The sequence below is a fragment of the Rhinolophus sinicus genome, chromosome 17 (genome assembly GCF_057876585.1).
Source record: "Rhinolophus sinicus isolate RSI-liver-muscle chromosome 17, RSI-T2T, whole genome shotgun sequence".
Taxonomy (NCBI): domain Eukaryota; kingdom Metazoa; phylum Chordata; class Mammalia; order Chiroptera; family Rhinolophidae; genus Rhinolophus; species Rhinolophus sinicus.
In genome coordinates, this window is record NC_142517.1 from 37,550,506 (window position 1) to 37,665,841 (window position 115,336).

Here is a 115,336-nt window from a genome sequence, read left to right on the forward strand (position 1 = left end):
CCTCAGCACATAGCACATATAAGTATACATAATGTATATGCATATTTATATGTACTGGATCATAATGTAAACTTATTTTCTTACTGGGCGTCAAATCAAAACTATTTGAGAAATACTACCTTAGTCTCATAGGTTTCTCAAGATTCCACCTTTCCCCCTCAGCATATTGCACCAATATTTTACACCCACATCTAGTCCATGCATCATTTGCTCAAATTCAAAGCTCTTTCTAATAATCAAAACAGTATGGTACTGGCACAGAAAACGACACATAGATCAATGGAACAGAATAGAGAACCCAGAAATACCCCTCGCTCATATGGTCAATTAATCTATGACAACGGAGGCAAGACTATACAGTGGGGAAAAGCACAGTCTCCTCAATAAGTGATGTTGGGGAAAACTGGACAGATACGTACAAAAAAAATGAAAATGGTCCACTTTCCTACACCATATACAAAAATAATCTTAAAATGGATTGAAGATTTAAATGTAAAACCCGAAACCATAAAATTCTTAGAAGAAAACATAGGCAGTAAATTCTTTGACATAAGTCTTAGCAATATTTTTTTGGATATGCCTCCTTAGGCAAGGAAAACTGGGACTACATCAAACTAAAAAGCTGCTGCACAGTGAAGGAAACCATCAACTAAACAAAGAAACAACCTGGTGAATGGGATAAGATATTTGCAAGATATTCAATAAGGGGTTAATATACAAAACAAATTCAAAGCTCTTTTATGAAAACGCTCCCATATCCATCTCTCTTTGACATATTATTGCAGTTAATGAACCACATTCTCCTAAAATAAAGAATTTCTTCCAAGGGAACACACAGGGCTCTTTCTTAGCTGTATTTATACCTTCAAAGTCTCAGCGTAGCATTTAGTATTTTTCGGCATCAGGACACTACATAGAAGCTTAAAAGAATTAGTAAAACTCTTACCAGATGTTCTTCCTTTGTCATTTTTTGGAAGGCGTAGGCAAAGTAAGCTAGCATTTCAATAAAATATTTAGCCATCGAGATTAGTTCAGCCTAGAAAGCATGTGAATTGATAGTGACTGTCATCATTTCTATTTAAAAATAGCATGAATCATGCTAGAGAGAGTCTTGAAGAAAAGATGATGATTAAGTTAGGAATAAGTATTTTAACGCACTATGACGTTATGTTTAAGATTTCAATAAAGTAATGAGTGTTCCGCTCAGTTTAGTTGAACCAGCATTTATTGAACATCACCTATGTGTCAGGCACAATACTCTCGGTTCAGGGGATGCAATGGTAATTAAGACTGATCCCAGCCCTTGAAGATTTCACAGCGTAGAACAGACATATAACCTGCTCATTTCAAGGAGTGAGGTAAGTGCTATCCACAGGGTTCTAGACATACACAAGTGTTAGGCTCAGCTGGTCTATGTAACACCTGAGTCGAGTCTTGAATAATGTGCAGAAGTTATCTAAAGAAGGAAGGATCTGGGCAGGGGTAGGATGTATTTCTGACTGTCTTCTAAGAAAGGTGGCTCTGGCTAACTAGAGAAATTTTGTTTTGTGGAATAGCATTTGCAAGCTCAGGGCCAGAACTGAATTGTTCCAGACAATAGATGCTCAGCCAAGTACTGTCTCTGGATACTGCATCATCATCGTCTTTTCTTCCATCAAACACTCAATCCCTGCTCCAAATATGAGAAGGCAAGTTATCAAACAAATGTTTAAAGACAATCTGTTTGAAGACCAGATAGTCTGGGTGTCCACCTATCGTGTACATGCTGAAAGTAGCAGTATATAGAATAATCAAATAGACACATTAGCAGGAAGGAATGGTGGCAAAGACAAAGTAGGATTAGAGGGGAACCACTCTTCTATTTTCCCAAAACAGTATGGGAAAAAATGCAAGTATGAGGGGAAAAAATATACCTACCTCAAAGAATTGCCAAGAACCCCAAGGCAGAACTGGACACCCTTGTATACCCAAAGAGAGGAGGGGAATTTTTCTTCTAATAATGATGTTTCGTGAGGATTTAAGAGTCAAGAACTGTTTCTTAAAGCCATACGCACTAGGAAGCAAGGCTTATACTTTTAACCATGAGAGCTAGAACTGCTTAAAACCTCATAAAGACTTTATATATTGAGAACCGAGGACTGCCTGTCTTGAGAAGGCTTGGAATGTTTGAGGTGTGTTAGGGATAAAGAATGTCATATGACCAAAAGTCCTCAACTTTAACTCCTATTAAGTCTTAAAGATTTAGCGCAGGCACTTCTTTTTCCAGAAGGACAGATTTAAGAATGTGTGAAGGGACATGATCTTCTCAAAGGTGAAGAAACAGAATCTTTATGGAAAGATTTTTATACTTCCCTGGTGGGAAAGAACTCAAAATTCCATAGGAACAAAAGCAAAGTCCCAGTTGACCTCAGTGGCAGGACATACAATAGGCAGGGGAGGCCCAATTTACCTCTCGGGAGGCAGGATTCCCTCGTGCACAGCTGAAGGACACAGCATTGGCCCTAGACGTAAACGCAAGTGACAACAATGCCCAGAGGTGAGTTCTGTCTGAATTTATAAGACATCATGGCAACAAAGAAGGTTGTTTCAGCAACAGCAAACGATAGTATAAAGCTGACTGTACTCATTCCAGAAGGCCATCTATTAGGGACTGATAAGAAAATATATACAAACTTAAAGGCAAACAGATAACTGCATGTCCTTTGAACGTCATTTTAGAACATTGTCTAACAGGACCACCGAGGACTATTTAATACTCTTGGGCAGAGGTGGGCAAACTATGGCTCATGAGCCGGACACTTGTTTTTGTAAATAAAGTTTTATTAGAACACAGTCACACCCAAATTTTCTACAGCTGCTTTCCTGAAACAATAGGAGAGTTGAGTAGCTACAGAACAAATTAAACGGCCTGTAAGCCTAAAATATTTACTATCTAGCTCTTTAAGAAAAGTTTGCCAACCCCTGCTCTAGGAGAATGTACTTTTCCTTGATTTAGTATTTGCTATCGATTAGGGGCCAGATTCTGTAAAGCTGTATATTAACATGTGGAAGATTAATATGTTGCAGATGGATTTCTGGCCAGTAGAAAAAATAACACAAAGCGTTACAGTTTGTCTTAACTCCTGTGGGCTGCTGCAACAAAAATACCATAAACTGGGTGGTTTATAAACAACGCACAGCTTATTTCTCACAGTTCTAGATGCTGAGAAGTCTAAGATTCAGTGTGTGGTGAAGGCCTGTTACTACATGGCCATCTTTTCCCTGCAGCCTCACGTGGTGAAAGGAGGGATGAATGTCTCTTGATTCTCGTTTCTAAGGGCAGTGATCCCATCCATGTGGGCTCTGTATGAGCTAATCACCCCTGAAAGGCCCCATCTCCTAGTATCATCACCTTGGGGGTTAGGACTTCAACATATGAATTGGGGGCAGGGGGACACAAACATTCAGACCATAGCACAGTTTGATTTCCCTGTTGGATATTAACCAGTTTTATATACAATCTAGCAATCTTACTCCAGTATTGTTTCTTCAGTACCTAGAAATACTCAATCTCTTTAATTTTTTAAATAAACTTTTTATTTTAGAACAGTTGTAGGTTTACATAGTTATTGCAAAGATAGTACAGAGATTCTTCTACACCCCATACCCAGTTACCTTATTATTAACATCTTCCATTAGGAGGGTAAATTTGTTACAATTAATGCCCCAATATTGATATATTTAAGTCCATACTTCATTCAGGTTTCTTCAGTTTTCCCTTAATGTTCTTTTTATTTGTTGTGTTCCAAGGTCCCACCCAAGATATTACGTTACATTTAATCGTCATGTCTCCATAGGCACCTCTTGGTTGTAACAGTTTTTCCAACATACCTTATTTTTTATCATCTTGACCGTTTTGAAGAATACTGGTCAGGTATTTTGTAGTTATCACTCAACTGTGATTCGTCTGATGTTTTTCTCATGATGAGACGGGGGCTATGGGTTTGGGGGAGGAAAACCGTAGAGATAAAGTATATTTGTACCATAGCATTTCAAGGGTACACAACATCAATATGACCTATCACTGTGGATGCTAACTTGCTCACCTGGTTTGAGGTGGTATTTGTTTCTCCAATGTAAAATTTCTCTTTCCTTCCACTCCTTCTATCTGTACTCTTTGGAAGGTAGTCTCTACGCACAAGCTGTACTTAAGGAGCGAGGAGGTGTGTTTCACCTCATTAAGGGTTGAATATCTACATATATTATATTATTTGGGATTCTTCTGCATAAGTGATTTATCTATTCTTCCCCATTTATTTGTTAAATCACATATTTATATCAGTATGGACTCGTGGATACTTATTATATACTTGTGGTTATAATCCAATACTACTTTATTTTGTTGCTCAGATTTTTCCAGCTTTGGCCACTGGGAACTCTTTCAGTTGACTCTTAGGTCCCTTTGACATATTCCTATCAATGTGGGATTTATTTTGAGCACTTTTTAACTTGATGGCATTACAACATGCTCCAAAAACATCTTGTGAATTTCCTGCTCCAGTCCTAGAAACAGCCATTTCTCCAAGGAGAACTGGTTCCTTTTATTAGGGAATAGTACTGGAAACCAAGATATGGGCACAAGATGTGTTCATTGTTATTGGGGTATCATCGTTTCTAGGTCCTCTTAGCTGATAGAGCAAGGAGATATATATGTGAATATATTTCCTTGTGTATATACTTTATTGTGTACATAACTATGCATATGTCATATGTACACATAAGTATAAATATTTCTAACGTAACCGTGTGTGTCTATATTGGATAAACATAAGTTCATATTGATGTCTTCAACTTAATCCATCACTACAAGGATCCTTCTAGCCTCCTCTCCCTTGCAACCTCCCACTCCAATGGTAAGAAAGTTGGCTCCCACAATCTACCGTCCACTTGCTTAATTATTTATACATGCACAGTGATCTCAGAATTATTAACTTCTACCTCTGTGAGAAACACTATCAATTAAAGTACTGTTTTTATATGCAATTTGTTTTGCCTTTAGTTTTTACACACTCCACTCATTTCCAAAGTTATTTGGATCAGCACTCTTTCCCCAACCCCCTTTGGTGAGGTTGTTTCCTACACTTGGAATAGAGTTAGATTGTTTTGTCATGTCCTACATTTCATCCTCAGATTCTCTGACCTCATAAAGGATTTTTAAAATTTTTATACATTAAGGTTTATTTTTGTGCGTTAAAGGTCTATGGTTTTTGACAAATGCTTAATATCTTGTATTCATCATTACAGTATCATACAGAATAGTTTCACTGCCTTAAAAATATCACCTGCACTTTACCTATTCAAATCCCAATTTCCCTAACCCTCTGCTGAGTCCCTAAGCAACCACTGATTTTTACCATCACTATAATTTTGCCTTTTCAAGAATGTCATATAATTGAAATTATACAATATGCAGCCTTTGTAGACTTGTTTCTTTCACTTAGTAACATGCATTAAAGATTCATTTATGTTTTTGCATAGCCTGATTATTCCTTTTTATCACTAAATAATATTCCTTTGAGTAAATGTGTCATAGTTTGTTTATTCATTTACCTATTGAAAGATATTGTCATTGTTTCCAGATTTTTGTTTTTGTTTTGAGATTGTGAATAAAGTTATTGTAAACATTCATGTGCAAGATTTTTGGGGATATAAGTTTTCAAATTAATTGGGCAAATACTTAGGAGCATTATTATTGGATCCTATGAAAAACTATTTTTTGTTTTGTAGGAAACAGTCAAACTGCCTTCTAATGTTGCTGTATCATTTTGCATTCCAAGAAGCAATGAACGAGAGTACCTATTGCTTTATAACCTCACCAGTAACTGGTAGTTTCAGTTTTGGGGATTTTAACCATTCTGATAGGTGTATAGTGCTTTCTCATTGTTGTTTAAATTGAAATTCCCTAATGACAAATAATGTTAACTATCTTTTTGTATGCTTATTGGCCCTTTGTGTATCTCTCTGGTGGAGTGTCTGTTCAGATCTTTTGCCAATTTCTTAATCTTTTCTTATTGTTGAGTTTAAGAATCCTTTGTATATTTTCGATGCAAGTCTTTTATCATGTATGTGTTTTGCAAGTGTTTTCTCCTAGTCTGTGGCTTGTCTTTTCATTCTCTTAACTGTGTCTTTTACAGAGCAGCAGCAGTTTTTATTTTTAAGGAGTTTAATTCATAATTTTAAAATTCCATTTCTATTGGTGTTATATTTAAAAATTCATCATCAAACCCAAGGCTGTGTAAACTTTCTCCTACTTTTTCAAGATGTTTTACAATTTTGCACTTTACATTTAGGTCTATGATCAATTTTGAGTTAATGCTTGTGAAAGTGTAAGGTCTATGGTTTTTGTTTTGTTTTGTTTGTTTTGTTTTGCATGTGGATGTTCATTTGTCCTAGCACCATTTGTTGGAAAGGCTATCCTTTCTGCACTGAATTGCCTTTGTTCCTTTGTCAAGATCAGTTGACCATTTTTGTGTGGATTTATTTCTGGGCTCTATTCTGCTCTACTGATCTATGTGTCTATTATTTTGATAATACTGTGGAAATATGAAATACTTAGAAATAAATTTACCAAAATATGTCCACAACCTGTACATTGAAAACTACCAAATATTCTGGAGAAAATGTAAATAAATGGATACTATCTTCATGGATCAAAGAACACATTTTTATTATATCATTTTTTCTAAATTGATTTATAGATTTGGTGTACTCCTAATCAAAATCCCAGTAATTTTGTATGTAGAAAAAGACATGCTAATTTAAAAAATTATGTGGAAATATCAAGGACCCAGACTATCCAAAACAATCCTGAAAAAGAACAAAATTTTAGTACTCACACTTCATGGTGTGAGTACTAAATACAAAGATACACACTTAATACAAAGATACAGTGTTGTATGGGTCTAAAAATAGAATTTAGAGTCCAGAAATAAACCCTTGCATTATGATCAACTGATTTTTCAATAGGGATGCAAAACCCATTTGATAAAGAATGCATACTCTTTTTAACAAACGGTGTTGGAACAACTGGATGTCCACGTGCAAAATAAACGTCAGCCTCCTATCTCACAAACACACATACAAAAAAACAAACAACAACAACAACAACAACAAAAACTCAAAATGGATTATAGTCCTAACTGTAAGAGCTGAAAAGACAAAACTCTTACAGGAAAATACAGGAGTAAATTTTCATGACATTAAGTTAGACAATAGTTTCTTATATATGACACCAAAAGCATAAGCAGAAACAACAACAAAATAGATAAATTGGACTTCATCAAAATTAAAATTTTTTGTGCTTTAAAGGACATCAAGAGAGTAAAAGTCAATGCGGGCAAAGATTCAAAACAGTAGCAACACCGAATGCTAGGAAGGATGTGGAACAACGCGAACTCTCACTCAGTGCTGGTGGGAATGCAAAATGGGACGGCCACTTTGGAAGACAGTTTGACAGTTTCTTACAAAACTAAACGTACTCTTACCATACATAGATCCAGCAATATGCTCCTTGGTATTCACCCAAATGAGCTAAAAACTAATGTCCACACAAAAATCTGCACACAGATGTTTATAGCAGCTTTAATGATAATCACCAAACCTTGGAAGCTACCAAGATGTCCTTCAGTAAGTGAGAGGATGAGTAACTGTCGTCCATCCAGACAACAGACTAGATTTCAGCACTAAAATATAGAAGCTACAAAGCCATGAAAACACAGAGGAAACTTAAATACTTATTACTCAGTTAAAGAAGCCAATATGAAAAGCTACCTACTGTATGACATTCTGGGAAAGGCACTATATGACATTCTGGGAAAGGCACTATATGACATTCTGGGAAAGGCACTATATGACATTCTGGGAAAGGCAAACTATAGAGACAGGAAAAAGATCAACAGTTGCCAGGGGGAGAGGAGGAAGAAGGGATGAACAGCTGGAGTGCAGAGGACTTTTAGGGCAACGAAACTATTCTGAATGATACTGTAGTAGTGGACACATGTCATACATGAGTCAAAACCTATAAAATGTACAAAGCCAACAGTGAACCCTAATATAAACAATCGACTTTGAGTAACAAGGATGTGTTAACATAGGTTCATCAGTTGTAACACATGTACCTGTCTGGTAAAAGGGATGTTGATATTCATGAAGGCTGTGCACAAATGGGGGCAGGAAATATATGAGAACTCTCTGTACTTTCTGCTCAATGTTTCTGTGAACTGAACCTCTAAAAAATACTCTATTTTTAATTTCACCTATAGAATGAGAGAAAATGTCTTCAAATCATATATCTGATAAGGGATTTATTCCCAGAATATATAAAGAACTCTTAATAAAAGAGGAAAATAACCCAATTACGAAATGGGCAAAATACTTGAATAGACATTTTTCTAAAGAAGAACTACAAATGCCAATAAGTATGTGAAATGATGCTCATCACCATTGGTCATTACATAAAAGCAAATCAAAACTGCCACGAGACACCACTTCACATCCACTAGGATAGCTCTACTAAAAAAGACAGAGAATAATAAGTGTCTATGAGAATGCAGAGAAATTGGAACCCTCATACGTTGCTCTGAGAATGTAAAATGGTACAGCTGTTTTGGAAAATAGTTTGGCAGCTCTTCAAATGTTAAACACAGAATTACCATATGACCTAGAAATTCCACACCTGGATATGTACCCAATATAATTGAAAACAGGTGTTCAAATGAAAACTTGTCCACTAAAGTTCAGAAGCACTATTCACAATAGCTAAAGGTGGGAACAATCCAAATGTTCATCAGCTGAGGAATGGAAAAACAAAATGTGGTATATACATACAATGGAAAAGTATTCAGCAATAAAAAGAAATGAAATATTAATACATGCTATATGGATGAATCTTTAAAACATTACACTAAGTGAAAGAAGCCAGAATCAATGGGTACATATATATATTGTATCATTCCATTCAGATGAAATGTCCAGAATAGGCAAATCCATAGAAATGAAAGGTTAGGGCTGTAAGGGGCTGGCTGGAGGGGAGGATGGGGAATGACTGCAAATGTGTATGGAGTTTCTTTGTATGGAGATGAAAATTTCTGAAATTAAACAGCGTTAAAGGTTGCACAACTCTGCATATACTAAATACCACTGAATTCTATGCTTTAAAAGAGTGAATCTTATGGTACATGAATTATGTCTTAATAGAGCCGTTATAAAAATAACTCTGATTTGGCAAAAATTCAATAGCTTGAGTGTGGTAATAGTTTATTAAACTATTTCAGAGATTCCAGAGGATTATAAGCATACTTACCATTTCTAAGAATATGTATAATTGAGTTAAATAAATCAGGCACATGCTTGATTTGTATTTAAAATAACTTGAAAGTCTATGGCCCTGTTCCCTAACTACTCCACAAAGATTATTATTTGGTTATGAATTTGGTTCTTTAGACAGGTCCTATAGAAATGAGAGTGTGCAGAAAAATCAAATTCAGGTTTATTATCCTATAGAAAATTTAAATGGCCAGCTTTCAGAATAATTCATTCAAAAACTCTTTCATCTTCTCTGAGAAAAACCATAAAACATAGCCAAATTAAGTGAAAACTTTCTCCCCACTGGATCTTTTATTCAAGAACACAGTTTAATGCCTGATCAGCCATGTCTATGAGCTGGTCACCATATCAACTGCCTTTAAGAAATCTCAGGTAGAAAGTGTATCCACAGTTTGCATCTACTCACCCCATTGTCTCATGTCTTGTTGCTAGGATACCACTTTCTGGTGATGTTAACCTATTGGGATATTAAAATTTTCTTTCTAATCAAGTTTGTATTCTACATGGCCTTAGGAAAAGAAGAAAACAAGGTCCGTGGACACATCCAGAATGACTTTAAATCTCTGTCATAATTCTAAACACATTTTTAATTTAAAAATTGAAAAACCTGACTCTGTTATTAAAATTTCAAGTTTTCGTTTTGTTCATTAATTTATCCATATGTGGAAGGTCATATCATAGAAACCTTTCCTTCCTTCTAATATGGCTGACTCATTTTGTGTCTCAAAGACAAAACCTCCAAGGTACAGACAGTCTTACTTCTGAGAGAATTCATTTTCTCCTTATTTCTTAGGGCCAAGGTTCAAAACTAAAAGCTGAAACAATTTATTTTCGTGACTTCTAAAAGTGACAGATATTAGAAAGTTTAACTATTGGTATTATTTACTTTTATCCTAATTATTTAATTCAGTAATGTGCATTGAACACTTCCAGTGCATGAGTCAATGTACTAACCAACATGGAGAGTATAAAGATGAATGTGCAACAGTCACTGTCTTCAAGACGGTCATAACCTCATGAAGAAATGGAGTTGTGCTTCATGTCCAGTGTCAGTGTCCAGAGGAACTCCACATTCATTCCAGGCACAGCAGGCGAAGACCCAGCACCAGCTTTGGGGTCTGCAGAAACACAGCCTGCATTGGTTGGATGTGAACCCAACGGGTAACTAAGATATGCAGCATTGTCAGGGTACCAGAGTAGCACCAGAGTGACAGCTCAAAGCAGCTTACCACGAAGGGAAGCTGATGTGTGACAGAATTCATAGGTCAGGGCTAAGTTGGACATTGCCAGATGGTGCCTATGGCCTCTTCCTGACACTGAAAGGAGGCTGGTAAAGGAGGAGATGACCCAACCATGACCTGGTGTAGGTTGGTTAACACCATGGGGCGGGACAAATCTATCTGATAGGAGAATGGATGGCGTTCAAGGAGGCTTTGCAAGCAGCATGACTGTTAAGCTGGGCCCTAAAGGGTTGGTAGGACTTCATTAAACAGAAGTAACAAGGAATGGGCATATGAAGTACAAAGAGGAGGAAAACAAAATATGAAGGCTGGAGGACGCTGCTGTGTTAAGGCTGGTAATGGTGGACCAGGAGTGTGGAATGTATTCAGCTGTGGGGTGAACACATTCCCCACACGGTGAATACACTGAGGAGACAGTGGCATGAGAGATAAACCTGGCATTTTGGGCCAGATTCAGAAAGACCTTGAATTGCCATGCTAGGTAATTTGAATTTTATGTTGTATGTGCAGTGAGGATCCATCCAGGGTTGTTGAGTAATGCAATGTTGTAAAATAATACTGTTCAGTTATAAACTGACTTATCAACTTAGCTCAGTACCATTTTTAAATGATTTGCGTTTAAACTTTCCTAGTTATTTTCCGTGTGCCCTCTCTGCTCCATTCTTCACCTTCTCTCCTCTGCTGTGGCCCAGGAAGCTGACTTCACTGGGCTTCCTTGGCTCTGTCTTCCAGTAGGTACGGCCCATGGAAGGTACCAGCAGGATATTGCAGGTCAGGAGGAGAGGGAGGCAGCTATGCGTTTGGTCAGGGGCTGTGTTTCTCCACCAGGACCTCAGTTCTTGTGTCTCTTTTCTACAGCTATAGCTCTTGCCAAATTTCCTTCTCCTGACCCTTCAGGTCTAAAGGTAGTGATGGCCTCCCACTGTTGCTAGTCACTGGATGCCTCACCATCCCTGATGCTTCCCTTTATCCCACTGTCTAGGGTGAGGGGTTCCCTAAGACCACCCTCAGGTTAGGCCATTCACTACAAGAACACATGTGGCTCAACACACAGTCATACTCATAGCTAAGATTTATTCCAGCAAAAGTTTACTAAGCTAAAGCAATAAAGGTAAAAGGCCCATGGGGTGGAGTTTGGAAGAAACCAGGCACAAGCTCTAAGAGTGCTCTCCCAGTGTAGTTACACAGGACATGCTCAATTGTTTCCACGATGAGTTGTGGCAACACCTGTGGAACGTCGTCTTATCAGAGATGCTCATTAGAAACTCAGTGCCCAAGGTTTTTAATTGGGGTCTGGTCATGTAGACACCCTCTAAATGGCACATTCCAAAATCCTAGACTCCTAGAAGGAAAAGGGGTGTTCAGCATAAGCCATATTACTTGCACAAACAGTGTAGACACAGTGAGCCATTCTTGTCAGGCAATAGTGGGAACCCTCTCCAAGTCCAAGTTCTTGGATGCCCGCCAAGGGCCAAAGTTTGCAACTTTCTAAGGAGAGCAGTTTACTCTGTTAACTTTTCTTCTGCATATCTGCCCACATTTCTGTAAATAATTTCTTCATTGGAGACTTTTTTATTCAGACCCGTTCAAGTGGACTGTTTTCTTCTGGGACTCGAATACAAAACAATATCTATATCTATCTATTTATCTGTGTGAGTTCATACACACATATAAATTGATGGGTAGTCACTTCTGCAAACCCACTTCCTTTCTTTACAGGTTTGCTGCAGACTTTCCCAGTTCTGAGACTCACCAGGACCTGGGCGGATCCAAGGCCCCCCCAGGCCACTGAGCCACACACAGACTTCGCTGTGATCCTCTCCCACTTTCTTACTCACATGATTGAGTTTCTCTGTTTTTCCTCTAGGTCTCTTTTGGGGATGGGTTCCGTTCCTGACTTCCAGGCTGTTCATCTAAGAAGTTGAAACACTTCCCATCACTTCTTCTGGAGCTGGGCCTTGCACAAACCAGTAAGAAGTCAAGAAACCCCACTGCCCCATCCCCAAACTGACTATGACTTTGGCCCCTTTTAGAATGTCCTGCCCTACCACCCTTGACACTGCCACGGCCCAAATGGATCTAGAGTTTTAGAAGCCCCAGTAGATGCACAGTTAATTGAACTTTTAAAGGCGTTTTGATCCTATGTCATGATACCTGCCCTCCAATTGGTATAATCCTTTTATAATTCATTCACTAGTCTCTGGCTTTTATACCACCTTTATTCAGGACCAAGCCACTCCAGCTTCCTTTCCTGTTAGTGCGAACATTTTGGCTCTCTATTGTTACATTTAAAAGCTACATTAAATTTAGTGGCTTAAAACATCATGCTTTGGTAGGTCAGGAATTTGGGAAGGGCTTGGCTGGACAAGTCTTCTACTCCATGTGGTATCAACTGGGGCCACTCAGGAGTAGTCAGTCAGCAGCTGGACTGGGTTGGAACATCCAAAACAACTGGAAAGCTGGTGTGGTGGGTCCCCTCTTCACTTCCCTGTAGTCTCAGGGCCTCTGCAAATGGCTTTTCCAGCAGGTTAGTCACATTTCTTACACGATAGCCAAGGGCTCCAAGACACCACAATAGAAGCTGCCAGTTATTTCACAGGTTAGGCCTGGAACTGTCACGGCATCGCTCCTGCCATGTTATATTGCTCAATGCAATTACAGGCCAGCCTGGATTCAAGGAGAAGAGCCCCTACCTCTCACCGGGAGGAGTGTCAAAGAATTTATGGCCAAATTTGTGGAAGTTCCTGCATGTCTCAGCCACATACATTCAGGTTATGACCAACAGATTCCTTAAATAAACCACCCTGAACCACACTTTGTTATTCCCGATTGGAGAATCATCAGTTAGAAATGGACACTGAAAATCACAGCTGCAAAGCCAACATTGGCACAAAGCTCGGGTCTCTATAAGCCTTGCTCTTCCATTTCCCTCCTCTTCCCAATATCACTGTGCTCAGAAATGTCTCAGGCTGAAGAATCATGTCCCCTGCAGGCATGAAGGCTGAGGCCCTCACACCGGGAGGGTTATAAATCAGAAACCTAAGACTGGATTTTCCAACAGAACTGGAGCTAAAAACCCTTCGGCAATGACTTTCTCGTCTTGCCTGGTTGTTTTGTTTTTTCAGAGGAGCATCTGTCAGGAGAGTGAGGTGTCCTTCTGTGCTTATGGTTTGTTTACCTCCTGGTTCAGGCCAGGCCAGCGTGCCCCAGGCATGAAGTCACTCCAGAGGGCTGTGCTTAGACCTTGTGCCCAGGGAAACCACCGTCTAGGACTCCTCCTGGCAAAGCCCCATGGACAGTGTCCAGGAGACCCTCCTACTGGCCCACACTTTCTAGAGAAGATAGTGTGGGTGAGGTTCCAGCACCCACATGATTGGCCACTCCAGAAGTCGCACATGCAGAAGTTACACATGCTGTCTGTGTAATATTGCCCAACTGAAGCATAGGCGAGATAGAATACATTGAGGGAAGGGAGAGAAGATTCTAAAGGACTTTGAACATACTATTAATAATGCGTATTACTTCTACGCACATTTTTAAAGTGGAAAAGTAGTACGACTCATTTGCAGCACAAGCACACACAAAGCCCTGGCACAGGTGTAATCTCCTGGGAATCCCATTTGGTGCTCTGTGAAGTGCAGCCCCGCTATGCAGGTGATGAAGTTCAGACCACTTACATCAATTATCCAAGGTCTTCTGTAATCAAATTATACATAGTGAAAAAATAAATAAATAAAACACCAAAAATATCATTGTAACATCAGACTCGCTATTGTATGCATTAGGATAAATAATCAGGCAGAGACAAATAAAATATGATGTGACAAGTTAAAAAAATTATACATGGTGACTGTAAAGGAGAAAGAAGACAATTTTCTTGTGTTTAAGTAAAAAAAAAAAAAAGAACAATAAATTAAACCTGGCTTTCAGTGTCCTATAAATAAGAATTCCCTATCATCCCACACTTTGTTCGTAAGTATAAGATTTCTTCCGTCTGTATTGTAAAGTACATCCTTGTTCCATATAGTTCACACAGTAGTACTGGACAGTAGCCTTCCAGCCTCAGGTACACACCACACATACCAAAGAGGGCAGTAGCCCTAGACAGGTCCTGATGGCCATTTTGTGTACCATTGCTTGAGCCAAGAACAGCTCAAACTTCATTATGCAAGATCTGTCCCTAACAAATAACAGTGACTATCTGGACCAATCTAAATATTTTTCTTAGGAATTTGAATGTGAGGCATAGAAAGGGGTGCAGAAGCAGAAAGAAAGCAAAGAGAAGGCAGTATCAAAGGCCATGAAGCAGCAGAGGTCATGAGTTGGTTCAAAACGTGGGTAAGTAAAAACCATAAAGGAATCAGAAGATATTAGAAAGCAGAGCCATTAAAGAAAGAAGAGGAGGAAGGAGGAGGAGAACAAGAAGAAAGAACAACAACAAAAAAAACAACCCTTGAGTGAGCAGAAGCTGAAGGACATATATCAGATAGGAAGGTGGTTCGCCGGGATTGGTTGGAGGATAAATGACAGAGTTAAAGAGCTGAGTCCCCATAATTGCAGAGCATCTCAGGGGGAATTGACAACTGCAGCTGCTAAGGGGACATCCGGGTGACTCAACCTTTAGAACTGCACTGGACCTCAGACAGCCTACTAGTTCACAAACCCAGTTCCTTCCTCTCATGAGACCTGATCGAGCAACCCCCTGGGTTTCCATGGGGCTTCGCCATAGGACTGACAATCCAAACTTACTTATTCCTAAGAGTATTCTCACAATAAATCTATTATTTGAAGTGAATTGAATAAGTGCCTATTTCTTGCTACCAAAAAAGACTAACACAATGGTTGTAATGAAAAATCACAAGTATATTCTTTATAGACCAAATATGAGAAAAACATCAGTGCTCTTAAAAGTTTGGTTTGTCATTATAGGTCATTATTGACATTGTGACAATACAGATTTAAGACAATACACATTTAAGAAGTAATAATTTTTCGACCTTCTCCTCAGCTGTCCTAGTGATACCACTGATAATACAATGTCACCAGATCAAACCTCTATTCAACGCAGAGCCCAGAAAGCATTCTATATAGAGAAAGTGTCCAATAAATGTTAACCATTGCAGTTTATAGGAAATATTAAAGATTCTATGCACCAGAAGTTATGACCCAGGATCCATACCATCCCCTCCATGGGGCATTTGAAAACAAGTTAGGACATTTTTACTTGTCAATGACTGAGGTCTTCTGTTGGTATTTAACCAGAAAGGGTCAGGAGTGCTAAAATTCCTCCAATGCTTATGAGAGTCCCATACAATGAAGAATTATTCCGACAAAAATGCAAATGCTGCCATCTTTCAGAACCACTGGACCGTCACACATATGTCTGTAGTGGCCCAACTAAAAACTGTAACTTGTCACCTGATCTGTGGTCAGACAACACAATAGCCCAATCGAGGGTCAGACAACAGAAGAGCATATTTTAAATCAGGATTATCCCAGAAAAGCCACAACACGCTAATTTAGCTATAGACCAGTCCCAGTGCTTGCTGTTCTGGACTGTCTTGAAAGACATGAACTTCCTTTCAGGAACACCCTTACCCCAGGCAATAGACAAGATGTATTTGTCAAGGTCAAAAGAGAGAACGCATCTTGTTTAACAGTTCCTTAGCTTAATTTATTACTTGGAAATACTGAGACTCCTGGCACATGGGCCTCCAATTGTACTGTTGGCCCGGTCCTGCCCGAGTTAGGGATGAGCTTCCTTACACCCCAGGTGGCCAGTCTGGATGTAACTTAAAGAAATGAGGCAGGGCATGCGACTCAGAGAAATAATCACTGCCTTCAATTTGTGTGATTTATCTACAGTTTTAATTCTGTTCCCTTGGGGAAAACTGTGGGTAGGATCTCTTTTCCAGATCACACTCACAAACGCCGATACATTCATAGTGGGGGACCTGTTGTTTTTTGAAGGTGTGCAGGTTTTTTACAGGGGCTCCTTGGGAGTCAGCTATGCCTCTGCCCTTTAAATCTCTGCTTCCCATCCCAATTTGAGAAAACTAGATTCTTTTGTTCACAAGCAAACTACATGTTCCCGTATTTTTGATGAAACAGCTGCATGCCCATCACCCATATGTTAAAGTACACGAATTGAAAGTCTAAGCACTGACTTGTCTTTTTTTCTTTGTATTCTATGACTTGCCTTTTAACGGCATCAAGAAAAATTCTCAAATGAATAATCCAAAGCTTGCTAACATTTATATTAGAGGATGGGAGGGTGTCACGCAGGGACTCTGGTCCCGCTCCCCACATAAGAATGCCGGGTATGGTGAGGCCAAAAAGGAACACCAACGGAGCCATAGATAGGGGGTTCATACCACTATATTCTCGCTGGCGGCTGAGTTGGAGACACAGGAAGCAGGAGCCACACTGTCCGCAACCTGCTGTCCACTTCTCTCCGCCAACCAACCTCACTTGCTAGCTGCAATCTGCTCTTGCTAGCTCAGCCACCATCTTCTTGCTAGGCCCCATTTTGCTGCCAGCGAAGCCACGGCAGTTAATTTGTGGCCAATGGCTCACTGGTTACAGCTGATGGCCAACTAGCCACAGTTGATAGCCATTTACTACCTGAGCCAGCACCTTTCCACATGAGGCCGAGAGCCTGGAAACTGCACTCCTGGCTCTGTCCCCACAGATGGGAAACATTTTTTTTTTCCTTAAGGGCCTGCCTGGTGACCAGAAATGTCAATTTAAATTCAGTTTCAATCTCAGAGAGAATGTTTTTCTTTACCTTTGGTTAAAGCTTTAGTTTCTAGTTGTTTCCTCTGATCACCTTGAAGGTAATAAACAAACAAACAAACAAATAAATAAAACGGTGTGTTTAAATGTGTTTTTTTTTACTTTGAGGCTTAATGCACAGAATATTTTTTCCTACTTTTTAAAAAGCACCTAAAATAACCTCTGTATCAAAAAAAATCTAGCTATAGCTTCCACACAGGTAATCATCTTTTCCTTTCCACCTTCTTTTAAAACCATGTGTTGTTATGACAATTGCCCACTTGATTTCCAACAGGCTTTGCAGTGCAAAAGTGACTATTTGCCTGTCATGCAGGGCGGCCTGCAGGGTCTCTGGTCCCGCTCCCCACATAAGAACGCAGGACATGGTGAAGCCAAAAAAGGAACACCCACGGAGCCATAGGTAGGGGAGTCATACCACTATAGTCTCGCTGGCGGCTGGGTTGGAGACACAAGAGGCAGGAGCCGCGCTCTCTGCAACCCGCCATCCACTTGTCTCTGCCAAACAATCTCACTTGCTAGCAATCTGCTTCTCTGCAATCTGCAATCCACACTCCACCCTTGCTAGCTCAGCCACCATCTTCTTGCTAGCCCCCATTTGCTGCTAGCATAGTCACGACAGTTATATTATTGGCCAATGGCTCACTGGTTACAGCTGACGGCCAACTAGCCACAGCTGATGGCCATGCAAACACAGCTGATGGCCATTTACTACCCGAGTGAGCACCTTTCCACGTGAGGCTGAGAGCCTGCAAACTGCACTCCTGGCTCTGTCCCCACATTGCCAAAGAACAAGAAGGCTAAAAAAGAGGTGTTGTGTCTATGGTCTATAGCTCAAAGTCAGAACACTAGACTGATTAGGAGTCAGTAGACAGCTCAGACACCAGTTAGCTGTGGGATCCTCAAAGCAGTAGGGAGCCAGATGTGTCTAAGGTTGCTTCCAAGCCCTAAAGGTCTATAATTCTACAAGTTGATCTCTTCATCCCAGAGGAAATCTATGGAAAGTTCCAGAAAGGCTCAGGTTAGTGCTTATATCAGGGAAGCAGCTATTTTGCTTCCTTGTTGCTCTCCAAGAGAGAAGTAAAGGCAGAATGAGATGTATAAAGGTCATTTTACCACAAAGTCTCTTAAAAGTAGAGATTTCTTCATACTATCTAATACTCACATAGTGTCCCATATGTGCCAGAAACTGTTCTAAGAGTTTTATATGTATTTTGTATTAACTCATTCACTCCTCACCACAACCCTGTAAGGTGGGGAATAGTGTTATATTACCAGCTTGCAGGTAAGGAAACTGACGCAATAGATGCTAAGTGATTCGTCTAAGGTCATTCAATACTCAATGGTGGCACTGGGATTGGAACCCACGAGGTGTGATTCCAGAATCCAGGTACTGACTGGCCACAGTCACCACCTTCTTCCTATAAATAAGCAGGCTGGTGTAGTGGGAAATATCTGATATTGGCATCTAATTGTATTGAAATCTTCACTCCACCATGTCCTAATTGTGTTACCTCCAATAACTTACTTAACCTGTCAGAGCCTCAGGTTTCTTTGAGTGGAACATACCTTCAAAGGCTGGCCGTGTTGTTTTCACTAGATAATGCATGAAAAAGTATTTTGTAAACCATATAACATGAAGCGAACAGTAACAATGAACCTATCTATGGTAGATAGTAGCTTAAAGCAGCAGTTTCATTAACCAAGCTTAAAGCCATAAGCTAAAAAAATCTCACCCTAAGAATACAGGCTTCAAATTCTATTTTGGGGGGTGGCGTGGCAGGAGAAGAGATGAGGGCCAAGGGCCAAAGGCAGAGAAAAGCTATGGCATTTTAGGGATAGTGAATCTTCCCAGGGACCTAAAATAACACTTTTTTGCCTGAACTAAAATAAGACAAGGACAAAATGGCTTCTGAATCACATCTATTAAGTCATCTCAGTGTCATTAAATACTGGAAGGATTTGGGCAGGACCCACTGACCACAGCAACAGGATGGAACTCATTCAACAGTCTGAAACGGGAACCTAAATAGTCTAAGTAACAAAACACAGAAACATCCAACACTTGGTTTGATCCAGCTTCCTTGCCGGTCATCTCCTCTCTGACTCCCCAACTCTCCCCAGATGGGTCCTAGGAGTTGGCTTGTTAAAGGGTCGGGGGTGGGGGGACTTCGGCAGGTGCCCCTCCACCTGCCCCTCTGTTCCCCATTCTTCTTTCCAAGGGGTCTCAAGGATTCAAACTGCTTTTATTTCCTTTATAGGTTTGCCTATTCTATCTCTTACTCTATACTTTGGGCTTCCTCTTCCATTAAGATATGCTAAGACAGAGGACGTAGTCTTCTCAGCCTCCCTTTCCTTATTGACTCTCCAAATAAACATTTAGGGCTTTTTGATTTTGAGGGTTTTACGCTAACTAGTTAGGAGAAGCAGCCATTGGGTAATCAAAGGATCTTAAGTGCTCATGTTCCATCTTCTCCCACCTTCCCTGCTTCCCAAATGGCCAGAGAACCTTCCAGAGAGCATCACTCCTAGTGGACGGTGCGTGCTTGTCTGGCTCATGCACCCCAAGCCAGCTCTATAAACATTCTGGGCCCTGTGAGCTACTTCCTAACTTTTGGCTCTGAGGACCACTCCTCCCCATATCCAAGTGCCAACCTCTTAGCCACTATCCAGCTCAATCAATCTAGTTTCTCTATATGAGGAAAGCTCTTTCTCCCTTGGCTTCCAAGAAAATATTCTCTGGTTTCAGGTAAGTTTGCCTGACACAGCAGAAATTCTTTTCAGATTTCCCCGAATGCCCTTTGTCTCTGTATCCCACTTCTTAAATGGATGGGTTCTTTCTAAAGTGTTTTGCCTGTAATCAGCCTCTCAGAGAAGACAGTTATTCCTTATTTAGTCTAGAGTGCCTCTTCTTTGTTTCAACTGGAGATGTATCTCTTCTCTCTCTTCTTTTTTTTAACTTTTCTAAACTTATTTTTATATGTCAAATAATGCAGAGAAGCAATCCTTTAAAAGTTCATACACTGCTGGCATCTTGACCAGCTGATTTTTCAAACTCTTGGGCTACATATAAGAAAGAAGAATAAAAATGATCTAGATATATGCCCTTGTAATCACAATTCTAGGAAATTATCCTAAGGAAGTAATTTTTAAAAAGGAAAAGATGTAAGGCTAGGAGAAAGGTCCTAACCTTTACTGAATGTATCGTTCCTCCTGCTAGCACTTTTCTACATCATCTCACTTAATCTTCATAATCATACTGAAATACAGGTACAGTTTTATTTCTTTTTTTATGGAGGAGCAAAATGGTTGTGTCCTCACCATAGGGCTGGACAAAGCCATCAAAATGCTTCCAGTGATTACAGAAAAACTTCGTGGAGGTGGTCAGAAACACCTAGAATGTTGGCCCAGTGTGCTTTCAGGGACAGTCAGGAACTTGTGATGAATGTTCCCTGAAGAAAAGAAAGTGACAAAAGGGTCACAAAGAAAATATGAATCTGTTTGTTTAATCTAGGCTGGTGATTGGCAGCATTGTATAAAACGTTTAGTCTTGGAGTCAGACCTTCTGCATTTAAATCTGGGGTCTGTTGCTTATCATCTGTGTGGCTTCAGGCAAGTCATTTAACTTTCCAAATCTTTATTTTGCAGAAAAGAAATTAGAATTCCAATAACTTACCTCAAGAGTGCTCTTGTGGAACTCCAAGAAAATGTGTGTTTGGGGAAGACTTGTAGTACTTTGAAATATTGGAAAAACATCAACAGTGTTCCTTATTATCACCTATTAAAATAATGACAGTGAAATGTGCATTTCTGAAAGGGAATAGTGCAATAAATTCAGAATAATGAACGATAAAATGAGAAGATTTGTTTGCCATGTATACCAAAGCACACATATAAGTCAAGATGTCTTATATAGGGTGAAAATCAGGCAATATCTCCTAGAGTGAAGAAGTTGGATCAGACGTCCCCAGAGTTTTCACTTGGGTGAGAAACAAAGGAGAGACTAAATCATCAGAAAGCTTTCAATATCTCCCTCCCAAGCAAAACATTCAGGGTGTTGACAAGATGCAGGGGAAGTCAAGGATAGACTTCAAATGGCACTTACTCCCAATCCTACTCCCTTCCGCTCTACAGGTGCTCCTGTAATTAATATGTCTTTTTACCAACATCTTCCAAGGAACAACTCTAGGAGAAGTTCTATGTATATATAGTATCAGCCTTCAGTCTTAATGCTGTTGAAACCCAAACAGTTTGATGCTGGAGAAAAACTCTGTTGACTTGCCAAGAATCACTGGGACAGTGTGTTCCAAACGATATCATGTAAGTAATAAACTCTCACAGTCATGAGATTAGCCTGTGTTTGCATCTTCCCTGAGGAACAGAGATAGACTGTGATTTAAATTCCTCAGGAATAAAAGCCTTTGGCTGCTCAGCAAGCCCTCCCTCTGGGGAAACCGAAGTCGATGGCCAGTGGCCAATTTGGCCCTGAGATTGGATTTGGAGCACCTCTGAAATGCATCAATACTGAATACAATATGCAGAAGCCATATTCGTGATCATGCTGGCCCCAGACACACATCACATAAACACCTGAGTCTGCTCTTAGGTAAACAGGATGGGGACGAAAGGCAATCTGACTGAGTGCTCAGCTCTTTTCCTGATCACATAGGGTGGTGGTGAGCTGCTGGCCAGCAGCTTAATCGTCCCCAAACTCATATCTCCATCTCGAAAATGGAGACACTAGTTTGTGATACCAGCCTAATTCCATGGAGAAGTCCTCCAAAGAATAGTAGGTAAGAGACATGTATAAAGTGGACCGGTTTCCTGCAGTCAAGATGAAAAGTGTTAGAAGCATAGTCAGTGCCTTCAGCTTACTTTGATATGGGAAATTCACTGCCACTTGTCCAGTGTGACCTTGGACTCCAGCCATGTTTTTTCAAGAGCAACATATGACCCCACAGTTGGCATGTCTGTCACTTCAGACACAGTGTCTTCATAGTTGGTCATCTCTGTACCCCATCATAAAGGATTCATTCAAGCCAAGGATATCTTTTCTTGTATCCTTATAACTTCCCCCTTCAGACAATGCTATAACCAAAGGCATCTGCCTCTTTACTCCTCATAGGGTTTCTCTATCTTCCAACAACTATTTTCTTTCCAATCACACACACACACACACACACACACACACACACACACACACACACACACAGAACCAGGGGAAAGTCACATTGTCTTGGGTGGGGGAGGGAGGAATTTGTTATTCCTACTACATTCACAAATTAGAAATCCTGGGAAGAAAACAAAGTCAAATCAGAATGTCTCTGTAGTAAATTATCAAGTTGGGAAAAAAACACACAAAACCTGGTTTTTATCTAGTGGAAGAAAATAGAAGCAATATGTAAAGATCTTTGGGAATCCTAGAACCATGCTGCCTGGGTTGAAACCCTGGTTCTGCTATGTATCAGTTGTGGGACATTGGGCCAGTTATTTAACCACTCTGTGCCTCAGTTTCCATCTATAAATAATGTTAAGTACTACTGTTAATCCATAGAGTTATTTTGAAAGTTAAATAAAATAACATAAGTAAAGCACTTAGAATAGTACCCAGGACATAATAAACGCTGTACATATTAGCTATTACTAAGGTGAACTTGGCTTAAGTGGTTCGTTTGTTTCAACAAGGACAATTAAAACCTACTTGAAGGTAAAATAAAAGAGATATATGTATGTGAGATATACTATATAAAGAACAAACAAATTATAACTATCATGGCATACTCACAAGCTCAGTTGGCTGGAAGAAGTGCCCAAAATCTCCGTCCTTTATGGGTACAGCTGCTGGACTGCAAGGGGATCCAACTGAGAGGGGGCAATAGGTGGGCTACATTATGTCACCAACCACACAAAAACCACCTTCACCAATGGCAGAACAACAACAGTGTCCTGGTTTGTGAAGGTCAGCATATTATCTGAACATAGAACACTGTTAAAAAAAGACAGTGGCATAATGCGTCTCTCTTAAACACTCACATACAATCCTCCCCTCCATAGTTCCCTACAGTGTAATCAAATTCTTTCACTGTAAAGAATGTGATGAAACTGCCAGGGCCTTTATCAAATTGTGAGTCATATAACATCTAAAGGTACTTAGAGATGACCTCATCCAACCCCATTTGTTGGATGAGGGTGAGGATGAAGAAAATGAGGGGCGGGGGTGGTACTGCTGAGAGAGTTGCCCCCAGGACCCACGGCCTGCTAGTGGCAGAGCCAGACTTCCTGATTCTTATTCCTCACTATGTGACACCACCTCCCATTCTCACATCCTTCCTCACCCATCTCAGAATCTTAAACTCAGTAGCAAGTCCAGCTTCTGTCTGCATCTCTGGAAGAAGGTACTGCTTCCCCAAGATGCCATTTCTACATCCTTGCTGACTGCTGCCACCTAGGGAATTAAAGTGAGTTAGTTCTCCTCCTTGGGCAGTTGCGTGGGACAGCAGTCACGAGCCTCCATCCTGTTCAATGCCCAGCATCTTAATGAGTCATCCTTAATGCTCAGTTCACCGATTAGCAAATTATTCATATCCTGGATATGAGGATGATATTCATCTGACCCTTGCTGCCAAGCACATTCTTTTGTCTGTTCTTTGAAATACCGTTAGGGAATTATTCAAAGTCGGGTTTAAAAATATTACTCCAGGGAGTATTGACTAGTTGCTGAGATGCCGTTTGATACCTAATTGTTTTCAAGGTGCTGGTAAGAAGGAATTCATCTCCTTCATTCTCAACGCTGCAGGTAGAATAGCAGACCAACTGACTCGGGTTCAATGTGTCAAGATCTATTAACTCAAGTTCATTGTTAACCATACTTTCACTTTTCCCTAATCACTCCCTGATTCATTGTTTCATAGCCAGACGCTAGTAGTTGACAACAAAATAGCCATTCATTCCTTCAATAGTGATTGCTTACCGGCCTTCAGTGAACCAGAAACACCCATGAACTAGATCCCCTAGATCCTAACAAGTCAATCAACAGATTATAGAAATGATGAAAGGGGCTCCTGACAAACAGTAACAGTCCAAGATGAGTTCCTGTGCAATAAAAACCAGATTCCAGAAATCTACAATTCAAAAACAGAATACATGAAAACAATCAAAGTTGATTGTTTTTCTAAGCAGAGAATGTTAGAAATCGTCCTATTTTATCATGTAAACATTTTTTTCAGCTTCATGATTATACCAGGCCACAGGAAGATATGACTATCCCCTTTTATTTAAAAATTTTAAAGGCTCTTCTGAGAAGTCCTATAGCCCTGAGGATTTCTCCATAGACTTAAAACTCTAAAGATGCACAGGAAAGCATAGTGGTTTAAATATCTGGGCTTAGAGGCAGTGAGACTTAGGTTCAAATCCCAGCTCGACCACTTGCTAGTTGTGTGACTTTATGCAAGTTTCTTAACACTCCTAATTATCAGGTGCCTCGTCTCTGAAACGGTGATAGTAATATTAGTTTCAGTGTAGAGTTGTGAGAATTGAAGATAATGAAAGCTTGGCACTTAGCACATTGCTTGCTTGGCCTATAGTAAGTGCTTTCAATAAAAGTTAGCTGTTATTGTCCTCGTTATCACCACCACCATCATCCTTATAGTCATTGCCAATATGTGATCCTCAATTACATACATGGAGAAGCTAGAGAATACGGAGGAAGTTTTCAGGTAGTTCTCGAAAAGTACACAGTGACATTGTAGCCAGGACTAAAAACGTACTAGATTTTAACTCAGAATGTCTAAGTTCAAATCCCAGATCCGTATGACCATTAGAAATTATTTAGCGTCTCAAGTGCTCAGTTTCCTCATTGGTAAAATAGAGATAATAATAGCATATTTGCAGATTAAATAAGATAATGACACTAAAAACATCAAGCCCAGTACCTGATCCACAGGGAGCAAACTTTCTTTCCTTTGCCCTGTGACTGTCTTAGGGCCCTTGCCCTTTGTCTCACCCTTGTTTATGACTGTCACCTCCTACAGATGAGGTGAGGGTGGCAAACCCCAATTACGGATTCTATGGGGGAACCTGGCTTCATGACTCTGGTCTTTTTATCCCATAATCCCGAATATAAAGAAGGCCCTCAGAGGTTCTTTACTAAGAGAAGAAGGCAGGTTATAGTAGCTGAAACTCCTTGGGGAAGGCAGGCCCTGGAAGGACGAGGAATACCAGCAAGTTGGGCCATGAGTTCCAAATTTGTGTAGGGGCCAGAAGATGGGAGATGGCTGGAGGACTGGGACCTGGTGCTACGTGTGATCAGTGCCCCCAACTTGGTGACTCGTCCTAGCTTTTGGCAGGCTAGACTGATACGCCATTATTCAGTGAAATTTAACGGCTCCCTGAAATTGGCAGCATTTTCTCTCCAGATGTAGTTTGAAAAGGTGGCACAATTTGGACAGAACTTATTTTCCAACCTGAAGCAATATTTGCAGAGTGTGCTAAGTATTTATGTCAGTAAACATGTCTGTGTTGTGTGTGTGTGTGTGTGTGCGCGCGCGTGTGTGCATAGAGTACTCTACCACATGATGCATGCACAACACGCTCACACATGTAAGTTAGTTATCTTAAAGTGAACAGTTATTTGTTTGGGATATCACACCCCAGAACTCTTCACCAGCTAGGCGAAGCCTGCTAGGTTTGCAGAGATCAAGGTCAATACACACTATATTACTACTTAAATAACTAGGTCTTTGACAACCCCGCCAAACAAAACAAAACAAAGCCAGAAAACCTACAACAGCTTCTAACCCCCATCCTCAATACCACACTGAATGCTTTACCTTAAAGCCCTACACCCACAATGCCAGTCCTTCCGGTCCTTGTCTTCTGCGGAGAGGGAAGGCGTGTTCGCCCCCTAGTGGTTCCAGGGCAGTAATTGCACTTCCAGCCCTCATGTTTAAGTCACTCACTTAAGTCTGTGGTATTTTGTTATGGCAGCCTGAACAGACTAATACAAAAAGAAAAGCTCCTTAACGAAATTTCTATAACCAGACCATAACACGGTTCTAAATTCCGATGAAGGAGGGAGGACAGAAACTAGTATGTATTGCGAGCTGACGAATGTGGCAGCACTGTGCAGAATGCTTCTCAGACATTCACTAACTGTCTTCTTACCTATTAAGCACTTGTATTTATCCATTCAAACGCCCAGGGGTGAATCATTGCCCCCGCAGTCCCACTAGAACTGTCCCAGCTGCTGGCTATCCGTGATTTCATGGGTATGCAGCTTGAAGTCAATTTTTCACTAGGTGAGATGAAATGAGGCAGTACACAGCTCTCCTGTCACCCGGGTGTTGCTCCTAAATGTCCCCATAAACATCTGCACGCACTCGGGAGTGAGCACTGTGCCTTTCACGCTGCGTTGGATGTGATGGCCTTTGTTTCATTTTGATCAACAAAATTTAGTGAGAAAACCCGACTTCCTGTGAGGAATGAGCCAAAAGCAGTGTCAGGTTTTCGTCATGAGCCTTGTCTTTCCCTTCAATAACAGACATCAGACCACCTGCAAAAACATAACCACAATTACCAAGGACTTCTTAAAAAATAAATACTCACTACAGATTTGCGAGGAAAGAGAGGCTGTTGCTCCTGAACTCCAAGTGGGCCAATGGGAATCTTTTCATCATTGATCACGGAAGCGAGTCACGTGGGGAAAGTAGCGCATTGCGGCCTCGCATCCCACGCAGGGCTCCACTGGAGCCCTGACCTTGAATTCTGAGTGCGTTTACCAGTCGCCAGATATGAGGCCTTGAGCAGGAAGAGGACTTAACTTCTTCCTGTCTCAGTTTTCTCATCTCAAAATTGGTGATGATAATATCATAGTGAGGATGCAAAGAGGTAATACATACAACACACTTTCAATAGTACATACGACCAAAGAATAAGTATTCGATAAGTGTTAGTGGCTGTTAGAGGAGGAAAAGTGATTATTTAAAAAGTGTAACCTGTCTCTATACACAAACAAAAATTTTACAAGAGTTTTTTCTACAGCTTTTTTATTTGTTGGTTTATTTTAAAACTATGGGAAGTACATGTGGCAAGAAGTATTTTAAAATGTTAATCAACGTTTTTTCCCCATGTTTCCCTAAGAGAACCCCTGCCTTGCCCCATTCAGTTGGAGGCCCTGGCTGAGCCAGGTAAGGGTGAAACTGGAGAAAAGAAAAGAATGCCTTTGGTGACTCAAGTCAAAGTTTTGATTTGTAAATCTTGGACCAGGACAGGAAGTCCATGAATAAACATTAGATTTGGGAGATTGTAAGGTGATATAAGAGGCAGTTTGCCTGTCCCAGAGGAGCAAAAAAATTCTCTGGGTAGAAACGCAAAAAACAGAACTGAGAAGGTGCTCTGTGTTCTGCCCAGCCCTGCCTCAGTCCCCAGCCAGCCCCAGGGAGCAGGAGGTGACAGAACCCACAGGAGGGTTTGGGGCATGTGGGTGGAGCCCAGGAGGGCAGCAAGTACTGTGCAGCAAGGTCAAATGCAACGGCGGGTTGGCTGCAGTTGTCTCTAGGTGGCTAGGGCTGAGATGGCCTCACAACATTCCCTGTTCCCTACAAGGCTGTGGGGCAGCCAGATATTTCCCAGAAGGGCATAGATGTCCTGAGAGAAAACCCAGCCTAGAGAAACTCTGGACCAGTAAGCCAGTAAGGAGGCCCAGCATCAGTCTGGTCAATCAATTCCCTTGGAGGTCAGATAGGAATCAGGGTATCTTAGCATGGACTGTGTCAGTGATGGAGACCTTGGTGACTCCCTGCCTTCCTTGCCCCCCTCCTGACCCAGTGCCACCATGAAAGCTTCTTGGAATTTACCTAAAACGCTGGATAAAGAAGTGGAGTCCTAAATTGGCTGTGCCCAGGACCACCAAATATAAGGATGCAGATTGTTCATTGCAGAGACACCCAGCCCAGGGAACAGGCAGAGACCAAAATCTAGTGTGAGTTTTACCATCATACCACCTGTGCCGGTGCAGGGCTCCATCAGCCTGGAGGGCTACTTTTTCCAATTTCCACAATGATGCCATAGGCTAGTGGTAGATTGACTGAGCAAACCTTGATTTAACAGAGATCCCTCTGAATTGACTGAAAAGTTTTCACCACAAGCAGATTGGGGCTCACAGTAAAAATTAATATGTAGTATATAAAAATAAAGCTACGTTTCTTGTACATCTGAGTCCGTGGCCTGATATTCATGACCACTGTATAAAAAAATACATAAAGAAACCCACTCCCTCCCCAAAAATTCACCTCGATTTGTATCATGGCCAATATTTTGGTATATTTTCTTCCAGTATTTTCTCTATGTAGTTTTCCCATAACAAATGTCACAAGGAATATGCTCTTTGGTCTCATGCATTTTCTGCTTAAAATCATATCACAGGGGAAATCATATCGATAGGGCATCGCAACCTTGTCTGCATTTTTAAAACACCGAAGGTGCTTACACAAATGCCAGTCTCCAAAGCCATACCCCAGACAATGGAATCAGAAACTCAATATGTCACCAGGTACCAGAATCATTAACTCAAGGGACAACTGTATTTAGAATAGAGAAGATGTCTGAGGACTGAACCTTTGAGAACGCCTAGATCAGTACTTTTCAAACGTGAATGTGGTGTGAATCACCTGGAGATGTTAAAATTCAGATTCTGATTCTGCGGGGCTGGGGTGGGGCCTGAGACTCTGCATTTCTCACAAGCTGACAGGTGATCCACTGGTCAGTGGACCACACCGAGTACCACGGGCTTAGAGGTCAGAAAGATGAAGAAGAACCAGAAAAATAATTTATATTTTAAGCATTTTCCCAAGTTATTAAAAACGTTTTAACTATTATTTTTCATATTTACATATTCATAGAATGAATAGGCCGTATATTATAACCATTCCCCTATTGTTTGTCATTTAAATAGTTTTCCATTTGTTATTATAACCAATGCAGTGATAAACTTCTTTGTGCATATTTCTTTGCCCCAGTTTTTAAATGAGTAACTAATAAAGGAAAATAATGAAGGTGGTAAAGCAGGCCCAGTGTACCACAGCCATCCAAGGGACAAAGTTACCTCCCAGTGTGGCCAGTGTTACTACCCTGTGTGTCCTCAGGCAAGCTGAGCAATGTATTCTTTGCCTCAGTTTTCTCTTTTATAAAATGGGCTTTTTCTTTTCTCATACCCTTGGACTAAAAGAAGTTCATCAAGTGAGCTGCAACTCAATACTTCCTTCTGTGGAATTACTGTGTTATGAAATATTTGTCACAGCTCAGGGACAATGACTGGGTGTGCCAATTGGAATCCCTGGGGTCACCCTACCCCAAAGCCAGTTACCAGGTACAGAATCGCTGGTGTCAAAATAATAAACAAACACTGGGACTTGGCGCACCCTTGGCGGCTGGATTTCAGTGCCAAGGGCAGGAGATCTGAAAAACATGAAAAGAAACAGCTGAATTCCAAGACACTCCTTCAGATAAAGTTTCCTTTAAAACATTTGTACCATTCTCCATCAATATTTATAAAGTGACGACTAGTTACAGCTACATTCCTCTTGGGTTATGCCTAGAACACACCCATAATACCTGATCAAAACAGTTGTTTGTTGTGGGAGGGGGACGTGTTTATAGAAAAGCTTCTTTCAAAATGAGGAACCAAGTCAGCCCCACATAGCAAAAAATAAAATCAGAATCAGCTACATGAGCCCAGAAAGATGAATGCAATTTTTTTAAGGGCAACAAGATGTGGTAGAAAAATTACAGGATTCAGGATCCTGGCTTTGATTCCCAGAGTGGCCTCTTTCTGGCAGACTCGGAACAAGTTAACTATTTTGGGCTCCAGTTTCTTCCTCATGAGGTACTATGGAAGTATAAAGGCAGAAAAAATACAGCTTTTCCAGGAGTTAATGGATGTATCTGGCCTTTCAAGCAGCAGAAGGTTAGAAACACTTGCCAACCTGTTGCAGATTGAGGCCCCTTAGGGTTTCATCTTGTGTTCTTCATCTGACCTTTGAGAAACACCAGGAATAGGCCCTCAGTAGGTGCTATTGGTGCCTGGAAGTTCCAAATGACTCATCTCTGGGTTAGAATTCTCATCTCTTGCTTGTGTTAGAATTGCCTGGGGAGGATTTTTTAAATGCCAGTATCCAGGCCCCACCTCGACCAACTAAAGCTGTGGTCTGGTATTGTTTACAGAGCTCTCAAATGATTCTATCATACAGTGTGAGCTCAGAATCACAGAGTTACAGTCTTAAGATACTGAAAATCCAAGGTGGCTAAAACTGTAAGTCATTTTCCTTCCAACAATCCCTGTGTCAAGTAATTTATCCCGCTAGCCAGTCAGTTCCCCAGCAGTGCGGTGCAGGAAGGGACATAAACAGCTGATTCTGGCCCTCCAGATGATATACAACGGAGAAAAGCCCAGAACACCATAGAAGCACTGGACCTCTACAAAGAGTCGGGAGAGGAGAGGCCATGTGATGATAAATGTGTTGATCCTCAGCATCATTACTGTTTATTGAGTCACTACTAGGTGCTCGTACTACATGCCAAGCATTTCACAAACAATACTCATGTGGAGGCTGGAGACAGAGGATGTGGAGTAGTAAGACAGTGCAGCTTTTCTGGAAAACAAGTTGGCAATACATGCAGAAAGCTCTCCAAATATTCACATTCTTTGGCCAAAGAACTCCATTTCAGCGTGACTATCCCATGGAAAGGGTCACAGATGCAAATGGTATTCACAAAGATGGTCGTTGCAGCACAGTTTATAATTAGTCAGAAAGTGGGAATAACCTAAATACCCAACAAATGGATGGTGATTACATAAATGTTGCTACGTTGTACACTGGAGCGTAATGCAACCATTAGAGATGTTTTCCTCTATGAATAATTTTATGACAAGGTACAATTTATACTATACAATATCAGTGAAAACAAAGTAAGATTTTAAAAAGTATCTACAGTGTGATTCAAAGTTCCAAGAGTGGCAAATAACGGTAACACTTTGATTGAGCAAGTTATGGTGCCGTGGAGTCATCCTGTTTTGGTTTGTGCACTAAGGCTTGAGTGTGCCTCCTCTATCCAAATAAAGCCAGGCAGGGAGGCAGATGTAAATTGTCAGCGGAAATGGGAAACAAATGACAACTGATTTGTAATACAACCAAAATATTTGTTTCACAAGTTTATCCACACTACTGGAATCAGGTTCTCTGTGGGTGTGAAAAAAAAAGTGGAACTGAGAAAGAAAGGGAGATTTTCAGAGGGGAAAACAAGAGGAATTGGAGAATGGGAGGAGGGAGCAAACAGAATTAATTACATTTCGCCTTGCTGAAGGAATTTCACATCTCCCAGAGTATTGCAGAACCTGGTCTTTCTCCCACAGCCAGGTTTGCTTTGAGGATGTTGCCATTTTCTGACATTTTGTATCTGTTCTGGGACAACCTGAGCAAAACTGACCCCAGCACAGTTTTCAGTCCCACGTTCTCCTGCTGAGAGCTTCCTTTCCCCTCCTCAGTCCCCAAAGCCAGCGCCTACAGTCCTGGGCTACCCACACCCTTCCTGTCTCCCGCCTCTGGGACAAGGCTCCAGTCCCAGATCGGACAGTCCCAGCCTTTTACAATCTGGGACTGCTTTTTTATTTTCATTTGTTAAAAAGGAGGGGGGTAGTGGGGTGAAAGGCCTGCCCTCCATTAGAGTAGTCCTGCTTTAATAGTCCGTTGACTGAGGACATAGAGAATGACTAAAGCTACCATAAATTCAAAACTGATTTGTAATGAAGTTGCATTTTTAAGAACCATAACAGCATCCCCCTTCTTTTGAAAAATGGAATGTGTGGGGCATTTTGTTTATGCAGACTGCAGACAATGTTGGATACTGAAAAGGTTTCAAGTCCAGACAGGTCAGGACTCTTCGACCTGCCTAGCACTTCGCCTGTATCTGTCCTCTTCTCTCAAGGTCTTAAGATCATATTCATCCTTATGCTCACATCCTGTCCCTTTTAGGAAGCCAATTACTAACCCTCCCAGGTAACTGTCTTTTCAACCAAAAGGGAGGACACTAACATGTATTGAGCCTGTACTGAGTTCCAGGCACTGTAGAATGAAATACTCTTTTTCCCCCATTTTACAGATGGGAAAACTGAGGGTGAAGAGGTTAAGTTAGTAAATTGTGGAACTGGGATTTTGTGACTCCCTGCAACCTATCTGAGTTGTCCAATGGATCACCCTCCTGGGTAAAACGGCCTTTATACTGAAGGGGAATGTGGGCACGTTAGCAGAACTATTTTGCAAATCACACCACAGATGTGGGCATCTATATTTTGGGCCTGGTCACCTCAGGCATTTTGGGCTGCTGGGCCAGGCTATTTTAAATATATATATATATATATATATATATATATATATATATATATATACACACACACACATATATGTATATATATGTATATATGTATGTATGTATATATAAATGATAATTCTTTATTATGATAATTAATAAAGAATACAAATACGATATAGCATAAAAATAAGGTAGTTCTTTCAGTTCTACAGTCTGGAAAGGTAGGATTCAATGAGGGCAGCAAAATTGGAATTATGGAAAGCTCAGCCTCAAAAAATACAGGAATTTGAACTTGTGTTAGGTTACTGTGCATTTGAATGTAAAATTGCTCTCCAAGTATTTCAGAGCCAGGCAGATGATTTTTTTTTCAGTCTAAGAACTAACTGGTTAAATTAAATCAGGTTTTGAGGGCCTTTGAGAATACCAATGTTCTTTAAAGATTTCTTATAATCCAGATGTTTAACTCCTTGTCCAAATCTCTTTGATCAGAGTGAACCCAGCTGGGAATATATCAAAATGCTTCTTTCCTATGAGGTTTTTCTTTTTCTTTATCACATCCTGGTTCCTATTAAGTCAGAGCCCTCCCAGTGACTTGTCCCTTCGCATAATGCCTCTCTTGTTTCAAGGCTGATCATATGTACATTTAAATTAGTTATAAGTTCATAAAACTTGCACAAAGGATCCGACTCTCTCCTCCAATGTAAAGAGGCGCCACTGTTCTCCAGCCTTCAGGATCATCTTCGCTTTCAATGGCCGAACGAAATAACTAAGTTTAGGAACTCCTGTGCACTCCACAAATTGTATGGGAGGGCTCACATGATGGGGGGACTCATCAGTCACGTCCCACTCCAAACCTCCACTCCTGGTCTCATTTTCACACACACACCCCCCCCCCCGCCTTCCTCATCGCTGCTCTTATCAGCTGCTGTGCTTTTCATTATTACTTTGCCCCCAATGTGAACACCCTACCCTTTGCTCATTCCTCAAGCAATGCTGTTTACTGAATGTTTGACGGTAACAAGAATCATAGTGCAGATTAAGAAAAACTCAAAGTCAGATAAGCTACATTAGTGTTCTTGAATTTCCTTGGGGATCCTGATACTGCTTTGCCAGCTTGTTTTCTGGCCATCTGTAAGGACTGGAGCAGAAGGTGTGGAAGAATCAGAATAGAGCCATCATCACCACTGCAAGACCAATTTTATGTCCCAAATGAGTCCCAGGACTCACACAGCCCAGACTCACATGGCGTTCTATGCGAAGGAACAGTTCAGGAGCCAAAAGATGCTTCAACCTCTAATTGCACCTGTTGAAGGATATGAAAGGCATTTGGTCCATAGCCCACTGACCCTTCTCCTCTCCTCTCTTCTCTTGTTCTCTCACCTCCTATAGTCATTCTGGAGCCGTCATTCTCTAAAACGCCTTACTCCCAATTCTCCTCCATGACTCTTCCCAATGCCCAGCCAAAGTGGATTTTTTAATCTATCTCCTTTTTCTTTTAAGATTTTATTGCGTACATCAACTTAGCCTCTCAGTCATCCTTTAGTCTCTCTGTTTGCCCAGTTCCAGGATTCAGCACTATAAAAAGAACCTGGGAGTTGACCATCAAGCAAGAATCTTCCTTCACCTAGAAGCTGGAAAGGGGAAGGGGAGCAGGAATGGTAGAAAGGAGGAGAAATCTGAAAACATACACATTGATTATTCCTGTCCCTGTTATGCATTAATATTTTTGTTGTTGTTGTAGTTCAGTAGACACAGCCACCCTAAGAAGTTAGGAACATGGCAGTGACTTGTTGGAAAGCAGTATCAGCATTGACTGGGCGCTTGTTAGAAGTACAATCCAACCCTACAGAGTCAGACACTCTGGGGTGGAGCCCAGCACTCTGTGTTTCAACAAGCCCTGCAGGTAGTTCTGAAACAGCGAATGTTTGAGAAGCAGACTTTTTTTTCAGGGCCTGCACTTATCCAGGCGAAGGAACCCACTGAACTTGATTCCTGGTCCAGCCCTGCCTCTTTCTAGCTCTATGTCCTCCAGCAAATCAATTAACCTTCCCAAGCCTGGGAGGAGACCACATCGAACTTTCTGCTGCAGTATCCCAGGATTCCTTCTCCTGTCAAAGTCTGGCCCCAAAAGGATGACCTCTCTTGGTTCCCACCCACAGGACCTCAATGTGCTTTCTTTCTCCCTCTCTCTTTGGAGAGCAGCAATCACCTGCTGTGTCCCTTGGGGTACCTCTTTCCCAAGTTTGGGGACCACTTCAATAATAATAATAATAACAATAATTCCCAACCCCTCTGTGATAGTGACATTAAAATGACAGCCCCAGAATCCACATGGTCTGCTCGTTCTTGGCCAATAAGAGGATCAAATTTGCTTCCCTAATGTAAGTGTGCTCCCTGAAAATCAGCACCCTTGGAACTGGGCTAAAGCACTCTGAGCAACACAGAAGTTCTTTTAGGTAAATGGCTCACCTATAACAGGAACCAGACCCCAGAGAAAGATTAAAACAAGGAGCTGAAACCATGTTTCAACTTTAAATACATTTCTCTTTCCTCATCTATTCCTAACCTCTCCTTTTCTCCAACAAGCTCCTAATTATTATTATGGATCGGAGTCTTCAGCAGTGATTTCTTTCGTTTTCAATCATTTTACACTTGCTCTAGAAGTTCTGTCACTGGAGAGTGCAGCCTTACCCCTTAGCCCATTAGTGCCGAATCAGAAGGATTGTGGTGAAGCAGAGGACTGCTTCTGCTTGGTGTCTGATACTCTGAGCGCTGGACTTTTCAGGACAAGGTGGCAATGAACCCCGGCCAAAGCGTGACACCTCCTTGGATGCACAATGAGCCAGACGCCACAAAGGGAGAACAAGGGTACAGTACCAGGATGCCGAGAGATACTCCTGGTGCTGACGAGCACATGTGCTGCAAGGAAGAAAGTCAGGAAGGAGAAAATCATCTCCATGCTCTAGAAAGGTGCTTACATTCTCCTAAACAAATGCTCCTCAAATATTAATGTGCATATGAATCACCTGAGGCTCGTATTAAAACGTACATTTTGCCTCGGCAGCTGCGGGGTGGCCCTGAGATCCTGCCTCCTTCACAAGCTCCCTGCAGATGCTGGTCCTACTGCTGCATGGACCACATAGTGAGAAGCGAGAACATAGTGCCTCCATTGCTGAGGTCCTTGGTAAGAGAAGGAACGAGAAAAACACAAGAGATTCGGTAGCTGGGAGTAACAGTGAGCATTTCTGCTGAGCGTTATCATCAACCCAACAGTGTAAGTGAAAATATTATCTTACGTGGAGTCTGTTTTCACCTTTTTTCAGAAAAAAATATGTTTTAAGTAGTATGTATGTGCTGTTGTTTTGTGTGTGTGTTGGTGTGTATTATATTTCCATTTTCTTAGATAAGTTTTTGCCAAAATCCAAAACTAATTTCAGGGAGCATGATATAGGCAGACAAGTATTATTCCTAGCCAGGACAGCGGTTCAGTGGGTAGAGCACAGAGTTTAGAACCAGACGAATAAGGTTCCCAGCCTCTGCCATGTTGGTCAGTGCTTCTCAGACTTCTTGAGAGGGTAAGTGGTTGGAAATCATGGTGCTTCTTGCAAAGCACAATGGATGAAATATTTATATAGTTTACGTAATGATATGATACAATTTACTGGCAGAAAATATGGCTCTAATAAATGAATGCAACAAAAATAACAACCTGCCTGCCCTATGTCTGTTTGGAAATGAGCCCACTTTTATTATGGGTAAAATGAGGGTAATAAACCCTACCTCACAGATGGAGACCTCTGACCCTTCAGTTAGAACCCAAGACACACCGAAGATCTTTGCTATCGGTACTTGTGTCGTGATCACCCTAAGGCACACCTCACGGCAACCGTGACTTCCACTGCTACTGGCTACCATTTATTTAGTATCTACCATGTACCAGAAACTCTGCTACAGGCCTTGTAAACATCTCATTCAGCTTGACAACAACTCATCTAGGTAAGTATTTTTATTATCTCTATGCTATAGATGAGGGAACTAAAGATGAGAAAGGTTAAACCAGTGGTTCCCTGATAGAGTTCATCAGTAGAGTTTGCTCCTCACTCATTTTTCAAGGGGCCATTTACCAGCCCATTCTCCCAACTCCTTCTTCCATGTTAGGAATTTTCTTTCTTCATCAAGAAATTAACAAGAAATGTAGCTTTTGACCAAGCATGTCTCCATGGCAGCATTAATCTTGTCTGAGTCACAATCCCTTTGATCATCCATTGAAGGCCATGGACCCTCTTCCCAGAAAAACACACATTAGCAAACATACCATCTTGCATTCAACTTCAGGGGGTTCATGGGTCCCAAGCAAAGAACGTCTATCCTACAGAGTTTAGGAAGACAAAGAGGGCTTTTTAAGGCTTCAAGCTGAACAGGACCTGCTATTCCAAGCACTGTTCTGAAATGTTTTCCTTAGCCATTTTCCTGACCATTTTATTTTTCAAATATTTATGTTGATAGAAGATTAAACAAACCCTAAATGTCAAAAATATTCCCTGGCTCCAGGGTGCCTATAGAGTTTCCAATTTTTTTTAGGCATCAGTCATCAAAGAGACTATCTTTTTTTTATTAGTAGACAATATCGGTTCAGATTAGTGAACATCCAGAGAACACTTGTTTCTCTTTCTCTTGGTATTTGAATGAAATAAGATATTTAAGCAAAACAACATATTGCTCCCTCCTGGTTTTTTGACATAAGAAGAGACTTGAGCTGTTGACAAAAAATACAGAGGTGAGAAATACAAAGTTTGGTGGTTTCTATAACCTCCATAAATATATATATATATATATATATATATATATATATATATATATATATATACATATATATGTATGTATATATGTATGTATATATATATGTGTGTATATCTATGTGTATATATATATATATACACACATATATATGTATATATGTATATGTATTTGGTGCAAAAGTAATTGTGGTTATTGCAATTATTTTTAACCTTTTAAACCTCAATTACCTTTGTACCAACCATATACATATGGCAGAGGGTGCCAAAAAAATGTATACTCATTTTAAGAAAGGAAAACTGTATTAAAATTGTAATACTCAACATATACTGACAACAAAAGATGAATACATGTCACGTTTGACTTCAGCAATTATAAGAGGTGCTCAAAGTGGTTACCATCAGCGCCCAGACACTTCTGATTATGGTGACCTACTGCTTGAGCAACCTTGACCAAAGTGTCCTCTAGTATACATTTTTGCCCCCCCCCATACATATGGAGTGGGAAGGGAGGGAGGACAGGAGGGGAAAAAGACAGATCAGATATTTATACTTAGAATAATTTGAAATTAACCTTCTCATGCATCTTGTAGATCCATAGTTCTCAAAGTGTGGTCTCTGGACCAACAGCAGCAGCATCCTTGGGAACTTGCTAAAAATTCAAATGCTCAGACGCCACCTCAGGCCTCCTGAATCAGAAGCTTCAGAGCCGAGACCCAGCAGTCTCCTTCCGGCCACCTCAGGCCTCCTGAATCAGAAGCTTCAGAGCCGAGACCCAGCAGTCTCCTGCCGGCAAGCCCTCACGGTGATTCGGATGCACACTAAAAGCTGAGAAGCACCGTTATGGACAGATCGTCTCTGACAGGAGTAACCCTCCCTGGTGGTCCTAAATCACATCCCTGACCCTGATGAAAAGGGAGTGTGAGGAAGCATAGTGTTCACTGAGCAACAACTACCAGTCAGGCGCTGCATGTTTCTGATCTCATTTCATCCTTCCATAAGCCCTAAGAATGTTTACGCTTGTCTCCATTTTGAAGATTTTTTTTAAAAGAGAGAGAGATTCCAGGAGATAATGTAGCCATTCATGCTTATAGACCTACTAAGTAGTTGGCCCACAATAGGAAATTGGAAAAGTCCAAAAAGTTATAAAGAATATAGGAATTACTGACAACCTCACTCAAAACAACTGCTAGTAGTACTTAAAACACCTCCATATAGTATTTTCCCATATGTGTAACCCGCCCGCCTGGATTCAAAAGCTACTTTGTACCCTCTCACAGAGTTCAGGCTCCAGAGAAGGTTCCTTTCTCTTGGATCTGAAGACCCAGGAACTGATGCCTTAGCCCCCACTTTTGTCCTGATCTCCCTCTAAAAGCAGATGTCTGGATCCTTTGGTTCTCCCTCCATCCCTACGTGTGATACTTACTATACAGCAGTTAATAGCTTAGTGAATTAAACAAATGAGCTGAAGTAAATGCTGACTGAAGGCTGACCAAAAAGGTAATGGGAGCTAAGACCCTACTTTAAAGATCGAGCAGAAATGGACTTTGAGCCCGATTTAGAACCAGCTATTAATGCTCAGTTCCCTAGAAAATGGATGGAGGCTTGTTTTGAGACATGTGCTCTTGTGCTGGGGGTTGAAGAGACTGTCCCGGGCAGGACATCACGGGCTCGCATGGCCAGCCAGGCATTGTGCACCCGAGTCAGGGGATGGAAGTCATCAACGTGCTGGACGGCGCCTTGTGATGTTTGGATGGCTCTCTGTTTAACCCCCTGTGGAGGCTGGTGTGTGTCTGTTGCATGCCAGACTCAGAGAAAATAGTAAAGATAAAAGACGGGAGGCTTAGGCTTATAGATGATGTTTTCATAAAGTGTTTGTTTTCCTTACTGTTAAGACCACTTGTCCAAGTGAATCATTTTGAATTGCGTTTTATTAAATACCTCAAAAAAAAAAGCCAAAATGTTTTTAGAGTATATAGCTGTGGGAGCCCCAACATAATGAGCTTCCTCTTTTGAAAAAGAAAGAAAGGAAAGCTTAGTTTTTTCCCCCAACCCTGCCACTGAGTCCATGAAACATGGAAGCAATTGCTTCCCCACTACCCACCTAGACCTTAGTTTTCACCTAATACAAAATGAACATGAAGATAACTTGCAAGGCTTTATATGACAAAGATTTGTCATATTTGGCATGTGGGTAATTGAAATTTATAATTAACAATTCTGTCAGAAGAGTGCCTTTCAGTCTCAGGGGTCCTTTATTATGTATGCTAATAGGACAATTTAGGATAAAGGCAGCAAATGGGTTCTGAAAAGAAAACACTGTTATGTAAGCCAAGGAGTGATACAAGATATTCCTTTATGAAAGAAAATTTTTAATATGTTTTACTTATCTATTTTTGAATAGACAATACATTCAGATTGTTCAAAATTCAGGCAGTACAAAAGGATAGAGAGTGGAGAGAATCTTTTCACATGCCTTGCTCCACTTCCCCGTTTTTCTCTCCAGGGGTATTTAGAACCACAAGAGTCTTTTGTATTCTGTCAGATGTATACTATGCTTAACAAGCAATAGACATATATTCTTAGACCCTATTTTCTAATGCAAATGGGAAACACTGTTCACCATACACTGTTCCATACCTTGTTTTTACACTTAACAATGCATCTTGAATATGTTTACATTTCAGTATAGAATGAACTTCCCCATACATAACCCCTACCTTGAAATTACGTGGCATAATAGAGGTTCCTTCTACTTGCCTTTGTTTATGCCTTCTTTGTCCCCTTGTTTTATGGTTTTTCTGTCAATGCTTTCATTGTAAGCCTTCTTTTCTTTGTTTTTTAAGGAGAGCACAGCTCACAATGGCCCATGTGGGGATCCAACCGGGTAACCGTGGTGTTATTTAGCGCCATGCTCTAACCAACGGAGCTAACCAGCCACCCATAAGCCTTCTTTTCTATTCCACTTACATTCCCTCTGGCTGAAAGGAAGATCAGATCTTTGTGCTGCAGTGACCCTAAGCTTCTAAGAACTCTGGTGATAGCAGGTCTAAAGAAAATTCCTGGGGTTGGGAGACTGTACCTTTTTGGAGAGACAGATAGAAACAGCATGTAAGGAGCAAGGAGTAGGGACAACTGGAAATAGAACCAAGATTACTAATTATCAAGGAAATGCAAATTGAAACCACAATGAGATACCACCTCACACATGTTACAATGGCTGTTATCAAAAAATCAACGAATAACAAGCGTTGGCAAAGATGTGAAGAAGAGGGAACGCTTATACACTGTTGGTAGGAATATAAATTGGTGCAGCCACTATGGAAAACAGTATGGAGGCTCCTCAAAAAATTATAGCTAGAACTATACAAGCACAATTGCTTGTATCACCCAGCAATTCCACTTCTGGGTATTTATCCAAAGAAAATGAAGACACTTATTTGAAAAGATATATGCACCCCTGTGTTCATTGCAGCATTTTTTACAATAGTCAAGATATGGAAGTAACCTAGGTGTCCATACATAGATGAATGGATAAGGAAGAAGTGGCACATGTATATACAATGAAATACTACTCAGCATAAAAAAGAATGAAATCTTGCTATTTATGACAACACAGATCAATCTAGCGGGTATTATGTTAAGTGAAATAAGTCAGACAGAAAAAGACAAATACCTTATGATTTCACTTCTATGTGAGATTCTGAAAAAACAAAACAAATGAATAAACAAAAACAGACTCATAGAAACAGAGATTACGATGGTTGTCAGATGGGAGGGAGCTAGGGGGATGGGTACAAAACATGAAGGGTAACATAGTCAATAAGTGTGATAAGTTTGTGTGGTGACAGTTACTAGATCTAATGTGGTGATCACATCGTGAGGTACATAAATGTCAAATCATTATATTGTTCACCTGAAACTAATATAATGTTGTATGTCAACCATACTTAAATTAAATTAAATTAAAAAGTAAAGAAAATAAAGACAAAGGCAGTGTGAAAGAATCAAACATTTGAGATACTATATGCCAAATATATCAATCACTGATACCGATTTGAATGACCACACTAGAAAAACTGATTTTGCATGTGAGGAGTTTCGTTAAAGTGAGAGGTGGTTAATACGTTAAAGTAGTAGAAGAGGGATTGTGCTAGATAGGCCGACCGAAATGTGCACAGTAAGCTACAGAAATCAATCTAGTCTTTATCAATGGGAATGGAAGTTGATATATTTCTAGTCGCCAATTTAGGAAAAAATATCAAAAGAATTAAAAATGCATGCACCCTATGAATTATTCAGGAAAAAATAGAAACCATCTAAATATCAAACATAAGGGATTCATGAAGTAAGTTATAGTACATCCATAAACAGAAACACTATCAGCTATAAGACATGTTTACAGGTATGAGATAAGGTCCTCCATAAATTTCTAAGTTATAGAAAAAATGTGTAACAGCAAAAAGGCTCACTCTGCACATTTATTTTAAGTAACAATAGCAAATGTTTATTGTGACTCACCATGTACCAGATGCTCTTTGGAGCATTTTAAATATCTTAACTCATTTAAACCTTACAACATAAATTAGGAGCTGTGACTCTTTCCAATTTGCCCACGAGAAAACTGAGGCACAGAACAGTTAAGTAACTTAGATGAGATTGCCATTGGCAGGTGGAAGATTGGGACCTGGATCCAGGTATTCTGGCTACACCCACGCGCTTAACCACATATGATGCCTATTTATATACTGAGAAACCTCAGAGATAAAACAAAAGCGGGATGTTTTTGTGTGGTGATCACAGCAGGGGACATCCATCTCTGCATGGAGAGAAGTCATCCTATGAAAGAAGCTCGGAGGGGCGCTGAGGGAGGTGGGTCCAAGGCCAGTCCTCCTGTGTTACAAGGTAAGAATGATGTGAAAAACTGAAATTAAGGGCAAACAAATAAATCTAAGGCAACCTGGAAGAGACCAAAATGTGTCAACTCGGTATCTTAAGGATAATTGAATCACAAACTGGGCCATGAGACCTGCTAGATTAGAAACACAAACAATGTACAAGTGTGTACAAATCTGAATTTGCAAACTGATCAACTATTTATTTATTTATTCCCATAATAAATTACTTAGTCAATAATGACTGCTTAGGATGCCCTTTAAAAGTGAGCTCTCATCATGCACTTAAATCAAAATATTCAAAAAAAAGGTAAAAGGAAGCTCTTTGTTATAAGACAAAACAAAGGTTAAAATAAATCCCAATATTTAGCTTACATATTGAAAAATCATGTGGAGAGAAATTGGTCCCATTTTGTAACTTTTGCTTGGAGATGCTATCAAAACCACTTTTGTTTTGAATTTACTATTCTGTATTGTTTTTAACAAAAAATAAAAAATCATCTCACCTCCATCATTTACCATACTTGTCACCAATGACTGTGTGTCCAGAATTTCAAACCCATTGACAAATGACGATGATCTGTCACCAATGGAGGTTATTTTTAAAAGTGCAATTCAGCTTTACAAGGACTCAAAGAGCTATAGCCATGACCTAATTAGTAATGTGAACAGTGTTGGGAAGAAAAGTAGATCTTCCTAAGATGGCTCCTGAGAAATTCTGACATTTTGTTTAAAAACAAAATGAGTCACATTACTTTATTATCATGTATGTAGCTTTGGTTTTAAAAATCTATTGTATAAATTGAGTTACATTTATATACACAGATCTAGAATTTGTTTCCAGGCGTGAGAGCACTCTACTCCTTCAAGTACAATAAACACGATTTTCCTCTTCGTTGCATAATGGCCTGGGGCCGTGCGCAAACTAAAATAAACTATGCTAATTTTCCAGTTGTATGTTAAAGCCTTAAATCCACCACATAAATATTCCAAAACCAACTCGGAGCGGTAAGCGGATGGCTGGATCCAAAGCACCGAGGGATTTATGCTGAGGCTGTGAGGGAGCGGGGGAAACACGTTTCTTGACCTTCTGTACTGAAAGGCTCCTTTTCATCTGGTTTCAATTCCCTTGTTTGTGCACCTTGCCATATTTATTATTGAATTCCTGATTTCTTCTTCTTGTTTCATGTTCCATGTTCCAATGATTTATGAGAAATTGCTGATCTAGATATTATCTTTGGCATCCAGTGTGTGCACAGAGCCCCTTAAGAATGCTGAGGGGATAATGTGTTTTGAGCTGCACAACGCCCAGGCTGAACAGATGTCCATCAATTCATGAAAAATGCCCACTGAAGATGCTTTCAGAAGACGCATTTTTCTTCTTAAACACAGCAGTAGTAGGGACGTTCTCAAAATCACACATATTTTTCCCTTGCTGGTGGAAGATTGTTGTTGGAAATAAGACTAGGTCCGAAAACAGTGATTTGAAGAGAAATCTGGTCAAAGAGAGGTTTGTTTGTTTTAGTTTAGCTCAAGATAAAGTAGCATCTTTTCTAAATCAGGGATCTGTCTTGGTTGACTAAGAAATGAAATATGCTAATGATATTTCAGTTAAATCTGAACATCTCCATAAAGATGCTCTGGTTTATAAGTGTGTAGGGAATGAAAGTTTGTTTTTGTTTTTTAATGGCCTTTACAGCATTTTACTTAACTAAGTGAAAACCAATTCGCAAGTCTAACGTGCTTGGAGAAAATCATCTAATTAGTTAAGTTTTGTAGGCTAATGAACATATTTTGGGAATTTTCCCTACTTTTTCCTCTCCATTGGAGGGGATTAAACACATGCCCACAAACACTGCTCTCACTGAACCTTATCTTTCTAGGCAAGGCCTGTGTATCACCAAAATATTGCATTAAACACCCTAGACATGTATACAGATTCCTTAGGAGGCTTTGTGACTTTTTCTATAGAACTTAGTAATTATTTTTGTGACTACAGAGCGACATGGCTCAATATATTAAGTCTTAATTATTTAAAATTAGATTCTTCATTCGTATCTATCTTCTTTCTCAGAGTAAAATCAGAAAAGCAACACACTGAATGCAGACATCATGTAAAGAGGTTAAGGAACACTGTAATAAACAGTGCACTTGCATTAGAAGATATAGAGTAGTAAAAGGAGAAAAGAAGTCCCCTTTTTTTCCACGATAAGGGCAAGAATGGATATTTTTTCCCATTTCCTCACACATCAGTATCAGCTGTGATAGACTACCTGGCGCGTTAAATACTTCTCTAGTTTGGTAGTTAAACAAATTAAGCAAGGGAGTCATTAGCTAAAGATTATTTTAATAAATCAAATGTTCTTTTCTGCAGTTCCAAATACTTGAATTTCAGGGTACTTAAGGAATAATTAAAAAACAACAAAACAAACAAACAAAAACAACTAAAGATATCTCCTACAAATTTAAAGAATATTTAAAGGACATATATACACATCAATCTCGGCTAAGGGAACATCTTTGATTTCCAAGGTTGTTCTTTATAGAAGTCATCAACTTAATTTCAAAAACTCAAAGGTAAACATTGTAGGCCACCAAACATTTATTTCTGGGTTGTGGAATTAGGTATGATTTTCATTTTCTTCTTTATGCTTTCCTATTTGTTATTGTCTTTATAGTTTTTTAAACTTTATAGTGTTTATTAGTTTCATACTTTTGGGGAAGATATTGAAAAAACAAAAAACAAAACAAAAAATTCCTGGATTGCCAAACAGACACACAGAGTGCAGTTCACAAGTGCGTGGCATGAAGATAAAGAAATGAGTTTTGCCGAGACAGGTTTTCCTAAGGATGGCTACTTACCTACTCTACGTTCTGAGATTCAGAAACACAGCCACAAATGTAATCTTGTGTCCATCTAGGTTAGGTACCTAAGTGTCCTTTCTAAGAATTTTATTAAAAGTTGAATTAAGAAAAACCAGTCCCATACTAAGGAATGATTTGTGATAAAGTTATTAACATTTAAACAAAGCTCCAAAGCAAAACCAAAACAGTACCATATAAATAGTATACAAAAAAACCCCTGCATTATCCCCAAACTATTCTCTCTAGGATACAGAAGAAATGATTAGAGAAACTACCTGGGAAGCCTTGGTTCCATCTAGATTCTCAGCCTAAGATATTATCATCCATGGCTACCTACAGGATCATATCACATGCTAGTCTGAATTCTCACTCAAACATGTCATTTCTTTATATTGTGCTTGAATTCTTAGTCTTTCTGTCTCTAATTGTTCAAGTCTCAGACTTTAAGAAACAATGTCTTCTTTAATTATATCGCTAATTGCCAGCTACTTCAGTCTTAATTGCTGCATCACAGTCCTTTGCAGATACAACTCTGTTCAAATGCCATAAATGTCCACTGTTGTTCCCTGTTACAAAACACTTTCTTCTCTCTCAGACAATGGGTGCAGAGGGGTTTTTAGACCCCTGGACCTGCCAGGCAGTGTGCTAAGTGTGTTCCTTTGTAATGAAGATATAGGCTGTCATTCATCCTTACAGGCCCACTCTGTCCTCGCCCAGCACCAGTAAGTACACAGGCCCCTGTCCTGTTTTACACAAGAAACACAGTCATTCCCAGCATTTTGAGATTTTTCAAAAATTGACTTTACTACAGATTTCAAAGGGGCAACAGAAAAGAGGTTTTTACATTACGCATCCTCAGCAAATTGCCACAAACATCCAAATCAGAGCTGACTCTCTTCCCACCCCCTCCAGCTTTCTGCCAGTTGGAGTTTGGGTTTTCCTTGCCGCCCTTCATTCCTGAGAGTCTTCAGCCCTAGGACCTCCCTGTCCTTCCTCCAATCTCTCACTCCCAACCTGCATACTTATATACCTAGACATCTGCAAATTAAAAGCCTTCTTTATAAAGTAAGGGAGATTATGAATAACAATTCTATTTTCTCCTGCTCCATTCACATCCCCAGTTTACATTGAGGGCAGTCCAGGGTACAAACCCAGGTTCTCTCTCTCCAGAGCTTCGTTCTAAACTACTATGCCAAGATGTCTCTATAGCCCTCACATAAATGAATGTGAAATATCGAAACATCAAAATCCAGGCAGCTATAGATACAGGGATGACTTTTATAATACAAGAGAGGAAATAGCCACAGAATTACACTTTTGTTTGTTTGCCTCTTTGTTTTAACAAGGAAGGAAAACATCTCAAGGTCAAGTCCAACTTTGAAGTTGTTTCCCTTAAAAAAATAATGCTAGGTCAGCCTGTATACCCTACTTGTAAGTCACATGAAAAGAAAAAATCCTTTTCAGGCAGAGTAACACTAAGCCGCATATTCTTAACCTCCAGCATTTATAAAGAGGCATGCTGCAGTAAATAAATTGTGTGGCAGGGCACTAGAAGTAGAAATACAATTGGTGAAGATTCTACATTTATAATCTAGACTTGAGAACTGTAAAAAGAGAGACTAAGGGAAATTCACACTTTTATTATCAGTCCTATCAAGTGAGGAAACCGTGACTTGCCTGAGATGTGAGCAACCGTGGGACAGAGAAGAATAACAAGGAGTGAACCTGGGTGAAGCGGGGCAGAGGGGGAAGGGGGTCAGGTTCAGCTCTGGGGAAACATTATTAAAAATGTGTCCTGATGCAAACTCTTGTCTTGCCCCGTGCCACACTCCCAGCTTTGTTCTACATCCTTGCACATAACCAAGAGCTTCCACTATCTTGCCTTTTAACAGAGGAAACACAGTTTATAAAGCAAAAGCTAGATATGACGTGATAAGGGGACAGATGGCTTATGCACTTTGGAGAAGGAAGGGATTGTACAGGAATGAGACGACACATATGCTCTGACTCACCGTAGATGGGGAAAGAGGCGACTTTCCCACATGAAGTTGGATTGTAAGGGGTGTATCCATCAGAATGGGCTAGATTCTGCTGCAGAAACAAACTTCAAAAATCTCAGGGGCTTGAAACAACAATGTTTATTTCTCGCTCATACTTATGTATCCATCGCAGATTGGCTCACTGGATGTTCTGCTCCCTGATCGATCAGGGACCCAGGGTGACAGAGATGCCCTCTCAACATGTGCTTCCACAATCAACAAGGCACAAAAAGGGGAAGTGGCAAAATGTACACTGAATATTAAAGCCTCCACCCACAAGAGACATCTATCACTTTGCTCACACTTCACTGGCCCAAACAAGTCACTTGGCTACCTTAACTTGAAAAGGAGTTGGGAATGTGCAATGTGATCATGTGCTCAGAAAGAGAAGTGCAATGTTTGGGAACATGCCTAATGACTATTACAAGGAAATTTGGTGCTAATTTAATAAGAGAGAGATGGCAGGCTGTCCTCCCGCTGCCCCCATACTGTGCATCAACCATTTTGGATTAGTTTCACCATTCTTTAATGAAAAAGGATTAGCATTACCATCAGAAACTCTCTCTACTTCCTACTGGGTATTAACTAAAACCCATATATCAACATTGGGTTTAGTAAACTGCATGTCACTCATTATAAGGGTGGATTTAGTCACTTCCAGGTAATGCTTTTAGTAATCTTTAAATAAAATTCTTGCGTAAAGAATCCTATCAAAAAGTGTTAAGAAAGGGATCATCCTATTTAGGTACCTGACTCAAGATCCTTAGTACCCACTTTCATATACTGCTGGTTAAAATATATTTTGACACAATCCTTTTGGAAGGAAATGTGGCAATATGTATCAAGAGCCTTATATTATCCCTCATTCTTTTACCTAGCAATTCAACTGTTGGAAATCTATCCTAAAGAATCCCAAATGTTTAAAATCAAAACATTATGTTCATTGCCGTATTGTTTATAGTAGTAAATAATTTAAAAATAAACAAAATTTCCAATAACAGAGAAATTATTTAAGAGAAATTATGGTAAATCTATGTGAGACAAAATAGAAATTTTGGATTTTTGTCCTAATAAAACTTATGTTTGTTGGGAAAACGATCTCATTATAGTATTAACTAAAAATAAAGATACAAAATTATTCATGCAGTGTGATCAAAACTATGTTGATTGCACCTACATCACATAATATAAGTTTGTGTACATATTTTGACATCCATTGTGAACAGACTACTTCATATAATGGTCCTAAAAAGACCTGCTGCCCTTTGGATAGGATTCATGTTATGAATGCACAACCAAAGGACTAGTATTGTTTCTTAACTAATGACACATTCTAACTTGCTACCGTACTGTAGCAACATGAGGGCATGTATGTAATAAGATTTTAAGTTGATTTTAGAAAGTTGGAAGATAGAGACAAAACACATACATAAAAAGGGAACATTAGGTAATTCATTTGGCAAAAACCCATTTTCAAAGTTATTAGAAGAAACTGATTCAGTATAAAAAGAGTTAGCAGGCAAAGACCTAGTAGCCACATTGTAAACACTGAGACTGTTCTGCAACATGATTTTTGGATATGTATATATATTTAAAAATGCCTACAGAAAGGTAATCCTCCTATATATTATGCCTTTAATACATTAATGCATACAAAATTAAACCTAGTTATTGTAAAATAACAATAAAGTTTGTTAAATGGTTATCGTGTTTCCCCGAAAATAAGATGTTAGATGTAGCTGGACCAGCAGCTCTAATGCATCTTTTGGAGCAAAAATTAATATAAGACCTGGTCTGATTATATTATATTATATTATATTATATTATATTATATTATATTATATATTATATTATATTATATTATATTATATTATATTATATTATATTATATTGACCCGGTCTTTATTTCTTATTAAAATAAGACTGGGTCTTACATTAATTTTTGCTCCAAAAGATGCATTAGAGCTGATGGTCCAGCTACGTCTTATTTTCGGGGAAATATGGTACAATGGAAAACTTTTGAAGGGAACTTAGATTATTTAAGATGGAAATAGAAATCTGAGAAGAAAATCAATAGATATTTAATAAAAGAAAGGCATATTTGTGAAAATGTTGATGAGCCATTATTTTCATGGTCATTAACGTTGACTCTTATTAAATATCTACTGAAGCAGGCAGATTTTAACATAAATAAGAAACCGTTTCCTAAGTATCAAAGTTAACAACGTTCTGGAATAGAATGCCAAGGGAGTTCGGCATTCTCCCTCCATAGGGTTTGTTTTGTTTGAAGGAAAGGGAAGATGCTACCTCTCTTTCAGTCTGAGGTGGTTTGGTTTTGGCTTGGAATGACTAACTTGTTTCTCCATTGTTTTCTCAGTTTGAACTGCAAGTGCCCTCCCTGTCTGCTACATTATTTTTCTGAGTTTTTTGAAGACAGCAGAAAACCAAGACACTCTTTTCAAAAGGAAATTAGAAGGTTTATTTCCAGTTATATTACCTATCTATAATGAACTAATTTTGCATTTTTAAAAATTTCATACAGTACCTTCAGAAACAACTTTTTGCATACTTATTTTTCTTGCTTACTAAAAAAACTCATCACGGGTTCATAATCTCTTTTCTAAAAGCCTTGGAAACAAGTGCTGTGTTTCCCTGAAAATAAGACCTCACCGGACCATCAGCTCTAATGCATCTTTTGGAGCAAAAATTAATATAAGACCCGGTCTTATTTTACTATAATATAAGACTGGGTCATTAATATAATATAATATAATATAATATAATATAATATAATATAATACCAAGTAAAATATAATATAATATAATATAATATAATATAATATAATATAATATAATACCAGGTATATAATATAATACTGGGTATATAATATAATACCAGGTATAATATAATATAATACCGGATCTTACATTAATTTTTGCTCCAAAAGACATAGTAGAGCTGATGGTCTGGCTAGGTCTTATTTTTGGGGAAACACGGTATTTTGGAATTTAGTACTTTCCTGTTTTTAAAAATAGAATATGGTACAAATATCATATACTATGTAACACTTCCAGTGGAGTCAGGGCCCTATCCTTAATCAAATACATAAATATTTCTGCAATGATACATACAAATATTCACACTAAGTAGGGTAAAGAGTATAAATTTCCTCATAGTAATCTAGGCTACACATTTCCATCAAATAAATTACAAAAATCTTTGGTTTTCAGAATGTGTTGCAAGATAACATACAGAATGCTCAATTATGTTTGAATTTCAGATAAACAACAAATAATTTTTTTAGTATATATCCCAAATATTGCATGGAACACACTTACACTAGAAAAGTTATTCAATGTTTATCTAGAATTCAAATTTAACTGCGTTTCCTGGGCTTTTATTTGGAAAATCTGGCCTTCTGGATTTCAGAATTACAAACCAATGATCGTGGACCTGTACCTAGAAATATCCTAACTGAAATACTGTTAACAGCTACTCTTTTAAGAGTAGAGTTGGACTCTCTGTTAGAGTCACACACACACACACACACACAAACCCCCACAAAGTTTTATTAATATGCTGTGTATCAACAGAGTGTGTATAAGATCTGTGAAAAGGCACCCGTGTTAACAATTCAAGGTATTTCAAAAATTAGAAATAACATGGCTACTCTAAAAACAATTTTAATTTGTAGTTCTTTCCTGTTCCACTTTAAAATTCATCATCTATAAAACATTCCTTTTATAAACTTGTCCTATAACAAAGATATGGCTCCATCTAATGGAAAAATATCCAATTACAGCCCTTCATATTTCTTCGTGGAATATTTCCACGAAGAGTTAGTAAAAATATAAAATGTGTGTACAATAAATACACACACACACACACACACACACACACACACACACACACACACACAGGATGCTTTTCTGTGCCTTTCCAGTTTTTGATGCCAGGTAGTATCCAAAGGTACTTAGTCATAGTTTTTATAAGATCTGCTCTTTTCCTTAGATTTGGATTAAGAAATGTAAATATATTCCCTAAGCTCATTCCTACCCTATGCCCTAGTCACCTACACAATGTAACCATCAGGGTGTTTCATTTTCTGCCCTAGAGAATCACAGCCTCTTCAGAGGTGGAAAAGGGGCATTAGAGATTATCTATACCAGTGTTTTTCTACATTTGCTGAGTATTAGAATCATCTGGAAAGTTAAGAAATACACCTGTGTTGGGCCCACCAACAGAAATTCTTATTTAACTGGTCTGGAGTGAGGCCTGGGCTTGGGTATTGTGTAGAAGCTCCCCGCAGTAATTCTAATGTGCAGCTAGGGTCAGGCCCAGTGAATTCTAAGACACTCGCATATTTTACATTTTAGGAAACCAAGCACCGTTGAAGGGAAGTGCGGTTCTAACCTGTGATGTTAGAGATTGACATGTAAGAAATCACAGTTCTTCTCTTCACATCGGAGTGTCCTAACCACCCACCCCTTTATGTTAAACTTTCATCTAAGAAGATACAGCAGGAAAAAACTCAAAATTCACAATCAGTGACATCAAATCAGAAATAAGAATTGTCTTCACTTCTGAGAATCTGACCTCTGGGTTCAAATTGTTTTCCTTCAGCCCTCTGTCCATTCCATCATCAAACCTGTTGGTGCCTTTGTAAGCTCTGCGAGGGCAGGTCCTGGGTCTGTCTTGTTTATCACTGGAGTCCTAGCCATGGGTACCATGTTTGGGTCATGGGAATCGTTCAATATATATTTGCTAAACTAAATAAATGACATCAGCGTGTCATGGATCCATGCACTCATTCCCAGACCAACCCTTCAATTCCTCCTGCCTGGGAAACTGTTAGTTTCTTCACTAGTTTTTTTGTTTTGTTTTGTTTTTTCCCTAATTTCCTAGGATTTTTGTTAAGTTCAGTCTTCATTCTCTCCCAACTACTATATTCTGCATGTTACTTTCAGACTAAATTACCTAAAACATGGCCTTCATCATTTCATTTCCCTGCCCCAAAACACGTATCTCCATTTTCGTTTCCTCCTCACTCTCACTCCACTCTAACTATCCATCCAACCTTTTCCCTCACGATGCCCCATTCGCTTCCATTCATGCCATGTCCATAGCTCCATTTCCTTCTGCTCATTCATACCTTAGTGCCTTGAAATAGTGGAACAAGCAGAGGCCATGGAATCAGACTGATAGTAGTGGTTTAGATCCTACCTCGGCTTCTTAATTGCTCTGAGCTTCAAATGTCCTCATCTATAAAAATACAATACATATAATATAAAGAGAATATCTTAGCCCTGGATCTACTTTTTTGCTTAAGTCAATTTGAGTTTTTTGTAATTTGCTGCATCCTGAGTCTCACCTCTTGAAAAAGAGAAAAGCAGCCAGGAGCTGGCCTGTCACTCACAGGCAGACCAAAGTATTCTGTTAAACATAAACAATTTCACAAAATATTAACATCAGTCAGTCACTCTCTGACCGGAGCAAGACAAAAACAAGGCAATTGGGTAATTATGTCTGAGCACAGACAAAAACAAGAACACTGTCCAAACCACAAAAATGATCAAATGTCCCCCTTTTCGGGCTAATATAAGGGACTGCTGTTGCTTTATTATTACAACTTCAGCTCTAAGTTATTCTTCCCACCTCCTAGGTAAGAAACCCAGTCACAGAATTACTAATTTCTGATAGCACCTAACCTTGAGCAAATACCTGTTGCCTTAAACCCTCCCGGAATCACCTAACAGAAGCTGCAATCCTGCAAGACCCTTTCAACAGCCTTAGACTGAGATGTCCCCAGGTCCCTCATGGTGTGCTGACTCTCATTGCAACGTGCCACCAAACCCAACTTGGTTGGACTACACGTGTGTTTGTAGAAGTCTTTGGACTCATGGGCATCAACATTCTATAGAGTGTTTATTGAAGAGATTATTAATTCGGGCTCCGGATCCAAACTTCCTGGATTTGTATTCTGGCTTCTCCACTCCCTGGGAAATTACTATGCCCGGTTTCTTTATCAAATGAGATAACAAAAGCACCAACTAAATAAGTTATTACAGATAAAGCCTCAGGAAATATTAGCTATTCTTTGTAAGAGTTCTGGCCAGAGACTCTTAACATATCCCAGGTCCTTTCCTGCGTAAGCCCTCCAGGCCAAGGATTTTAGAGGCCTATAAAGAGTTATGAATTTGAAGGGGAGCACAATATGCCACCCCAAAATATGCCACTTTGGCATATTAATTATTTTGCATTAAAGTTCCCTGAGAAACAGCCTGTGCAAGAAGAACACTGTGATGTCCTTTGTCCCTCTGGAAGCAGGAAATAAAACTCCAATGGAAAGTACCCTCCACGGACCAGGAGGGTAAATAGCATCCTTATCAGCAGTGACAGGGCATTAAGGGCCAAGAAGTCTGTATAAACAAACATCGTTACTTCACTAATTTACTACTTCAAGCCCAAACCCCTTTCCTTTGTCAATTCTTCACAAATTTGTTTCCTTTTCTAAAAAATATAAAAGCTTCCTGCCTTGGTCACTTCTTTGAGTCTCGTATTTTTATGGGGCTCCCATACATACAAAATTAGTTTGTTTTTTTTTCCTGTTAATCTGTCTATTGTCAATTTAATTATTAGACCAGTCAAAGAAACTAGAAGGGAAGAAGGGGAAAGTTTTCCTACGCTACAAATTGTATGAAAAATATTGTATAAATTGGGTGTGGGCATTTTTCTGGGGAGAGATCTAGAGTCCTCATTAAGAGAGTCCATGATCCACTAAAGGTTACAAAGCTTTTTCTGTACTGCCGCCTACTTCCCCCAACACTAGTCACCTTTGCTCCAATGTTTTCCCCAGAATGAGCGCAACCTAATCTGCACCAGAAGCGCCCTCTCAGCTGAGGGTCAGAATGAAAGGGCGTCAACATAAAAAAAAATCTATTCCTTCAAAATTTTGAGTTTATCTCATTAGCCTTCTTGTTAAATAAGGATAATTCAAAGTTTTCTTACTGATTTTATTTTTTCAAAATTTATGTTTATTTGTCACACCATTTAGAAGGAAAAACCTTCCATTCTGAAAGTACTTCAGTTAACAATTCTCCGTACTAATATTATATACAATCAAGCCAAGTCTTCCTTGTTTAAAGTACTTGAATAAGAACTTTATAAACAAAGGTCAATTTATTTTGAAAATGTCTCCCTCTTGAGGGCATTACTATTTATGCATCAATATATTGTGAACCAGCACTCTGATTATACTGATGGGTGGGAAGGAGGGGTAGATTAGTACAAACATGTTGGAGGACAATTTGGCAATATCTATTAACATGTCAAAACCCATGAGTACCAAGACCTATAGGCAAAAAGTCCCGAAAGCACTATGTGGAGTCACGAAAACTGTAAGCCGCCTAAATGTCTAGCACTAGGTGACTAGTCAAATCAAGTACGGTAATGCGAACAGTGAAATAACGTGTGATTATTAAAAGTTAGAAAATCTGTGTATACTGACATGGAATTATCTCTAAGACATGCTTGCAAACACACAACTGTTCATGTATAAAAATACCTACGGATGAATGCTGGTAATAGTTACTGCCGCTGAGAAAAGAAATGGGTCAAGAGGGGCAGGGAGAGGAAGACATACTTTTCACTGTATGCCCTTTTACATATAACCTGATTTTTTAAACCATCTATACTTATTATTTGTAAATCAAAAATCCAATAAATTAAACGCTTTGTAAAATTTTTGAAGTAGAACTTATATACACAAAGTGCAGAAATCATAAGTCTGTAGGACAACAAAATTTTACAAAGTTAACATACCCATCATGTAACAAAAATTAGTATCAAGGAAAAAAGCACTACCACTAAATATTTAAAACAAAATCCAACACATTTTATCATTTTACTTGTAAATACAATAGTCCCTCCCTTATCTGTGGAGGATACATTCCAAGACCCCCCAGGGGATGCCTGAAACTGCAGACAGTACCAAACTCTATATATACTATGTTTTTTCCTATACATACATACCTATGCTAAAGTTTAATTCATAAATTAGGCACAATAAGAGATTAACAATAATAAAATAGAACAATTATAGTAATATAATGTAATAAAAGCTATGTGAATGTAGTCTCTCGAAATATCTCGTACTGCACTCATCTTTCTTATGATCATGTGAGATGATAAAATGCCTATGTGATGGTATGAAGTGAGGAGAAATGACGTGGTTACATAACGTTAGGCAACTATTGACCTTCTGACAATACATAACAAGCACTTTACGGCTTCTCTTTGGGATATCCGAATTGCCAGCATCACTACTCTTGAGCTTTGGGGCCATTATTAAGGAAAATAAGGGTGACTTGAATACAAGCAGTGCAGTACTTGGACGGACTGTTACTAAGTGATTAATGGGCAGGTGGCATACGCAGCTTGGGTATGACAGACAAATGGATGATTCACATCCCAGGTGGGAGGGAGCGGGACAGTGCAAGATGTCATCATGCTACTCAGGAAGGTGTGAAATTTAAACTTAAGAATTCTTTATTTTTGGAATTTTCCATTTAATATTTCCGGATCACAGTTGACAGAGGATAACTGAAAATGCAGAAAGCGAAACTGTGGATAAGCAGAACTGTTGTATTTCAGTAGGTATCGCTTGTGAAAGAAATTCATTCTAAAATGGAAGCAGAGAGTATAAAATGGAAAATCTCACACATACACTCTCAAGAAAATGAAACTTAAGAACTGAGAGACTGATTTCTCACAAAAGCCTGATTTATAGAAGACAGAAACTTATCTCCAGATCAATGAATATCCACCAAGTCTTGCCCTATTCTCAAGCCAATGAACTTACCGCTTAGACTCTGCATGGACTTCCCTCACTTTGCCCTCCCCACCCATAAACATAACCCACCCCAAGCCTTTAAGAGACTCACCTGTAGCTTGCTGTAGCATGCATTTCCCATATTGCAATTCCTCTGCTATTTCTGAATAAGCTCAATTTTGCTAATTTCAGCTTACCTAAGTTTACCTCTTTATTTAGATTGACACTCTTAACAGATAAAAACATAACCAAAATACCATGATCATACCCAATAAAATTAACAATAAATTTTAAGATATTTAATGCTTAAATTTTTAAATACCCAGTTCACGTTCAATTTTCTTTGCTCATCTTAAAAATGTCTATTTACATTTAATTTGTTTGAATCATGATCCAAAAAGGCCCACAAATTATATTTGGTTGATTTTTCTGTTAAATAGAAAGTTCAAGTCTTTTTCTTTCTCTCAAAGGACACATTTCTGAATTTCTCAAAGATTTATCACTGAGAAGCTTTAGCTGCAATATTTGCGACGTGGGCAATGCCTTTTCTTAGATTGCACTTACTACCTGTAGCCCCTGAGTATTTGGTAGACTATTCTACACAGATTCTTTTTGTTTGGGGTTCCACCTCTCTTACAAATAGTTCTCTTTGGTGAACAAAAACATCTGGTCCAGAGGAAATACTCATGCATCCTTGCATCTATGGGAATGCACTTCTCATTGCTTTGCTATAGGTAAACTGCTCCAGCCACTGCCCTTGGCCTTAGTTTCTCAAGGATGAGTCAAATACCCAGGAGTCTTAACTTCTGTGTCCCGGAAGTAGGTAGCCAACTAAGGCTTACAAACTGGAAACTGAGCAAACTCTGCAGATTGTAAACACCTGACTTTGGAAAGTGAGACTATTTGGCACCTTTAGTTTTGTTCTCAGTTTTGAGGACCTCAGCTAAAAAGTCCCATTGTAAAAACTTGTTTCATGCCTAAATGAAAAGTATAGGAGTGGTGAAATAAGGACTCTTTGATGCTGTTTCTAGAAAGAAGGGGGCAGCTCCCATGATTACCTTTGTTACAACCAAGATGTGTGCCAGACAACTTCTATCAAGCTAGTCTGTGGTCTCAAGCAGAAGAAAAAAAAAAGGCTTGGAGCCAGTTGAATGGACATCACTGTAAGAAGATTGCTAGCAGAGAGGGAAGCTTGCAAACATTTACACTAAGGCATTTATAGGGCACTGAAGTCAGACAGACCTGAGTCTAAATTCTAATATGGAATTTATTAGCTGTGTGACCATAGGTAGATTGTTTAGCACCCTAAGACCTTGGTTTTCAGATTTGTAAAAGGGAAATAATAGCTAACCTGAAGGATGGCTATAGAGATTAAATGAGATGTCAAGTCCCGTCCCCCTCCTTCTTTGGCTCAGTAATTCCCACTCCTCCTCAGGGTCAGCCACCTCTTCCAGGATGAACTTCCTGGATGTTCTTTCCCACTCATTACAAGCATCTTGTGACCCAGTGTGGCACTAACCCCACTTACCTCAGGCTGTCCCCACATTTGCCTCCCCCATTAGAACTGTGGGTTCTTTGAGTGCAGAGAGCACATCTACGTCACTCATAAGCTCTGAGGACAGGACCTGGCAGAACAGAAATCAGTGACCATGTATTTCTAACTTGTGGGGGTCTGTGTATTTCACACCATCCAGGAACAGGGAAAGAGCAGCTGTATGGTTCCCCTTGGGAGAAAACATATCCAGTCAATCATAATTGAGAGAGCAGATTCCTGATTCCTAGTCTGGTTCTTTGAATCAACTTTAGGGCAGGAAAAAGCTTTAGAAAATGCCTCTTCATAGAGGGGTAGGAGTGGAGGGACATATGTTACTTTCAAGGGCTTTGTGTGTCTTAAAAAACACACTCAACATTGTATTTATTGGGAAATTGAAGGAACCTTACTTTGTTGTTTTAGAATGGAAAGGCCCCCAAACCTTGTTTGATGGGGGATATTTATGCATCAGTCATATCACGGGAAGGGAAATCAGAACTGGGGCACAGAAACATCTGTTTATCAAGACGAGGCTGGGTTACTAACGTTTGACAAACACTGATTTATTTCCAACCACTTCCTTATGTACAGATGAGGAAACTGAGGCCCGGAGGGGCGAGTTGCTGCATCCAAGATCACAAGGCTAGCAGGCATCAGAGGCAGGTCTTCAGACCCCCGATTCGGGCTCCTCCTGTCTCACAGCCTGACCTCCGCCTTGTGCGGTGAAGTGGCTCAGTCCTAGGGCGGGAGGATCCCTGGCTGAGGGCTGACAGGTGGACGGCCAGGTGTGGTCTTGGGCAAGCCAGTTTACCTGACTCAGTTTCCTCACGTGCAAAATGGGCAAGATGATAGTCTGCTACACGGGGCTGCTGAAGGATCAAGAGAGAAAACAAAGCCCTTTAAAAACCGCAATGTATTATTTTAAAATGTCCCTTCTGGCTTTTAAATCATCCAGTTTGTAAAAGAGCAGCACACTGAAACTATAAACGCAGACTCTCCAACCACTTCAGCATAACCACAAACAAGGATTTCCAGACAAGTAGGAAAACCAGTGTTAATGAAAACTTCCCAAGTACTTTTTAATCAAGGTTAATGTTGTGAGTAGCAACATGGAAAAAGAAATGTAAAATTAGATCTACTTCTCAAATGGTAAACCTGGACACATTCCAACTAGAAGTGAGACCTAAATTTTAAAAATGAAATCATACAAGCATTAGAAGAAAACATGAATGAATTCTTCAGTAACGTGGAAATAGGGAAAGTTTTTCTAACACTGGCTCAAAATCCTGAGGCAATAAGGAAGAGCAACAGACTTAACCGCATACAAAAAAAATTCTTCTAAAACAACAAAAAAACACCATAAATATGGGGCAAAATCAAACAACAAACTGAAAAAAAATTGCAATTTAATCATAGACAAAGGCTTAATACTGAGGAAGCTTCAAAAAATAAAGAATAAAAAGACCAAGAATCCCATATATATCCTAAAGATGTATAAACAGGCAACCCACAGAAAAAGAAATGCGGTGGCCCTTAAGCGAAAAGAAATGCAAAATAAAACTGTCCTGATAACCATCTCACCTATCAGATAGACCAAAAAACTCAAATTGGACAATATAATCTGTAGGGAGTCTCTGGGAACATGGACGTTTCCATACACTGGTGGGAAGGCTAGTGGGAGGGTAAAATGACACAGCCCCCATGGAGGGATGGCACTATATATTGAAATCGCACATTTCTTTCTTTTCTGAATCCCTAGGAGTCTCACGTCTAGGAATCCACTCCAAAGATTAAATGGCAAAAATAAGAAAAGGCATGAGCAAAAGGCTTTTAATGCAGCACTATTTATAGCAGCAAGTTTGGAAACAAGTCAAATGCCCATCAGCAGGGAACTGTTTGAATAAATTATGGTACATCCACGCAGAAGTGATCGATTGACTCCAGGATATTAAGTGAAAAAAAGGAATGTGGAGAAAACTGAGCACAGTAAGCTATCACTTAACTAATGGTGCATCTCTTTAAAAAATAGATAAACCATAATTCTTTTTAAATGGCTACCTGCAAGGGGAGGAAACAGAATGGAGGGGACTAATATAGGAATTAAGACCTCTTTACACATAAATTACATGTTAAATAAATGTATTTACTTGTCTCAACTAACCTGCCAACTCCCTTAAGGTCACGCAAATCTTATTTGGCACAATGTACTCAGGCCCCAGTACACAATATTAAAAGTTAAATTAACTGAATAATTTTAAACATGTGACTATCATCACACAACCACGTTTCTGGAAGATTCCTCTAGGGGAGGAATGAAGGTGACTCGGTGTTTGCAACACTTGGGTGTCACTGTACTCTCTCCATAGGCAATTTACCCCCTGTTCATTACTCCCTATGTGCATAAGACTAGCAGACATCTTCACCTAGACCCTGCCTCTGAGTGTTAGACCCATACATTCAACCTCATACCTGCCATCTTCTGGAGCTCACATTCAGCATGGCCTAAACTGGAACTGTTCCCCTACTCTCCCCTTCTTCCATTGTGCCCAAACTCAGCAAATGACACCATATAGCCAGTTGTGTCGCCCTTGACACTTCTCCCTTACCATCCATGTCCATCACCAAAGTTCCAAAGATTTTATTCTATGAAAAATCTCTAAAACCTATCCGCTTCTCTACATTTCCAGCACCCCAGTCCTATTATAATCCACAGGACACTGCCATAGCATCCTGTTTCCTTGCATCCAGTATGACCCCACTGAAAACCATTTTCCACAGCACAACCAATCTTTTTCAAAGTGCACCTCTCAATGGATCAGATCATATCACCCTCCACTTAAAATTCAGTAGCTTTCCACTGAAGGCGATTAGACCATGGACATGTCCTGCACAGGCTGTTGTGCGAGGTGGCCTACAGGGTCTCTGCTCCCACTCCCCACATAAGAACGCAGGACATGGTGAGGCCAAAAAGGAACACCCACGGAGCCATAGGTAGGGGAGTCATACCACTATGGTCTCACTGGAGGCTGGGTTCACACGTGCGATCTGCTGTCCGCTTTGCTGCCAACCGACCGACTCTCCTCGGCTCCACTCAGTGTAGCCGCGGCAGTTATACCAGCCGAGGCTCAATGGCCACAGCTGACGGCTAACCAGCCACAGCTGACTGCCATCTACTACCCAAGTGAGCACCTTTCCACGTGAGGCCCAGAGCCTGGAAACTGCACTCCTGGCTGTCCCCACAGGCTGGTTTTATGCCTACATTTCAAGATTCTTCTCCTAACTTCTATTGCAACCAGATATCCTCTATGCCAACCAGATTCCCAACATCCCGAGCTTTACCAAGCTGTTCTCTGCATGAACACCCATTTTCCTTTATCCAGTTAATACCTTGGCAGTTCTAGGTCAGCTTAAACACTTCCTCAAAGCCTTCCTTGACTAGGTCAAATTCCTTTTATAAACCCTTCTGGGTTATCCTTGGTCTCCGTTTCCCTCACCGTACCACAGAGCATGTTGAGTGTTTTTGCTCCATTTATCCACAAGGCTCAGCAGAGGAAGCACATAGTAAGATCTTGTTAACTATTGGTGGAAAACATGAACTCGAAGAATGACAGTTAAGTTAGGAAGTTATTACAATCATTTGGGAAAGAACCACGGAGTTGCTGCACTAAGGCAGTGCATTCACGTTGTGGAGCTCTTCAGAATTAACTCATTTCAAACACTCCCAAAACCAATTATGTAAATCTGTGTATTAGAATAATCAAGATGTGGCAATATAATTCTACTGTATGAGGGCCCATGATCTAAGTACCTGAGTTATTGAAACCACCACTTTCAGGCGAATGTAGAAAAGGGTGCCACATTTGGGACCACAGGAAAACCAAGAAATAGTGCTAGCACCTCCCTCCCATTATTCTCTGATCTCTTGCAATCTGGATTTTGCCAAACCATTCTACTTTACTACTTCTAAGGCCACTTTATTTGGGGGAAAGGGCTCATCAACTGAGAAGTTCTAAGTATAGAAGACTTACATTTTTCAGAATGATCAGTGAGGGGACGGTTTTTAAGTGAACAAGATTCCAACTGGCTGAGTAATTATAATTTTTCAAACAAGGAACACAGAAGCAGATTTAGTGGGTATGATAAAAGTTCAGCTTTGAAGGTTTTCAGTTTCTAGTGCCTAAAAGCATCTGGTTGGAGATCTCTGACAGGTGATTCAACACTGGTTTAGAGCAAGCAGCAGGGCGCTCATCCTTTACACTAATTAGCCTTTATGCTAATTAGAAAGTCAGCATCCTCTGAAGCAGAGGGCAGGAAGAAATTCAATACTCAGCACCTGTGTGTAAGAACTGTTCTAGGCACTAAGGATTGCACTTACAAACTGCACAAAAACACTTGGGACTTTAAATGTGTTACTATGTAATTATACCCCAAACTGTGCTTCCTAGCTTCTTATACAACACTTTAACCTGAGGAAATTTGTAAAAGCAATGTATTTCAGAAATCCTGGGAAAAAATTCTAGCTATAAGCTATTTAAATATTGCTTATAGAAACTATCAAAGAATAGCCAGCATCATGTAAACAGCATATACTTAAACAAAAGAGACGAAAGCTTACACACAGAGTATGTTTTTTTATTCACTGATAAACTAAAAGTCCATTTCTGGGTTTCTTTTCATTTGTTTGAGCAGTAAGCAAAGCCCTACAATGGGTGGCTTCACCTAGTCCTCAGACTCGGATCCATCTTCATCTTGACTAATCTGGAAGTAACGAAGTTCGTAAGTCTCCTTGTCAGATGCAACCACACGAAGCCAATCACGAAGACTGTTCTTCTTAAGGTATTTCTTGGTAAGATACTTCAAATATCTTAAAATAAAATCATGAATTTCATGAATACCTATTTTGCAAAACCTTACTATATAGATGTGCACCATTATACTCATCTTTTGTGTTCCCAGTTCCCTCCAAAATACTTTATTTGTATTAAGCACTGTGCAAGATTGCTAGGGATACAAAAAGGCAGCCTCTCAACCCCAATTGGAATCATTTATAACTATAAAACCCTTCTTCTCCCATCTCCTTAAAATAAACTAATATTGGGGCCGGCCCGGTGGCTCAGGCAGTTAGAGCTCCGTGCTCCTAACTCCAAAGACTGCTGGTTCGATTCCCACATGGGCCAGTGGGCTCTCAACCACAAGGTTGCCAGTTCAATTCCTTGAGTCCCGCAAGGGATGATGGGCTCTGCCCCCTGCAACTAAGATTGAACACGGCACCTTGAGCTGAGTTGCCACTGAGCTCCCGGATGGCTCAGTTGGTTGGAGCACGTCCTCTCAACCACAAGGTTGCCGGTTTGACTTCCGTAAGGGATGGTGGGCTGTGCCCCCTGCAACTAGCAATGGCAACTGGACCTGGAGCTGAGCTGCGCCCTCCACAACTAAGATTGAAAGGACAACAACTTGACTTGGGAAAAACAAAACAAAACTAATATTCTTACGTTGGAAGCCAGTTATGTGGGAGAGTAATATAGTGGCTTCCTCTTCAGTCTTACCGCCACCATCAGATTTTTAATTAAACAATATGCAATTTCATTTTTCAAATATGTACTAAAATGTCAACATTCTCTTCACCACTATCATCCTCCTTAACCTCAAATCCCATGCTGGATCAAAAGTAGGCAACCTGTCTACAGGGCTAAATCCATTTACAAGTTCAAGAGTATTGAGAGCTATGCAACTAGCATGGGCTCAGTCCTTATAATTTCATCACTCCAGCCGTTCTCTCTTCCATTTATACTTTACAGCAATTCTTAACTACCAAGCATTCCTCTCAAGCTCCCTTTGTCCTGTTAATGCTGCTCCCTATGCTAGGATCACCTCATCCCACCGGCAACTGTTCACTCTCAGGTTCTCCATAAATTCTTGTGCCATCTCTATCTCTACTTTCAGTATAGCAATTAAGAGTATTGCATTTTATAATATTTATTTGCATGTCCATCGAGGACAAATAGTACCTCTCATGTCCAAATCCCTAGTGATTAGTTTATATACAATTTGGATTACAGGGGCTGACTGGACAAGAGGCCTGGATATAACTTGCCTGTATTCTTGCAATACATTACACTTACCGACAACCAGCCAAAGTAACTACTGTTACTAAACATATTTTCCATTTATAGACCTTATTAAAGTTCTTTTGATATATCTCTCTGACTTCATCATCGTATCTATTCCACAATTTCGCTAAAACATCATGGAAAATACGAACCTTTTTGAGAACTGTTTCTCGGAAACAACTGTGATTTTATTCTTGCAGCGTTCAATGTGAACAACATTCCCAAGATTTCCAGTTTTTCCATTGACTTTAACCTTCTCCCGTAGAAACTGTTCCTATTTTAAAAAAAAGAAAAAATACAAAACTAGGGAAGAAAACCCTAGATACTCACTAGGGAAGGTACCCTAGGAATAGAGCTTAGATTAAAATCAAATAGCACATACTTACAGATCTTAAGAATAATGATAAAAGCAGAGTAGAATGATACTTACAAAATTTCCGGAGTCAAAAATACCATCTTCCACTGGATGAGTAAGGTCCAAACCAAACTTCCAGACTGACCTCTTAGGCTTCTTGACTTTTTGCTACAGAACATTAACATAATTATGATTCTTTAAACCAATTTATTCACTTGATACACAAACTTTAAAAATCTTTATCAGAGCAATGATGTACAATGTACTAGTATAAGATTATATACATGAAACGGTGTAAAATTCTAAAAAAATTCCTTAACATCTATCGGATACTCCCTAACTTTTTTGAAACTAGACTATCTGAAGGACAGGCTTGGTTTAAACCAAGTTTCTGTGAAGTCTGATGGAAACTTCCCGTTGGTCATACAAGTGTCCCAGAAATGCAAAACTCAAGAAAGCTTGAAGTATCCTTCCCCAGAAGATTACAAATCATCCTATTTTTACCCTGGAAAAGATTAAGATCAATCTACTTTCTACCGCGAGGTCAAAGTATAAACACGCACGAAGGTTGGTTTGAAGCTCTAACCAAGCCCACTTTGTTCAAGTTACCAAAAGTTTTAATGAACTTTTATTATTTGCCAGATCACGGATGTCCAATTTTAATTTACCGGATACCTTTTTCCTATAGGCCAGGCGCTGCTTTACTACTGCCACTCCCACTGCAGATGGGGAACAGATTAGTACACTTGGTCCAAGCTCAAGTACAAGCCAGACCACAGTATTACACCCACTTATGTTCAGAGAATTCAATCCTTATGCTGTTTTCTGGTAAAGATTTTTATTTTAAATATACATATAAGTGTCCATACCCAACTTTTAGACCAATAGCACGTAATAAGGCTACACAAGTAAAATGGTGCTGTAGCTACTAACAATACATACTCAGACAATGTAGGGAAAACAGACAAATCAGTACTTAGCAGAGAATGTCATCTCTAAATTAGATCCACCCAAATGGATAGCAAGTACTAATACCGATTTGCTTTCCTAGGTATTCGAGGAATCTGTGTCAATCTTACTCTCCCAAACGCTTTTTTCTTTTTGGTAATTTTTCAAATGCTCTTTTGGAGCGGTTAGAGCATCTACCTGGTAATTATTAATAATGTGAACAAAATCTTTGAAGCACTTTCCTTTTATACAACTTGTACCTTCACAATAATTCCTTCATGAGGTAATGAACAAACTTCTTCCCCAACTCAGCGCTAAAGCTCCCTGGCGCTTTCAGGCCCGGGCCACCTCGGCAGCCGCGCGCCGCAGAGACCCCTCCGCCCAGACAAAGCCGTCAGACCTGCCCGATTGCCCACATCTCCTTTACTGGTGCAAATAAGTGGGTAACACCGGCGTTACTAAGCGCGAGGGATTAAAGAAATGGTCCAAAAGGCTGTCTGTCTCACTAGCCCCGTGCGCCGTCGGGCCTCCTTCCCTGCGCGCGCACGACCGCCCATCCTAAGCCACGGCCGGGCCCAGCTCTTACTCCACCAGACCGCATGGCAGTTGCCAGATGTCTTGGAAAAACAACTCAGAGCTGTAACATCTTGGTTTACATTCCTAACCCAGTCTCCATTTCGACTCTCCTCTTATCTCTAAAGAGACATCTCCAACTCGCCAGACGCAAAAATCATCTACACTCAAGAAAGACGTTCCCAGCGACACCGCGATCACTCACCGGCGCCATCTTGAAGGCAGGCTGAGCTATCAGAAAGAAAGAGGCTGCCGTCTGCACGTATTTTTATCTATGCGTGCTGCGTCACGCGCCGAGGACGTAAGATGTTCGCTTGCCGGAAAAGAACTTGCAGAACAGCGCCGGGGCCAGTAACCCAGGAAACCGGGGGCCAGTAACCCAGGAAACCGGGGGCGTGGCCCGGGAGCATAGGGTCAGTAGGCAATTAGGTTTCCTAGGAGCGCCCTCCAGCGGCAGTGATTGAAACGACTCGCGGTTTTCCGCTGGTGATGACGCGCGTTGACCTTAGTAGCTCTGCAATTACCCGCACCCAGATACACCAAATATACCAGATACATCTTTCATTAATCGCCTCGGTCTTCTTTCCAATCAGGGCAAAGCATTGTATCAGGTTGCTTTGAGCTCTCCTGTCTTATGCTGCAATTATAATCCTTCAGCGAAAAAAAAAGTTATTTCGATTATCTAGTTTTGTCCATGAATCTTGTTTTCTAAGACTGTAGAGAGAAATCAGTATTTCGGGGAGTCAAAATAAACTAGGTTCTGGGGGAGAGGGGAACCTTTAACAGAAAACCATGGAGTGCTCACTTGTTCACACGTTGAGTGTATATTTTTATCATGGATTTTAGAGTTAACCCAAGGACTCACTTCCATCCAAAATACCTGCCAGTTAAAATTCAACGAATGTTTTCTGAGACCTAACTACTAAAACGTGTAATGCACGAGGGTCGATGGTGAACGACAAAAGGAAAAAAATTAGCTTTTGAACTTTGAAGGATTGTAAATCGACGTCGGATTATGAAAGTCGCCTGCCTCTCAGAGCTTTGCAACATTTTTTGTGGAAGTGAAACTATCATACCTAGGGGCAGGGGTAGGGGATGGGGTGGACTTTTGTTTTTACTTTAGAGTAACCCTAGAAAGTTTGACAACTGTGTATGTCCTTTAAGACAGAGATTAGTTATAGTGGGAACTATGCTTTAATGAAGCATACAACGTGTAAGGTCTGAATAGACGTATTGAATTCCTAGAAATCCATATCAAGATTTTTTTGGTTCTTTGCCTCAATAGAAAACCATAGTAATTTCTTTACCAAACGTTAAGGGGTAAAAAGGCGCAGTTAGCATTTCCTCCTCAAAGGTTGCCCCAGGCTGCAGAGCAAAAATAATCCTTATATTATTGGATATTTTGAAAATAAGCCACAAATTGAGGCATTTATTGTTTATTTTGCTTGTTTTGGGCAGCCTTCCACGTTAGGACAAAAAACAAAGCACCTTAAGAACTGTTAAGCCACTTGTACAGTGGGAATATTAAAAACAACATGTGTTTCAAAATAACTAGTAATCTCAAAATAACTACTTAGAAATTACAATGGGAAAAAATTTTTCTCTTAGGAAGAAAAACTGAAAAATATTAAGAAATGTGCAGGCAGTAAGATTAAATATTTGAAATAACTCAATTCTTCCCAAATCTTACACTCAGAGACAGTATATATATTAACACAATGCCTGTCAGTGCCCCACAGATACTTATTTTGACAAGGAATTCTAAAACATACGAAATAATAAATGTCAGAAAAGAGCCAAGGCAGTTTAGAACAAAGAGGGGAAGTTGTCTTTCCAGCTATTCAAAAACATAACACACTGTAATATATGATAGATATAGTTCCAATACATTATAAACTTCAGTCATTGGATCTACATGATACTGGAGCTTGAACTGGTCAATAAAGTAAAATATAGAAGGACAATATGGCAGATTAAATTCACAGAGAATCCCCTCCATATGTAACCACCATAAGAAACTGGCTAAAATATGGTTTTATAAATAATTACTAATGTATGGTTAAGCTGGTGAAAAAGTAAAAGAATTTTTTTGGGAGGCAGAATTGACAAGCCACCATGCTCATAGGAGTTTAGGGCTAGAAATAGCTGTTCAAATAGCGTGAAAAAGCTGCAATCTAAAAATGTAGTTTAAAGTGTGCTTGGATTGGTAGTGCCAGGCAGAAGCAAATGCAAATGCTCTCTGGAGAAATGCACTTTACGTCCAAGCACAAAGGATTCCTTGAGAGAAGCTTGCAGAAATGGAGCTGACAATTTTTTTAAAATCACTAAATAATACCAGTTCCTGTTGCCTTCTTTTTTCTCTTGAGCGGACAGTTCATAAGTACATTCTACATCACTACATGGAAGATCCCGGTAGAATTAAGCCTCATTTGTCTCCAGCGCATTTCTTTTTGCTTTTGCTCCTTCCAGTTTCATACTTCCCTGTACTTTACTTCCGTTACCTGGGATCATTTCCCAAAATAAACCAATGCATGCAACCAATAGGCTAAGACACCAATTTTACACAAATGCTTTCAATCATCACCTTATTTTATGAGGCCAGCATACCTTTGATAGTAAAACTGGAAAAGGACATTTTAAGAAAGGAAAATTGTATTAGGTTGGTGCAAAAGTAATAGCGGTTTAAAAGGTTAAAAATAATTGCAAAAACCGCAATTTCTTTTGCATCAACCTAATAGTTCAATGTCATTCATGGAAAAACATATACATATATGTATGGTATAATTTTTTATATATATATGATCATCAATTATATATATATCATATATATATTTTATGTTCACATATATATTCTTAGCAAACCATATCCATCAATATGCCATGCAGCAAGTTGGGTGATAATGTCATTATTTATAGTTGATATGTAATTGTATATGTACAAAATTTAAAAGAATCTACAGATAAATTATCAGAATATGTAAGTTTTTCAATATTGCTGGATACAAAGTTCATGTACAAAAATCAAATGCATATTTATAAACTAGCAATAAATTAAAGATAAAAGTTAAAGATGTTATTTTTAATGACATAAATATGTCAAATATCTAAGGGAAAAATAACAAAAGATGTGTAAGATCTTTATGCAGAACTATCAAATATAATTGAGAGAAATTTAAGAATAATAATAGTTAGAAACACATTCAACGTCCATGGATTGAAAGACCCCATATAATGATGCCAGTTCTCCCCAAACTGAATTATAGATTCAATGTGATCACAAACAACAGCTTAATAACCTCCCTTTCTCCCTCTTCCTTCCTTCCTTTTTTCCTTCCTTCCTTCCTTCCTTCCTTCCTTCCTTCCTTCCTTCCTTCCTTCCTTCCTTCCTTCCTTCCTTCCTTCCTTCCTTCCTTTTTTCAAACCAATTGGAAAATCTGTATGAAAACACAGATACCAGAATAGCCAGAATATACTGGAAGAAGGAAAAATAAAGTGGCAGGACTTGTTCTATAGATTGAGATTTATTTTAATGATACCATAATTAAGACAGTTGGATATTGTTTTAGGTTAGACATATAAACCAATAGAATAGACTAGAGAGCCCAGAAACAGACTCACACAGATGTGCTTTTTGCCATTTATGGCAAAACTGCACTTCAGAACAGTGGAGAAAAGACAGTTCTCAAAACCTTCATTATTTTTTTTAATTGAAAATATGCAAATCATTGTACACCTGCAGAAACATAAACCCTGTGGTCCACATAAAACTTTGAAATCCACACCAGTGTTTTGTACTGGAAAGACTACAAGTATTTTAATGAATGTAATATTCTAATAAACATTTATCCATGTAAGTACCAATGTGTATTTTGAACCTTGAAAAGATGCTATGACATTTAGTCAAACAAGGCTCCAAACAGAGTTCTTTGTCATGTTCCATTTGTATTTCATACATCTGCTCCTCGTACAGCTCTGTATCTGTCTTGGGTGTGTGCATTACACATAGTTTCTTACAGGATTAGATGGTGTACCTTATTCTTACAGTGTTCTCTTTTTGAAGATCTCAGCTCTATGAACATCACAAATGATCACACTGTAACAAAGAAAGTAGACAACATCTGCATCTCTGATATTTACTTATTAATTATGAAAACCCATCTTATTTGTTAGAAGCTGATTTAGAAAACAGGAATCTGTAAATTTCCCTTTACCCAACAAACTTTCTAGTCATCAGTGTTACTACCATTCAAGCATTGTAAAACAAACAAACAAACCAAAGATTGTGTACATGTAGTAAAAATACCGTTGGTATTTTTTATATTATTTCTTTCTTTCTTTCGGTGCCATGTACTACAAAGGGGAGCACGTCAAGCATCATGAAGCTTCGCACTACCCATCTCCAGAAAAATATACGTGAATGCTGTTGTAGCACAAACAGTCCCATGAAAGCAATCCACAGCTTTGACAAAAAGATGTGCTACAGCCTTCTGTGCGAACAACATTGAGGCAGCGAGGAAAGCTATTACTACTGAAGAATACTGCTTTTAACTCCTCTAACATAGGAATGTTCTTTGTTAGATACTTATAAATGAAAGTCAAGGGCACCAGGCAGAAGAAATAGGAACTGAAGTCACCTCTGCTTGCCCTTTCTTTACTAATTTGATTAGAGAGTATTAAAAACTATGATTAAAAAATGTATGCTTGCTTCAATGCACTTTTTCTCTCAGTGTGTAGGAAAACCTAACTTATTGTTTATTTTTATTATTTTTTTAACAAACAGTTTCAGGGTAAGATTTTCTTGGTATACAATGCCACAGGAGTTCTGAATAATTGATCAACCTTTAAAATGAGAAAAAGCATCTTTTTTCATTGCTTAATTTTATTACTTGTCATTTTTAGCTTAGTCATTTACTTTTTGGTGGGCATTTAGATTACTTCCGTTTTTTTCACTACTATAAGCAATGCTTTGAGGAACATTTTAAGTTAACAAAACGATTATATTATGTCAAAAGAAATGCTCGTGGGGCGGGCCCGGTGGCTCAGGCAGTTAGAGCTCCATGCTTCTTCTAACTCTGAAGGCTGCCAGTTCGATTCCCACATGGGACAGTGGGCTCTCAACCACAAGGTTGCCAATTCAATTCCTCGAGTCCTGCAAGGGATAGTGGGCTCTGCCCCCTGCAACTAAGATTGAACAGGGCACTTTGAGCTGAGCTGCCTCCCGGATGGCTCAGTTGGTTGGAACACGGGCTCTCAACCACAAGGTTGTGGGTTTCGACTCCCACGAGGGATGGTGGGCTGTGCCCACTGCAACTAGAAAACGGCAACTGGACCTAGAGCTGAGCTGCACCCTCCACAACTAAGAGTGAAAGGACAACTTGACTTGGAAAAAAGTCCTGGAAGTTCCCCAATAAAAGTCCTGTTCCCCTTCCCCAAACAAAATCTAAAAAAAAAAAAAGAAAAAAAAAAGAAAAAGAAATGCTCATGAAAGGAAATATAAAGAAGCAAAGAAGCAATTGCATTAAAATACCTAAAATCCCCCTTGCTTAGAAGTTGTTCTTTAATGCTTTGGGGGCATGGATGTCTCTGAATGGATGTGTGTATATCCTTTAGATTACACAAGTAATTATATACATTTATAAAATTGAATGGTACTATACATACTTCTTTGAATTTAAAGAAACTTTATTTAGAAATTATTTCAAACTTACTGAGAATTATAACAATAGTTTAAAGAATACATACATACATATGAATACATAAAAATATGAATGAAGGATATATAGACATATATTTATATGTCTATATATCCTTTATCCAGATTTTTACCTATTAACATTTTGCTCCTTTATCGTTTGTTCTTTCTCTCTGTATCTATCTAATTCTATAAAACTTTTTATTTTGTCTGGATTTTCAGTTATAGTTGAAAACAAGTTACGGAGAAATTACTTAAGTTATCTCTTAAGACTTAGAGAGTTTGTTTTTATTTTGACCTCTGCTTCATCCGGAGTTTATTCTTGTGTGTAATTCATCTTCCTTTTATTTTCCCAGATTTATTTTTCCAATTGTCCCAGACCAATTTAATTAATCTTTTCCCAGTTATTTGCAATATTACCTTTATCATATACTAAATTTATATATGTATTTGGGCCTGTTACTGGACTTTCGGTTCCATTCCATTGGTCCTTCTATTCATTTGCCAGTACCTCACTCTTTTGAGAATAGAGGCTTTGTGGTATTAATTCCTGCTAATTCTAGGCCCCACTCATAGCTCTTTCTTTTCAGTGTTTTCATAGCTATTCTTGCATGTTTTTAGTTCCATATAAACTTCTTAGCAACTTGTTTAACTTCATAAAAAAGTTGTTGGTATTTTTATTGGGACTATCTTAAATTTATAAGTTAAATTAGGTTGAGCTATCATCTTAATGTTGAGCTGTCAGTCAAGTATTATATAATGAATGTCTTTCCATTTGTTTAAGTCAACTTTTTGTCTTTTGGGAGTGTTTTATACTTTTCTTCCTATAGATTTTTAATATTTCCTTGTAGGTTTCTTTATTATATTTTATCTTTTTGTTGCTACTGTAAATGAGGTTTTCCTTCCATCATGTCTTCAATTGGTTATTTTTGCATATAAAAACTATTTATTTTTGCACGTTAATCTTATATCCTGCTACCTTGATGAATAATTTTGTTTGAGTTAGCTTTATCATTATTTGGGATTTTCCAGCTATACTATCAGGTCACCTGAAAATAGAAACGTTTTATTTTTTTCTTATTTTTACAGTTCTAATGTGTTTGTTTTCTGTTGTCCAATAGTATTGGCTGCTACTTCCAGAATAATGTAATAGTGGTCAAGATAGTAAGCATTCTTGCCTAGTTCTTGACCTTACTGAGAATGCAGTTAAATCATCTAAGTTTTCAAATTTATTTGCATGTTTTATTATTTCTTCTGCATTATTAGTCTTTCCTCCTTGTCATTTTCTTATTTTTTATACTTGTGTTGTTTACTTTGTGTGTTAGTAGTTTCTTTTGTTAATTTTTCAAAGAACCAGTTTTTTACATTTGCTATTTCCCTATTCACTTTCTGCTTTTGTATCATTTCTTTCCTTGTGCTCTTTTGGTTTATTTTGCTGTTATTTTTCTAGTTGTATGGTTTAGGAATTTCTCTTATGTTAATTCTTTCATTTTTATTGATATTGATGTTAAGGCTATGAATTTCCCTCTATGCTGCATTACAGCAATTGTGATATATGATGTTTTCATTATCATTATCTTTCAGGAATTCTTTAATTTCTGATTGTAGTTCTCCTTTCATCCTGGAATTATGTAATAGGTTATAAAATTTCTAGGTAGAAGGGTCTTTTTATTTTTAGTTTGTTTTCAATTTCACTTGAGATTGGTATTAGTGTTTTTAATATTTCTACTTTATAGAAATTAGTTTTCCTTGTGCCCTAAATATCTTTTTTCTGAGAGTCCCATTTGCCTTTGAAAGGAAGGTATTATTCTTTACTACCAGCATGTTATTGATATACATATATTCTCCAAAAGATTTACCTCATTGATTGTACAGCAATTAAAATGAACTAGAGTAACAATTTAAGTGAAACACACACACATAAATTGCGAACAAAAAGTGCAGACAAACTATCAGTGTTAGGTAGAAGAAAGTCAATTCTCCCAATTAGAATCTGTGTTGGGGATCTGATGGCAACTAAAGTTGCCAAGCATTTTTGGCCTTCCTAAACACTAGGACACAGTCATTATGAGGCTGGGAAGTGTCCAAAAATTATTTTGACTAGATTCAGAGATAGCTCTCAAATTGGACAATGGATTGATAATAAATTTGTAGGTGGGTCCTTTTGAAACAATACATACGCGGTGGTTGTAACTGATACACCACTTAATGTATTATGGGAATAGATGTTTTAAGTTCCCAGTGGAACACACACTTTAGACAGCCAAAATGGGTTCTCTTGCATTAATGTCTAGAAGGATGCACAGGAAGAGGATGAAGAAGGGAAAGTATTTTTACTCTTGTATCTGTAGAATATTAAATTATGTGACTATCTGACATATTTGAAAAGCTACTAAAGTTTAAAAATAAAACAGCATTGGACCTAAATCTGGAACTAAAACTTAGAAATAAGCATTCCCAACCATAAAGCTAAGTCAACTCTGGTAAGGACCTAGAATATAAAAACACAATAAAAACAAATGTTACACTTTCTCTTAACAGTGATATACTTATAAATTCATATGACTTTCTAGTATGAAAATGTTTCTAGAAATGTATATATACAAGAATAGTGCAAGCTATTAAATTAACTTTATTTTTATCTAATATAACTGATGAAGTTAACAAATATATTTTAACATAACAAAAAGTTATAATTGATAAGTTTATCATTACATTTTAAAGGATGTTAACAATATCTTTAGTATAGCCAAAGACTTAACATTTGGATTTTATCCATTTTTGAAATGTAAAATGCACAATTATAATACCCATAATACATATCTTACAATTTTAACATTTTAGCTAAAATATGAGTCTCTGCAGGTAAAAGCAAGAGTTCTTCTACACCTAAGACAAATAAAATGTATTACTAATAAACTGCCATTGGATTAGACAACGCTGTTTCAACTATTTCTTGTTTGGAGAGGAGGACAAAAGTACATAATGGTATAGAACTAGTCATTTTCATTATTCTAGTTTAGAACTAGTAATTTGCATTACTTTGTAACGAGCACACGTGCTTATTTATATTAGATATTAACCACCATAAAGAATTCCTCTCAAGAAAGGTCACAACTATGACTTATGACAAGCTGTACAGTCATCACTGAATATAGTTTAGTGTCCAGAGCTTTTAAAAAGTACAATCCTGAACTAAGATAAACCTAAGTCTAGCAATACCAAGAAATAGTTTTAGGGATTTCACATAAATAAAAGAAATTATCTTTCAATTGTAAAATAGGTTTCAACCTGTACTAAGGAGAGAGGAATAGTGGTAGATGGTAAAGCTTGGCAGCAAGTATGTTTCTAGCAGGTAAAAGCCTGATATGCATTGCTATAAGACGCATCTTTCACATAAGGAAAACGTGCTAATTAAATGTATACAGCACTTTTCAGGCACTTGACTTCACTTGGTAGTTAAGCTGATGTTCAGATAGTTAATGGAAAAATATTAAATTATATAGTGACTTCAAGCCATGTACCCACAGAACATGTGTTCCATAAGTCAAATCCAAATGTTCCCTGCTAAAATCGAATAATGACATATAACCAATTCAGAAAAAACTAATTTAATTAAAGTTAATATATTGAATTCTCTTGATTTTAAGATTTTTCACAATAATTTTTTCTTAAGCCTTTGTTGCCTACTTGTCTGAATGCTAGGAGAAAGAAGGCTTGTAAACTGTGAAATATTATGCCTAAATGATATTAGAAAATTTTAAACTGTTTATCAGTTCAATATATTATACTATTTATGGAAATATGCCTATAGTTTGTTCTTACACTTCTTAAGAGCCATATTTTCTCATGGTAAATCTGTTCCTAGTTCATATTATAGAATTCAATATGTAAACATTTTAATGTACCCAAAAGAGCATTATGAATTTCGCTGTTGTCCCTAAATATGTTTGAGAACCACTACATCAATGTCTGGCTCTGAAACTATCTTTGGGGTCAATGCTAAAGGAATGCTTTCAGATATATCACTAAGGATAGGGTTTTAAGACTATCAAATTCTATTCTAAAATGAAAAAAATATGGCAAGATTCCAGTATAGGTGTTAACAATGTCCCAATTTTTCTCCAATACTTTCCATATAATTTAAGTATGTTGATATTAAGGATTTTTTATTTGTATGTATTATAATTTGGGAAAACTGCACTATACTTTCAGGCAGTTAGCTTTAAAATAACGAAACTTCAGATCTTTGCACAAGCAGCCCTGAGAACAATGCATTCAAATTACAGCTCAACTAGAAATAATCTAATTGAGAAACTTTAAAGTATAAAAACAAATTCTGGAAAAGTTGTAAACTAAAAAAAACGTTACCAACATTTGAGGCACTACCATACTACAGTACTTGTAAGAGTTAGAAGGACTTTGTAAAAAGAACATACAAAGCTGTGTGTGCACATGAACACACATTGTGCTATAAAGGAAAACAGTGTCCTCAAATTTTATAGCCTAAACATTTTATTGCAGCATCTCCTAGTAAAGATACCATGCTCTGGCTGTAGGAGAGTTTTGGTAATTGTTATAAAGCATTGGTATTGAATTTTATATTATCAATGGAAATAGAGTCAAGAGCTAGGTTAACAACAATTTCAAGTGACTGACAGCCCTTGGAGGGGAGCATGAAAGAAAACATAATTATGTTGCAAATGCTATGCAAATACTAAGTCAAAGTAGCAATGATTTGATCTATTTCAGAGGGTATACAATTTTGTAGCAAATAAAGTATAACAAGTCTTCACAGTAAAAATAAAGCATGTTATTCTAGAAAGAAACACATATTCCACTTGTTAATATAATATTGTGTATTAATTGGTGAAATGCCTACAGACAAAAGTGGTGTATCACTGTATACTCTATCAACATGACAATCTACATTCTATATACATGGTAACTTGTGATACTTAACATTTGCTAAAAACAAGTACAACAAATTCTAGGAATCAAATATTAACATTTCTGATGTCAAAAAAAAAAATGAAGTCACTTCTGTTTTATGTTAAAAATATGTTTCCCTGCTTCTTTTTAATACAATTTATAAAGCTTTACTAAATGAAATATTTTGTTCTAGAGAAACATGTACTGACTTATGTGAAAATAAACAAGCAGTCCCGTATCTTTAAAATCTACACTTATATTCCAGAAGAGTATTTACACTTTATTGTAGTACTTAAAATGAAATATTTATGCATAAATAGCTTTTGCCATTCAAGGTATGAAGACAGCAATGCGTTATTATAATTTATATACACTTACCTCGCAATTGAAAATATATTTATGTGAATTTGATAGGTTAGGAAGAATAAGGGCATGCTGATCCAGAATTAATACTAAACCAGAATACTAGCATGGTTAACTGGAGTCATATGCATGACCAGCAAGCAGCACAGATTAACAACTTTCTGGAATTCCTGTGGGTAACAATGCCAACCAGTAGCAAGTAAGACACACATTATAAAGTAGTAAAAAAAACTGAAGTAGTATGTAGTAGACACTTAGATGGAATACTGGAAAGAATTTAGCCTAATTCCTAACTGTGCTTTAGATGGGCAAAAGCTAAAATGTTACACTAAAAATGATTAACTACAACCTCAATATTTCTTGTGCTTTAGAATTCTCCTTGCATTTCCTTAAAGAATGTTGCTTCTTCTCCAAATGCGTTTGCTGATGCTAAGATTTAAAAGTACGAGCAAATTAAGTAATTAAAACTTTGGGAACTTCAGTTCCTAATCCTATTTCCAGTCACTGATTAGATCAGTTACAGCATCATATATGTTCTCGTCCAGATGATAGGAATAAAGGTCTTGCATAAGTCAAGGCATGATGGGAGAGGTCTCATAATCAGTCTTGGAGAATGAAAGTATTACTGAAATAGTAACTGTTCTATGTTTCACACCAATATAATCGTTATTGAGTCAAAGGTCCTCATAAACCCTGTGACAATGTTTAGAATTCGGAAATAAGGTATATATGATCTAAAAGCCTAAATAGAAATGTAGGAAAGTCACCTAAAACACTTTTTAAAATAAATTAGTTTATAGAATTCTTTCCTAGTTATATTTCACTCAAGTAACTGAATTAAGTCACATGACAATCAGAAAAAATACATATATGTACTTCTTAAGTTAAATAATGATTATCACATAAAGTAACTTTTCTTCCATAATTAACTTTCATTTCACTTTAGAAAAAAATGTACATAAATTTAACAAATGTTACACATCAATTTGAAGAATTTCTAGATTTTGTCTGCCAAATACTCTGATGTCAAAAAAGTCTATTTACAAATGGTTGGAAAGGAGCAACTACTGTAAATATCAACATTTATCAACATAATTTATCAATATAATTGATAGAAGAATTTAGCAAAATAATTGATAAAAGCACTGCATAATATCCCATAAAGCAGGTCACTCCTTTAGAGGGAGAGAACACAAAGTTAAAAGCAAAAGTACAACTAGAAAAAAACTTTCTATTTTTATGCTGATTACAAAGGTCTCAAATAAAAACCTATAGCTTTAGCCAACACCCTTTGCCACTGTCCCTTGTGTCCACTTTACAGTATAACTTGCTAATAGTCACCCAACAGTTTAATGCCTCTGTCAACCATAAGCAGATAGGAAAATCACCATACTAAGTCTGACAATTAAGTTCGCAAACTTCATGCAATGATGTTGCTAACTTTTTTTATCAGAGGGATTATTCATTATGAATTTGTACTAACTGGACAAACAGTTATCCAAGTTTACTATTTGGAAGTGTTGAAAAGGCTGCATGAAAAAGTTAGATGACCTGAACTTTTTGCCAACAATTTATGGCTCTTGCATCATGACAACGCACCAGCTCACACGGCACTGTCTGTGAGGGAGTTTTTAGCCAGTAAACAAATAACTGAACTGGAACACCCACCCTACTCACCTGATCTGGCCCCAATGACTTCTTTCTTTACCGGAAGATAAAGGAAACATTGAAAGGGAGACATTTTGATGACATTCAGGACATCAAGGGTCCTGAATGTCAGCTCTGATGACCTATGATGACAGCTCTGATGGCCATTCCAGAAAAAGAGTTCCAAAATTGCTTTGAAGGGTGGACTAGGCACTGGTGTCAGTGCATAGCTTCCCAAGGGGAGTACTTCGAAGGTGACCATAGTGATATTCAGCAATGAGGTATGTAGCACTTTTTCTAGGATGAGTTCACGAACTTAATTGTCACACCTTGTGTATAAGGTTATATTAAGTCGGCCAGCGATTTGGCAAAGAGTATGACCAACCTAATACAGGTGGCTACACAAAACTGACACTTTTTGATAACATTTTTAAGTATCTGTGCTTGCCACACACAGGCTGAAACTGTGAAAGCTCCAATCCATAATCTACTTACTCTATGACATTAAATCTGAAATTAACACAGAGCAATTCAACTTAAATGTGGTACTTCAATACCACTAGATGCTACATTGTTTGATTTTAAACCCTGGTTTATTTATCATTTAATTCATTCTAGAATGATTTGCTCAGACAAATCATATCTGCTGAAGCTACCTTGTCTGTTTCTTAGACTCACATACTGAAAAACACAGGAATGTTATAGGGAAAACAGCTACAAAATTTAAAAAAAAAATGAATTATACATCTTGATTATTTTTTTAAATTACCAACTGCCTGCAAAACGAACTCAGCACAATTTGAAAACAAATAAAAAATAAATGAGGTTGCTTATGAAGGCCATAGCTTTGGTGACAACTTAGAACCAAACTTTAGATCTGCAGTTGATCCAGACCTAAATGGTTTGCTCATGCTTGGTGTTCCCATCTATTTGCAGGGCTTTATGGCTACAGCATATTCTTCACTCATTGCACACATGACAGAAACCTAGAAGGGAAAAATGCAAGCAAAAGATATTCAGATATGCATGTATTTAATTCATTATATATTGTATATTTGTGGATATTTTATACATATTGACTTTGGAAAGAGGTATTCCAAGACCAAATAATCTAGTTTCCTAAAGTGAAATTTCTCAAATTGTAGTTTTCAAGACAACTTCAGGAAACAGGCAGAATAAGGGCTATAAATGTTTCAATACTTATTAGGTGTTATGTACTCATATTCCCATAGCATCATTTTTCGTACTCAGAAGAGTAGCTCAGATATTGATCTTCAAAACACCTTTGAGGCTAATTGTGTCTATGTAGCAAAAAATGAACTTTTATAATTTCTTTAGTGATGGGTCTCTAAGGATATTATAGGAAAACTGCCTTATGGAGATCCTTTTCAGAATTTCAGGAGTATTAAGAGCTACACTTCATATATAGTATTTTATGTAACTAGTTTAAGCCAAATTTTTATAAAATAGTTTTAAAAAAATCTTCCCATAGGTCTTTACCTGTACATCTTCACCTGCATTGTATTTTCCTTCTATTTCTTTGCCTAGTTCACCTTCTGGCAGCTTAAGATCCTCACGAACTTCACCAGTTTCTGTCAGCAGGGAAAGGTAACCATCCTGAATGCATATCAGCTATTAAAAGAAATTACATCATTTGCATTGATTAGATTATACCCATTACTTTGTAATACTTACATAGTTAAATTGAAATATACATTCATTAATATAAGTACACGGTAATACATTAATATATTATTGGTGCTTAAAAATGCTAGACATACAAAAGTATAAAATATATATAGACTAAAAGCATAAGTTCATTCTGCCCTGCATCTCTCCTCCCCCAAGTCTCTGCATTATTCAAGTTTTGGCTTCTTTATAGTGTATCCTGAAGCATTTACATTTATGTACAAAATACAAATATAGTTATTTAAAAAAATAGTGTAAGTATTTTTCAGCAAGTTTTCACTTAATAACATGTCTTAGAAATCTTTCCAAATTGGAAAATATGGACCAACTTTTGTCTCTTTCACCACTTTACAATTACATAGACACACTGTAATTGATTTAACCATTTTCCAATTAATGGGCATAAAGGTTATTTTCAATTTTTCATGATTGCAAACAATGATTTATAATTTCATTATGAACAAAGTAGAAACTTTTTAGTCTCCAACTTACTGCTAACAGCACTAGATTTTTTAAAAAAGACAAACACTAGCTTGCTGATGACAAAATGAAACAAATCCAGTCATCAACCTAATTTACAAAAGGCACAGTTCTGATAGAATTGAATTTTTGTTATAGGCATGAGGAAACAGGCAGGCCGCATTCATGTATTCTAAAAGCATGTATACCATCAGTGTTCCTAGAGTTCTAACAGGTTTTACAGAAGGCAATCATCCAGGATACCAGATGTTAACACTGACATACACAAAAGGGGTCAAAGACATGGTCCTGGAACCCCTTTAACCATATGATACAACACAGGCACACCGCAGGGGCGAGTTTCAGATCTCTCCTCTACGGCACTGCCAAATCTGGCTATGGCTTTCCACAGGAACCCCAACTACCACAGATTTCAGTTTTGTGCACGTCTAAAATCTCAAAAACAAACAAAAAAATTACCCTACAAAGCAACCACACTTTTAATTAACCTTTATGTCCCTTAAATGTTTGTGAGGTTGTTGGGAGAGGAGTGAGGAGCAAGGAGGTTGATACAGTAGTATAATTTTTAAATGATTAACTACAGGCTCACACGGCAGATTTTTCTGATTTTGGCTCTTTTACCAGAAGTGAAACTTGTCTATTTCAAGGTCCCCAGTGCCATTGGTGACTGAAACATAGAAGCCAAATAGTAATACTGGTATTTTGATATTTATTTATATAATGATGGTACTTTTTAAAAAAATTTTTTATTGGGGAATATCGGGGAACAGTGTGTTTTTCCAGGACTCATCAGCTCCAAGTCTTTGTCCTTCAATCTAGTTGTGGAGGGCGCAGCTCACTGGTCCACCTGGGAATCGAACTGGCAACCCTGCTGCTAGGAGCTCGCACTTTAACCAACTGATCTATCCAGCTGCCGTGGTACTTTGTTTTTTGAGTTAAGAGTTTATAAAATAAACTCTGGGATGAAATATAAAGCATTTCAAATATAAAAATGTATAGATATAGTATAAAACATCTTGTAAAAATGTATTTATGTATGTTAAACATCTTATTAAAATAAATTGCTTTATGAAATAAAATTAAAATTTTCAAAAATGAAACTAAACATAGAAAACAAAATTAAATGACGAAAGTGAATTATTTGATCTTTCTTGAATTATTTAAAAATTTTCAGATATACAGAAAAATTAAAAAATAATGCAATGAAATCCCCTATCTTTTACCTAGATTCATTCATTGTTAACATTTAACCACATGTGCTATGCATATTTTTCTCTCTGTATATATGGGCTATATAAAATACGTATCACACACATTTTTATTCTTTTATTTTTACTGAACCATTTGAGAGTAAGTTTCATACATCATGACTCTAGCAACAAATACTTCAGTGTATTTTTCCTAAGAACAAGGACCTACTCTTATATAACCAGTATATTTTTCAAAAATCAGGAAATTCAATATGGCTACAGTATTTTTCAATATGTAAATTTGCCAGTTGTCCCAATATTGTCTTTGAAAGCAATGTTTTCATCCCACCTCCAGAAACACACCTTGTATGTATTTCTTTGGCTGTCATGTCAGTTTAGTCTCTTAAATCGAACAGTTCCTCACCCTTTGTCTTTCATAACATTGACATTTTTGAAGAGCACAGGTTCACTTTATTACAGAATGCTCCTCATTTTGGGTTTGTCTAATTGCTTCCTTATTATTTTTGGGGGGGACACTACATAAGTGATCAGAGTATCATATCAAGAGACAAATTATGTCAATTTGTGCTATGATTTGTGATATTAACTTTGATCACTTGGCTAAGGGAGTGTCTGCCAGATTTTTCCACTCTTAAAGGTATACCATTATCCCTTTTGTAATTAAAAATAAATAAATAAATGAAAGCGAACGGCATTATTGCTGAGTATTAAGCATATTTTTTGTGCAATTTTTTTTCATCTTTTCTCAAAGCCCTGACTAAAGAGTTAGAAGGAGAGCATGGTGAGGAGACAGTTATAAGTCAATTTTAAGTATTTCCTTCCTTCATCTTTAAACACATCTACTCATTTGATAACTTTAAGATGCTTTCGAATAATTTTTTTTCTTTTCTTGTAGAGAGAATATGTAATCATTTGTTATTAGCAAGCAGGGCGATGGGAGAGGGCAGGGTCAGAAAACTTGTAATAAAGGTGTTAGGCATGCAGTGGTGTATTATGCTGCTGACTGACAAATGAAATTTATTATACCCCCAAAATACTGGTATCAGAATGTGGTATCTATTATTTCCTACTAAAAGCATCCAATGTATGGTGTTATTTCTCCCATAGGTACTATTTCTCTCCATAGGCCTCTTTGGAAAAATGAATAATTCCAGGTCCAGAGTAGGAAGTATACAAGATGAACCTGGAGCCAGCTGTTGCACTAGAAAGCATGGTGCAATCAAAGACCACTAGGCCCATACTAAAGATAATCTGGAGCTAACCTGAATAAGATCCCCCAGCCAAAGATAGGACGATTTGACAATCGATAAGTATAATAACTACAATGGATTGAAATGCAAATATGGTTAAAGTTCATAGTGGAAAAAAACATTTGATTGGTCATCTTCAGTGAATACTAGGGAACCAACTCATTTTGAAAACTGGTAATGAAAGGGAAAGAATCAAGTATTTATACTGCTTTTACTGTTATACATTGTACTACACGGTAAACAAACAAAAAATGATGAAGGGAAGTTTCTCTTCATAGAAGTGTTCTGGCTAACAAAAAGGAATGACAGATTATTTTGTCTCCCTAATGAATTAATGGGTTGAAGCAATTATCACGTATCTAATAACATCACAAAAAGAGAAACAATCAGACTTATTTACCTGATGGTTGCATAAAACATCAACTATGGAGTAGTTTGTATTAAAGAAAGAAAAGGAAAAAAATAAAAATCTAAACTATATTTGATTAAGCCTCTACATCCAATTATCAATTTTCAGGATATATATGGGACAGAGGAATATGTTAAACAACAAGGAAATGCAATTACCAAAATACGGATTGTGGAAAGTCTACAGAATAAATGATATAGTTTCTTTATCAAAAAAGTGAAAAGGGAGAGGTGGAGGGAAGAGAGAGAAGAAGAGAACTCCAGCACGAGACAGGAGAACCTACAGATTAAAATAAATTTGAGATGCACCAACCAATTTCAATGTGTGGATTTTATTTAGGTCCTGATTTAGACGAACTATAAAACAAAAACAATAGCTATCACATCCAAACAGCAAAAAAAACAAAACAAAATAGGAAATGTAGATATTGATTGGCTATATTTAAAGTTCTTATCCTTTAGAAATGTATAACAAAGTATTTTCAGATGAAATGATAAACGATATAATATCTGATATTAGCTTCAAAATAATCAAGAGGTAGAGGGTACAGGAACTAAAGATAGGTGGTGGGGTAGAGATGAAATAAGACTGGCTATGTGTTGATAATTACTGAAGCTGAATGATGGGTATATGTGGGTCATTACATTTTAAAATTTTCCACAATAAAAAGTGAAAAAGAAAAATGTTTTGGTATGTCAGAATTCTAGAAAAAGCACTGTAGCTACTAAATGGTTGGAGCCCCAGGGAGCTGAAGAAGCAAAGCATGAACTACAAGGAAGGATGTGGGGAGGGTAATGACCACAAATTCTGTCTATGATGTGGTCAGAGTAAGAAAGAACATTGAAAAGGAGGAATTATGGAGAAACTTTTTTTTTTTTGCCTGTATTTCTATTATTGGTCTATACCAGAAAGCTGGAGAAGGCATATCATCACTCTAGGTGCCTTCTCAGCCCTAATTTCTGACTTTAATTTCATTCCTCAAGCTATTTCAAACTATCAGACTTGTAAGGCCCTCTTCCTTTCTTTCTTCCTTTTCCTCTTCCCCCAGGCTGTCAGGCTACTTCTTTGGAGCTGCTGGTCCGTGGTACAGACCTGATGCTTCATCATCGTTATTATAAAAGCTAAGCAAATAACACTATGGTCAACTGGCGCCATCTTCTGACCCACCAAGCCATGAAGTTGGGTATGCACAGCCGCACTCCATCATCAAGTGGAAGTAGCATATATGAGATCAACTTGAGCAGGTCCTAAAGGCACAAACAAGTTGTATGAGAAGTAGCTCAGACTGAGAAAGCACCTTTTTCTGCTACACCAACAACTTCTCCCTCAATTTATACCAATGGCTTTATAGGAAGTGCCCCTATGACCTGCTGACTGAAAACAGAGAAAAAATCCGAATACTTCCTAGATGGTTATGCATGGTCTGATGAAACTTCAGAGGTGGCCCTGAAAGACAGTGGAGGTAAGAACTTCATGCAATGGATGTAAAAGAGAGAACCAGAGGTTTGGATTTACACTGATTATGGGCAATGCCTAAGAGTTTGGGTGGAAGGTCAAGGTCACTGAAAGAACAATACAGAAAAATTGGTGACAATTATGTAGGTGTGGGGAAGTGGTATGTGGAAGGACTTCTCCAAATAATGTGCCCATATGAATGCTTTCTAGAGGGGTTCTGCTACAGAGAAGGCAGATAATTAGGTGGACAAGATGATTGTGTGAATATCTTTCAGCTTCTTTTTGTAGTCTTCCCAGTCCTTGCTCAATTGGCCTATGAAGAAAGCGGCCATGGTGGCATGGGCTCAGTGACACAGACTTTCTCTCACCAAAGCTGATTTGACTAAAGCCACTACTGAGTACCTCACAGCAGAGACCGATACAAAGTCCTTGATATGGCACCATTCCCCAGAGGTTAAAGTCGGCCACCTGGTAACACTGTATCCCTTCCATCATGGAAGAGGCAGCAGCAATTTATACTCAATGCATTAGATTCTTTCTAAAAAAAAAAAATTTTTAACATTGGAAAGAAATTTTAATGTTTTCTTTTTTTTTTAAATTAAAGCTTATTGGGGTGACAATTGTTAGTGAAATTACATAGATTTCAGGTGTACAATTCTGTAATACATTATCTATATCTCACATAGCGTGTTCACCACCCTGCATTAGATTTCTTACTCTACAGATGGATTTGTCTCCCCAGCCTGCAGTGCTTCTGCTAAAAGCTCATCTGTGGATTTATAGAATGCCACATTCCTGTCAGTATTGCACATGGGATCATTTCTGAGTAAAACCCTCATTTGACAGGCAAAATCAAAAGGTAACAGGACCATGCTCAGAGAATTCACGGGTCCATGCACTCCATCATTCTAAAACAGCTTGCCTGTGTGGATTGGCCTATTGAAGGTGTCATTTCTGCCACCTGCTGGCTGATAGTCTGTGGGCCTAGCTGCTGTTCTATAGTTTGCAATATATTTCAGTACATGGTACTATTACTCCCATAGGTAGAATATATACACCTAGGAAACAGAGGTTGTGGCTCTTCTCACCATTACCCTTACTGGCACTAGAGCAAAATAGTTGCTTCTTGTCACTACAATACCTTCTGGTTTAGAAATGTGTTACTCCCAAAGAAAGACTTCTACCAGGGAACAAACATTCCACAGAACAGGTGAAAATTATAAAAAGACTTTAACCCCAAGGAACTGATAGCATCATTATCTTCTTTGTTGCTGTTCTTTTTTAAAGTTGCAACAACAAAATTTAACTCACATTCCAATATCCAAAAGGCATACCACTTATTTGAAGAATATACTAGGATTTCATATTCATAGGTTTGGCAATTCACCAATAATCCAAAGGTCCACAATATATCGGGGGTGCCAATAAAATGTATACAAGTAGATACTGGTCAACGTTGCTCAAGCAGTAGTTCGCCGTAATCATAAGTGTCTGGACGCTGATGGGTACCACTTTGAGCACCTCTTATAATTGCAAAAGCTAAACGTGACTTGTAATCACCTTTTGTTATCAGTATATATTATTACAATTTTAATACATTTTTCCTTTCTTAAAATGTATATACATTTTTTGGCACCCTCTGTATTCTTAAACATATCCCGTAGTTATTAGCTTTCCTTCTGAAATATGGTTTTCAAATGACAGGTAAAACTTTAATAAATGCCAAAATAAGAGTTTCTATATTTAAAAATTTGGGGATTCCCGAGTAACTGGATATATTTGCATTTTATACCACCACTGAGGCCCAGAGAACCATAACTACTTTTGGGAGGAGTAATGGAAATTAGCAATTCTAATCCTAGCTACATCATCTGGAAGTCAGGAGACAATTTTTCTTTTATTCTGAACTTATTTTAAAATATACAAAATTGAAATTGCAAATATTCCTAAACAAAGATTTACTTTTTAATTTACACAAACATATATGTGTATGTGTGTGTGTGTGTGTGTGTGTATGTATATTCATTTTAGCTGACTGCCAAACTGGCACTTGAAATACTGAAAAAAGCAAATACAAAGGACTTCATGTTGCCAAATAATAAGAAAAGTAGGAATTTAATCAAGGCACTTGGCTAGGTGAGTGAAGACAACCATAGCACAATAAATATAACTGGAAAGGCTCACAGAGCTAATTATTTTAAATGAGCAGATGTGAGTATTCTACGGTGACTTGATAATGAAGGGATGTGATCACTGAGTATTTACTATGTAAGGCCCTGTTCTAAGTATTAACTAATTAAACCTCACAATGATGCCATGAGTTGTTTATGATTCTTATCCCCATTTTATAAATAAGGAAAGGAACGCAAGAGGTTAAGTAACTTGCCAACCGAGGTCACACAGATAAAGCCGAAGCAAGAATGTGGACCCAGACTGCCTGGTTTGAGTCACTCTTTCACCCACTCTGCAGTACAAACTATACACCACAGGCTGGGACTGGAGGGAAGCAAGTGAAGCACTTGCCTCGGGTGTAAAATTTAAGGTGGCACCAAAAAGAACCATCAGTGATCAGATAAATATTTTAATGAAATACTTTTTAAAAATAGAATTAGGATAAAAATTCCATAATGAATAAAATATCAAAATTTTAAAGAAAGACAGAATCACAATTATTGATTTTTCCTTTTGCCTTAGGCTCCTACATAGCTTGGCATTGTTTCTGGTCCTATCTTTATTTAAAATTTTGTACTCTAGTTTAGGGGGCTCCCTAACCTATACCCCTCACCCTAGTCCGGGCCCTGCTACATCCCAAAACAAAACCCAAATCAAATTTTTCCTTTACGTTAACTCTTGAGCTCTAATCAATGATTGGCTAAATTGATCACAGTAGTAATTATCTGAACTACTGATACCATCTTTCTGAAACACCCAAAGGCAAAAGCATTCTATGTTGAATGCATATTAATGAATATTATGAATACTGAATATTCAAAGCATTCATGTTAAGGATGAAAACACAAATTCATTTGAGGCAAAAGGAAATTCTATGCTTTTATCTCTCTTTTGGAGATGGAAAGAGTGAGGCTCAGAGAGGTTGTGTAATTTATCTAAGAACATTCAGCTAGAAAATAGTAGAACTGGATCCAAACCCAGACCTGCTTGACTAAAAAAAAACTATTATTATACTAAGAAAATTCAAATTTCTACGAAGACTCCGATGCAACCTAGAAAATATTTATGATAAATGGGAAAGTGAAAATATAAAACTGCTTATTAGATTAAAACCATGTAAAAATATGTTTACATGTGGACAAAGAGTAAAAGGAAATCATTGGGTAATTACAGTTGATGGTAACATTCTTTAAAAATTATACAGTACAATAAAAGGTATAAAAGGAAATCAATTTAACTGGATAAAACAAATCTGTCACACTCACATTTTTCACTATGCAAAAAGAACAGAAAGGAGTTCCATATATGGTATGCTAGATATAGAAATTGAAGACTTTCAAAAAAAGACTTTAATTATGATTAATCTGAGCTCCCACATCCTATGAGGTCAATGGTTTGGTTACTATCAATACTCCAAACAACAAAATGCTATCATTAAACATGACCTACCCAAATGTATAATTGGAACGAAAATTTGAAGTTTATACCTATAATTTAACAAAAGGTCACAGCATGGTCACTGAATATAAATAAAACAATTACACAGTTTTTGTATTTTCTTCACCATATTCAATGACCATGTATTTTATCCTTTATATTTAAGGCTTTTAACTTATTTCCCTATTTAAGAAGACCAAAATCTGACTCATATTCATTAATACACAAAGTTGGTTGGTGGAACATGAATTCCAATAATTTCTTAATTTCTTGAAAGTCTTAGGTCTGACAAATGAAAAGAAATAAAACATCTGGGAAGGAGTTATCTAAAATTGAAATATTTTACAACAAAGACGGTAGTGATCTTATTAGCACTAAACTTGTTCAGTCACAACATACAGTTACTTGGTTTGTGAAACAATAAGAAGTGTTCAACTTTTTAAAAATGCAAGAATGTTTTTAAAAATAGCAAACTAGAATAATCCTAAATAAGGTACAAGAGTTGAATACAACTATTTCTCCAATTTCTAAGATAAGTGGCTACTAATAATCGGTTAGAAAAGTCTACAAAACTACCACGGCCTTTCGTTAAATTACAATTGATAATAGAATGTATTCACACCTTTAAGAAACAAGCATTCTAAAGGAAATTAGTACTTACTTGATAATCATTTCGCTTAATATTTGGAACATCCATGTTGTGAGTAGAAGGACAAATATCTTCATATTTTTTGCCGGTGAAAATATCAATTCCAACAAGGTGAACCTAACAAAGAAGGGAGAACAGGAAACCTGTTTAATCTTTGCCAAGTATATCACTCATTACATACACAGGAGCACAATACCAATGCTGATTATAGCAGATTATTTCTCCTTTCAAGGTCATCTAATTTTACTTTCTTAAAAAAATGTCGCGGTCATAAAATTGAGAAGCAGTGAACAACTAAATGGTATCATGACATATCAAGACTCAAATCCTATATAGTGCAGTAATTCAATTATAAGAGTGCACAAGAAAAATGAACTTAGGTTCCTCGGAATTATGTTAGAACTGGGTTTCTCATCTGTAAACTGAACAGATCTTCTGACTCACTGGGATTCAGGAAAGTTTCAGTTCCCAATTAATGAAACATTATAAGAGCTCAAGAAGGAAATGCTACCTTTCAGTATTCAAAACGATAGCTGAACACCCAGTAATAGTGGGAAGAAAAAAAAAAACGTGCTTATTACAAAGTTCTAAGTACAGAAATCTCATGTTCTGTAATGTAATACAAATGATCAAAATCTCAACGTAAAGACAGACCTGGAAGGGAACTTACCTTGGCATGACCGTGTTTTCCAGTTTTGGAAGTTGACATCTCCACTATTTTGCATGGTCGTCCTTTGAGCACCACGAAGCCGTTTTTGCGCAGGGCCGAGCACTGCATAGGGTAAGTGCTGGAAGCCCCAGCATCTCCAGTAGTGAAATCAATTTCATCCGCCATGGTGGGCTGGGGAGATGGTAGCTTTTCGGAGGGAACTACGCAAAAAGTTTGTTTGCTTTTTAACAATGGGCAATCAGGTAACGAAAAATCTCATTTCGGACAGGTTACGTGCCAAGCATCGTGGATCCATTATTTTTGCATCTATAGAAGACCCACCCAAGAACAGTGGGCGCTTTCTAACTCTTGGCCTCCACAAACTTTTCCATCCATTGGTGGGAAGGTGGGGAAGGAAGTCGCAGAGAGCGAGCTGGGGGGTGGAGGATACCCGCCCAGGGGGCTCACCAGGCTGGGAGCAGCAAATCCCGGCCCCCATCGTCCCACCGCAGGCGGAGCCGGCGACCTTTCCGCACAGCGCCGCACCGCCCGGCCCTCCGCCGCCGCCCTGATCCCCACTGCGGGGACCCAGCCCAGGCCGCACGTCCGCGCGAAGGATGGGGATAACATGACCAGGCCAGCAGCACCTGGCCCTCGCGCATCTGGCGCGCACTCCGGTCCCCGGCTGCGGCGTGGTATCCCCGGCCTCTCAGGCGCCCCCTTGTCCTGCAGGCATCCTCGGCCCGGCTCGGCCCCGCACGGGCCTGAGCCCTGGCGAGTGCCGCGCTCGCCTCCGTTCTCCCATCCAGCCTTCCTCTTTCCCTCGTTAGGACTCCCGTCGCCTTTCCCGGCCCTGCCTCGCTCCGGTCCCAACGCCACCACTTTTCCCCCATGTCTTTACCTTTCAGCAAAGAAAGAGCTGCTTTCGCCTGCGCACCCGCGCCGGTCCCCTACAGCGGCGGCGGCGGCAGCGGCAGCGGTGGCGGCCGCGGTAGTTCCAAGAGACAGGGCGGGGCCGCCACACTTTCCACACCCCGGCCTCCCCGCCCTTTCCCGCCCCCACCTCAGCCCCATTTCCGGGATAGGTCCGGCGCGTCACAGGCACCACCCTTCCAGGCTACCATTGGCTACAAGCTTCCTGAGGCCCCGCCTAGTCACGTGAAGAGCGTCCTGGCTACCCCACGTGCTGCGGATTAGTGCACTTCCGGCGCGTGAAGTGCATTTTCTGGAGGCGGATTGCTGAGGGTAAACTCGCTGGCAAAGAAACTTGCTGCCGCAAACTTTTAGGTTCGTTGTGTTCAAGTTTCAGTGGAAGTTTATGGGAATCGGGCCACGCGCATGGTGGCCCCTGCCCTCAGGTGCGTGCCAGTGTCACTTGTAGGTTGTCAAAACTCGAGAGGCAAGAGATCTCAACGGATGCCGGTGTGGCTGTGGAGGAAACATTGGGCTCCAACTTCTGGCCCATTTTGCAGCCCTCCTTGGTAGTCAAACCCAGCTTGTTCCTCCAGGAAGAGCCCAAGTGCGGTATTTTATTACCCAGATGCACACTGCATGCTCTGCAGAGAACCCCAGCCACCCATTATGACTCATGACAGCGACTGCCCCTGGGTGCCCTGCCCACTCCCATGGGTGGGAACTCGTGAGACATTCTTGAACTGAACTAAAAAGCAGTGGTGAAATGACCTAACTCACTTCTCCCTCCGGAAGCTGTTAGGGAGATGTGGAGGCAAGCGGATGTCTAACTCGTACCACAGTGTCCAATCCAGGAAGGTGTTCTGCCAAACTCAGCTCTTTCTTCCTGGCGTGGCATTCTATCGAGTTAGAGGTATGTCCATCCTCCTTAGAATGGTTGGGTTATCTGTAGCCAGTAGAGACTTGTATAGGATTAAGGACCAAAGTTTTTTAAAAGATGTGAGCCCTTTTTCATGGTTTCATTTCACAACCCACCACATTTTCCTACCTTGGAGAGGTGACTTCCACACCCCAGTCTATGTGGCCCTGTGATTTCGTATTGCTGTCTCATGAACAGCATTATTTTTCACATTCCTATGTGGCTCTACAGTTACACAGATATTTCACACATGCTGTGTAACTTAACCTTTGCAATAAACAGGTGAACTCCCATAAACAACTCAGCCTCTAGCTAATAGAAAGAGCCAGATTAGAATCCCTGTTCATGAGCCCACTCTGCTTTTCCTTACATCACCTAACCTTTCCTGTCTTATTATTAAAGTGTTTGCTAATATTTAAAGAGTATTTATGTAAGCAGGTAATGAATTAATTGTTTTACGTGCATTATTTAATCTTGGCTGTTACTCTCTTTCAACCTCAAGTTTATTAAGTTATTTATACAAAGTAAAAGTTACCGGTTTTAGTTATATGAGTATTGTAGAACATAGACATTTGTGTAAATACCACTATAATCAAGATATAGACTATTTCCTCATTCTAAAAGTTTTCTCCTGCCCTCTTCTGGTCAGTCCCCTTCCCCACATGCAGCCCGTGGCAATCATTAACAACAATTTTATTTACATTTTCAGTTATGGAAAAGGGCAGAGAAAAGTTAAGTAATTTGCTCCAAATCACACAGCTAGCAAGTCAGAAGGCCTACATTGAACTCTAGCCAGTTTGGCTCCACAATCACTGCTTTAACTACCATCATATTCATCATAGTGAATTCACATAAGATTTGGATTTGGCATCAAAATGATCCACCTTCATTCATTCAATAAATACAGCTGAGGCTAGTGAAGTCACCGGAACACTAAATCACTACTTCTAGGAGAAGTGCAAAGTTAGGTTCTTGTAAGCCTCTGGTCACAACATTTTCATCAACTGACCAATATATTATCTTGTATTATATGTGTTTATTTAATCTATATTGATTCATTAACATTTAACTCACAGCCAACAACACTACAATTCATGTCCAAAGGAGGCTTATCTAACACATGTATTTTCTCTGTAAGGCACATCACAGCCTTCTCATGCTTAAAAACACTAGACAGCACTTCAGCACTATGCTCGGGGTCATTTTAAACAGTCAAGTCACCAACAAAAGTCAAAAAAATGTGAAAAAGTGGCACTGATAGACTGAAAAAAAAAACCACGTTTACCATTTGACAGTTGAAAATAGAAGGCAGAGCACGGCCTTGTTTGGCTTTAGTCAGGAAAATATGTGTTGAATTACTCAAATCTTCCACTGTTCTGTGCATGTCCACAAATGATTGTGAAAGCATCTCACGTATTGATTTTGGGGTTATAGGTAAATTTATCAAATAGGGAAATTCATAAATATGGGACCCACAAATAACGAGAATTGACTGTTTTTATTGTAGCACCCTTTGTGCTGAAATTATCACGTTGACCAAGACATCCTCTTGTTTTTTAGGTACTTGAAGTCTAGTGCAGGATACAAGCTAGCATTTTAGCAGCTATAATACATGCTACTAAAGAAATAACTGTAGGATGCTGAAAAAGGGGGCTCCTTCTCATCTAGTCCAGGTTTTGTTCAATTGAAGTATGATGCAAGCCACGTATAATTTGAGTTTTCTTGTAGCCACATTAAAATGTAAAAAGAGATGAAATTAATTTCAATAATATATTTTAAAATTTAACCGAGTACATGTAAAATAGTATTTCGCATGTAGCCAATATAACAATTATTAATAAGATTATTTTATACTAAATCTTCAAAGCCTGGTGTAGAGTACATCTCAATTCAGACTAGCCACATTTTAAGGGTTTGGTGACTATGTGTGACTGGTGGCTATCATATTGGGCATCACAGGTCTATAAGATCTTGAGACTGCCTCTCTGGGACTGATATCTTAATTTGACATCTGAAAAATAAGGAGTAGTAAACAATGAATAGGGGTTTGGAAAAGGCATTTTAGGTAGAGAGATTAGGGGTACAAAAAACCTATAAGTGACAGAATTGTGGCATCATTCTGGACCACCACTGTTTTAATGTGACTGATAAAGTAGTAAAAAGAGATGGGTGAATCTGGATTTTCTCTCAAGGGCAATATAAACCGTATCTATAAACCGTATATAGAAGAAAATGACAAGGATGTATTTTTTTTAATTTAGAAAGACCATTCTGATCATGATATGGAGAATTTTTTAGGGGGAGAGAATATTGGAAATAGGAAACCAATTAGGAAGAAATAGTTAATGTTGGTGAACAAAGGTAGTGACTGTGAGAACATAGAGAAGACAGATTCAAGAGAATTACAAGGGAAGGTGGAAAGAATGTCCTAAGTAATGTTGGAAGTCGAAATGAGAAGGGAGACACCTGGTGTGAAGAAGAGGAAAGCATCAAATTAATTACTGGGAGAATCGTGGTACCATTCATTGAGATAGAAAATATAAGAGAAAAAGCAAGTTTCCATGGCAAGATGAGTTCACTTTTGGCCAAATCGAGTTTAAGATTCTTGTGGGAGAGAGAGATATCTTAAATAGAGAAAGACAGTTGTGAATCATCAGTATATAGACAATGGTTAAAGCAAAAGCAAGAGACTCTCTTCAGCTTTAAGGACACACACAGACTGAAAGTAACAGGATGAAAAAAGACAATCCATGCAAATGGAAACCAAAAGAAAGCTAGGATAGCTATACATTATCAGCCAAAATATACTTTTATACAAAGACTATAATAAGAGACAAAGAAAGTCATATAATGATATAGGGGTCAATCCAACAAATGGATATAACATTTATAAATAGTTATGTACCTAATATAGGAGCACCTAAATATATAAAGCAAATATTAATAGACGTAAATGATACCACAAAAATGCAAAGGATCAGAAGAGACTTTCTGAACAATTATATGCCAGCCAACTGGGCAACCTGAAGAAATGGATAAGTTGATAGAAATATACAACTTACCAAGACTGAATCATGAACAGAAAAATCTAAACAGACTTATTACTACTAAGCTGACTGAATCAGTACTCAAAACATCCCAACAAAGAAAACTTGACTTCACTAGTGAATTCTACCAAACATTTAAATAATTAATACCAGTTCTTCTCAAACTTTCCCCAAAATCGAAGAGGAAAGATCATTTCTAACTTATATTATGAGAACAGCATTACCCTGATGCTAGATATCAAACATGGACACTACAAAAAAAAAAAAAAGAAAATTACAGGTCAGTATCTCTGATGAACATAGATGCAAAAATCTTCAACAAAATATTAGCAAACCAAATTCAATAGTACATGAAAAAGATCGTATGCCGTCATGGAGTGGAATTTATTCCAGGAAATGCAAGGATGGTTCAATATCTACAAATCAATCACTGTGATACACCACTTTAACAATGAATGATAAAAATTATATGATCATCTCAATAGATACAGAAAAAGCATTTGACAAAGTTCAACATACATCCATGATAAAAAAAAACAAAACACAACTCTCAATAAACTGTGTATAGAGGCACTATAAACAAATTGTGTATAGAAGGCCTCAATATAATAAATGCCCTATATAACAAGCCCACAGTTAACTTCATACTCAATAGAGGAAAGCTGCAAGATTTTCCTCTAAGATCAGGAATAAGATAAGGATGTCTACTCTGACTGCTTTTATTCAGTATAGTCTTGGAGGTACTAACCAGAGAAATTAGGCAAGAAAAAGAAATAACAGCACCCAAATTGGAAAGGAAGAAGTAAAATTGTCTCTATTTGCAGATGACATTATATTACATATAGAAACCCTAAAGACTCCACCAAAATATCTGTTAGACTTCATCAATGAATTTAGTGAAGTTGCAAGATATATCAATATACGAAAATAGTTTTGTTTCTATACATTAACAATGATGAATCAGAAAGAAAAACTTAGAAAACAATCTTATTTATAATTGCATCAAAAGGAATAAAATACGTAGGAATAAATTTAATCAAGGTGAAAGACCTATACACCAAAAACGATAAGACTTTGATGAAAGAAATTGAAGAAGACACAAATAAATGGAAAGACATTTCATGCTCATGGGGAAGAATTAATATTGGTAAAATGTCCATACTACCCAAAGCAATCTATAGATTCAATGCAATTCCTATGAAAATTCCAATGGCATGTTTTGCATAAATAGAAAATCCTAAAATTTGTATGGAATTACAAAACACTGAATAGCCAAGTAACCTTGAGAAAGGTAGGAGCAAAGCTAGAGGCATCACACTTTCTGATTTAAAACTATGTTACAAAGCTATAGTCATCAAAACAGTGTGGTATTGACATAAAAACAGACGTATAGATCAACGGACTAGAAAAGGAACCCAGAAATAAACTTAGGCCTATATAGCCAATTACTTTACAACAAAGGAGCCTAGAATATATTATGGGGAAAGGATAATGGTGTTGGGAAAACTGGATAGCCACATGCAAAATAATGAAACTGAACCCTTATCTTTCACCATACACAAATTCAACTCAAAATGCATTAAAGACTTGAACATAAGACCCCAAACTATAAAACTCCTAGAAGAAAACATAGGGCAGCTTCTTGACATTGGTCTTGGCAATGAGTTTTTTTATTTTTTCACTAAAAGCAAAGGCAACAAAAGCAAAGATAAACAGGTGGGATTATATCACCCTTAAAAAGCTTCTTCACAACAAAAGAAACTATCAACAAAATGTAAAGGCAACCTATGGAATGGGAGAAAATATTTACAAGCCCTACATCTAATAACAGGTTAATATCCCAAATATATAAAGAACTCACAAAAAACAATAACAAAAATAAATCTGATTTAAATAGAGGCAATGAAACTGAATAGACATTTTTCCAAAGAAAACATACAGATGACCAACAGGTATGAAAAGGTACTCAATATCACTAATCATCAGGGAAATGAAAATGAAATCACAGTGCGATATCACTTCACACCAGTTAGAATGGCTATCATCCAAAAGACAAGAGATAGCAAGTATTGGCAAAGATGTGGAGAAAAAGGAACCCTTGTTCTTTGTTGTTGGGATAGTAAAATGGTACAACTGCTGTGGAAAACAGCAAGCATGTTCCTCAAAAAATTAAAAATAGAACTACCATATGCTCCAGTAATCCTTTTGGGTGTATATCCAGAGGAAATGAAAACAGGATGTCAAAGAGATATCTGCACCTCCATGTTCATTGCAGTATTATTCATGTAGTCAAGATATGGAAATAACCACAGTTTTCATCAATGAGTGAATGGATAAAGAGGACATGGTATATACATACAGGAATATTATTCAGCCATGGAAAAGAAAGAAATTCTGCCATTTGTGACACACAGATGGACCTTGAGGGCATCATGCTAAGTAAAATAAGCCAGACGGAGAAAGACAAATGCTGCACTTAGATTCCATTATATGTGAAATCTAAAAAAAGGTCAAACTCATAGAAACACAGAATAGAAAATTGTTGCCAGGGGCTGGCGGCAGGGGTGGGGTAAATAGGGAGAGGTTGATAAAACGTACAAACTCCCAGCTATAAGATGAATAAGGTCTAAAGACCTAATGTATAACATGGTGACTGTAGTTGATAATATTGTATTGTGTAAGAGTATAACTTAAATTTTCTCACCAACAAGATAAATATGCAACATTTTGGATGTGTTAATTAACTAGATGAGAGGAATTCTTTCACAATGTATACATATTTTGAATCATCACAATGTGCACTTTAATTTTCTTACAATTTTACTTGTTGATTATACCTCAATAAAGTTGAAAAAAGAATGTCAAGTATCTAGTTAAAAATTTCTTTCATTGATTACATGTTGAAATGATATTTTGGATAGTTAGATTACAATATATATTATCAATTTCAAAAGAATCACTTGAGGCAAATGTCGGATTCTACAAACTAGTGCAGGTAATACAGAAGATAAACTTAGAGCATCTTGTAGTGCTAAATTATTGTTATAAAAACTGTACTTTAGCTGGTAAATTTGTAGTGCTAGAATGTAGGGGAGTGCTGAAAGAAAAAAGAGAGAAGGAAAGAGAGAAAGAGGAGGAGGAGGAGGAGAAGGAGAAGAAAAGAGAAGAAGAGAAAGAAAGAGAAAGGAAGGAAAGTTGAAAGGGAAGGGGAAGGGGAAAGGGAAAGGAAAGGAAAGGAAAGGAATTGAAAGGAAAGGAAAGGAAAGGAAAAGCTTACACCAATAGGATATGTCAAAGGGACACAAGAACTAACTGAAAGAGATTCCAGTGGCCAAAGCTGGAACAGCTTGAGCAACAAAATCAAGTCATATAGGATGATGACCCAAAGTATAAAATAAATATTCATGAGTACATACTGATATAAACAAATGATTAAGTTAATAAGCAAATAGGAATAATAGAGATCAGCACAGAAAAATTGCAAACAATTTATATAGATATTCCAACTTTAACGAAGTGTAACACTCCTTAAGTGTGGGCTTTATATAGTGACTTTCTTCCAAAGAGTTCTGGAAAGAGACAAAAAAATAACAGTGGAGAAACCTGACAAACAATTACCTCAGCCAAGTTATCAAGGTCAATAGCAACAAGACAAATGAAATAGTACTGGATTATAACCCAAAGTATAAAATAAATATGAGTCCATAGCGTTATAAATAAATGATCAAATAAAGAAGTGAGTGGAGGAAAACAGACAAATGTCCCTTGCAGAAAAACTTAAATTGGTTTATATAGATGTTCCGCGCTCAAAGAGGGAAGCATAAATCCCCTGCGCATAATGACTACCTTCCAAAGCATACACTATGGAAAGGTGGGGGAAGAGTAACTTTACAGTGGGGAAACCTGATAACACTACCTAAGTTATGTAGTCAACATCAATATCAACAGTGATAAACCATATTGAGAAAATGTACCTTTGATATGATGTGAAGAAAATGGTACTTTCCTCTGTGGTCTTTATTCCCAAAGCCCATATCTCCAGTCTCATTATGAGAAAAACATCAGACAAATTTACAATAATTTTTGTCTTTAGCTTTTCAGTATACAGTCAAAACACAATTTCCATACTTAGGTCAGCTCTTTTCCTCCTCACCCCCTTCAGTGAAGTTATATCATACATTTATAATTCATTTGGATTCATTTGTCACAGTCTGCATTCCATCCCGGGATTCTCCAAAATACTGGCTGATTTTTTAAAAATTGGTTTCCTTAAAGGTAACTTTTTGTGGTGTTTGGTTCTACGGGTTTTGACAAATGTGTAATCATGTCTCCACCCTTACAGTACTATACAAAATACTCTCATCATCTGAAACATTTACGTTTTTGCCCGCCTTTGTGATCAGACACTCTACCTTCCCTCCAAACCCCTGTAAACCACGATCTGCTTTCCATACCTGTAGTTTTGCATTTTCTGGAATATCGTATAAATGGAGTCATACAAATATGAGCCCTTTTAGCTCTGGCTCCTTTCATTTAGCAATGTAGCTGCATGAATCAATACTTTGTTCCTTTTTATTGCTGAGTAGAATTTTATTTTCTGGATATACCGTGTTTCCCCCAAAATAAGACCTAACTGGAAAATAAGCCCTAGCATGATTTTTCAGGATGACATCCCCTGAACATAAGCCCTAATGTATCTTTTGGAGTAAAAATTAATATAAGACCTGGTCTTATTTTTGGGGAAACACCTTACCATAGTTTATTTATCTATTCACCTGTTGAAAGATGGCTTTTAGGTTTTGGTGATTTTTAATAAAGCTGTTATAACCATTTGTAGATAGAATTTTGTATAAACATAAATTTTCATTTCCCTTGGGTAAATACCTAGGAATGGGATTGATGGGTCATCTGTTTGAAAGAAAAGCCAAACTATTTACAAAGTGGCTGTGCAATTTTGCATGCCTACTACTAGTGAATGAAGAGTTAGTTCCACATTCTCAGCAGCATTTATAATTGTAAAGCATTTAGATTTTAGCCATAATATTGTGTTTAGTACTATCTCATTGCAATTTTAGCTTGCATTTCTCTAATAACTAATGATGTTAGACATCTTTTCATATACTTATTTGCATATGAAGTGTCTGCTCAGATCTATTGCCTACATTTTTGTACAGTTTGTTTTCTTATTGTTGAGCTTTAAAAACTTGATATAGGAAGATTCTGGGATGTTGCAAGAGTGGAAAGTACCAGGAATCCATCTCTGTACCTAGACAACAATTAGACTGACAGAATCTGTCTAATGTAACTATTTTATTTCTGGGTTCTCTATTCTACTCCATTAACTTATATACCTATCTTCATGTCTGTACCATGCTGTTTTGCTTACTGTAGCTTTATAATAATTCTTGAAACCAGCTAGTTTTAGCCCTCCAACTTTGCTCTTTTTCACAGTTTTGGCTATTCTAGTCTTTTGCATTTCCATGATGGACTGTGTAATTCATATTCTATCAATACAATGGGTACCAATGGGTATCCATTGTATTGATCCACAGTTAAGCTTTTCAATTTCTACAGTCTGCTGGGATTTTGATGGTTGCTGCTTGTGCTGGGCTTGAAGGTGCTTGGGAAAGGCTAAGCTGTGAACCAAGGCTGGCCGCCAGTAGTGCTGGTATGGGGCCTCTTAGCAAGAGGTATGGCATATGCTGAGTCCAGACACTGCTTGTTTAGCAATTGTGATCCTTTAAGAGATTTTAGGACAATCTGCAGCATCAGCCACGACAGCCCATTTGTGTGGAAAAGCCAGTGGAAACAGCTTGGGTGGGCTCACATGTTAGGTGGGGTGAGTTCTCAGGGAAACACCAGCACAGGGTGAACTGTATTAGCCAGGTTAATAGGGACTCAGACTTGGCACCTGCACATGTAGGTTGGGTGAGGGGAGAACTCAACGAAGGAACAACGGCTTCTGCCAGCCATTCTGTCTGGGAGAAAGCTGCCCCTACAGCCCTCAACTGTAGCCAGACAATTCAGTTCTTCCCTGTATATCCCTGGCACTTTTTGAGCTGCTATCCAGCACTGGAGCTCAGAGCGAGTGAGTACGTTATAGAGTAAATCCGTGCATGGGCCCTTTAAGAGGAATGCTTGGGACTCCAGCAGCTCTCCATCTTACTCAGCGGCGATACCCACTGATTTTCACAGCCAGAAGTTATGGGGACTCCTCTTTCTGGAACCTTGGGCTGAAGAGCCTGGTGTAGGGTTGGGACGCCTTACTTTTCAGGGGGAACCTCCGTAGCCAAAATATCCCTCCTGATTTTTAACCATCACACTTGGGTGTGTAACCAGTCTGTTCTGTATCTGTTCCTCCTACCAGTCTTGAGGTGACTTCTTTGGTATATTCTTAGTTACAGGACTTCTGTTCAGCTAGCCTTTAGGTGGTTTTCAATGATGGTTGGTCTATAGTTTAGTTGTAATTTTGATGTGGTTGTGGGAGGAGGTGAGTACAGTGTTTACCTACTTTTCCATCTTGACCAGAAATCTTATTTAGTAGTGTTTTAATTAGTTTCCAATGATTAGGGATTTTCCCAAAGATTTTTTTGTTATTGATTTCTTTTTTAATTACATTCTGGCCAGAGAACATACTTTATATAAGTTTAAATTTTAAATTTATTGAGATTTATTTTATGGCTCAAAATATGGTCAGTCTTGGCAAGTGTTTCACATAAGCTTGAGAAAAATATGTACGAGTATTCTGATATTGTTGGGTGGAGTGTTCCATTAATGCCAACCAGGTCAAGTCAGTTGATAGGATTATTCAAGTCTACCACATCCCTACTGATTTTCTGTCTATTTGTCCTATGCATTATTCAGGAGTTGTCTTAGTTCATTTGGGTTGCTGTAACAAGATACCACATATTGTCTAGCTTATAAACAACAGAAGTTTATATCTCAGTTCTGGAGGCTGGGAAGTTCAAGATCAAGATGCCAGCATGGTCACATTTTGGTGAGATCCTCTTTCTGGTTCATTACTGGAGCCTTCTTCCTAAGTCCCCACATGGTGGAGTGGGCAAGGAATCTCTGTGGTCACTTTTATAAGAACACTAATCTCATTCATGAGGACTCCACCCTCATACATATGAATTTGGGGGACACAGACATTCAAATCACAGCAGTGGGCATCAAGGTTTACAATTATAATTATAATAGAAATGACTGTGTATCTCTCCTTGCACTTCTACTGGCTTTTTCCTCATGTATTTTGAAGCTCTTTTGTTATTAGGAGCTTTATGTTTATGATTATTATATATTTTTGATTAATTTACCCTCATCATTATGAAATGACTTTCCTTATTAATATCCTTTCTTCTAAAATATACTTTGTCATATTAATATAGCTACTCCAATTTTCTTTTGACTAGTGGTAGCATAATGTATTTTTTTAAAAATCCTTTTACTTTTTACCTACTGTGTCTTTATATTTAAAGTACATTTCTTGTAAGCAACACAGAGCTTGCTTTTTTATTACTGTGATAAAATATACAGGACCCAAAATTTGCTATTTTAACCATTTTAAGTACAATTCTGTGGCATTAAGTACATTCACATGGTTTTGCAATAATCATCACCATGTCTCTCTAGAACTTTTCATCTTTCCCAGCTGAACTCTGTGCCCATTTAAACACAAACTCCCCATTTCCCTCTTCCCCCCTGCAACCATCACTCGACTTTCTGTCTCTATGAATTTGACCACCCTAGGAACCTCATATAAGTGGAATCATGATATTTATCGTTTTGTGTCTGGCTTATTTTATTTAACATAATGCCCTCAAGATACATACAAGTTATAGCATGTGTCAAAATTCCCTTCATGTTTAAAGGCTGAATAATACTCCTTTGTGTGTGCACATTCTGTTTTATCTACTCATCCACCAATGTCCACTTGAGTTGCTCCCACCTTTTGGCTATTGTGAGTTATGGTGCTGTGAACATGGGTGTACAAAAATCTAAATCCCTACTTTCATTTCTTTTTGATATATACCCAGTAGTGGAATTTCTGGATCATATGCTAATTCTATGTCTAATTTTTAAAAGAATTGCCTGACTGTATGCCATAATGGCCACACCATTCTACATTGCCACCAGCAATGCATGAGTGTTCCAGTTTCCCTACATCCTCACCAACACATGTATTTTCTTTCCCTCCCTCCCTCCCTCCCTCCCTCCCTCCCTCCCTCCCTCCCTCCCTCCCTCCCTCTCTCTCTCTCTCTCTCTCTCTCTCTCTCTCTCTCTCTCTCTCATACAATAGCCATCCTAGTGGGTGTAAAGTGGTATCTCACTGTGGTTTTGATGTGATGATTAATGATGAATATCTTTTCATGTGTTTATTGGCCATATGTATGTCTTCTAAGATAAATGTCTTTTCAAGTTCTTTGACCCTTTTTAAATTGGGTTGTTTGGGTTTTTTGTTGCTATATCTTGCCCTTTAAAAAAATCCAATGTGAGCATATCTATCTTTTAATTGGGGGTTTAGACCATTTATATTTAGCATGATTATTGATATGGTTGAGTTTGAGTTTATCATTTTGTCACTTGTTTTCTTTTGGTCCCATCTGTTCCCCTTTCTTCTTTGACTTCTTTTGGATTAATCAAGTATTTTTTATATTATTCCATTAATCTCCTTTATTGGTTTATTACTTATAACTCTTTGTTTTGTTAATTTAAGGATTGCTTAAGGATTTGTAGTATACATCTTTTACTTTTCAAAGACTTCCTTCAAGTATGTTACATGTCATGCATAGTATAAGAACCATACACTAGTATACTTCTCCTCCTAGCCTTTATGCTATTTTTGTCAAGGATTATACTTGTACATATGTTACAAAAAATGCAATTCATTGTTATTATTTTTGTTTAGCCAGTCAATTGTCTTTTAAAGAGATTTAAATATAAGAACAAGAATTGTATGTATTTATCAAGGTAGTTACCATTTCTGTGTTTTGGGTTCCTTCGTGTATATTTAGAGTTCTACCTGATATTATTGTTTCTCTGCCTAAAGAACATACTTTCACATTTCTTATAGTGCACATCCGTAATGACAAATTCTTTTAGTTTTTGTATGTTTGAAAGCATCTTTATTTTACCTTCATTTTTGAAAGATGTTTTTGCCAGGTGTTTTTGATTGTATAGTGTTCCTGTGAAAGATGTGTTGAAGTCCTAACCCCAGAACCTATGAATGTGACCTTATTTGGAAATAGGGTCTTTACAGATGCAATCAAATTAAGATTAGATCATATTGATTATATGGGCTTTAAAGTCAATAATTGAAGTCCTGATAGGGAGAGATTTCAAGACATATAGAAACACATACATATGAAAAACTAACAGTTCTACTTAATGGTGAAATATTGAATGCTTTCCCCAAAATCAAGAACTAGACAAGGATACTCATTCTCATTACTTCTATTCATTCTAAGGTTTTAGCTATTGCAACAAGGCAATAAAAATCAGTAAAAGGTATACATACCATGTTTTCCCGAAAATAAGACCAGGTCTTATACTAATTTTTGCTCCAAAAGACACATTAGGGCTTATGTTCAGGGGATGTCATTCTGAAAAAATCATGCTAGGGCTTATTTTCTGGTTAAGTCTTGTTTTCGAGGAAACACGGTATCAGAAGAGAAGAGAAAACATGTTTTGCTTTGTTTTGTTTTGGCAGGTATGTGATTGTTTACATAGAAAATCTTAAGGAAACTACAAAATAATTATTACTAAGGTTTCAGGATATAAAGTTATTTAAAAAATCAATTATATTTTTATATATTACCCTAAAGTACTGGGAAATAAAATTAATAGTTAATTCCACTACAATAGCATCAAAAACTTACAATACTTAGGAATAAGTTTATTAAAAGACATACAAGACTTTTTCATTGAAAATTATAAAACACTGCTGAAACTAAAGGATTACTTAGATGGGGAGATATATATATATATATATATATATATATATATATATATATATATGCATAACGTCTGACAATTAAGTTCCCAAACTCATCCTAGAAAAAGTACTGTATGCCTCATTGTTGAATATCACTACAGTCACCTTCAAAGTACTCCCCTTGGGAAGCTATGCACCAATGCCAGCGCTTAGTCCACCCTTCATAGCAATTTTGGAACTCTTTCTGGACTGGCCATCAGAGCTGTGGTCGTATTAACCTTGATGTCATGAATGTCATCAAAATGTCTTCTTTTCCATAATTCCTTTATCTTTGAGTAAAGAAAGAAGTCATTGGGGTCAGATCAGGTGAGTAGGGACAATGTTCCAATACAGTTATTTCTTTACTGGCTAAAAACTCCCTCACAGACAGTGCCGTGTGAGCTGGTGCATTGTCTTGATGCAAGAGCCATGAATTGTTGGTGAAAAGTTCAGGTTGTTTTCATCTAACTTTTTCACGCAGCCTTTTCAGCACTTCTAAATAGTAAAGTTGGTTAACTCTTTGTCCAGTTGGTGCAAATTCATAATGAATAATTCCTCTGATATCAGAAAAACTTAGCAACGTCATTTTGACTCTTGATTTGGATTGATGGGACTTTTTTGGTTGTGGAGAATTGGCTGACTTCCATTCTGCACTTTGATGCTTTGTTTCAGGGTCGTATTGCTACACCTGTGTTTCATCACCAGTGATAACACAGCCCAAAACATCGTTTTGCTTCTCCAAAAGGTCTTGGCAAACTTCCATTCTCCTTTGCTTTTGTTCATCGGTGAGCTCCTTTGGTACCATTTTTGCACATACCTTTCTCATGTCAAGATTTTCAGTTAAGATTTCCCTGTTCCTTTATCGATGTTTACTTGGTCTGCTATGCTTCTCACAGTCAGCTGGTGATTTTGACACACACCGATGAATTTTTGCAATGTTTTAGTCAGTTCTGCTCATTATTGGCTGTCCTGACCTCTCTCTATCAGTGATATGTTCTCTCCCCTCAGAAAAATGTTTAACCCATTTGTACACTGCTGTTTTCTTCATGGCATTATCCCCATAAACTTAGACTAACATGTCCCTGATTTCACTTCCACTCTTGCCAAGATAACAAGAAACTTAATGTTTGTTCGTTGCTCTAAATCAAACTCAGACATTCTCACGACAGCACACAAAAGCATGCAGCAATAATGAATGCCATTCAGCAAGACACCGTCACATGTCAACATGAACATAGCTGTGAGACACTGATATACCAAGGTTGTGAAACCTTACTGAGCTGTTTGTATGGAGCTGCCAATGTAAGTGCAAGGTGGCAAGTTCGCTAACTTAATTGTCAGACCGTGTGTGTATACACAGAGGGTGACCAAAAATGTGTACACATTTTAAGAACAAACTATAAAAGTGTGATAATATATACTGATAACAAAAGATGAATACAAGTCATGTGTATACATTTTTTTGGCATCCCTGGTGTGTGTGTGTGTGTGTGTGTGTGTGTGTGTGTGTGTCTACCATGTTCATGGATCAGAAGACTCAATATTGTCAAAATGTCATTGTTCCCAAACTGATTATAGATTCAACACAATCCCAGTCACAATTCCACCATGCTTATGGTAGAAATTAACAATTTTTTTTTCCTAAAATTTATTTGGAAATGCAAAGGATCTAGACTATCCAAAGCATCTTGAAAAATAACAAAGTCAGAGGACTTAACTACCTATCACCAAAACTAGTATAAAGCTACAACAATCAAAAGAGTATGGTACTGGCATAAGAATTGACCAGCAGACGTGGACAGATGACTCAGTTGGTTAGAGTGCAAGCTCAACAACAAGGTTGCTGGTTCGATTACCACGTGGGCCAGTGAACTGCGCCCTCCACAACTCGATTAAAAACAATGGCTTCAGCTTAGAGCTGAGCCGCAGGTGGGCGGCCGAATGCTCAGTGGCTAGAGCACAGTGCTCATAACACCAAGGTCCCAGTTCAATTCCCACATGAGCCTATGAGCTACGTCTTCCACAACTAGATTGAAAACAATGACTTGACTTGGGGCTGAGCTATGCCCTCCACAACTAGATTAAAAACAAAACAAACAAACAAACAAACAAACAAAAATAATTGACCAGTAAATCAGAGGACAGAATGGAGAAAATTAGACCTAAACTTAACACATTTGATTTTTAACAAAGATGCCAAAGTCATTTGACAGATAAAGGAAAATCTTTTCAACAAATGATTCTGGGATAACTAGATATCCATATAGAAAAAAATTAACCTTAGTGTCTATCTCATATCATACACAACAATGTATTTTAGATGTTTCATAGACTTATATGGGAAAAGTAAAACTATAAAAATTTTAGAAGAATATCTGTGACTTGTGTGTAGGCAAAAATTTTCTTTTTCTTTCTTTTTGTACTGGACACAGAAAAGTAATAACCATGAGAGAAAAAAATGGATAAATTGGACTTTATCATAATTAAAAACTGCTCATCAGAAGACACTATTAAGGGGCCGGCCCGGTGGCTCAGGCGGTTAGAGCTCCATGCTCCTAACTCCGAAGGCTGCCGGTTTGATTCCCACATGGGCCAATGGGCTCTCAACCACAAGGTTGCCAGGTCAACTCCTTGAGTCCCACAAGGGATGGTGGGCAGCGCCCCCCGCAACTAAAATTGAACACGGCACCTTGAGCTGAGCTGCCGCTGAGCTCCCAGATGGCTCAGTTGGTTGGAGCGCGTCCTCTCAACCACAAGGTTGCCTGTTCAACTGCCACAAGGGATGGTGGGCAGCGCCCCCTGCAACTAGCAATGGCAACTGGACCTGGAGCTGAGCTGCGCCCTCCACAACTAATACTGAAAGAACAACTTGAAGCTGAACAGCACCCTCCACAACTGAGATTGAAAGGACAACAACTTGACTTGGAAAAAAAGGCCTGGAAGTACACAGTGTTCCCCAATAAAGTCCTGTTCCCCTTCCCCAATAAAATCTTTTTTTTTTTTTTAAAAAGAAGACACCATTAAGAAAATAAGTAATATAGCCATAGAATGGGAGAAAATATTCATGAACATATATTTGATAATGAATTCATAACCAGAATACAGAAATAAGCTATTCAACTCTATCATAAGAAACACAAACAACCCAATAAACATAGGCAAAAGATTTGAACAAACACTTCACAAAGGAAAATATGCAAATGGCTAGTAAGCATATGAAAAACCAAGATCTGGGTGCTAGGTATGCTGTTGCTACTGGGATATCTTTGTTTAAATGATTAGTAGACAGAACGAAGAAGTATTTTATATATGTATCTCTTTTCTCTTACAGTGAAATCGTGTTCCTAATTTTATTAATATATTTGCTTATTTGCTTTATTCTACAATTACATAAAAAGTTTCATAATTACAGTACCTATATGATTACTAATATATCAAGTAAAGTTTAAGATTTATTTCTCAGTTGTTTTTCTTTAGATCACATTTCACGAAGGTTGTATAGAGGACTTGGTCAAAATCTACTTGAATCACAATTATTTTCTGTTTTATTATTTTATCAGTTTGATTTATAGTTAGGTTAACTTGTTTCTATTATTTTGTTTAATAATAAATGTCAGACAATTGATAGAGGTAGGAAATCATCATTTTGCAATTCCTAGTGTAGTAACTGATTCAAGTGAGGATTGCCGATGTATGTTAAAACCTTTGGGTAAAAATTTTGGGGGTCAAGATATTCATGTGGCATCAAAGTATCACCCCACACACGACATTAATACATAGGGTAAATTTTGGGGTTACTACCATAACCAAATGATCAAACTTGGCAACAACAATGGTGGGAAAACTTGACATTATGTAACCTGAAGTGATTCAATAACAAAATAAAGAAAGCCACCTATGAAGTATTCTTGCAAAAACATTTAATATGAATCTAATTATGGGGATAATAATCAGAAAAATACAGAACGTAAGATATTCTGTAAGCGAACTGGCCTGGATGTTTTAAAAAATGGCAATGTCCAGGGAAGTGAAAAAGAAAACAGTAGTGAAAATTGTTCTAGATTAAAAAAACCTTAGAAACATAACAAGCAAGTGCAAAATTTAAGTTTTGATTAGATCTTAGATTGAAAACTACAAACAAAGACATTTTTATGACCATTTGGGAAATTTGAATATATATAGCATATTATATGGTGATATAAAATTATTAATTTTTCAGGTAAGGCAGTGGTATTGTGCTTATGTAGAAGATACCTTTTTCTTAGGAAGTCATGCAGAAATTTTGAAGTTGAAGTATCCTAGTGTCTACAATTTACTTTCAAATGATTTAGCATATATGCACATATAGAAAGAGTTAAAGCCAATGTGGCAAACATTACAAATTGGTAAATATAGATGATGGTATAGGGGTGTTTATTTGAGTATTCTTTCACCTTTTAGGTATGTGTGAATTTAAAAAAAAAAAATTTGAAAGAAAAAGATGGAATTTAGGACTGTTAGAGGGGCAATCCAAGCTATTGTCACCAGGTGGTGCTGGTGCTTTGCAAATAAAGCTAAATAAACAGGCAAATATTACGTCGACAACCCGATACTTATTTAAGAAAATTTGGGGTCTGTGGGGAGGGGAACACAGATTATAAATCCAGCTTTTTAATTTTGCCAGTTTTCACTTGCTTGCATTATTGTATTCTATGTAACTTCAAGAGTTTCAGCAATACGTTTTTTTGGTCCCAGAGTCAACCTCTCTACCTGCCCCTTTCCTTTTCCAGGCCCTTATTTACTTCTCACAGGACTGCTGCAGTAATGTCCTATACCAGATACTGCTTTGATCTTGACACGGTAACCTTCCTGCAGCATTCCTCTCCCCTTCATCATCTCTCCATTTCCCTCCAAATAAGTTTTACTGCTCAGCAAAGTGTTCAACTTTGATAACCAGTTTGCTTCCCCAGAGTAGCTCGCATTCTTTTTTTTTCTGTGTTTTTTTTTTTTTTTTATCAGTTTCAGGTGTACAAAACAATGTAATAGATATTTATCATTTATATATATCTCCCATTCTTCCCTTGCATTAACTGTACCCATGAGACACATCAATTATTGTCCTTTTAAAATGAATGTCACACACTTTCTTGGTTTTGAGTGTTTTGCTTCGTATGTCTCCACACCCAACATGCCCTTCTGCCTACTACCAGTCAAAGTCTGACTTTATCCTCATCAAAGGCCTGATTAAATGGAATTTCCTTTATGTAAACTTCCCAAATATCCTATTCAGAAATACTCTTCTTCCCACAGCACTTTGTAAATTTCTTACTGAACTTATCACATTTTGTATTATGCAATAATTATGTGCAAACACTAAGTTATAAACCCTTTCAACACAGGCAGTTGACCTTTGTAGTGCCCACATTGTGATTAATACTATTGGCATTCAGTAAAGTTCAGTGGAATTGAATTTCAGGATTATTCAGCTAGTTCAGTAGTGGTGTGTGTGCTGACCGCACCACCAATTTCCAGCCTTACTCTGGCTTTTCATTTTACAGATATGCAATGAGGGGCCACTATAGTGAGAAGCTCACCTGGATGAAGAATGTCCATGGCTTATCAACCCCCACTAATGAAAAAAAATAATCAATTTGAAGTAAAATTGTGATTCAATTTGACGTTATGTGCCAAAACTCAAACTTTCACACACCATTAAATCATGTATTACACTTCCAGGTGTGAATGTGATAAGAGTGCTTGAAGATTTGCTTTAAGGATGTTTGGAAAGACATGTTTATAAAAGATATAAATTGGAAGCAGCCTAACTACTCAATAATATAGGGTTGGTTAAACAAATTCTAATACACACATACAATGAATTACTTATGGAGCCTTTAAAGATAGAAAGAATCCCCAATGTATTGTCAAGTTCAAAAAAAATTACAGCATAGTGTTGACATTATAATACCTTTTAAGTGAAGAAAAATATATATGCATAGAAAATGTATATGCATAGAAGAAAAAATATATATTCAGACAAATAAACCTCTGAAAGTGATAGAGATATTTTGTGTGTTTGGAGATTATTTTCAATTTTCTCTGTTGCTATCTTTTTAAAAGTTTTAACAATGAACAGCTATATTAAGAAAACAGTAAGAAAAGGTATTTTTAAGAAAAGAGTTATATCCCAAATCTTATTCTGTTGTATACATAAAATTTAGTAATGTAGGAAGGAATTTTAGGCTCTACTACTAGTCTGCTGTGGGCCTCATGTAGAACCAGGAGGCAGGAAAAGTTAAATGTTGACATAAGAGAAGACAGTATTAGAGGTCAGGAAAGGTAAGGAACCCAGGCATAAAAAATGAGGGTTAAGTGCGATTGCCATGCTCAGGAACAGAGGGAGACAGGAGCACAAACAGGAGAGCCATAGGAATCAAGCGAGGTGCCAAGATTGTAATGTAATAGAAAGATAACTACACTTAGAAATCCAGGTTCCATATTTACTAGGTAGGTGGCCTTGAGCAAATCATTTGTATTTTCAAGGGTTGGAAAATACTTCGGAGGCATTTCTATTCCCATTTTACAAGTGAGTACAGTAACACTCAGAAAACAGAAATGAAATCATATATATATGTAAGCAAGGGTTTCTCCATATTAGCTCTCCTGGCATTCTGGCCCAGATACATCTTTGTTGTGGCGAGCTGTCGCATATGAACAGGTACGTTAGTATAAGATAAGTGATGATGTCAATTTTAATAAAGAGAGAGTTGCCCAGTGAGAAGGAAATCAGATGAGAGGCATTTGTAGTTAATCAAGAAACGAGGAGTGATACCTCATTCTACATAAAATCTCCCTAAATACTCAGTATATTATAGCTCACCAAGGAGTGCTCTCCCCTCATTGGGAACTCTGGAGAACTCCAGTATCTGCGGTTGGCAGGCATATGCCCCACATCTATGCAAGTCAAGCCACCTAGCAAACAGAGCACCTTGTGTGAGTGATTTTTAGCTGTCATTGTCAGAAAGGGATCTCTGTCTTTCCTGTCTATGCGGAGATGGGTCCTCAGGATGGGTGGCCCTGAGGGGGTCCAGACATGTGAGAGAGGGTGAGTCATTGTCCCTCACTTGGAGAAAGAGCAAAAAGGGTAAGGAAAGGGCCTTCTGACCCTGGTGCAGCTATTTGTGGGTAGGGAGGACTCTAAAATAACTCTTCAAATCGTGGTACCATGTTAAATTCCCCGAAATTTGGAGTAGGTGTTGTTTGTATTATCCCATTTATTTTTTAAAAAGAGAATTATCATTGATTCTTACTTCCACAACTCACCTCAAATTTATTCCAATGTAGGAATAAGAATTTAGTAAAAATGGGAATAAAAATTTAACTTCATGTTTAACTTAACTCATGGATTTCATTGTTGAAAAAAAGTTTTTAGTATGCAATTTACACATTTTCATATTTTAAAGAATAGTATTAAAAAGAATAGAATTTATATGTTACTTCACCATCTAGATATACCCAGTATTCATATTTTATTCACATTTGGTGCATATTTATAGACTTCTTAAATCCATCATTCTAAACCCAACCTGTACATTAGATTCACTTGAATAACTTTTAAAATGTAACCATGACCAGTCTCATCCAGGAATAATTAGAGCAGAATCCCGGGGTTAGAAGGGGTGGAGCCAGGCACAGGCAATTGTTTTTCTGAAGTTTCACTGGTAATTCTAATGTGCAGACAGAGTTGAGAACCACTGTCATAAATGAATGGCGTATGAGTGCTGTTGTCTCCAGCTGAAGCATCCAGGCCACACTAGCCAAAATTGAATATGCTGGTGCCTACAGCCAAGTAGTGCTTTGGCTGTAGTTGACATTGGCAAGTAGGAAATGAGAGTGGTAGAGCGGCCACCTGGCATGCAGCAATCCTCAGGGTCCTGGCACCGTCCAAACCACACCACCACTGTCTGGTAAGCAGTAATCAGTAATTTGGGCAGCAGTAGCTGTAGATATTTTGCAAACAGCAGGCAGTCAACCGCATATGCAGGACTGCCAATTACTCCATTTTTATTTCAAATTACAAAAAAAAATGCCAGAATTTATCACCAGAATGTCATCTTTGAATAGAAAAATTCAAATGGCCTGATGAGCTTTATGAACGTCTCCCAGGTAAGCTAAGTTGTGAGAGTGTGTAGAGGGTGCAGATTGCTTTGGCCTGGTCCCCGTATGTCAGGCTCATAATGGGTTCTGGGGAACTAATTGTATGTAGGGCCAGGGAGGGCGTCTGGGAGAAACACACTATAAGATCCGATTGCAAGAAGCATCAGTTATCCAAAATTTTGTCCATCAGCTGTTGTCTTGGAAGGAGGAGTCGTGGGGCCTCTCGAAGCTGCTTTTCCACAATGGGGTCCTGCCTCAGCCCAGAGATGAGACCTGGCCAATCTCCAGTGGAGGATCGGCTTGCAGGACAGCTACATGCAGTGATGCTGACGTATTATTCAGAGGAGGGAAGTACTTACTAGTCAGCAGAATAACTTGTGTTTATTACCCAAAAGACTCTCCTTCCTAGGAAGGGAAACTGGAGATAGCGAGTGAACATTGACTAAGACGTCGACGTGTCAGGTGCTTTACATTTTAGTATTTCATTTACAGATGAAGAAACCCAGGCATGGAAAGTATGTCCAAGTTCCCAAAGCTTGTCAGCATAACGAGGGCAAGATTTAAACCCAGGTGCCTCCAGTTGTGCTAGCCTTCCCACGAGATTGAACAAGGGTGCTCAGGCGCCTGAGAAAAGGGAAAGGAATGATCCTGACAGAAATGTCAAGAAATGTCTCCTAACAGGGTGGGCCTCTCTGGTGACGGAATGATTTAGGCTGCCAAGTGTAGGGCCTCTGTTTTGGGAAGTGGCGTGGAATACTTAAAATATCCTTCTCTCTTTTTTCTCTTAACTTGCTACTCTCACATACAGAAAAGTGAACAAATTTTAAGTGTACACTTAAGAACTCAGCAAATTTTTACAGATGTCTATACTTCATTGTCATGCAGGAGACCCTGCTCGCTGCGCCATTTGTCGTGCGGGGAGGCCTGCAGGGTCTCTGGTCCCGCTCCCCACATAACGCAGGATATGGTGAGGCCAAAAAGGAACACCCACGGAGCCATAGGTAGGGGAGTCATACCACTACGGTCTCACTGGAGGCTGGATTCACTGGACGTGCGACCTGCTGTCCCTTTTGTCTGCAACCCACCAACGACTCTCTTTCACTCTCCTCCACTCCCCTCGGCTCTCCTTCGTAGCCGCAGCAGTTATATTAGCGCCTAATTGGCTAACTGGCTACAGCTGACGGCCAATCAGCCACAGCTGATGGCCATCTACTACCCGAGCCAGCACTCCTCCACGTGAGGCCGAGAGCCTGTAAACTACTTTCTGGGGCTCTGTCCCCACATCATATTGCCATAACCCAGATGAATTATAGAACATTATTAGTAGTGCAGTAGCTTACCTCTTGTCCCTCTGGTCAAAACCTCACTCCATCCTCTTGACCCCCCAAAAACCCACTGTCATGCGGGGTGTCATGTCGGGTCTCTGGTCCCGCTCCCCACATAAGAACGCAGGATATGGTGAGGCCAAAAAGGAACACCCACAGAGCCATATATAGGGGAGTCATACCACCACACTCCCGCTGGCAGCTGGGTTGGAGACACAGGAGGCAGGAACCACACTATCTGCAACCTGCCGTCCACTTCTCTGCAATCTGCAACCCGCACTCCACCCTTGCTAGCTCAGCCACCATCCACTTGCTAGCCCCCATTTTCTGCTAGCGTAGCCACGGCAGTTATATTAGTAGCCAATGGCTCACTGGTTACAGCTGACAGCCAAGTAGCCACAGCTGATGGCCATCCAATTACAGTTGATGGCCATTTACTACCCGAGTGAGCACCTTTCCACGTGAGGGCGAGAGCCTGGAAACTGCGCTCCTGGTTCTGTCCCCACACGCACTATTCTGAATTATGGCACATAGAGCATCGTGTAAATGGATATACAGTATGGACTTAAAAAAACATTTTACTCTACACTAGCCAGTGGGATTCATCTGTGTTGCTGTATATAGTTCTGAATATATTTTTCTCACATGCTCTAAGAAGATCACTCCTAGCCACAGCCCAGTCTGGAGCAGTCAGATTACACACATTTGATTGGATTATGCTTATCTGTAGTTGTAGTGCAGTCCCAATGCTGTACACCGAGATTAGATGGCCAGTATATCTCATATCCACATCAGCTACATATCTAGCACCATTTCTTAGGGTGCACACTATCTTCAGACGTTTAACTTACCTACTATGGGCTTACTTTTAATGTTATCGCTCTCAATGGTGATTTTTTTCCCCCTCGAAGTTATTGCCTTTCACCGACCGTAGCACTCTTAATAAAAAACGCTTTGGGTTTTTTTGTAAATGCATGCCATCTCTCAATAGAAAAAACTATTGAGAAGGAGGTTTTACTCAATATTGTGTTTTACTAAAGTATAGAGTTTCTGTGGCTTGTAGGGAGGTCTTATAATAATGATAAATGGTTTCCAGGTAATTGTTTATATGACTCTAAGATGTAGAGAAATGGAACTGGTTACCCTCTGATTATTCCATGGTCTTATCTGAAATGTCACTCCCCTGACTCTTTGTTCCTTCTCCCAATCTTGGGCATCAAACTCTAACCCTTCCCACAAGGGACAGTTTTTATTAACTCGCAGGCACACCCTCCTCCACACATCCTC

General features: G+C 38.3%; 2 protein-coding genes across 2 annotated transcripts; both read right to left on the reverse strand.

The window, feature by feature from the left end:
- Positions 1–62,327: 62,327 nt before the first annotated feature.
- On the reverse strand, positions 62,328–66,047 carry RPL22L1 (ribosomal protein L22 like 1). The gene is made up of 4 exons (XM_019735290.3): positions 65,908–66,047; positions 64,257–64,349; positions 63,979–64,100; positions 62,328–62,580 (listed from the first exon to the last, which is right to left on the reverse strand). Exons 1-4 carry the CDS (start codon positions 65,914–65,916, stop codon positions 62,436–62,438), a joined length of 369 nt encoding a protein of 122 aa, XP_019590849.1. The 5' UTR covers positions 65,917–66,047; the 3' UTR covers positions 62,328–62,435.
- Positions 66,048–74,006: 7,959 nt separating this feature from the next.
- On the reverse strand, positions 74,007–90,779 carry EIF5A2 (eukaryotic translation initiation factor 5A2). The gene is made up of 5 exons (XM_019735278.3): positions 90,639–90,779; positions 89,759–89,958; positions 89,101–89,205; positions 79,837–79,968; positions 74,007–79,322 (listed from the first exon to the last, which is right to left on the reverse strand). The coding sequence occupies exons 2-5, from the start codon at positions 89,921–89,923 to the stop codon at positions 79,263–79,265; spliced, it is 462 nt and encodes a 153-aa protein (XP_019590837.1). The 5' UTR covers positions 89,924–89,958; positions 90,639–90,779; the 3' UTR covers positions 74,007–79,262.
- Positions 90,780–115,336: the final 24,557 nt, after the last annotated feature.

Excerpts from the sequence above, each read along its gene's own strand:
- RPL22L1 (XM_019735290.3), bottom strand. Across the intron at positions 64,101-64,256 it reads TTTTTGACTCCGGAAATTTT|GAACAGTTTCTACGGGAGAA; the intron begins GTAAGTATCATT and ends TTTTTAAAATAG. Across the intron at positions 62,581-63,978 it reads GAGAAACAGTTCTCAAAAAG|ATATTTGAAGTATCTTACCA; the intron begins GTTCGTATTTTC and ends TTTTATTTTAAG.
- EIF5A2 (XM_019735278.3), bottom strand. The coding sequence starts at position 89,923 with ATGGCGGATGAAATTGATTTCACTACTGGAGATGCTGGGGCTTCCAGC. Across the intron at positions 79,969-89,100 it reads TTAAGCGAAATGATTATCAA|CTGATATGCATTCAGGATGG; the intron begins GTAAGTACTAAT and ends TTCTTTTAATAG. Across the intron at positions 79,323-79,836 it reads ATGCAGGTGAAGATGTACAG|GTTTCTGTCATGTGTGCAAT; the intron begins GTAAAGACCTAT and ends TTTCCCTTCTAG.